The 132,397-nt window shown below is 38.4% G+C and overlaps 20 protein-coding genes across 25 annotated transcripts in view; 12 read left to right on the top strand and 8 right to left on the bottom strand.

The window, feature by feature from the left end:
• The first annotated feature begins 11,581 nt into the window (after window positions 1-11,581).
• LOC148918468 (uncharacterized) lies at window positions 11,582-11,983 on the top strand. The gene has a single exon (XM_089048128.1). The coding sequence runs from the start codon at window positions 11,582-11,584 to the stop codon at window positions 11,981-11,983; it is 402 nt and encodes a 133-aa protein (XP_088904254.1).
• Window positions 11,984-21,282: 9,299 nt separating this feature from the next.
• On the top strand, window positions 21,283-24,210 carry LOC103324913 (uncharacterized). Its single transcript, XM_008227026.3, has 2 exons — window positions 21,283-22,421; window positions 23,060-24,210. The coding sequence occupies exon 2, from the start codon at window positions 23,063-23,065 to the stop codon at window positions 23,978-23,980; it is 918 nt and encodes a 305-aa protein (XP_008225248.2). The 5' UTR covers window positions 21,283-22,421; window positions 23,060-23,062; the 3' UTR covers window positions 23,981-24,210.
• Window positions 24,211-24,583: 373 nt separating this feature from the next.
• On the bottom strand, window positions 24,584-33,380 carry LOC103324912 (putative LRR receptor-like serine/threonine-protein kinase RFK1). Of its 4 annotated transcripts, XM_089047999.1 has the most exons (25): window positions 33,006-33,099; window positions 32,197-32,362; window positions 31,806-31,946; window positions 31,311-31,382; window positions 31,138-31,206; window positions 30,988-31,059; window positions 30,659-30,730; window positions 30,466-30,537; window positions 30,295-30,366; window positions 30,088-30,159; window positions 29,910-29,981; window positions 29,738-29,809; window positions 29,574-29,642; window positions 29,076-29,141; window positions 28,775-28,837; window positions 28,634-28,681; window positions 28,473-28,516; window positions 27,686-28,074; window positions 27,416-27,611; window positions 26,636-26,782; window positions 26,353-26,471; window positions 26,041-26,251; window positions 25,535-25,769; window positions 25,256-25,406; window positions 24,584-25,144 (listed from the first exon to the last, which is right to left on the bottom strand). In XM_089047999.1, the coding sequence occupies exons 3-25, from the start codon at window positions 31,877-31,879 to the stop codon at window positions 24,764-24,766; spliced, it is 2,838 nt and encodes a 945-aa protein (XP_088904125.1). In that variant the 5' UTR covers window positions 31,880-31,946; window positions 32,197-32,362; window positions 33,006-33,099; the 3' UTR covers window positions 24,584-24,763. The 4 variants fall into 4 exon arrangements, with proteins under 4 accessions (XP_088904125.1, XP_008225246.2, XP_088904124.1 ...); XM_008227024.3 differs by lacking the exon at window positions 31,806-31,946 and having other exon boundaries at window positions 33,006-33,380; XM_089047998.1 differs by lacking the exons at window positions 30,295-30,366; window positions 31,806-31,946 and having other exon boundaries at window positions 33,006-33,380.
• Window positions 33,381-34,972: 1,592 nt separating this feature from the next.
• Window positions 34,973-42,523, bottom strand: LOC103324910 (putative LRR receptor-like serine/threonine-protein kinase RFK1). Of its 2 annotated transcripts, XM_008227022.3 has the most exons (24): window positions 42,044-42,523; window positions 41,458-41,632; window positions 41,235-41,306; window positions 41,073-41,141; window positions 40,928-40,999; window positions 40,631-40,702; window positions 40,483-40,554; window positions 40,326-40,397; window positions 40,143-40,214; window positions 39,971-40,042; window positions 39,550-39,621; window positions 39,342-39,410; window positions 39,082-39,147; window positions 38,826-38,882; window positions 38,687-38,734; window positions 38,520-38,563; window positions 37,698-38,089; window positions 37,420-37,618; window positions 36,982-37,128; window positions 36,735-36,844; window positions 36,417-36,627; window positions 35,860-36,097; window positions 35,612-35,759; window positions 34,973-35,471 (listed from the first exon to the last, which is right to left on the bottom strand). In XM_008227022.3, exons 1-24 carry the CDS (start codon window positions 42,138-42,140, stop codon window positions 35,115-35,117), a joined length of 3,003 nt encoding a protein of 1,000 aa, XP_008225244.2. In that variant the 5' UTR covers window positions 42,141-42,523; the 3' UTR covers window positions 34,973-35,114. The 2 variants fall into 2 exon arrangements, with proteins under 2 accessions (XP_008225244.2, XP_088904126.1); XM_089048000.1 differs by lacking the exon at window positions 39,971-40,042 and having other exon boundaries at window positions 42,044-42,522.
• Window positions 42,524-43,136: 613 nt separating this feature from the next.
• LOC103324909 (Putative adipose-regulatory protein (Seipin)) lies at window positions 43,137-45,808 on the top strand. The gene is made up of 2 exons (XM_008227021.2): window positions 43,137-44,260; window positions 45,133-45,808. The coding sequence occupies exons 1-2, from the start codon at window positions 43,202-43,204 to the stop codon at window positions 45,616-45,618; spliced, it is 1,545 nt and encodes a 514-aa protein (XP_008225243.2). The 5' UTR covers window positions 43,137-43,201; the 3' UTR covers window positions 45,619-45,808.
• Window positions 45,809-47,027: 1,219 nt separating this feature from the next.
• NIP1;2 (NOD26-like intrinsic protein 1;2) lies at window positions 47,028-49,260 on the bottom strand. Its single transcript, XM_008227020.3, has 5 exons — window positions 48,984-49,260; window positions 48,504-48,728; window positions 48,036-48,233; window positions 47,681-47,742; window positions 47,028-47,476 (listed from the first exon to the last, which is right to left on the bottom strand). The coding sequence occupies exons 1-5, from the start codon at window positions 49,131-49,133 to the stop codon at window positions 47,266-47,268; spliced, it is 846 nt and encodes a 281-aa protein (XP_008225242.2). The 5' UTR covers window positions 49,134-49,260; the 3' UTR covers window positions 47,028-47,265.
• A 7,733-nt stretch (window positions 49,261-56,993) lies between these two features.
• LOC103324922 (uncharacterized) lies at window positions 56,994-58,001 on the top strand. Its single transcript, XM_008227034.2, has one exon. It carries the CDS (start codon window positions 56,994-56,996, stop codon window positions 57,999-58,001), a length of 1,008 nt encoding a protein of 335 aa, XP_008225256.2.
• Window positions 58,002-59,018: 1,017 nt separating this feature from the next.
• On the top strand, window positions 59,019-60,192 carry LOC103324906 (uncharacterized). The gene has a single exon (XM_008227019.2). The coding sequence runs from the start codon at window positions 59,109-59,111 to the stop codon at window positions 59,961-59,963; it is 855 nt and encodes a 284-aa protein (XP_008225241.2). The 5' UTR covers window positions 59,019-59,108; the 3' UTR covers window positions 59,964-60,192.
• A 2,824-nt stretch (window positions 60,193-63,016) lies between these two features.
• Window positions 63,017-66,378, top strand: LOC103324905 (RING/FYVE/PHD-type zinc finger family protein). Its single transcript, XM_008227018.3, has 5 exons — window positions 63,017-63,374; window positions 63,792-64,649; window positions 65,017-65,217; window positions 65,570-65,765; window positions 65,892-66,378. The coding sequence occupies exons 1-5, from the start codon at window positions 63,261-63,263 to the stop codon at window positions 66,074-66,076; spliced, it is 1,554 nt and encodes a 517-aa protein (XP_008225240.2). The 5' UTR covers window positions 63,017-63,260; the 3' UTR covers window positions 66,077-66,378.
• Window positions 66,379-67,591: 1,213 nt separating this feature from the next.
• On the bottom strand, window positions 67,592-71,029 carry LOC103324904 (BES1/BZR1 homolog protein 4). 2 transcript variants are annotated; one of them, XM_008227017.3, is made up of 3 exons: window positions 70,471-71,029; window positions 67,930-68,678; window positions 67,592-67,828 (listed from the first exon to the last, which is right to left on the bottom strand). In XM_008227017.3, exons 1-3 carry the CDS (start codon window positions 70,687-70,689, stop codon window positions 67,825-67,827), a joined length of 972 nt encoding a protein of 323 aa, XP_008225239.1. In that variant the 5' UTR covers window positions 70,690-71,029; the 3' UTR covers window positions 67,592-67,824. The 2 variants fall into 2 exon arrangements, with proteins under 2 accessions (XP_008225239.1, XP_008225238.1); XM_008227016.3 differs by having other exon boundaries at window positions 67,792-68,678; window positions 70,471-70,854.
• Window positions 71,030-75,630: 4,601 nt separating this feature from the next.
• LOC103324903 (heat shock transcription factor A4A) lies at window positions 75,631-78,235 on the top strand. Its single transcript, XM_008227015.3, has 2 exons — window positions 75,631-76,993; window positions 77,104-78,235. Exons 1-2 carry the CDS (start codon window positions 76,778-76,780, stop codon window positions 78,124-78,126), a joined length of 1,239 nt encoding a protein of 412 aa, XP_008225237.2. The 5' UTR covers window positions 75,631-76,777; the 3' UTR covers window positions 78,127-78,235.
• A 624-nt stretch (window positions 78,236-78,859) lies between these two features.
• On the bottom strand, window positions 78,860-80,322 carry OFP5 (ovate family protein 5). Its single transcript, XM_008227033.2, has one exon. The coding sequence runs from the start codon at window positions 80,179-80,181 to the stop codon at window positions 78,934-78,936; it is 1,248 nt and encodes a 415-aa protein (XP_008225255.2). The 5' UTR covers window positions 80,182-80,322; the 3' UTR covers window positions 78,860-78,933.
• Window positions 80,323-83,468: 3,146 nt separating this feature from the next.
• On the top strand, window positions 83,469-86,202 carry LOC103324902 (uncharacterized). The gene is made up of 4 exons (XM_008227014.3): window positions 83,469-83,980; window positions 84,261-84,880; window positions 85,047-85,562; window positions 85,659-86,202. Exons 1-4 carry the CDS (start codon window positions 83,719-83,721, stop codon window positions 85,785-85,787), a joined length of 1,527 nt encoding a protein of 508 aa, XP_008225236.3. The 5' UTR covers window positions 83,469-83,718; the 3' UTR covers window positions 85,788-86,202.
• Window positions 86,203-89,632: 3,430 nt separating this feature from the next.
• PUB17 (plant U-box 17) lies at window positions 89,633-92,621 on the bottom strand. Its single transcript, XM_008227013.3, has one exon. It carries the CDS (start codon window positions 92,167-92,169, stop codon window positions 90,019-90,021), a length of 2,151 nt encoding a protein of 716 aa, XP_008225235.1. The 5' UTR covers window positions 92,170-92,621; the 3' UTR covers window positions 89,633-90,018.
• A 4,371-nt stretch (window positions 92,622-96,992) lies between these two features.
• LOC103324900 (AAA-type ATPase family protein) lies at window positions 96,993-104,619 on the bottom strand. Its single transcript, XM_089048950.1, has 6 exons — window positions 101,409-104,619; window positions 100,981-101,200; window positions 100,095-100,643; window positions 98,085-98,658; window positions 97,780-97,843; window positions 96,993-97,291 (listed from the first exon to the last, which is right to left on the bottom strand). The coding sequence occupies exons 1-6, from the start codon at window positions 103,473-103,475 to the stop codon at window positions 97,199-97,201; spliced, it is 3,567 nt and encodes a 1,188-aa protein (XP_088905076.1). The 5' UTR covers window positions 103,476-104,619; the 3' UTR covers window positions 96,993-97,198.
• Window positions 104,620-109,653: 5,034 nt separating this feature from the next.
• On the top strand, window positions 109,654-112,170 carry LOC103324899 (ER lumen protein-retaining receptor A). Its single transcript, XM_008227010.3, has 6 exons — window positions 109,654-109,855; window positions 110,256-110,521; window positions 110,876-110,991; window positions 111,536-111,609; window positions 111,703-111,766; window positions 111,850-112,170. The coding sequence occupies exons 1-6, from the start codon at window positions 109,765-109,767 to the stop codon at window positions 111,884-111,886; spliced, it is 648 nt and encodes a 215-aa protein (XP_008225232.1). The 5' UTR covers window positions 109,654-109,764; the 3' UTR covers window positions 111,887-112,170.
• Window positions 112,171-112,626: 456 nt separating this feature from the next.
• LOC103324898 (uncharacterized) lies at window positions 112,627-116,022 on the top strand. Its single transcript, XM_089049244.1, has 7 exons — window positions 112,627-112,764; window positions 113,375-113,758; window positions 114,055-114,282; window positions 114,369-114,723; window positions 114,806-114,933; window positions 115,059-115,194; window positions 115,488-116,022. The coding sequence occupies exons 2-7, from the start codon at window positions 113,415-113,417 to the stop codon at window positions 115,725-115,727; spliced, it is 1,431 nt and encodes a 476-aa protein (XP_088905370.1). The 5' UTR covers window positions 112,627-112,764; window positions 113,375-113,414; the 3' UTR covers window positions 115,728-116,022.
• Window positions 116,023-120,270: 4,248 nt separating this feature from the next.
• On the top strand, window positions 120,271-122,216 carry UNE1 (intracellular protein transporter, putative (DUF641)). Its single transcript, XM_008227008.2, has one exon. The coding sequence runs from the start codon at window positions 120,575-120,577 to the stop codon at window positions 121,955-121,957; it is 1,383 nt and encodes a 460-aa protein (XP_008225230.2). The 5' UTR covers window positions 120,271-120,574; the 3' UTR covers window positions 121,958-122,216.
• A 1,489-nt stretch (window positions 122,217-123,705) lies between these two features.
• Window positions 123,706-128,413, bottom strand: LOC103324895 (putative alpha,alpha-trehalose-phosphate synthase [UDP-forming] 7). Its single transcript, XM_008227007.2, has 4 exons — window positions 128,181-128,413; window positions 125,791-127,889; window positions 125,386-125,659; window positions 123,706-124,609 (listed from the first exon to the last, which is right to left on the bottom strand). Exons 2-4 carry the CDS (start codon window positions 127,770-127,772, stop codon window positions 124,301-124,303), a joined length of 2,565 nt encoding a protein of 854 aa, XP_008225229.2. The 5' UTR covers window positions 127,773-127,889; window positions 128,181-128,413; the 3' UTR covers window positions 123,706-124,300.
• Window positions 128,414-131,100: 2,687 nt separating this feature from the next.
• Window positions 131,101-132,397, top strand: part of LOC103324894 (phosphate-repressible phosphate permease pho-4-like) — a 3,972-nt gene continuing 2,675 nt past the window's right edge. Inside the window, exons 1-3 of the mRNA XM_008227006.2 lie at window positions 131,101-131,764; window positions 131,952-132,077; window positions 132,182-132,251. Of these exons, the coding sequence (XP_008225228.2) occupies window positions 131,615-131,764; window positions 131,952-132,077; window positions 132,182-132,251 (346 nt within the window). The 5' untranslated portion in view covers window positions 131,101-131,614. The remainder of the gene's footprint in view (window positions 131,765-131,951; window positions 132,078-132,181; window positions 132,252-132,397) is intronic.

The raw sequence follows: 132,397 nt of genomic DNA, 5'->3' as shown, positions 1-132,397 counted from the left end.
GCACACATATTAACCTTGAGAACCACGAATAACACACACACACACACACACACACACACACAAAAAAACGAGGATATAATCTGATAGTTTCGTGAACCTCAAAGACGTTTTGTGATAAATAAATAAAAAAACCTATTCTAAAATCTGACTTTCCTAGTGATTACTATTAACATATGAGTATTTGAATTATTCCCTAATTCTGTTGCATTTACTAACATACAAGAATAAAACTTGAAGGAATTTCACATTAAAAGAAACAATCCAATACCTAAAAAGAAACTAGATTGATTGAATGGTAGTAGTTGATTTCATGCATATTCATTCTTTTACTTATTCCTTAGTTCCTTTATTCGAAATAATTGAACACGTTATAAAGAGAGTTTCATGTTGTAAATTGAACAATAGTTGAGAAAACAACCTTTGAATATGAAAAAATTCTTAGTTTTGAGAGAGATAGAGAGAGAGAGAGATATATATATATATATATCATCAAACTCAAATGGGTTATGTATTTTAATTTTTGTACTGGTTGATATCAATGGATGAGATGAAACGTGTTAGTAAAGGATGATAAGGAACAATACTTAGTGTAAATAATAATAATAATAATAATAATAAAATTAAAATTTGAAAAAAAAAATGAGGTTGGTTTGATTTAGTTTAGAGGGTTTCAAAAAGGTCAAAACAAACCACACGAAACCAATTGCGGTTTGGTTTGATTCCTTCAGTCCAAAATTACAATTTTTTAGTGAAAAAATAAAAACAGTGGCATACTGCCGCTAAAACTTGATTGAAGTGAGGCTTGAGTGAAGGCATGGATATTAGTATTACCAATATATACAAACTTAAACGAGGATTAAGTTACCTTCTGCAGCAGTGCGAAGCTTTTGCTTCAACTTCGACTGATTTGGTGCATAAGCAGAGAACCGAAATGAGCATAATAAGATTCATGATGGCTTTTGGAGCAGTACAATTAACTCCTCTTGCCATTTATCCTTGATGCACTACAATGGTAAGAAAACTCTCTTGGAATTTCTCTCTCTCTTTATCTCATCATCACTCTTCTTTCTTGCTCACGCTTGTACAATGCACACAAACCTATACCTATTTATAGCCAGGTAGAGAAATGTTAGACCTTCTCTCTAACTTTCTTCTTTGGATCTTCTCCATTTTTTGCTTGATATATGTCATTCTCCTTACACTTAAAACAATGTCATTAATATATTGTACAAGCTAATTTTTGTTTTCCAACTTTACCCTTATTAAATGTATTCAATTTATCCAAAAATATTTGACAACTTTCTTACCATCTTATTAAAAAAATTTTAACGTCAATTACTTTTTTTGAAGAAAATATTTGTTTTTTAAAAAGAGTAAATGTCGTTTTTTTTTTAATTTTAAAAAAAAGTCTAAGTTAAAAAAAAGGGACATTTCCTTTTTTTTAAAAGTCGATATTGGCATTAATGCTTGATGTAAAAGTCTTCAACCTCCGCTTGCTGCATCCACATCACCCTTGAATATTCAATGTCTCAACCTCAGGTTAGTTCGTATTAATGAATAGACTTATTAATCAAGAAGACTTGTGATGGCACGAGGCAACTAGCAACTATAATTGCATTATTGATTAGAGATACTGGCACCTTCTACAGTGCACCAAGTGCACCCATGCACCATTTTTCCTTTATGATGCTCCCAGATTTTTTTAAAAATTGGTTACCGGTTATACAAGTTATCAACTTTCCACTTTTTGAAAATGCAATTGCATAAGGGTTATGCAATTATGCTCTTCCTATTCGGCAATTGGCATATGATTGGATAGTGATTTACAGTAGTTTGGATATGAGAGTACCATAACATTGTAAGAGGATTCTAAAACTTATAAGTTACAAGATTTGGGTTGCGATTTACAAGTTTTTGAACCAGGATTACAATATTAGGGTTCACCTAATCCATACTGTTGTAAATACCCATTTACAAGGATATGGATCCACATTACAAGGAATTGGTAACTCCGGACCATGATGATGTAAATTGGGTCCTTATTCTAGTAAAATGAGGGTTTACAAGACTAAGGGCCGATTTTACAATTTTGGGATACGAGGGTACAATAACCTTGTAAGGAAGATCCAAAAACATGTAAGTTACACGATTTGGGTAGTGATTTACAAGTTTTTGTACCACGATTACAACGTTAGGGTTCTCATAATCCTTAATGTTGTAAATCCTTATTTTACAAGGATATGGATCTACATTATAAGGAATTGGTAAGTGCAGACCATGAGGATGTAAATTAGGTCCTTATTCTAGTAAAATGAGGGTTTACAAGATTAAGAACCGATTTTACAATTTTGGGATACAAAGGTACCATAACGTTGTAAAGAGGATCCATAAACATGTAGGTTACACAATTTAGGTAGTGATTTACAAGTTTTTGCACCATGATTATAACATTAGGGTTCTCATAATCCTTAACATTGTAAATCCTTATTTTACAAGGATATGGATCCAAATTATAAAGAACAGGTAAGTTCGGACCATGAGGATGTAAATTTGGTCCTTATTCTAGTAAAATAAAAGTTTACAAGATTAAGAGCCGATCTTACAATTTTGGGATACGAGGGTACCAAAACATTGTAAAATGGATCCATAAACATGTAAGTTACATGATTTAGGTGGTGATTTACAGGTTTTTGTACCACGATTACAACATTAGGGTTCTCATAATCCTTAACGTAGTAAATCCTTATTTTACAAGAATATGAATCCAAATTACAAAGAATAGATAAGTCTGGACCATGAGGATGTAAATTGGGGTCTTTATTCTAGTAAAATGGGGGTTTACAAGATTAAGGGCCGATTTTACGATTTTGGGATACAAGGGTACCTTAACGTCGTAAAGAGAATCCCTAAACTCGTAATTTACAAGTTTTTTGTAACAATTTACAAGGTTTTGCTCCTGGATTACAACGTTAGGGTTCACCGAATCCATAATGTTGTAAATCAGCCTTTTACAAGGATATGGATCCATATTACAAGGAATTAGTAATGGTGGACCTTAGGGATGTAAAATGGGTCCTTATTCTAATAAACAATAGTTTACAAGATTAAGTTACTAGAATAAGGACCGATGGTACCTTAACGTCGTAAAGAGAATCGCTAAGCTCGTAACTTACAAGTTTTTGGTAACAATTTACAAGGTGATGCTCCTGGATTACAACGTTAGGGTTCACCAAATCCATAATGTTGTAAATCACCATTTTACAATGTTATGGATCCATATTACAAAGAATTGGTAATGGTGGACCTTATTGATGTAAAATGGGTCATTATTCTAGTAAAAAAATGCTTACAAGATTAAGGACTGAGGGCACCATAACGTCGTAAAAAGAATCCCTAAACTCGTAACTTACAAGTTTTGGTAACAATTTACAAGGTTTTGCTCCTGGATTACAACATTAGGGTTCACCAAATCCATAACGTTGTAAATCACCATATTACAATGTTATGGATCCACATTACAAGATTAGGGATTAGGAAGAACCTTAAAGTTGTAATCATGATGCAAAACCTCGTAAATCATACTTTTTTTTTTCTTTCCTTTTTTTATGGTATTAGAGGCAATTGTCAAAGAGGAGACAAATTATCCTTAATCAATTCAAATGTTCCTTTTCGGAAATAAACTTATCCAAATATATAGTTTAATTTTATTTTGTATTTTCAAGATAAACTTATAAAGCATGCATTTCTAGGTATAAAATGTATAACATGATTGCAACCACGTTTGCAATCATGTGCATAAAATTCAATTGCAAGGAAAGAAGTTAGGAATTGCAAAGAAAAATACAATTGCAATCTATTAAGCAATGTTTTTATGCATTCTACTAAGCACACATGATTACAATCTTTTGAACATACAATTAATTATGAAGGATTTATCATTAGTGAGAGATTCTACATTTCATAATTGTGCAAAAATGAGGAGAGAAAAAGAAATGAAAGCAAAGCAAAAAAAAAACGTGGAGATCTGGAAAAAAGAACATAAAAGGAAGGAGAGGAGGGGGGACGAAGGAGAGAGGGGGAGAGGGAACCAGAGAAGAAAGAAAGGGGGAGAAGAGGGAGAAAAAGCAAAAAAAACAGAAAAAAAGAACCAAAAAGAGGGAGGAGAAGGGGGGAAGGGAGTAAAGGAGGAAAAAGGAGGCAAGAAGGGGAGGGGAGAAGGGTCGGTAACCACTTCCCCCCCTGGTGGCGCTAGAAGAGAAGGGGGCTAGGGTTGGGAGCTTTTTTTGCTTTGTAAAATGTTTATTTTCGATGTCGTTGAGCGGTTAATATTGCCTCAAATGCAAATGGGACTACTTTAATTGTCAATTGCACTACTAGAATGCAAATTACCCTACATGTTTGTCAATTGCATTGACAAATCACATATTATATTTACAATTAATTGTGCACCGATAATGGCAATTGCTCGACTGGAATGCAAATAGTACTATTTTCTTTGTCAATTGCACAACTGGAATGCAAATGGCACTACATGTTTGTCAATTGCATTGACAAATCACATATTGTATTTACTTTCTTAAAATTGAAAAGACTGCCAATAACATGACAATATGCAAACACTAATCTCAAAATACAACTTTATGGTACAATGCCCATTCACAATGCTAATGGGATGATTGTTTCAATTGGCACATAAACTATGATATAACAGTCAAATTTACTTTAAAAACTTATTCTCAATGGTACTATATCCTCATCAAAGCCAACATAAACTTCATTCATGTAATTGAAAGTATTGTTCAATACATTTACTCTACAGAACCAATAATTATAAATCTAAAATCTTAAGTCATTATGTATATTTAAAAATAAAAAAATTCAATCTCCAAATACAATGAAAATATTACAAATTCAAGTAGCCAAATAAATAGACTCCAAAATAATATATTAGTCTTGTACTTGGCCTAATTCTTTACCCACCTGAAAAACAATCACGAAACTATCAATAAAATGAATGGAAACATAAAGCAATATGCTAATATGAAAAAAATTACAAATTCATCATTGTAAACAAAAAAAGAACAAACCTACAACATAATTAACTTGAATAGAAAGCAATATGCCAGTTTGGGGTAGAGATTTGTTCTTTTCTTTTTCCTTTTTGGATTTTATAACGATCATCAATATTCTTATATAGGCTTTGAATATCAAACGAAAAAGTGCAACGAAAAAGTGCAACGAAAGCAGCCAAGAGCTGGGACCAGCTTCAACCATATCTCCAATGCCATACGATCTAAGAGAGGATGTTAGTGACAAACTAGAGGAGTAATGAAGAAGAGCTGAGAAGATTTTTTTATTATTATTATTTTTTTTAAATCAGAAGAGCTGAGAAGATAGTAAAGACATAAAATGAGTGTCTTGAAGTACTGCTCTATCAGACTTTTTTGAAGCAATGTTGCATCAGATTTTCAGGCACACAATTTACACAGAGTTTTCTTAAGCAAGTAGCCTAAAAGAAAAAAAATAAACAAAGGAAAAAGAAAAGAAAAGAAAAGAAAAGGCGAGTGTTATACTACTTCCAGATCTTATATTCTTTATTGAAGATCAGCATATGCAAAATTCTATGGTGAACATTGCATTGCCATCAAAAAAATTAATATAGCATAAGACTACATCTATCTAGAACAGGGCAAACTTTGTGGCAGGTAATTGCATATTTTTTATTTCATCCAATTGCCATACAGCAGCCAGGTAGTGCATATGTGAAATCCAATTGCGCAAACTTTAAATGCAATTGGATTAACGAAACATCCAATTGCCAGACAGTATACAGGTAATTGCATATGCGAAATACAATTGCGCAAAATTGAAATGCAATTGGATATATACCTTGTGAGATAAATGGTCAGTGACATTGACATGTAGCACGGGATCATATGAGTTGTGGTTCTTGTGTATATATCGCCTCACGCCAAACAAAGAGTGATCCACAGGGGTTTTGTGGTATGGTGTGGAACTTTCCTCTCGCTCAGTGGTTACAATAGAACAGTTGTTTTTTTCCCTTTGCCGCCTTGTTTGGCGTCACCTGAGTAGTTACAACTTGCCTTCCCAGCGTTTCTGGAAAGTTGACTTCTTGGTCAAGGGCTTCTTCCCCATACTTCACAAGTGAAAGGCCTGAGAAAAATACAAAACTAATAAAGAAAAAATAATAAGAATCATCCCAAAAACTATAGAAATAGAACTCAATATAAATCAAATTTGACATGACAGAGTATGCAAAATCTTATAGGTCATAGTTGCAAAATCCCTTTTTATATATAACATAAGACCTTTGACAAACGTGTGTGCTTTCAGTGAATGAGTTTCAGCATTAAAGTGCAGCCAAATTTCTGCAATATGCACTAAGAGGAGAGGGCCAAGATCCATGCCCCTTGTAAAATAACACAACTTCACAAGGAAAAACTAAATTCACAAGGAACAGTTTACTTGCATCAACACAGTCAGATCCTATTTTGCTTCCAAGTTAAATGAAATATGACAGTTTACTTGTATCAACACAAGATCAGATGGTTTGCTTGCTCGAATTGAATATTTGAACCAATGAAATATCCGGCCTGCATTGGTTCGCTTTAGGAATCGAATCATTAGCCTAACCAAACAAAACCAATGCAACCAATGACTGAGACTGAAAGAAATCTGTAATTTTTTCACCAATACATGAATGAATATTATTTATCCATAATTGTTTCTCTCTTGAATCCTATATTGGCAAATATATGGTGCTTTCATGTTCAACTATAACAATAAAAGCTTTAGCCAAGTTGACTCTGTTGCATTCTATGCTTAAGATTTTGCACAAAGAAGGTAACAGAGTCCTAATATTTTCACAGATGACCAAGCTACTAGATATCCTTGAGGATTATTTGGCCATAGAATTAGAACTAGGGCCACAAGGCCATATATATTCTTGGGGGAAAAAAAAGATAACTTGGTCTTGTCTGGTGCATAAGACTTTATATTTCAACTTCATTTATGAATAAATATGATCTTTCATCAACTGTAAGAGGCTTAACTGCCACTATGCATAGCCATTAGAAACCAAAAGAGGCAGCTCTTTCATCAAAAGAAAATCCGTATTGAACATCACAATGCTATTTCTAGAAATAACAGGACTATAATCGATAAGAATACAACTTGTTTATACCAAAATGAACAGCCAATGAACATCGGACACGTGGACCAAACTAGAGCTATGGGAGCCTTCGGCACCTAGCTTCGGTATCATAGCTACCGATCGCTCCATTAGGGCAACCTCACCCCCTGGGACACGTGGCAGTCCCATAATTGATGTCCACAGTCCCACATCGAAACTCTAAACAAATTGCACACCTCTCGAGGCTTATAAAAGAGGACAACTATCCCAGCTTGGAGGTAATCAATCAGAACTTACGGCATACTGCCTAGTGATCTGTAGTTCAAACTTATTAACTCCGTACTTACTTAAGCATCGAAGAGCCTTCAGCCGGTACCACACCGGTGCCCTAGGTCTTATCGAGCGTTTGTTATCTTGCAGATCGAACGCCCTACCGAGGCCCAGAGCATACCGAAGGCCCAACATCTCTAAGTTGCGCGGGAAAGCGCCGAACCATTTTTCTGCGTCAATAGTTTGACGCCGTCTGTGGGAATTCCGATAATAATTAACCTACAATTCCTAAATAACATATGGGAACCACTTCGGGACCATCGTTCTTACCCGAGGACGGACTACCGTACGGAATGCCAAGCGGGCAAGCCCGCTGCACCTAGCACTCCTTCGGTAACCCTCCGTAATTCGGACTACAAGCGGAGCTCTTGGCTCAAATGATTTCCCTTCGGAAGGAAATGGCCAAGCTCCAAAAACATAACAACCTCTTCACATCCAAAGTAGACGAAACTCAGCAGCTGCTTAATCAGCAGGAAACGCAGAATATTCAATCTACATAACCTTCCCAAAGTCTGCAGAGTACCGGTCGGAAGAAGAGAGGGAAGAAGGGGCAAAGGCAACGCTGCGCCTTCCAAACAGGTAGTCCCACCTCTCGACCAGCCCCATATACCAAAGAAAGTCTATGCCGATCGCCGCCGGCTCAACGACATGGATGCCGAACGGCGAGGTCCCCGGCCAGATCAACGACGCTACGGACTCACGAATGAGGGTCATTGGAGACAAATCGCCCCTCCGAAAAGTCCGGGTTTGGGTTCGAGGCAGAATCGACGACGAGTATGCCCCCTCCAAGGGTACCGAGTCACACTACGTTTGAAAACTCCCACGGAGTTTTCAAAGGCAAGAGAACCGAGTCCGAGGAGAACCTCCAAGACTATATTTCGAGGAGATCCTGCCGAGACCCCGCAATCCATCTGCTCTTCCAGAGAATCCAAGATGAAGGATGACCGGACAGGAAACTCGGCCAGTCCCTTTACCGAGCGCATCAAGAATTCCAGGACGGGAAGTACATTGCGAATACTATTTTACACCGGCGTGGAAGACCCTTAACACACCTTCACTCCTTTCAATCGGCAGTAGGATGCAAAGGCCTCGGCGATGAGGACAATGCCTGCTATTCTCATCCTCCCTCACGGAGCTGCTCAATCGGTTCTACCGTCTTGAACCAGAACGGTAGACTCGTTCGACGAGCTAAAGCAGATTTTTCTAAATCATTTCATGATCCAGACGGATCGTCAGACTCTGCCGACAACCCGCATACGGTTTGGCGAGAGAAAGACGAACCCCTACGGAATATGCCGCACGCTTCAATCATGAGTACTCTAGGTGCCTGGAGACGGACGATAGGGCAGCCTACGGCGCCTTCAAGAGTGGCCTTCGGACCTCTCACTTTCGGTACCTAGTACACGCAAAGAATCGGCGCGACTTATGATGAGTGATGAAGCAAGCGGCGGTCCACGCTAAGGTGAATACTTCAACCCAAGCCCGGACCTACGGCTCGGCAGGAGGAATCGGTAACGAAAAGCTATCCCAGCGGATCGACGATTCATCGGCCGGCCACAAGCGGAAGGCTGATCATGATCATCGCGGGTAACTCCAAGAAGGGGCGTGGGAAGTACGGTCGCAACGACCACCGAGTGCCGCGAATCACGACCGCGCTTAGGAAGTCTTCACCCGCTAAACACGACATATGAGGCCGTCTTGATGAACGAGCATGACCAAATCCCGAAACCAAACCACCGAAAGTCCAATCGGCAGGGATAATCGGGATACCGCAAGTTCTCGGTACCACCAAAAAACAGCCACAACACCGGCTGCATTAGTCCGAGAAAGATCGTTGAACGGCTAATTCGGGAGGGAAAGCCGGACCAATACATCGCCAAAGTCAGCAGCGCCGCCCAAACGCCAACCGGCAGATCAACATGATCAAGACGATCAACGGAGGCCCCACTCTGGCGGGACCTCTAACCGGTCAATAAAATAATATGTGCGTGCCGCTCACTACCCCCAAGTCTTCGGCATAGAAGACGATCGATGCCACAAGGTCCCGAAGGTAGGGTGGGAACCCATCACATTCTGTGAAGAAGAAGAAGAAGGAGAAGGGATCATTTACCCCCACGATGACCCAATGATCATTCGGGCCGAGATCGCCGACTACGATGTAGGTCGGTCGATTGACACCGGAGCTCTGTGAACGTGATTTTTGCCGATGCATTCAAAGGACGGGAATTGCCGACAGATGGTCAATCGGCAAATAACGCCTCTCTCGCTTTTCGGGGATCCGGTCCACCACGGCAATATCGCTTGTCCATCGCCTTGGCGTCGCCCAGAAAACAATGACCTACGACCAATTCCTCATCGTCATTGACCCGACGGCATACAACGTCCATCATAGGACGAACGACACTCACAAGAGTCAAAGCCTACTTATCCCCACATGTTATCGATGAAGCTTCCTACCCGCAACGGTACAGCGCCATCCAGGGTGACCACGAACGTGCTATGCCACCGCTCTTAAATCAGGTAGCTTGCAAGCCGCCAATAGAAGCCATGTCCGTGTAGGGACTACCCAACGGTAGCGGGCCTATCGACGACCCAAGAGAGGAAATGCCTATACCAGAGCTCACCTGCCGAAGAGCTCGAAATGGTGATCCTGAACGAGGATTTTCCCGATCGGTGGTAAAAATCGGCACCAACCTCGATCCCGACCTACGGAGGCGGTTCATCGATTTCTTACGGCAACAGCGGAGGTCTTCGCCGGTCTTACGACGATATGCCCGGCATATCACCCGACGCGTCATCGACCACAAGCTCGATATCTCCTCGCCCATAAACCAATCGGACAAAGCGTCGTTCAGTACAATGCCGAACGGTACGAGGCTATGCGCATCGGTTGACAAGCTCAAAGCCATCGGCTTTATCAGAAAGCTACGTACTCGCCCGCTTGCCAACTCAATCATGGTTCGGAAGGCCAAGGGAGGATGGCAAATGTGTTAGGACTATACCGACCTGAATAAGGCATGTCCGGCGACAGCTTTCCCTGCGGAGAATCGACCAACTCGTAGACGCAATCGCCGGACACGAGCTTCACTTCATGGACGCCTACCGGTACAACCAGATCTTCATGGACCCCGCCGATAGCGAGCATACGTCATTCATCACCGACCGCGGGTTGTATCGTTATAATGTCATGCCTTTCGTCCCCAAGAACGCTGGGCAACGTATCAACGGCTCGTCAACAATTTTTGCTAAGCACATTTCCGGCATTATGGAAGTATATGTCGACGACATGTTGGTGAAAAGCCGAACGGCAGGGGGTCATCTGGAAAACTGGCCCTCATGTTCGGTATACTAAAGGACTACCAGATGAGGTTGAACCCAACAAAGTGCGCCTTCGGTGTATCTTCCGATAAATTTCTCGGATTCATGATCAGCCAAAGAGGAATCGAGGCCAATCCCGAGAAAATCAAAGCCATAATCGACATGAAAACGCCAAAGACACAGAAGGACATTCAAAGCCTTACGGACGTGTCGCTGCGACGCGCTTCATCTCCAAGGCTACCGATAAGTGCGTACCGTTCTTCAAAGCCTTGAAAGGGGGCAAACATCATATCGCATGGACTCCCAAATGCGACCAGGCATTTCAAGACTTGAAGGACTACATGAGCAGGGCATCGTTGGTGTCAAAACCGCTTCCCGGGAAGTTCTCCTCCTCTACCTTTCGGTATCAAGCATTGCCGTTAGCTCGGTTTTGGTACGGAGGCCGGAGAAGGTAGAACTACCAATTTTATGTCGCAAGGCTCTTCAAAGCGCGAGCTTACCGCCCTTGGAGCAGCTTGGCCCTTGCCGGTTGTCTCGGCGGAAGGCTCCGCCCATACTTCGAGCATACGAGATCACGGTTCTAACTAATCACCCCTCAGTACTTCAAAAGCTAGAAACTTCCGGCAGTTGGTCAAATGGGCGATCGAGCTCGGAGAGTTTGACATACAGTTCAAACTAAGGCTTGCAGAGAAAGGTCAAGCCGTCACCGACTTCATCTCCGAGCTCACACCCGCACCGTTGGAAGCACCCTCTCCGAACGCATTACTGTAACCAGGAAACATGGATGCCGATCGCTTTGACCCTTCGGTACCTCTATGGATCCTGCACGTTGACGGCTCGGCAAACCAACAAGGATGCGGAGCCGGTTTGGTGTTAACTACCCCAGACGGGTGCAAAGTCGAATATGCCCTCCGATTCAACTTCCGAACCTCTAACAACAAGGTGGAGTATAAGGCCCTCTTGGTCGGCCTACGGCTAGCCAAGAGCATGAGCGCCAAACAAATCAGCATTCATAGTGACTCCCAGCTCATAGTGAATCAAATAACGGTGGACTTCGCAGCAAAGGATGCCGCCATGTCCGCCTACTTATCGGCAGCCCACGAACTCCTACAAAAGTTCCAGGCTTACGAGATTTGGCGATGCCCAGGTCGAAAACAGCCACGCCGATGCACTCGCGTTTAGCTTCGCCAATCAACGATAAGATCGGAAGAAAGGTGCCGGTGGAAATATTATCCCACCCAAGCACGAAAACAGCAGTGGTGTGTACCGTCCGGTTCGAGGACACGTGGATGTCTCCAATTTACGCATTCTCTGACGATCGGAACCTTGCCCACCGGTAAGTCCTAAGCTCGAAGCTCCGTTATCGATCGGCAAGATATACAATCATCGACGATGTTGCACAAGCGAGGCTACACCACGCCATATCCGAAATACCTCACTAAGGAGCAGGGGACTACGTCATTCGGAAGTCCACGGGGGTCTGCGGTGACCATTCGTGGTCCCGATCACGCTGGCCGACCCTACACCAAGACACGAACGTCCTAGTCAAGAAGTGTGACAAATGCCAACAGTTCGGTAGTGTCCCCACATCCCTGCGGAGCCCTCTCACCGATCGTAAGCCCATGGCCCTTTGCCCAGTGGGGATGGACTTGATTGGCCCGATGCCTCAAGGAAAGGGCCAGGTCAAATATGTTATTGTTGCCGTAGATTACTTCACCAAGTGGGTAGAGGCCGAACCTTTGGCTACGATAACGGCAGCCAAAATGGAAGATTTCATCTGGACGAACATTTGCTGCCGATTCGGAATCTCCTACGTAATTATCACCGATAACGGCAGGCAATTTGATTCGGAAACCTTTAGGCAATTCTGCACTCGCCTTAAGATCAACTGTTCTTCGCTTTGCCAACTTACCCCCAATCGAACGGTCAGGTCGAAGCGATGAACAAAATTGTCAAGAAGCTATTGAAACGGCAGCTTGACAACGCCAAGGAGCTGGCCGGAGAAGATTCTAGAGGCGTTATGGGCCATCCGGACATCCTACCGAGCGGCAACCGGGAAACACTGTTCTCCATGAATTTTGGCTCGTGGCGAGTCCCAGTGGAAATCGGCGCCTCCTACCGAACGGAAGCTTTCGCACCAAAGGCGAATGAGAAGGCGCCGCCTTGAGCCTCAACCTAATCGAAGAACGCCGAGCACAAGCCAACCTTGAGCGTAACGGCTTACAAGCAGGCGTCTCTGGTACTATGACTCTAGGATCAGATCCCGCTCTTTCCGAGTCGGAGATTGGGTCATGCGAAAACTCTCTCGGCAACAAAGGACCCTGGGAAGAAACCCTCGGACCTTCCCGGGAAGGACCTTACGAGATCATCGACATCCAGCGATCGGGGACTTACCGACTCAGGGACTCCAACGGAAAGACCATCGGTTATCCTTAGAAAACATTGTTGAAGCCTTCGGCTTATTTCTTGCTCACAGCCTACGGTAGTGTAGTGTTCCTTAGCCTACGGCAGGTTTTCAATTGTAAAACGAACTCCAAATGTATCTTTGCCTTCGGCAACTATTAATGAAAAGGCTTTTGGCGCTTATACTCGCAACCTTCGGTGTGTTCATTTTTTCAAAAAAAAGATGAGGTAGAGACCATCGGTCGTAGCGTACTACATTCTAAAATCCTTTTATTGCCTTCAGCAATTGAGGTACCACGGTATCCTTTCCTACCGACAGATGTTTAACTTGTCTTTTATTGAACTTGTTAAAAGACTTTAAGATCACCTTATTTAGCCATTGGCACTTGAAAGGTTAATTTCAGAATCACTATTACTTACCCTCGGAAGTAAAGTGTTAAGCCCTAAGTTGCTTACCGACTCAGGGTTCACTTAAAATTTGAACTTATACTAGCCTATGGCAGTTAAGCCAATCATTCGCCTTCGGCGATTACGATGATTAGTTTTGAACCTCGGAAGTTAGCTTGCACTAGCCTACGGCAGTTAAGTCAATCATGCCGAAAGTAAAGCTACTTGATTAATCATGAAAATTAAAGTGCTTGAATTAAAGGATGCCCTTGGCATCAAAGTGTTCAGAACATATTGTCTCATGACAAATTACATTTAATAAAAACTTAAACAAAGCTCAAGCGGCAGTCTCCTTCTCGGCATCAGGGGCAATGGGCTCTTCCAGGACGTCCTCCGCTTCGTAATCTTCTATCATCTCCAAGAGCGCAACCAGCTTTAGTTGAAAATGAGAAGAAGCTTTTGGAGAAGATTATCATTGCAGAGCGTACGAAGCTTTCGTCAGCAGCGGCCTCCTCGGCCGGTAGCAACCTCATCGCCTCGACGCTCCCCCTCGGCATCGACAGGAGTCTCTTCTGTGGCATCCTCCTCCTCGTACTCTCGATCATTTCTTAAGTTATGCCTTCAGGAAGAGGGGGAGGATCGGCAATGAAGTTGAGGTTGAGCTTTTTCCCAAGGTTGTACCGCTTGAAACGGTAGAGCAGATCCGACATCTCCAAGCCCACTTCCTTATCAAGCAAGGTAGAAAACTCAGAGATCGACGGTACCCCAGACGCCTCCTAGATGGCAGCCTCGATCTCCGAAGCCCTGACTTGCTCAGACTCCTTAAAGGCCACATGGATCGCCTCCTTCGACTCCAGAGCCTCATTTGCCGCTAGCTGCACCGACTCCAGGGCTGCCGACATCTCACCGAGCTTGGCTTGATAAACTTTAATCTGCCGTTCAGCGGCCTGCATGTCCTTCGCCAAGTTCGCCTGAGCTTGGATGGCCTTGCCAGCCTCGGCAACCTTAGCCCTACCGTCTTCATAAGCCTTCTTCACCTTTTCAGCGGCATTAATGGCTCGCTTGACGCACAGCCACATGTCCATTGAAGCCTGAAGAGTAAAGGAAAATGTCAGACAAGGATGGAAACAGACAGTAGGAAAAGCTAAGAATGGTTAAGTACTTACCGAAGCTTGAAGACGGAAGGCGCGGCCAGCTCCTCCCGAAGGAGCTTCTTCGACAGTTCCTCGATCTCGGACAGCTCCATTTGTGAACCGAGGATCATATGGTTCACAAACTGGACCGTCTTTGAAGGACAGGCCAAAGCTAGCATTTTTCAGCTTGCTGTTTGCTTTGGTCTAGTAGCTTTCTTCCTTTGCTTTTGAATAAACCTTTCTCCTTCCGAATGCGGCGAAGCGAGCTAGGTTGCCGGGAGAAATCCTCTTCCCTTAGTTTATGCTAATCGATTGAGTAGTCATGGGAGTCGCATTAAAGCCCCTCAAGGCAGGCTAGCTCAGACACGATTCCCTTCCTTTAATGTCCTGCTCCAGTAGTTGCCTATTCATAAGCAGTGCTAAGATAATCCCCTCCATTTTGAGTGTTTTTTTAAGCATCTCTTTCTTTCTCATTGAGGTATAGTTTGTATAGTATTGTCTTCGGGAGGCGATCGTCGTCCCAACAAAAGATGGCCCAAGCGTGCTCGGCTGTCCGCCGCGCTGCAGAGGAGGTACCCTCGGCAGGCATACCTCGGCCGAGACTGACCAGCTACTTCGCATGCGCCGATTCAGCGTTCATCTACCGACGACGCTCGTTGAGGGTTAGGTCATCCGGTCAACCCTCCCAAGACGCTGGTGTCGTTCCGGGCTGCCACCCTTCTTTCTTCCCCTGCATGCCGAGCATGAGGCGCCGCTTGGAGGACTCGTTCATCCTCTTTGCCTCGGCAGTCCGTCTCTCTTCGGTCACTACAAAGTAAAGATCGGTCAGATTTCCCATTATGGCTTTAAATGTGTCGAAATGAGCAAGTACACTTACTCTCGGCATGGTGGACAAGATGAGCTTTGATGAGATTGGTGGTAAAGAGAAACTTCGAGTATATTCTCTCCTCGGCAGGGACCTTCACCTTACCCTCTCGATCTGCGGATCTCCGCTGTGTAGCGCTCGCTTCAATTTACTGCACAAGGGAAACGGAATTAACATTTCTGAAGGACGACACAATCTAGGAGGCCCACCGAACGGTACGATGGCCTACCGGCAATTTGTAGTGGGAATGCGGAAACGGACGGGATGTCCCGAGGGCGACTCCCAATCACCGGAGAGAAGTACCACTGCTTTCCTCCACATTTTTTGAGAGGTCGGCACGACGGCGACAAAATGGCCACGCCGATAGCCTTCCCGCACTGGCTCGAACCCAACCCCGTGGTCGGCAGACTTCGACTGTAACGCTGCATGATGGGAGAACTGCTCGACGAAGGCTTTCCCTTGCCGATCCATGTCGAAGGTCAGTAACCACGCTCATTAGCGCTACCCGAAGTTGGGGTTGAACTGGCTCGAGCATAGCCTATCTGCGCTAGGATTCTCGAACGGCGGGCTGCAGAGGAGCCTCACTCCTTGCGAAATACGTCCATGAAAAAGACGACCGCCGTTCTTGACTACTTAGAGATTCGGTAGGGTTTGGGATCCTCATCCCTACCGAATCTGGTATATATGAAATATTCGCACGGAACTTGCAATCTCCCTTTCGGTAATCCTTTGCCGAAGGGATGGTTCGACACTGACTCTCCACGGCCGGAAGTAGAGGCCTCGATTGGCGACTAGCGCTTGCCTCCCCGGGGCTTGACTAACGTGGCGACCGTCGCTGTAAACAATAGCCATACGAGCAGTCATCAACCCTTTCCGATGAGGTGTGTAGGAACGGAGCTGGGCTCTTCACCGAGTATCTCAACATCGGTATCACTTCTGTCCCCGGCATCGGGCCCTACCGCTTCACCATTAGAGTCAAAGAGACCGTCTGATGACTCATCATCGAACGCATTGGGCTCACGCTCGGAGAACGACTTGCTATCAAACATCTACAAAAATAGGGAAAAAGGAAACTAAGGCTCATGCCAGATGCTATCCTACCGTCCCTACATTCCTACCTATGGCGACTAGACTACCGAATGGAACCCTATGGCCAGTCTAGTTCAAACCAAGAAAGGACGTAACTCTTAAGATAAATAGGAGAGTAAGTTGAAGTTACCGAACGGCACCTTAAATCAAATTCTGGATAAGAAACACGAACTGCGGTCCAGATCGTCTTGACGGAAATCGCTTTTCTTGCCGCTCGCAACGCCGAAATTGCTCGTTACCGTTAGCCCTTGTCGAAAATCGCTTCAATGCCGGAAGCTCGTTAGAAATCGCCTCAACAGAGCTCTCGCTTCTCACGAAATGCGAAGTGATTTTGCCTCCGAGTCATCTATATTTATAGGAGAGGAGTGGCAACGGTATACCTCGAAAACCAAACGGCGCAATGCGCCGCGCACCATCATTACTCTCACCACGTGTCTCTCATCCTATGGGGTGACGGTACGCGAGGCACGTGGTCGGCGCTCGGATGTCCCTTCACTCGTCCACTCAACGCGACCTTCTGACTTTCCCGACGTCCAGCCTCTGAATGAATAAGAACGGAAGAGCCAAAGTTGAGCCCCTCCATCAGCTGGATTACCGAACGGTAGGGTAACATTTCCTTCTGAAGACAACTTCAAATCCCCTTCCGAGAACTCTCACAAGAGGACTTGGGGGACTCCTGTTTATACCAAAATGAACAGCCAATGAACATCGGACACGTGGACCAAACTAGAGGTATGGGAGCCTTCGGCACCTAGCTTCGGTATCATAGTTACCGATTACTCGATTAGGGCAACCTCACCCCCTGGGACACGTGGCAGTCCCACAATTGATGTCCACAGTCCCACATCGAAACTCTAAACAAATTGCACACCTCTCAAGGCCTATAAAAGAGGACAACTATCCCAGCTTGGAGGTAATCAATCAGAACTTACGGCATACTGCCTAGTGATCTGTAGTTCAAACTTATTAACTCCGTACTTACTTAAGCATCGGAGAGCCTTCGACCGGTACCACACCGGTGCCCTAGGTCTTACCGAGCGTTTGTTATCTTGCAGATCGAACGCCCTACCGAGGCCCAGAGCATACCGAAGGCCCAACATCTCTAAGTTGCGCGGGAAAGTGCCGAACCATTTTTCTGCGTCAACACAACTCAACAAAATATGCCAGTGCATTGCACACTAGTGAATATGAACTCAAGATGGAAAAGATAATTAGAAAAAGAATTCATTAAACAAGAACAAACTCCACTTTTAACAAAAAAATCCAGAAAACAATTTCAGAAAATATACCCTCATTTATATAGAAATTAAAAAAATACAAAAAGATAATAATTTGCCCAAATAATTTAACCCAAAATCAAAAATTGTATAACATAATACTAATAGAATGAGAATTGTTACCTATAGAATGGTGGAAGAAAAGAGGATGGAGAGAGAGCACCAGACAGAGCTAGCCAACGAAGAGATAGAGCCAGGTATTGAGAGAAAGAGCCAGCCACCAAGAGAGAAGAGGAAGAATAGGTGAACAATTTCGTACCCAGGTGGTGGCTGGAAACCACCATTCTGAGCTCTACAAAACTTGATGTCGGTTGTTCTCTCTCTCTTCCCTTCCTTTCTTCTATTCTTGAATAATCAAACCTTCATCTTAACAAACCCAACTGAAGAAAAGAGAGCAACCATGGAAAAAAGACTGATCCTGCCAAGAAGAAGAGAGACACGAGTCATGCCAAGAAGAAGAAGAAGAAATAGGAGTCGCAGAAGAGCCTTTTTTCTTTTCAGACTTCTCTTTTTCTTTTTTCTGTTTTTTTTTCACCTGGAGCAACCCATTTAACCGGTCACTCACTATCAATGGTGTAGATTACCCCACATCCCACAACAGTTCATCCAACGGCCCATATAATTGGCGCATCCATGCACCTGGCTCATGGTAGAATTTTCCGAGATAGTAATGCTATCCACATTACAAAAAAGTTAAATGCTCCGGTTCTGCACTGACAAACCTTATCTTCTGAAAAATTCCAATAGACTTCCAAATATTAGTCTGAAATCGAATTATGAAATAAGAAACTTCTGAAAAATTTCAATAGACTTCCAAATATTAGTCTGAAATCAAATTATGAAACAAGAAACTGCAATGTAGTTTTTGCGAAAACTACAACAAACAGACGCAGTTTATGACAGAAAATCAAAACAATTCGAATAGAAACCAAAAGGAAATCACGATAAAAGTACTAAAACTAAATTCCATAAACATACAAGTCGATATAAACGAAAACAGGTTCTAAAGTACTCATACCTCAAAACTTAGGACTGCCAAAAATCTCCACAACCAAACAGCAGCTTAAAATCAAATCTGATCACGAAACGAAGAATATAGGGTTTAGCATTGAACGCCACAAGATCGCACCGCAAAATCGAGCCACAAAATTGAGCTCGAAATACCCGAACTAAGGAGAACAGAAATCACCCAAAACGGCTATTCAGCATGCAAATCAAAAGAAAACATAGCAGAAAAAAGAAAACAGAAAAATGAAGAAAATTAAAGGAAAACATATCAGAAAATTGAGCTCCAACGGCAGATCCACAACCACAGCTCCAAAACGAAAAAGAAAGAGAAACTCGCTCGTAGATTAAACATTCAGAGGTAAAAGCGTCATTTAATTTGTAGGTTTACAGATGGGCCAAGCTTTTTAAGAATAAGGGTAGAATTGTCTTTTCATTTGTTATTTTTAAGCTACCTCAACGAATCTAGGTCAGTCTTTGGCCTAATCTAAAATATCAATTTTTTCTTAGGTATTAAAACACAAACCAAAATACCTAATATCTCACTTACTAATTAGTAAACTTAATTATGTCTAATACCTAATTTTTCTTATATCAATTCCCTGATATCTATATTATCCTTTTTCTTTCTTGGCTCAGTCTCAGTCTCGGTCTCTGTTGTTAATGAAGGGTCCCTCTGAGCCTTATGAGCCAATGACTTTTGATGGGTGTGTTTTTGTTGTTATTCCTTTTTTAGGATTTTTTTTTTTTTGGGGCCCATGAAAAGTTTCGAATCTTTTTTTGGTACGTGAAATTTGACAACGTGGACCCTTTGATTATTCTACAAGGTTTTTTTCGGGGCCCATGAAAAGTTTCGAATCTTTTTTGGTACGTGAAATTTGACAACGTGGACCTTTGATTATTGTACAAGGTTTTTCTCGGGGCCCATGAAAAGTTTCGAATCTTTTTTGGGTAAGTGAAATTTGACAACGTGGACCCTTTGATTATTCTAAAAGGTTTTATAACTCAAAATGTCTCGAGGTTCACAAAACTATCAAATTGAGTCTTTTTTTTTTTTTTTGTCATTCGTGGTCCTTAAGGTTAATATGTATGCCGTCAGGTTCCATCAAAATCTCTATTAATTTGCTGATGTGGCATATATGTGGAGTCCACGTATCTAATAATACAGTGCTACGCGTAATTAAAATACAATATATATGTATATTTAATAATTTAAAATTTAAAATTCATAAAAATAAAAAAATGAAAAGACCTGAAGAAAAGTTGTATTTTAAAATTTAAATTATTTTTAACAAATATATATTGTATTTTAAATCCATATGGCACTATATTATTGGAACATCAACAAACCAACAGAGTTTTTGACAGAATGACTATTTGTGAGCACACATATTAACTTTGAGAACCACGAATAACCAAACCAAAAAAAAAAAACAAAGACACAATCTGATAGTTTCATAAACCTCAAAGACGTTTTGTAGCCAGGTAGAGAAATGCTAGCAACCTTCTCTCTAACTTTCTCATTTGGATTTTCTCCATTTTTTGCTTAATATGTGTCATTCTCCTTACATTTAAAACAATATCATTAATATATTGTACAAGCTAATTTTTGTTTTCCAAGTTTACCTTTATTAAATATATTCAATGTATCCAAAAAAATTTGACAACTTTCTTACCATCTTATTAATTTTTTTTTTACCTCAATTACTTTTTTTGAAGAAAATATTTGTTTTTTTAAAAAAAGGAAATGTCCTTTTTTTTTAATTAAAAAAAAGTCTAAGTTAAAAAAAGGGGACATTTCCTCTTTTTTTTTAAGTCAATATTGGCAATAATGCTTGATGTAAAAGTCTTCAACCTTGCTTGCTGCATCCACATCACCCTTGAATATTCAATGTCTCATCCTCAGGTCAGTTCGTATTAATGAAGGGAACCCTTTATAGAATAGACTTACTAATCAAGAAGACTTGTGATGGCACGAGTCAACTAACAACTATAACTGCATTATTGATTAGAGATAGTAATGCTATTCACATTACAAAAAAGTTAAGTGCTCCAGTTCTGCATGACAAGCCTTATCTTCTTCTGAAAAATCGCCGACAATATTACGTATAATTAATTCACCGACAGTTAATGCAGTTAATGCACCGACAGGTCTACATTTCTGTCGACAAAAAAAGCTCTACATACAGATATATCCGTCAGCTTATAGTACTTTCACTCAAATATTGAACACATGGCAATAGAATTAGACAAATAAAAGACTTGATAATAAATTTATATATTCGACCCAAAAAATATTTATAATAAAATAAAGAGTGTTGCCCCAACAGCAGCACCACCCCAACCCAACGAACCTAATCCCTAGTACATGCCATGACCGCCGTCCCTCTCCCTTCCTCTTTCTCTTTATCCCTTATACTAATTTTACGCAGTGGAGTTGGGTTTAGAGGGAGGATGATTAAACTGGTGTTCATGATAATACTTGGGAAGTAGTCTTGATAATTAAAAGGGCTTCTTGGATACAAGTCTTTTTTTTTTTCTTTTTTTTTTTTTGGTCAAAAAGAAACTTTCATTAGCAGGAGAGCAAACCACACAAATTACAGCTCAAAGAACAAGGAAAAAACCAAACCATGCAACAGAATAGAAATGCATGTAAAGCCATAAACTCAAAGAAACTCATACAAGCTGCTACAAGAAAGAGCCCCACGAAATGGGAATGGTACGACAATCCAAAATCAGAGAGTCATGGCCATCTTAAAACAGCGCAAGCTATGTGGAGGCTCGAGGAGGGCAGGGAAGACCGTCACGATTTAAGATATGCACAAGAGAGGTGGGGGGCCTGGATACCCATACTTCCGGACTCAACCTCGATAGTGCCAGCGACGCAAGATGATCTGCCGCTTCATTGTTTTTCCTACCAGTCCATGCCCAGTTACAGTTTGAGAAGATGGAGTTGCATTCACGAATCCTTGATATAAGTGGGTATACATTCCATCTTCCACGTTTTATGTTTCCTTTCACGCTCTCAACCAGCTCTTTGAAGTCAGATTCAAAGCAAACCTCAGATAAGCCCAGCTCAGTCCTATTTTGTATGCATATAATGGATTGAGGACATCTCAATTCGACTCTTCAATAGAAGTCCTCCAGCCAGCGTGTATACATATACATTAAATATTTGTCCTTCTTTTTAAAATTATTTACCTCCAGTGCCATTAAATACAAAAGGTAAATAGATCGACACATCCAGCTTTCATGGTTATTTCCTGCAATCATGCTCATTCCATCCAAAGCACTCCAGATTTCTTCTCAATCGCTGCAGATCTGTTGCGGCAGTAATGGTGAGTTTTTTGGGTATGAAAATTTTAGGAACCTGATTGTCAAAAGCCAGAAATCAATTGTCGACCAAACAGGGATTGGGTCTTCTGACATTGGGTTGCTGGAGTGCAGTTCCTCACGTACAGGTATTTTTATTTTTTGTATTTCAATTTCAACAATCTGCTTTGTGTGTTGTTGTTTTTGCGTTTGGTTTGGTATGAAGTCGTCAGTTTACCTATTGTTGAAAAATAGGAATTGGTCTCTGACATTGGGTATCAGACGTGTTGAATTGAGAAATTGAGGAGACATATTTTCTGAGTTTCATACTTTCTGGGTTTCTGAGCAAGCCTGATGGCAAGTTGAGAAATTGAGGAGATATATTTCGTTCTGTTTTCTATGTAGGCATGACATTACCTATTGTACAGCTATATAGTAATTGTTCGATTTGGTACAATAGAGATATATAGATGTTGTCATGGTATATATAGGTTCTGTCAAGTTATTCTCATTGGTTGTGTCATACATATATTGCGATTTGTTTGTTTCTGAGAAAGCCTGATGGCAAGTTGAGAAATTGAGTAGATATATTTCGTTCTATTTTCTATGTAGGCATGACATTACCTACTGTACAGATATATAGTAATTGTTTGATTTGGTACAATAGAGATATATAGATGCTGTCATGGTATATATAGGTTCTGTCAAAATATTCTCATTGGTTGTGTCATACATATGTTGCGATTTGTTAGTTATGTTCTTACAATCATATTTTATAATTGCACAGCGGATGGACGGGTCAATCATAGGCAGATGTCGTTTTGGTTGTAAAACCTTGTCAATATTGATTTGTAAGGACACCAGGCATTCAGATATATGCAGTCAAATTTGTTCCAGGTTTAAAGAATTGCAGGTTGATGAAATCGAGTTGACATATGCAGTTAAAGAACACTCATCTTGTCTTCTGGAGACTGACATGGATGTTCGTGTGTTGCATCTTTCGTTATGTAACGAAAATATAAATGCGGTGGATATAAATGTCATACATAGGGGAAGTAAAGTATCTGGCAATGGTGAACAAGACAAGATGGATTCATCCGATAGTGAAGGTAATATGTCAATTGATGAAAATGAGTATTTGGGAAAGTATGCCGCAAAGGAAGGTAGACTTTATTTGTCCCATGAGTGGAAAACATATATTAGGGACGTAGGGCAGAAGTATGAAGGTGGGGTTACTGAGTTTAGGATCAAATTGTGCAAATATGCTTTTGAGAAGGGGTTTAGGTTCATTTATGTTAAAAATGATTTGAAGCGTGTGACAGCGGAGTGTTTGAATAAGCAAAGTGAAAATTGTCCTTGGCGCGTTCATGCCACTGTAAATCCGATGAATGGCTTCTTCTACATTAAATATTTGATGAATGAGCATACTTGCAAGGGCAGGATTCGCACTCGTCAAAGACGTTTTATGGGCTCGAAAATTGTTTCCTCAGTTGTAGCTGAACAAATTCGAACAAAACCTTCACTTAAACCAGTGGACATCGTCACAGATTTCAAGCAAAATTATGGCTTGAACATCTCATATTATAATGCCTGGTATGGTAAAGAATTGGCCAAAAAACAAGTCCACGGTGATGAAGCTTTCTCCTACAGACTTTGTCACAATCTGCGTGTAAAAAATCTGTCTATTCAATTTCTCAACTTGCCATGAAAGCTGGGATGTCTCAGACGTGCTAAATTGTGACCATCGAACCTTCTGAGTATCTGTAATATTCAAACCTAATCTGAAACCCCAACAATTCTGCATTGAAGAAGCAAAGGAATCAATAGAGATTGGGTTCAAAGGAGAATAACTGTTTGTAGCAACGTGAAATCTGGGATATGTTTAAGATAATTTCCTTTTCTATATCAATGACAACTGTGGTAAATGGATTCAGATTATGACGTGAATTATTATTTCCAATTCAGGGGATAAGGGGCAATATTGGAACAAAATATGAGGGTGAAAAAATTTAAAAAAAAATTATATCAGAAAATATTAAAAAATGAATGTAATCCTAAGTGGCATAACAGTCAAAGGACTTGTATCAAAGTCACCAAATCCGAGGATTAAAACCAACTTCTCAATGGGAAATTGGATCTATATCAATTTTTCTAAAAAAAGAAAGAAGCTTGGTCTATTACTTTATGTAATATATTGTCGGCCGCTGAAATAAAATTTCAAAATATTGCAGTTACAGTTTCAACGTTTCTATTCTATTAATTTGTAGAAATTTACAGCAGAAATTATTCAGTCTTTGGCGGGGAAAACGAGTGAACGAATTAAATTGAGTCTTCAATTGAATAATATTGATATGTTTGAATAAAGCTAATAGAAAATTGAACAAAATATGTACAGAAAAGAAAATATGGACACAGCTAATCTGCATATGCGTTTCCGAAGACTACAAACTACAACATACTTGCTACTATAGAACCAGAATGTCCACAACTGTCAATAGGGTGTTGAGTCTGGATTGATTTCAGAGAATTCAAGGCCGGACGTAGAGGTAGACTCGAATGTGTTGACCGTAGTTGAATGCTGTGTTCGACTGATACTTAAACTATGATCTTGCCTCTGCCGGTGGAGGTCTCTCATGGCCTTAAACCTCAAATCTTCTCTATAGGTACTTGGTTCTGGGATCACGTCAGGAACAAGGGTTTGTCCTTCAAGCATGCTCACCACCTCGGACATACTAGGCCTAAGTGATGCAGAGGCATTTGTACAAATCAGAGCCACTTTAACCATGATCTCTGCTTCTTTTTGGTCAAACTCGGACCCTAACTTCTCATCAACTAGCTCCAACAAGTTTCCAGTTTGTTGCAAATGACAAGCCTGCAAATGTTTATTGTAGTTTCTCACTGAATTAGTAACAATGAGAACAACCAGATGTGACAAGATGGATGTAAAAATGGATCAAAGAGCTAGAGGGAATGGTAAGAGTACCCAATCTAAAAGGCAAACCCAGTCATCACTTGGGATATAATTATTGTTGTTCTTCCCACTAATAATTTCCAAGGCCACTACTCCAAAACTGTAAACATCTGCTTTGTACGTCAGGTGACCCCATAATGCATATTCTGGTGCCATGTATCCTCTGCAAATCAAGATCCCAAAATCTTGTTATTCAAACCAAAAAAAAAAAAGATCACCAATTTAGCTAGACTTTGTTGCAAGTATATCAACAAGTCAGTGTAAACAAGGACATGGAAAGTGGAAACTGACATGGTCCCAGCAACTCGGGTGCTCATGTGCGTCTTCTCCTCTTCATCAAGCTTTGCTAATCCAAAGTCGGATATTTTGGGGTTCAAGTCCCGATCAAGCAGCACATTAGTAGCTTTGACATCTCGGTGAACAATTTTAAGTACAGATTCTTCATGGAGAAAAGCTAGTCCTCTTGCTATCCCAATACAAATATTACGCCTTGTTGGCCAGTCCAGTTTAAGATGATTTTCTCGACCTACAAAAGTTAGTCAAAGAAAATACTGCTCGCTCAAACTTTCTTTTCAAGTATAAATAAATTGTGTGAAAGAAATTCCAAAACAAAATGGAAAGCAAGTAGTACTCAGGGAGTATGCAAAAAGAAACCTAGAAATCAGTATAACCCATCCAAGGATATAAATAAAGAAAAGGATAAAAACCAACTCAAAATTATACACTTTAGATCATGATCAGTTACATACTAATTGGTTTCCGCACTTATACAGTTGAGTAATTGACATCATACTCACCAAGCAATGCTCGTGCAAGGTTATTGTTTTCCATGTACTCATAGACCAGCAATAGCTGACCTCCATCAATACAACATCCATGAAGCTTCACAAGATTTGGGTGCTGTAAACAAGAAATCATGCCCATCTCATTTAAGAATTCACGATTTCCCTGCCTTGACTTAGATGAAAGCTGCTTAACGGCTATCACTGTACCATCAGGCAATTGACCCTGCATCCCAACCCATGTTCAGAACTACGTACGTAAACGTAAAACAGGGAAATCTTAAAAAAATACATGGAAAAGATTCAACATACAGATAGCTAAAGTACCTTGTACACAGGACCAAAACCACCTTCTCCGATTTTGTTAGCAGAATCGAAGTCGTTTGTGGCAGCTTTTAATTGTTTTAAGGTAAAAGTCCCTGTCTGCCCATCAAGTCCTTCTCTATCTGTCCAAGGAGGCATCAGAAGAGTATGGGTGTTATTCATCATTGCTTAAGCAATCAAAGAGTGCAATTGTTAATTTTTTTTTTCCTTCATTTTATATACTTGTGAAAACTATCAGTAGGAACCAATGAATCTGAGAATGACACATTTCAATATGATGAAGCACCTTTCTTTCTCCCCCTTTTGCCTGGCATGTATCCTTTCCACCAAAGGATTCCTAATATAACAAACACTAGGCCAAATGCTCCCACTACAGCTCCAGCAACAATGTGAGCAGTTCCCTTGCTTTCACCATTTGAGCAATCTTTGGAATCTGCTCAAAAGAACAAATCAATTAACTAACTGGAATAATATAAAACGAAAAAAGGACAAGAAACTCTTGTACAGGAACACGTTGTTTTCAAAGGCTGAAGTGAACATAAATTTTCCAAATTGGATAAACAAAATTGTAAAAGAGGTTGGGAAGTGTGCATATGAGTCTTTATTAGAAACCCTTCATATCAGGATTAAAAAGCAAAGTCAATTTTTACATACATTAAATCCATTCCATTCATAGGAACGCACTTAAAATAGCATTGCTCTTGCCGCAGATAAGTTACAGAATTAAAACTCTAGCACAAACTAACACTAAAATCGGACTCTATGTCGGTAGAAAAAAAAAAATCCTAATTAGCATTAAGGGAAAAGAAAAAGCAGCAGATGCATAATACATAGGTACCATCATCATTCCACCAGTTCCTAAACTAGCCTGCTTCCTGAACTAGGTTCCCATGTTGTGTCTAATGTTAGGCCTCAAAACTCTGTCTGAGCCAAACCAAGAATGGCCCGGGCTGAGAAACAGATGTTGAAAACAGAAAAAATTGTGATCCAAGCTTTATCCCAAGCATACCTTATCATGAGTGCTTTACAATAAGGTAAAGAAGAAGATCGCATCCAAATAACTCACCAGATTTCACAGAAATAGCAGAGATAAGGGGACCATAGACTCCTCTCTCAGGGATTCTTGTTGTCCCTTTACCAGCAAAATAGAATCGGATCTCTAAGATATTATTTGTTACACTGACATTATGTTCTAGTATTACAGGCTTTTGAGCCATCTTTGCCTCATCTTCAATATTGAAATCCTTTCGCAATACTTCTTCCTGAGACAAAAACGCTTCACATTACACCTATTTGCAACTTCATAATATACATTTTTAACAAAGTGACTAATTACCTGAACATAGATATCAAATATGCGTCTGCCAAGACTCGTATATGTTTGGTCATTTGTAAACTGTATCTCCGCAAAGTGGAGACTTACAGTATAGTCACCATTTTCTAAGCAGTAATGGAAATATGTGATTGAAATTGGGGATATACGTGCTGTCGTGTATAAATCAGAGAGATTTGAAGATGCCAGATATACAGAGTAACGTGTATTTTGGAAATCATTGTCATCCATGAAGTCTCCAGTGCTACTAAATCCCCAAAAATAATCACCATTAAAGGAATACTCTGCAGCGCCACCTTCAACTCCTCCGTCTCCTTCATACACAATGTTTCCTTTATTTTCTTTGATGGTGACATCATTTCCACCACAATTAACATGTAAACAAGTTGAATCTGGAATAATGGATGAAAATAAAAATATAAGTGAGAGAATATGAAACCAACAATTACTTTTGAATATCATGGTATTCTCTCTGAACATTTTCAGGCAGAGCGAGTTTCAAACTTCACTCAAATTCTTTTTCATTTTATTTTTTCTCTGAAACAAAGACTTTAAAAACAGAAGAATTTACTTTTTTGGGTGTAGCAATCTTTATCATTTACAATTTTCTTCTGCAACAAGCTGATATTGCTTCATGGTCAAACTAACTGAAACATGCATCTTCTATAAAACAAAAATAAAGGAGATTACACCATTTCAAGTAGAAGTAGAAATTCCAATACACGTACTGAAACTTAAATAAACTGTATAGCATTGCATATTATTTAAGCCAATTAGAATATATCCTTACAGCGTGGGCAGTTGAGATCCTTCAAGCATGGAAGACCTCTCCTTCTGTCATAATTGAGTGACAAACATATATTAACATGGAATGTACGCCATGTGTATATATGAACATCTTTTCTCACTGTAATGCAACAAAAAGAAAGCAAGACAGAGAGAAAATCTTACAAGTTGTTCTCCATTGAAGAGCTTCGAAACAAGTTCAGGTTTAGATTGCTATTTAAAAAGGAAAAAGGTGAAACAACCATTAGTTTGTATCCATATAAAACCGGCATAATACATGAATAACTACTAGAACAGTATTCTCACATGTTGTCCTGACAAGTACGTTGCTCAGGGCCTTGCCACGTAAAGTTATTGTATGAAAGATCACTGCATGCAGGAAAGGTCAATCTCTTTAGAGAGAAACAAACATAAGCCAGAAATGATGCGTGTCCATTGCATGGATCCTCAAATTGTTAGCTTCCAGAATTCCATTTTTAGTAATAATATATACATGAGACAGATCTTGGATACGCATGAGAAGCATACAAGGAAAAGGTAAATTGCAATTATATCAAAAGAAAAAAAATAAATAATATGAAGCATTGAAGATAAGAATTACACATACACATTACTTCCATCCTTGAAGATTGAGCCAGGTACACTTCCACTCAGAGAGTTTCCAGTTAAAATCCTATAGAAAGAAATATAAGATTTTTCAGAATGCTACATCAATATTCAATACTAGATTATTATTATAAATAAAATATAAAAATGTAAAAATATAAAAAAGAGAGAGAGAGAGAGAGAGAGAGAGAGAAAAGGGGGGGGGGGGGTGTTGTGGGTGTTGAATTAAGCACACACCAACCTAAAGATATAAGCTTGCATTTCTATCCCAATATAATTAAAAAATCTTAAATTATGTAGGCATTTGCGTGCCCATGTTTGTGTCACAGAATTTAGTCCCTTCTTTATCCAGTAATATGTCCAGCATTTCCCAGAAACTTTTAGGGAAGAAGAATCACAAGCAATGAACCTTTGTAGTTTATAACTAAAGGCATAAGTAAATTACCATACTTCAAATCTGAATGCGCCATAATTAAATGAATCACAAGGTTATACTTACAGGAATCTCAAACGCTCTAAGCTTATAGTGTCTGGAACTTCCCCTACTAACTTGTTAAAACTGACATCCCTATCACAATCACAATACAAAAGATATAATCAACCTGCATTCACAGTCATAATACAACAATACAATCAGTATCCTACTTCACAAGGTTTACTTACAACATTTCCAGGTTTTGTATTGTCCAGATGTATGGAGGAATCTCTCCAGAAATGTTGCAGTTTCTGAGAACCCTAAAATACACAACTGAATAGCATTAGACAAACCACCATCAAAAGTAAAATATAAATAATAATGCCTTAAGAATATTTGATGATCAAATACTCGACGTACAATCTCACTAGGCCTGTCATGTTTGTCAACGTAGGAAAACCCTGCTGTGGCCCCTTTATATCGCTAATCCTCCTATATATAGATATGGAACCACAAAATGAAAAGCGAAAAAAAAGGGACAAGTAATCTGATAAATACATACAGCTACAAAGAAAACTTGAAAAGGCCTTTTACTCACAACTCTTGTAAATTACTCAAAAGAGATATGTTGGAGGGGATGGGTCCCTGAAGCCCACTTGCATGCATTTCTCTTCAATCATCCAAATATACATATATAAGAAAAAACAATAAAAATTAGTAATAAATAAGAATGAAATAATTTGGGTCATCTATAATAACTAGAAATGTAGGTCAAAATTTAATCAAAAGAAAAAAAATATCTTACAATCTCTCAAGTTTTTCCCAATTCTGTATGAAATCAGGTATCGTTCCATTGAAGTTATTATCGTTTATTCTACTGCATTAGACAAGAGTATGGAATCAATTTGACATGTAAACTTGTTTTATGCATTACAATAAAAAAATAAAAAATAAAACAAGTACAGTAAAAACTTACAAGTCTGTTAAATTTCTTAGCCTAGCCAATGCCACTGGTAACTTTCCGGTCAAACGGTTGGAGGACAACATCCTGCGATTCCAAAACAAAAGCAATGAGCCATCAATTTTTACCTATCATTCATCATTCCCAAATGTGTTCGCAGTGTAGAAAAAAATCAAGAATCAAAATTTCCGAAAGAAAATTGTATTACAGAGTTCCCAAGTTGATTAAATTCCCAAGCTCAGGAGGAACAACTCCAGAGAACTGATTTGCTTCAAGAGTCCTGATTGTTTGAAAAAGAAAAAGGAAATTATATTGAGATTAGAAAAAGAGAATGACAGAATCACAGTGGAGGAGTGAAAAAACTGATCGCCCCCAATGGACGCGAATATAAAAAAGCTTGTTAAGCAGTAGCAGAATGCGATCCAAGGAGAAGGGAAAAGACCCTGCCAATCTTGTTTCACATATTTCCTCAATCATACCATAATTCAATGACCCAACTGATAAATTGCCAAGACAAACCATAATTTTAACACTTACAGGTATGTGAGAGTAGTAATATTTCCCAACTCCTTTGGAATCTCCCCTGATAAGCGATTTACAAGAAGAGAGCTGCATAGATTTTCTAATTAATTTACAACATGAACTACGAAATGAACAATATAATCACAAAAGCTGAGAAGAACTCACATTTTTGTTAATTGCATTGCACCCCATTCTCCTGGTATTGTACCATTAAGATAATTGAGAGCCAAATCACTACACAAAGAGGAAGGATAAAAAATGTAAAGTGCATTTCAGTATAAATAAATTTTATAGAACAAAATCATCAGTCATTATTCTTGAATACAAAATGATCTTACATTTCTTTAAGGTAAGGAAGTTTGACCAGTTGAGGTGGAAGCATGCCAGGTAGACTATAACCCTTGAGAACTCTGTCAGATCGAAAATTATAAATTCGAGTGCTAAGCAGAGAGTAATGTTGTAAGGAAACACAATAATCATAACAGAGGTTGCTTGGAAATTAATGATTAGTGGATCTTCAATTAGAACTATTGGGTTAAGAATTAGAGTTATGCTCTGTCTGTGAAAAACCTGTAGAAACTGATTTTCCATTATATTATTCATATGATCATTATACAATATATATATATATATATATATATATATAAAGTCTGTAGAGAATAATCTACAGTTACAACAAGTCATTATCACAAACATAAATATGGAGTTATGGCCTAATAACAACTGACAATTTCCTATTATTAGTAGGATTAACTATTGTAACTGAAATACTATTGTAACTCCATAACAAAACCTTCCTACAGCAATAATAATCTGGGGCAAACTACACTAACCTCCTGGAGATTAAGGTGAAGAACATCAAGATAACCGTCCGCAATTTTAACATTAGGTGCAAAACTGAGAACATCTACCTCCAAAGCCCAACCATCTTTGGCACCTACCCCATCCTCTGATATCAAAACTTCTTCTAGCACCTATTAGACAAGGACGGTCGAAGTAAGTTCTAGCAATGCAAGGAGGATTCTTGTACTTCACCTAACCCCAGGTGAGGTTAGTATAGTTTATCCTAAATATATAGATATCAGACATAAAACCCTCTCTTCTTTTATTTTATTTTATTTTTTCCTGCTAAATAAATATAAAAACAAATGACAACCCTTGTCATTCAAAAAATGTACATAATCATGTACAAAATTATTTAGAAAAAAGATGAGGGAACCGTACAATGTTACGACGTGACAGACAGTGCTGTTGCAGTCACAACTAATGCTAGTCTCAGATCCTTTCGGCGGATCTGCTGTTACCCCAACCATTTCAATTTTGCAAGAATCACCATTAAACTTCCAAAACTTTGCACCCATCGTACTAGTTATTTCTTGGAGAGCATCAACTATCCATCATGAAAAAACCGTCACATAATCAGCATATGGATTCAAGGAAATAATCAACTTGTTATATACAGAGAATGGCAAATAATTTAATTATCAAGTGGCTCCTCTTTCAAAAAGTAACGTTTGGTTGTATTTGGAAACCAGAAGAGGGAAATTAAACCGACCATCACATAAAAGGAAATTAAACTGGTTCTAATTGACATTTGAACATCACATAAAAGGAAATTAAACTAACCATGCAAAAAACTGAACAACTGAATGCTCAAGGTAAGAGAAATCCCTTGAAAAACCAACGACCTTGTCAAAATTCGGTGGCTACACTCCAATTAACATTCAGATACCTCTAAAGGAGACTTATTGGAACCAGTCGCAAAATACCAGAACTTAATGCGTAAGTCAAGAACTCAAAAGCAGTTAGTTAAGAGAAGAGAGGGCCAATTACCCATTTGTTCACTGAGAAAATCTAAGAAGAAAATAAACAAAAATGGCTGATTCTGATTACAAAAGAACAAAAATTAAGTGTGTTCCTGTGCGTAGTATGCAAACATTTGTGCTGATACAGAGTGCAACAACATCTCAAGATTCAAACTTTCAGCAACCCAATTGAAGTTCTAAGCAATAGAGTAAGGTATTAGCTCTTACTTTCATCTTGGGGCACCTTGGACTCTACAAACCTCACCAAGCTGAAGCTGCAGCTTAGCACAGTGACCAATAAAACAAGCAGGCTATTGCTCTTGGCTACCATGGTGATAAAGATTCAAGATTTGGGACAAAAATCTTGGCTTGTGAAGGAACAGTGGTGTGCAGCCGCTGATATGATATGATATTCTAGCTGGCAGCTTCTCAATTTGAGCTTTGAAGAAGCCGGGCTAGTCAGCAATGCATGTAGTTGACATTTGACAGAATGCAATGCTTTAAAATTTCGACAAGTGACTGCAAGTAAAAGCAATGTTTGAACTGCTTTGGAAACCACTGGGCTGAGGCTGAGGCTGTTGCTGCGTGCGTGGACAACCCAGGTTGGACTTTCTTTTGTTTATCCCCCAATAATTCAATTTTGATTGCTCTTCTTTAATTTTCTAGTCTCTTCTCTTCTTTAATTTTCTAGTAAAATATTTATTGACCATCATCATGCCATGCAAATCCAAATTTAAATCTTATCATCATGATTCTATGATCTGTTATTTTCAGGGAATTTTTTTCTATTTCCTTTATTTTTATTTACTAGAAGAAAAAAAATTACACGATTACTATTTTAAAATGTCAATAACAACTTCATCTTATTTTCCAAACATGTATTTCGCTTTGACACACAATTAATTAAAAATAAAGGTGTCCTGCTAAAAGTAGTGAGAAAATAAGATAAATAAATAAGCAAGTTGTTTGGATTAATATTTATATTCGGGCCGAAAGGAAAGGCTCCTGGTTTCAGAACAAGACAGATTTATTAAGACTCTGTTCGAGACAGTAGGGCCCCATTGTAAGGCACCGTACTAATTCCACGCGCGTCAAGCCACGTAATGTCACTGTTTGACTAGCCCCGAAATATTCCAGAAATTATCTAAATGTCGGCAGTACATTTATCCTAATATTTTGAACCCAAAAAAAAAAAAAACATTTATCCTGATATTCTCAAACATAATTTAATGTTAAGCACTAGCAATTACTGATTAGCAAAGGGTTTTCTTGAATTCTAGATTAAACGAGGACAAAATTAAGAGGTTTTTATTTGCTACTTAAGATCGTTGTTGAGAAAATTATAATTATAATAATAATATGATTCCATGCAATGAAAGATATATATTGCAAGCAACTTGGTGTTATAAGTACATATCCTTATAGTATCATGTGCATGCCAAAAGCGACTATTCGTCATTCAAACAACGTTGTTAATTAGATTACTTGCTTATTAATATAGGTAAAAGCTTATAACCCAAATTCAATGGATGGCGGCTCACAGCTTGAGATTATTAAACCAAAGTCGCGTGGAATCAATCTCGACCTAACAAATAATATAGATGTTAATGGATCCGTAGCTTAATAATAAGAGTATTTGTATGCATATAATTGGTCTCATGTGTAAATCTTCGTTACACCTCTCCCTTTCCCGTTCCAAACTTTGACAATAAAAATGTCAAATATTCATTTGCCTTATGAGTATAGAGAGACAGAGAGTGATTTATGATTAATGAAGTATATTTTGGGCACATGTGGAGATCTATGCTCTCATTGTAAACAAGCTACTAGCTGGTCCAATAAGCTCTTGTTCCTGCAAAACCACAATTATATTTTGCTGATGAAATATTCTCAAGCATTCTAACATTAGTTGTATTCTTATATTTATATTTCTTTTAATAATACATGTAATTTTTTTTTTTTCCTCTTTCCTTGCTTTCGTTTCGTACATATTTTGACTTTCAATTCAATTGGTACTGTCACACACACCAAAGTTCGTTGAAACTTGAAAGGATGATGACCTAGTTTTTCCAGGCTTTAGGCTAAAGCCCACAACGTTCTTCTGATAGGCCTCTCTCTCTCTCTCTCTCTCTCTCTCTCTCTCTCACACACTCTTTTGGGTACAAATAGGAGCCCGAGGACCAACCAAGATGCAATTTTCTGGCAGCAAAAGCTGGGCATGCATTTTTTTAAAGAACTTTTCAACAATTTATATGATAAAATATAGCCAAATAAACTCATGATCAAGCTATTTTATACACAAAAACTACAACTTACACGTATCAAGCTAAAGTTGATTTAATTCAAATTGTGGCCAGAGGTAGAGGAAGAGCAAAATGTAATATTAGTTGTCACATTCTGGGATTGGCTTCCGCCTAAACTCTGTTTTTGACTTTGGTCATGGACATCTCTCATGGCCTTGAACATCAAATCTTGGGTATACGTACTTGCCTCTGGGACCACGACGTCTGGGACTGGTGTTCGTCCTTCAAGCATGCTCACCACCTCGGACATTGTAGGCCTAAGTGATGGAGACGCATTTGTGCACAACAGACCAACTTTAACCATTACTTCTGCTTCTTGACCATTCACTTCATACCCTAACTTTTCATCAACCAGCTCCTTCAAGTTTCCAGTTTGTTGCAAATGACAGGCCTGCAACAGAAGTTTCACTTTATAAACAAGTTTTAATATATAACCAACACAAACTACTTGTCAGAAAAAAAACAAAAACAAGAACAAAAACAGCAATGTTTATCCAATGGCTTGAGTGATGATTGGAAGCTATATATTACCCAGTCTAGGAGACAGACACAACTGTCACTTGGGGCATAACTGTTCTTCTTCCCGCTAACGATTTCCAAGACAACAACTCCGAAGCTGTAAACATCTGCCTTATAGGTCAAGCGACCCCATAGTGCATATTCTGGCGCCATATATCCTCTGCAAATTAAGATCCCGGAATTTTGTTATTCCAATTAAAAAGACCCAAATTTACCCAAAGATATGCAAACGTGTAGAACTAAATGTAATGGCAACTGACATGGTTCCAGCAACCCTGGTGCTAATGTGTGTTTTCTCCTCTTCATCAAGCTTAGCCAATCCAAAGTCAGATATTTTAGGGTTCAAATCCCCATCCAGGAGCACGTTGGTAGCTTTTATGTCTCTGTGAACAATCTTGAGTCTTGATTCTTCATGTAGAAAAGCTAGACCTCTTGCTATCCCAGTACAGATGTTAAGCCTCGTAGGCCAGTCCAGTTTAATCCGATGGTTTTCCCGGCCTATATGTCATCAGCCAAAAATGCTTATTACTCTTCTCAAATCAATTTTAATTCTCTTTTGAATAGTCATAGAAAGCATAAGCATGAAAAATAGTAATAATAATGACGTAACTCAAGTACTCAAGAGTATACGGAGAATGTACAAGGAAAAAACTGAAAATCAGATCTAAGAACTTCCCTAACAGAAATGTTAGAATTCATATGGCCAGTAAGCTCTGTCAAATCAAACTTTATATGTCTTGTATATTCAGATCTGCACTTGATCAAATTCTATTGAAGTCATAAAAGTTCAGGTTTGAGCAAATGACAGTAATCGCACCAAATAAGGCGCCTGCAAGACTATTGTTTTCCATGTACTCGTACACCAGCAATAGTTGGTCCCCTTCAATACAGCATCCATGCAGTTTCACTAGATTTGGGTGTTGCACACAAGATATCATGCCCATCTCATTTAAAAATTCACGGTTTCCTTGCCTTGAGTTGGATGAAAGCTGCTTAACTGCTATCAAAGAACCATCAGGTAAGTGACCCTGCATCCCAACCTTAGAATTCAGAATTTAATTTTTCTATGTAGACTTGTCTTGTGAGAAAAGGACTTCCTTTCAGAGTTCTATATGCCAAAGAAAAACAGGCTTACCTTGTAGACAGGACCAAAACCACCTTCTCCAATCTTGTTTGAAGGGTCAAAGTCATCAGTGGCCACTTTTATTTGTTTCAATGTAAACGTCCCTGTCTGCATATCTCGTCCTACAATATCCAAGAAGGATATAAAGTATACCAAATAATTTTTAATTTTAGTTTTCTTGGCAAATAACTTATATACAAATTAATAGATAATCTGCAAATGATCAATTTTAGAATAGGATGTTCAATGTAACATGCACCTTTTTGTCTCCCCCTTTTCCCTCGCAATAATCCTTTCCACCAAAGGATTGCCAGTATGAAGAGTGTTAGGCATGGTGCCCCAACGGCAACACCAGCAACAATATAAATAGTTCGTGCATTTCCACCATTTGTACACGGTTTAAGATCTGGCCAAAAGAATAAACTAAACAAGTTACATTCACTAGAAAAAAGTTTTGAGCAAACAAGAAGATAATGCTTGACTATATAGACATTTGTTTTGCTCAGATAGGAATAATCATGAAATGTGAAGAATTAACATATTCAGGACTCGCTAATAAGGGGCGGCGAGCCCGATATGTTTCTAGATGTTTGAATTACACGAACTTCACATAATCTTTAGACCAAAAAAATCTCAACTCAATCTAAGATAATAGTACTAAAGTGAAAATGTAGGAACGTTGACAAGACTGACTCACCAGAAACCACAGAAATAGCTGATATAAGGGGACCATAATCTCCTCTCTCAGGAGTCCTCGTTGTCCCTTTTCCGGCCCAATAGAATCGGATCTCTAAGACATTACTTGTCACATTGACATTAGGAACTTGTTTAACCAACTTCTTTTGAGCCATACCTGCCTCATCTTCAATATTGAAATCCTTCCACACCAATATTTCCTGTGAAAAAGTTGTCTTATCAAATCTTCGAGTTGCAATTACATAAAAGATGGCATTTTGATTAGTGCTAGCTAAGTACCTGAACATAGATATCAAAAATACGCCTCCCCAGACTACTATATCTTTTGTCATTTGTGAACTTGATCTCCGCAAAATGGAGAGTTATAGTGTAACTCCCATTTTCTAAACAATAGAAGAAATATGTAAGTGAAATTGGAGATATGCGTGCTGTCGTATATAATTCAGAGAGATTCGAAGATGCCAGAGATATAGAGTAACGTGTATTCTGTAAATCGTAGTCATCCATGAAGTCACCAGTGCTGCTAAATCCCCACATACTTCTGTCATTTCTATAATATTTTGCAGTACCACCTTCAACTGCTCCATCTCCTTCATACAAAACCTTTGTGTTATTCTCGTCCTTGAACGTTATGTCACCTCCACCACAATTAACATGCATACATTTTGAATCTATCCAAAATAAAACAAAAACAAAAATTTAATGAGGACAAATATGAGGTAGGCAGTACAACATTAAGCATGATGTAAAAGTCATCTTGTACAATTTTGCTTAGGGTCTTTGGAATTCCACAACAATCCAAAGATGGTGAAAGGAGTGAACGAAATACCTATGCAATGCCCTATCCATTTGCTATACTTCTAGATCGTCACAGTCATTCAATACACCATTTTACGGACATTCATTAAACCTTTTTGTTATTTATTTCAGCTCGCATTCTTCTGTTTGTAATTTACATCTTCACTGCTGTAATCAGTTTTTGATTTAATTGCTGAAGTTATGTGTGCACTTCAATTTTTTAATTGTAAAATAATTCAAATGAAACTCAAATTAGTCAGATAGCACTCCATAATATTCAAACTCTAGAAGATGTATACTTACATTGTGAGCACTTAAAATTCTTCAAGCATGGAAGAATTCCCATTCTGTCACAGAATGAACCAAAGATAAATAAGAAAATTTGGAGCATTGTCCATATATAATTATAAATTTAAAATTAAAAAAAAAATGGAAGAGAGCGAAGAGTAAATCTTAAAGAAGGATCTTACGAGTTGTTCTCCTTCAAAGAGCTCCGGTACAAGTTCAGATTTAGATTCCTGAAAAACAGATGCCGTGAAACAACTATCAGTTTCTTCAAACCACATAATCTGAAAAATAATCTAAAGAGATATTAGATTCTATTCTGACAAGTTTTCTTGACATTCCAGTGGGCCTTTCAACGTGAAGTTATTGTATGACAAATCACTGCAGAAAGCAAAGAAAAAACAACTGTCAGTTTTGAAACATAACAGGAACCTGTCATTTGATAATAAGAAGGGGAAATGTTTAGAAATTAGAATATACAATGGTAGACACACATGACACCGCAGTTAGAATTTAGTAAAGTATAATATATAAAAAGGAATCCAAAGTTAATAGAAAGCATTGCAGATAGGAAACGTACACACTATTTCCATCTCGCAAGATTGACTGTGGCACATTCCCACTTAGCAGGTTGCCAGTCAAAAAGCTGATCAAAGCAATACCAAGTATTAGTATTGTACATCAATTCTATCAAGAAAGATACTGGCTTCATCAGTTTGGTTGCATTTCTATGACATGGTTCTTGGACAACAAGCAAGATTTTAAGATGTAAAAAAAGCTGTTATAGATGAAATTTCACCGAACTGATAGTATAAATTTTTTAAAGAATTTCACACTTACACAAATTTCAGACGCTCAGCTCCTATTGTGGATGAAAGTTCACCCACTAACTTGTTAAAACTGACATCCCTATCACAATTGCACAATAACAATCAATTAATCTCCATCCCAACAGTAGAGTGGGAGACTGCTGCGCATATACATGTCCGTGTGTGTTTGGGGTGATTCAAGCATCCAAAATAAAGTTGATACAACTTTTATTACTTACAACATCGTCAGATTCTTCATGGACCAGATATATGAAGGGATCTCCCCAAAAATGTTGCAGTTCCTCAAAACCCTTGAATTAGTTAAACAAATTAGCATGAAACAGCTCATAGTTACTGCTATTGGAAAGAAAAATAACAGTACATATAAGTTGTAGAGAAAAAGAAATATGCATACATACAATTATGACCTCCTACTCAGTGATGAGCACGCAATTAATGCTCACTAACTGTTGGATCAAAAGCCATCGGCTAATAATCAAATCCCAATAATATGCTTTTGTCAACAATTGGATTTTGTTCTAACAATAGGTAGGAAAACATGATTGTGTGTATGGGTGTGGGATGTTAGTGCGCCCTATGTTCTGTTTATAGATGTACATGAAACACTCAAAGTATTTAATGATGAAGCTCTCAACATACAATCTTACTATGCCTGTCATATTTCTCAGCAAAGGAAATTCCTGAATTGGCCCATTTAAATCACTAATCCTCCTGCACAAATATATACCATGATGTATAAAACTATTAATCAAATACACAGGAAAGATCATTCAAAAGATTACTGAGCAGAATGAGGGTCCAAATTACTCACAACTCATTTAAATTGTACAATTGAGAAATATTTGATGGAATGGGTCCCTCCAGTCCACTTGAATGCATTTCCCTTCAACAAGACAAGTTTTTAGAAGGATTAGTGGAAATAACCCTTTAAAAAGTCTTCAAAAGTCGAAAAGCAATGGAAATAATTTTTTTTACATAAATATAAAGATCTTACAATCTTCTGAGTTGTTTCCAGTTCTGCACCCAATCAGGGAGTGTTCCATTGAAGTTGTTATCATTTATTCGGCTACATTGCATTAGAATTTTGCCAATTAGACACAAAAAACAGTATAAATGTTATAAAAGAGAAACAATATATGAGTAAACCTTACAAATCTGTCAAAGTTCTGATCCCAGAAAACGTCTCTGGTAAGTTTCCAGACAGCTGATTGGAGGAAAGCATCCTACATTTGCAACATGCAGCAAGTAAATATGAACACACGAGGCCAGACATCTGAAAGTGAGGATTTGATGACTTACAAGGTCTGCAAATTGATCAAGTTCCCAAGCTCAATAGGAACAATACCAGAAAATTGGTTTGATTCAAGGCTCCTGATTTATGAAAGAAAAAAGAAAATAAAGTTGATGTATCATCACTAGGATATCAAGGCTCCTGACAGAGTTCTGTTTCCAGCTGAGGTCAGATAGCAGTTAGCAAGGCATGTAACGAGGAAATTAGAGACCCTACTAGTATAGTTTCACAAAGATCACAAGAACTTTAATCGCAATCAGTGTCCAAGTCCTAAAAATTGAGATAAACCAAATCGCAATACGTACAGGTATGTCAGAGTGGTAATGTTTCCTAGCTCCTTTGGAATTTGTCCTGATAAGCGATTGACCAGAACAGAACTGCAGAGAAGTCACTAATGAATATACATAGCTACTAAATTAAAACTTCATTACATAAATTCAAAAGGCTCACATATAAGTTAGTTTCGTTGAAGCCCATTCCGGTGGTATTGTACCACTGAGATAGTTGTAAGCAAAATCACTACAAGGAAAGAAAGGCTACTTTAATTAATAAATAAAGATATGTACCATCCAAATCTTGAGCATAATGTAAATCAAATATGATAGTTCTTACATTTCTCTGAGGTAAGGAAGCTTGACCAGTTGAAGTGGAAGCAAACCAGGTAAACTATAACCCTTGAGCACTCTGTAAAACGTTAAACAAATAATCAAAGATTAAGCAGAGAGAAACTAATAGCAAATAGCCAAATCATAAACAAACAGAGCTTTGTGACATGGAAGGCATTTTCATAAGCCAAAACGGAACAATTGATATAAAACTGAGTTAAGACTCGTACAGTTTCACGACATGACAAACAGTGTTGTTCTCAAAGTAGCATTCACAATCAGTGTTGCTCTGGGCTCCCCTTGGTGGCTTCTCCGTTAGACCCACCATTTCAATTCGGCAAGCATCATTGTTAAACCTCCAATATTTTGCGCCCATTGTGGTAGTAATTTGTTGGAGGGCATCAACTAAAAGGCATCCATTTTCAAACCATATAAGCATCATATAGAAAATCAAAGTAAAATGAGATGAGCGTATAAAACACAAATGGCAAGGCCGCGAGAATACCAAATGATCTAGAGCAGATAAGTCAGTGAGTTGTGTTATGAGTGGTTTTCAGGGCAAAAGTTGAACTAAACTTAGCTCATTGAATGACTCTAAAATGCAAAAGACCACACTTTTCAGTTTGGTTGCCAAGAAATATAGAAAATTGATAAAAGAAAACTACCCATTCTTATTATGAAATGAAAAGATCAGGCCAACTAATCCAATCAACTTTTATGAGTCCTTGTATGTACCAAGATAAAATACTTTCTTTCTTTTTAACATTTTCTCATAAACAACCAGGGATTGCCAACAGTAGAAAGATAAGCACTCACCTTCCTCTTGGGGCAACTTAGATTCAGCAAGTTCCAGCAGTGTGACGCAACTAAATGCAGTAATGAAGCAAACAAAGACATTACCAACCAGCATCATCAACAATTAGGAAATGGTAGTAATTGGGTTTCTGCAATAGCAACTAATGCATGCAATCGGCCCAACCAGATGTGAAAAAAGGAAGCTCGTGCAATGATGCAAGTTGGGTAAGAAACACAATTTGATGCAAGGAGTAAAAGCAATCTTTGAAAGTTATGAGGATCCGAGGAGGGATGTGGGTTTTGTGAGACAAGTAGAACTATCTGATGCTGCTCTTGAAACTTTGCACTGATTGATTGTTGTCATCTTAGGAGAGGACTAACTAGAGTTCAATGTTGTAATTGGACATGTGTTAGACTCGATAATATTCATAACAATCAAGATATAAACGAATGAATATATGAAAAGAGAAGAAAAAAGAAAGATGAACTTGTATTGAGCCACACATTTGTCAACAATATCAGAATATTCCGAATAAAAATATCTGTTTTAAAGTTGCTTTTTTGCTTTTTTTATTTACGCATGCTTTTAGCCTAATAATCTTCACCTTTTCCTTTTTAAAGGGGCTACTACTGTAGTTTTGCCCAGGCAGATGAAGATTAAGCAGTTTTAGGATTCTTCTGAAACTCTTGCAGTAGTCTACAATTAATATCATTTGATTTCCCATTCCGAATCCGAATTTTTATAAACTAAGCAGATCCTTAAAGAGTAAAACGTAAATGAGCAAAGATACGGTCTTTCCAATTGTCCATTAAAATTAAATTGTTGCGATGAATTTAATCACATGTCAAATTAGCATTTCGTTGATCTTTTTGTGGACTTTATATCGGATTTTAGTAATTTCATCAAGCAGACATGCATGAACCAGAGGACTTGACCCATTGAGCATCGAGCTTAGGGTTCTTCAATTAGCCTACTTTAATATGACATGTGGGCTGTGCCCATTACAGACAAGTAGATAAACCAAAAAAAAGGTCAGAACTTGACGAAATTAAAAATAAATAAAAAAATCTGTACCTCAAAAAATAAATTTAAAGGATCAACACGCACCGTTTTATTCGTATGTGTAAATGATTAGCTGAAACCGATAGCCGCAACTCCAGCCCCACGCAACATCGCCAATGGAAGTTACAGAACCTCCCACCTCAAACAATGAAGAAGACGACGACATTTTCTACGACGCCCTCGACGACTTCCCCTCCACCACCGATCAATCAGATCAGTTCACGTCACCCTCCACACTATCTTTCCCAGACTCCACACCTTCTCAGGCCACCAGCCTCCGCCGCCGATCATCTCGCCGAGCAATCTCCGGCGACGAGTCGAAGACTTCCACTTTAGAATCCACTCTCAGCTCCGAAATTGACTCGATCAACGACACGAGGCTGAGTATCAGAGCCAGAAAATTTAAGCTTCGCCGGGATTTGAAGGAGCCCGAGTCGACTCGGGACGGAGTCAGCTCAGTGCAAGTTCCGAGTGACCAGAACAACGAGGGTTCGACTGTAACTACTGCCGGGAATGACGACCCAGTTGGTGAATCGGCCGACTCGGCCGCACAACTCGGTGACTCTTCGTTTAACCTTCTTGTGTTTTTGGCCGGGATGATAATCAAGGCAATTGGGCTCCAAATTAACTTATTCATTAGCATCTTTACATTTCCCATATGGATTTTGCACCATTCTTACATGCTTGTCATCGACCCCTTCCAAATTGTGCGTCGAGGCCGAGTGTATTTGACCACAGAGGTGTTAAATTTATGGAAATTGGCTGGTGGGTATGTGAGTCCTCAGGTTTTCCAGTGGTTGAAGGACAACAACTCGGTCTGGAAGGTGGCATTGCGATGTGGGTGGGGTTTGTTTTGGTCTTGCTATGTTTGTTTCGTTTTGTGTGGTCTTTTGGTCACGTCGCTTGTGTTTAGTGGAGTTTTGATGAGGAGCATCGTGGCCGAGCCAATGCATATGAAGGATATGTTGAACTTTGATTACACTAAGCACAGTCCGGTGGCCTATGTACCGGTAATGTCGTGTGCCGGTGCCAGTTGTGGTGCGGATTGTAAAGAAAAGGTTCAAGCTGGGGAGAGTTTCGGGTTTCGAGCTATACCTCGTGGTCACAAAGTGGCGGTCACTGTTTCATTCGTATTGCCTGAATCAGAGTACAACAGGAATCTTGGGGTCTTTCAGGTACTTGATTTACTAAATGTGAATTTCTATTTCTTGTTTCAGACTAATATCACGAGTCTTGTCGTTTGGTTAATACATAATAAATTTGGTTTTTTCAAGTTTGCTGTTTTATGATAGACTTTAGTTTGTCCTACAATTATTGCATAAACAATAATCGGACCGATTGCTATTGTAAAAGGATGAACATAATACTGGTATATGGATCTTAGGTTCGGGATGGACCTAATTTGTATGTGATAGTTGTCACTTAATTTTAGAAGGCATAGGCACCTCAGAAAACTGTGTGATATGAACAGTAATTAGTAAATCTTTCAGTTGGATCTAAAGCATGGATTTTTCTAAAGAAATCTGGTGATGCTGCCCTCATGTTTGGAGATCTAGTTCTCAGTTAAATGTTTCCTGGTATCAGGGGAAGTAAGGAAGTTGAGTTGTTGACACAATGGGAAAGAAAAGAGCTAGTGTATTTATTTCCAAGTTCAGTGAACCTTGTTTACATCCAATTTTCAATTCATCAAGAAGAGCGTCCAAATTAAATATCTTTTTTACGCTGAATTTAGTAGGACTATGATGAAGTTGCAATACAAGTACATGATAAAATACTGCAGATAACTTCATATTGTGATATTTGCAACTGGATGGTGTGATCTCAAGCCACTTTTCACATTGTGCAATGTAATTGAAACCCGAAAGAGGGGAAATGCTATTTCCTTCAAGCTTATCCTTCTTTTTCCTTCTCATTTTTGTTGTCTATTTCTTTGTGTACTTATTGCAATGGATTCTAAAGTAGTTACTAGGTTTTGCTATCATGATTCTTTGTTTCCATTTTCATATTGATGAGTGTTTATTTGACCAAGTTCATTTTGTTTATGCAGGTCAGGGTACAGTTCCTGTCTGTCGATGGTAAAACCCTTGCCAGTTCAAGCCATCCATGCATGTTACAATTCAAAAGCGAGCCTATCCGCCTTCTATTGACTTTCCTTAAGGTTGTTCCTCTTGTTGCCGGCTATGTTTCGGAATCCCAAACTCTGAATCTGAAGTTCAGAGGGTTTATCCAAGGTGAAGTTCCTACTGCCTGCTTAAAGCTGACAATTGAACAACGTGCTGAATATCAGCCTGGTGCCGGTATTCCCCAAATATATGATGCATCGGTGACCCTTGAGTCAGAACTTCCGCTATTTAAAAGGTTTATATGGAATTGGAAGAAATCTATATTTGTATGGATGAGCATGATGTTGTTTATGATGGAGATGCTCGTTACTCTAATCTGCTGCAGACCATTAATTATTCCAAGAGCAAGACCAAGGGTTGGTTCTGTTAGCAGCAGTGCCACTCAAAGCAGCCTCCCAGTACGAAATTAGTAGGGAAAATGCCGGTAACTATGGAAGTAAGGAAACCTTTTATATATTTTGTCACTATTTAACCTATTCAATTCTATAGTCTCTAACTTAAATTTTTCCACCCATTTTTTTATAACCACGTTGTAAATAATGTTTTTCGCATGTTGGAACGCTTCTTTCCTTATAAATGTTGGAGGAGCAGTGTTTTTTTAACACTTGTATACTATATTTACTAATTTAGCCATTGGCGTTTTAGCTGTTGTACAAGTGAATTATGTTGCCCTTCAGTTCACTCATTTAGCAAGCTTATGAAATGGTTTTAAATTGGTTGGGAATTTAGGAAATTTTCTGTAGGACACTAGACATAACCAGTGGAAACCGATAGATTGATAGCTCTGTTCTTGGAAACTCTTCAGATTATGACAGTAAAGGTGATAACAATCAAACACTGCATCAGAACATGCTTTCATTTTGCTGCTTCAGGTCACTCTACTGTTGTCTCGCCAAACAATGGAAAGTGAGAGGCGTTCTATGTACTGGGCAAATGTCTTAACCACTTGAGCAATGCGCTTCTTGCGCCAAAAACAACCGTTTGGTCTTTCATTATTCAGATTTCAATCAACAAAAACCATGGTATGGTTGCAAGGGTGCTTTACATGGACTTGGTTCTCTCTCTCTCTCTCTCTCTCTCTCTCTCTCTCTCTCTCATGTGCTGGGGCTATTTCTGACTGGTAATTCCCCAACGGCATTCACAGAATGCAGTCGAAGGCTTTAAATGATCCTCTTAAAAGTTAGAGGGAAGTAGATAAAACATTGGATAAGATGTTGAAAATCATGAAATGAATGAATGAAATAAAATAACATAGAGCATAAGAAACATGAATTGTTCCAACTACGTCGGGACAAGCATTATACAAATCCAAATCACACAGCTCATGCTGGTCAGCGATGAGGCACATGAGTGCTGACTGTTCTAGCTTTTCTGCTTTGATTTTGATTTTTATTTGCTTTCATGTTTATTTATTTATTGACTTCTAATAAAGATTTTGACTCATTTCTAATAAAAATGTTTCTAAAATAGACTTATGATGAGAATATCTGTTTCCTACCAAAAACAGTCGAAACGTTCATGCCATTTGAACAGGATTCATGTGATTCCGTACCCACAAAACTTTTACAAATCTTGACCAAAAAAGAAAGAAAATACTTTAATCTTGTCCTTATCGACTAAAAACGCATTCCTTGAATCTCTTGTCTTCCTCTTCCTTGCTCCACGTGTTTCCAGTGACTTACTTTATTTAGAAGAATTCAATTCTTGCATGTTGTAAAAAAATTGTATTTGCTTTCGGAGGAGAAATTATAAAATACTACGATAATAAGAACATGTGTTTCGAAGACATAAAACATACTTTGATTTCTTAACCCGTGTGTCGGACAATGGATATTTGATATATAAGAAGATAGCACATTTATACGGTAACATACAAACATGGGAATTCAAATTTCCATTCTTTTCTATAAAAAAACAAAATACAAAAGAGCAATTTAAAGGTGCTTAAACCATAAAAATGATCTTGATTTGTTTCTCTTTTCTTTTTTGTGCATAATTAACTAGTTAATATAACCCTTTTTTTGCCTCTCTAATTTCTTCATCAACAATTAGAGCCGTTACTTGCTTCCCACGGCTTTTAAGAAAGAGCTACTCTTGGTGATCTCGCGCAGAGGCTTGTCTGTGAACCTGATAACATTATAGACCAAAGCACCACACACAGCCCCAAGAGTTGGTGCAAAAATGTAAACCCACAGGTGCGTATATTGGGTTGAAACAATTGCAGGTCCTATGCTTCTTGCTGGGTTCATTGATGCTCCTGAGATTGGCCTGCAGAATTATATATCACCGCAAATCATTAAGACACAGATCTTAATTTTTAATTGACACACAAAGATTAATGCAAAGTGCTTAATTTGACTTTGTTGATAACTTCCAAATGGGAAACCATATGTCACGCTGCTTAATAGGCAAAGAATATACTTAATCAAAGAGTATATGTGTGTTTAGAGGATATTATTAATAAGTTATTACCCTGCAAACATCACGTTAAGAAGAACCGTAGCGCCAACCGCAAGCCCGGCAAGCTCTCCAATCTGCAACAAACAAAAGAAGAAAGATAAGATCGCCATCAGATCCTCATGTCACAGTCTCTGTAATAGTTTAACATGAATAATATTATATGATGCAGACTTTTTGGAATATACTAAGGGTAATTAAATGATATAATTATATTCCCAAATCCAATTATATTAGTCTAACAAGTTAAGCAAGTTATTAGACACCAACCCTTGTTGGTAATCAACCATATTGGTTAAGTATTTTAATTGGGAAATTTGGACCAATGTTGTCAAATGCTGAGGTACAAAGAGGGAGAAGAAGTAATCACCGCTCTGTTATCTGTGGCAACACCAGAAATAACAAACATGAGGTAAAATGTGATAACGAACTCAATCGCAAATGACTGCCAGGGATTTCCAGTAGGAAGTGTTCCAGCAAAATGGTTCTGGTGCCCCTGGAATATTAGTCTAAGGGTACCACTTGCAAGTGTTGATCCAAGGACTTGAGCTGCTATGTAAGCCGGTACCTATAAAATCGAAACAGAATAGATTGAATTGGGAAGAGAAATGTGATGATATAGCATCCATCTATGAGTTTAATTTGACAATAAATTGATTGAAACAAATCTGATTGGTGTTTTGAGTTGAAGACATGATGTCTTTGCTTAGAAATAACCTTGTTCAGGAAGAAACACAATTTTTTATATGGAGAACAACCAAACATCGGGAAAAAGATTTGTTTAGTTTACCAATTTCAAAAGAAAAGAAAAAATCATGGGTTGGTTTGGTTAGCTCACCTGTTTCCATGGAAACCTCTTGGTAATGGCAAAAGCAATGGTGACAGCAGGATTAAAATGGGCACCGGAGATGTGACCAACGGAGTAAACCATGACCATCACAACCAGTCCCCATACAATTGAAATTCCTGGAGCCGACACCGTCTTATCTGTGCTCAAATTCACCACCACAGCCCCACAGCCTGCAAATACCACGAAGTATGTACCCAACACCTCAGCAATCACCTGTCCCACAAAAGATTTCCACTTTATTATTCAACATTTCCTTTGAGTTTAATTTGTTGCCTCAACAATTTCTAAGCTTTTTTTTTGTGTTTTTTTTTTTTTTGCATTTGAGTTTAATATGACACAGAACTTGGAAAGATTAATTGGTGGTGAGGATAAGCATCAAAGCATTCAAATGGTTTTGAAACTGAAACACAACATTTGCAATTGAGTTTGAGCCAAAAAGTAACTGAAACAAAAATAATTTAAAGTCACCTTCTGCATGAAAGGCACAGAGAGACCAAAACGGCTTGATTCTTGGTTGGTTTTGGTGGAAGATTGGGAAAGTCCGTGACTGTTGCCATCACCATCTTCAACATTAAAAACATGGGTTCCATTACCATTAGCTCCTGAAGTCTCAGCCATGGATTAAACTTAAAGCACAAAGACTAGCTGAGAGAGAAGAAGGAGATAGAAGAAGGAGAGAGCAAAGGTGACCCGAAAAGGAGAGATTGTTTCTGCTTTCTCTTCCAACCTTGGAGTGAGGAAAAAACCCTGCCAGGACAACTCAATTTATGGTATCCACAAAAGTCCAGGAAGAGAGAGAGAGAGAGAGAGAGAGAGAGAGAGAGAGAGATGTTGACTAAGATGAAAAGGATAGGGCTTTATGCTCTTGTTGGTTTCTTGTTTTCTTTTCTTTTTTCTTTCTTTGCTTTAGATGACAATTTTCATAGTAGATATCGTTGAAAATGTCGCATGTATAGCTTGTGAAATGGCAAAAGGGCATTGAAAGCTGCCTCATCTACCCACCGGAAATACAGAGTGGACATGAATGGCTTTTCATAACTTCCCTAAAGCGCTTTTAATTCGCTACCTTATAGAGCTCCCACATTATTTGCCAAGTCTTTGAAACATGGAGTTGGTTTTGCAAGACTTTAGCAACCAAAGGCCATGTAGGGACTTCATCTAGAAATAAATCATGTCAGGGAGGATTTTTGCTCACCATTTTAACTCAATGTACATATATTCACCATTCGTCTCAACACTTAACAAGTGTCTATATTACATAAATCAAAGTAAAAAGTTAACTATAGTTATGTCTATAGACTATAGATATGTGTCAAGTATTAAGAATAGCGGTGAGCATGACCTTGAGTTAGAGTAGGAGCAAAAATATTTCCAATCATGCCGGTCTCAGTTGGCAACCATTCAAAAATAGAAAATGTCCATGTCAATTTGGTTGTTCAGAATATTTTCCCACTTATGGTTAATAGGTTGGATAAGATTCAACAAAATTTATTTTCCCTTTTTAACATGATCATGCATCCGCTTTAGGAATTAATCCAAGAATAATCACCTGAGGATAAGGATTCATTTCTCGAAGTAAACAAATTCATATGAACAGCTTACAACGGGAAATAGCTTCTTAAAATACGTGTGAAGTTATGATTTGACCGTTTTTTCGTTTGGTATTCATCAATTATTTTACATAAGAATTTTGAACTTAAATTACTTCAACAAAATTCTCAAAAAGATTAATGAAAATACCTTAATTAATAACTAAATTAAATCACGAGGACTATGCTTCCTTTTATTCCTAAGCAGTGCAACTAAACCTTAAAATATGTTAAACAACAAAAAGACAAATGCAAACCATAATTCATTCGGCTTGGAACAGAGCAAGACAGAAGTATATTTTCCAAATTAACAAGAAATACTTCTTGTTTTTTTCCAAATAAAAAACATAAATATTGATTTGTATATATCAAAGTAATGTGATGTAAACTTTTTCCTAAAGGACTATTCGAAACCGCGACAGATATGCAATAAAAAAATTCATGAGACGGTAAAAGATTCTGATTTGTGATTCCCTCAATTCAATTTTACTTACTAATTTGTCTTCAATTGGTTTTAACACTTTGAACCAGACAAAGGGTCACTTTAAGATGAAAAAGGCCAAAGAGCCATCACATTTCCGGGGTTGTATTCAATTGAGATTTTAATATATTATAATTATATGATTTTAATGTAATAGATTTTAGCATGATTTGTAATTACATGATTTTTCTTATGATTTTAATATATTGTAATTATAAGATTTTACTTATGATTTTAATTCATGTAGGACTTTCTTGTATTCTCCAAAGTAGATTTCACCAAAGTGTGGATTGGATTCGGGTTAGCCATCTTTCATCCATTATTTAAAGGATGCCGAGCCTTTAAAGAAGCAGAAAGTTGAAGTTACACCAATCTTAGCTCAAGTTATCATTACTATTTGTCATGTATGGCTTTCTTCAAATCATCCTGTTTTAGAGCTAAATCCATAAACCATACCGCTATTGATAAGCCTATATTTTATATATATTTTATGTCTCCTTTACTTATTTATTTGTTAATTTCCTTTGATTAAATTGGTTGTTTTAATTGGTTTTGTGAGATTTGTGAAGGAATTGTGGAAATAGGAGAAAGTGTGCTAAAAAGGGCAAGAAGATGAAGATTGGAGATTAATCAAGTCAAATAAGGAGAAATAAAGAAGATCCTATTTAAGAAGGAATCCTACTTTTATAACAATTGTAATTATACCTTAGATAGGATTTCTAGGAGTCTTATAAATAGGAAGTTTAGGTCATTGTTCATAGGACCCATCATCCTCCATCCTCCATCCTCCATCCTCCATCATCCATCATCCATCATCCTACATATTCATATTTATAGCTGAAATATCCAAAGGAGAATACGAAGAAAACTTGCGCAACCTTGGCATTCTACTTGGAGAATTCAATGTCTTCCATGTTTTCATCAACTATCATGATTCTCAATAAGTCCTTCATGAACTAATTTCTTTTACTAGGGCTACGACGTAGCCTAGCAATGAATACTCAAATTCTTTGATATTGTTAATTTTATTTATCTATACATGGTGAGTGCTTGTTACCGTTTTTAATGCTTTCAATTATTTGGTCACTAATTGCATGATTGGAAGAATTAGGTTGAGACCGGAAGGAGATTCCTAATAAAAAGCTTCTTGTAACAAGTACCATAAATTACATAGCCGACTCAGAAGATTAGGTTATGGTTTGTGTAATCTTCATTGTTTTCCACAAATCTTAATGGGTTCTTAGCTATCTAAATCCATAACTATGAATAGAGTGGGTTGATGGTAAGGAATACAACTAATATAACTCGGAAGAGAGTATTGGTGAGGTAAGGGAAAACGATTATCAACATGTTAGGTAACTAGAATTAACAAGCTAGAAGGATTTGGGTGGGATTTTCTAGGTGAAATCGGTGCCCAAGTGTTTTATCATCTTTTACATTATTTCCTTAATCTCAATTTATTTTGCTTGCTTAATTAGATTTTAATCATTATAATTCTCTTTTCGTTTAATTCAAATATAATTAGAAATAAATCACTCTAGTATTTAATAGATTACTTGATCCCTATTGGAACGATACTCTACTTACTACTATATTAATTTGAGTGATATTGTCCACTTGCAATTAATCACATCAGCTATTAAGTTTTGAATAGAGAACTTGGTATGGAACTAAGAATTGACATGGGAAACAAGCTACAAGAAGGAAAAATCTTGAATTAATTGAATTTATAAATATTACAACAGACAAGTTAATTGAATCAATTCAAATAAGAAACTGGACAACTGAAAACAAGTTAAAATGGTCCATCTATGACATGATACTAGTATAGAACACTTGTCACTCAAATTAATTCCACAAATTGACTAAAGAAAGACAAATAAATCAAAGGAAATAAATGAGCTGAAAATCTATTGAGAAAAATGCAGCATATTGCATAATATGAACAACTATTGAAAGCAATGTATATGAAATTGTTGTTTAGATATCTGAAGGCAAGCCATCTGAGTGTCCTTTTTTATCGGGCAAAGAGATTATCCATAAGATGAAAGCGAACAAATAGTATAGACATCAAGCCAAAAGAAAGGCGGGAAACACCTCCTGCAACCAAACAGCCAGGAGAAAAAGAAAACAAGATAGACTAGAGAAAGCAAAGAAAACAAAGACAGCTATCTGAGTCTATCCACTAAATACAGAAGGATCGAATCTAGTTAAACCAAGCTCTTGTAAAGACATGAGTACCTTATTTATCTTCATTTGTTCATCTTCCCCAAAAATAAAAAACGTGAGAATCAGGCATAGGAGGGTGGGATTTTTTTATGGGGTTTGGTATTTATATCACGCACTCAAAAGTCTCACACAATACACAATTTAACGAAATATCTCAAAATCGGTAAGTTTTTTAATACCACCGTACTTTTTCTTATCTTTTAAAAGTCCTAATTGAATACCACAAGACTTGGATTGATTATTTAAAAATCTTAATTGAATACCAATATATTTTTATTGATTACTTAAAAATCTTACTTGGATACCACTGGACTTTTAAGCTTCAAAACAATCTATTAAAATCTCAATTGAATACACATCTTCTTTATAATAGATGTATAAAAATAAGTAAATGACTCACTAGTGTAGTGGTTTGGAGTAATTACTCTCTCAGGCAAGGTTCTAGGGATCGAGTCCTAGCATCCGTGTAGTGTGTGTGAGTTTAATATATTATTACCTCATTCAATAGGAAAAGTCCTATAAAAACAAAAACAAAAAACAAAACAATTATGATCGCAGAACTAGTCAAAACACAACCTTGCTAGAAGTACCTTTTAATTATCCAATTATGATGATGAAGTAATTAATTAGGAAGTTGATTATTTTTGCATTGACCCCATTAGTGACCTGAATCTGATCATGCTGGAGTTTAAGTATCAATAAACTATTCATTAGTGCAGGCTAACATCAACTTCTCTTCAATCTTCCACTAAATTCAAAAGAAGAACCATGAATGATGAAGCAGAGAGAAGTCTGATACCAACCAATAAATTGATCAATGCGCATGCAAGATCTAACCTCCCACTATTCACTATTTCAACACCATTCTTCATCAGTCTCCCTCCATTTAGCCATCTTTTTGTGATAGTTGTTGTTCTGGTATTGTTCATGTAATCTTATTCTGTTCACACAGGATTTCACACTTTACTTTAAGATATGGAAATTAAATTCTTTTGACCAATTCATGGAAAGTGGAAGGTGATAACAGAGTATAATAACAATTCATGGAGACATGCTCTGTTATCTTACTAGAAAGCTTTTCATTGTTTTCAGTGGCAGGCAAAGACCTGACCTGATGAGTAACACTTACTGCATTACTTTATGAAGAAATTTGCTCTTTTCAACTACCAAGATACTATACTCACTGTTTTCAGTGTAGCGTGGTCAAGTCATTGCTTACTTATTGGCGTATCATTTTCAGCCTCATTTTCAGGGTAAGCAAATGTACTTCCAGAAAAGTTTGGCCAATATACAAACGTCTGATCAACTCATTTTTCTGCGTACTTTTTAGTGATGTCATTCTAATGCTTTGCTTTCCTCATATATATATATATATTTTAAATCTTGTGTTTTGGTAATGAGGGGATGCTCACTGATCAACTCTCATTCTAGGAAGAGCCAGCCATCTCCGTTTGGAAGATAGAATGGTTCATCCCGATTTTATTTTATTCCGATCGGACTTATTATGGCTAGGTATCAATAAGCATGCCATAAGTTTTGAGAAATTTTAAGTGTCATCGATTGTATAAAATTACATATATATATATACAGAGAGCTTCCATTGAGGGATCCCTCAAATAAGCTTATTTGAGGGACACCCCTTGTAGGGCCACTATGGATTGTATTTTACTAATCTAAACCATCTATTTTGTAGATACTCATTCAAAGATCATCTCTACAAAAAATCACTTGAATCCGATATCATTTGACCACTCAATTGAGTTATTGAAATTTTAGTACTTTCTTGAAGCACCGTGTTCATTGATTTTGTAAGACACAATTGGATGTCGAAACAATGTCCGATTTGTCTAATTTTTTGTAAGGATGATCTATGAATGAAGACCTAAAAAATAGATGGTTTGGATCACTAGAAAAGAAATTGTAGGGTACCCTAAAGGGCGTCCCTCAAATAAAATTATTTGAGGATCCTCAATAGAAAGGGACTGTATATATATATATCTCTCATCGCGTGACAAAATAAGACATGTGTTTTCTATACAAGCTTTATTTAGTACCAATTGGTATGAAAATGTTTACAAGAGTCCACATGATGCTGCTGGAGGCCTTCTTTATTTCGTATGGGCTAACATTCAGAGGCCATAACATTTGCATTGTGGTGTCGTGTTGTGGCCCAGGCGCAATTATTCTTTTAGACGAGCTGTCCATAGTTGAGAGGTTTTATTTGAGAATTTCTAAATGCACCCAAATACTTGAGCAGTGCATCTAATCACTCACTACACCCAAATTTCATTTTTGAAAAACCGCATTTTTTGGCCTTCCAAATCCTGATTTATTCTCTATATCCAACCAAATTTTAGAATACTAAACTAAACCTTACATTGTTATTTTATTTACGCTCACTAAACCATGGCTGGCCCAAAACCTTCGTCCGAACCTCTTATTCCCTCTTTGTTTAAGTCACTTGAAAAGCTTTACTTATGTCTCCTTTATACTATCATTCCTTTTTATCTAATAAAATTCTATCCTTTTTTTAATCAACAAGAAAAACCAAAAATATGGTAGAAGAATTCGTTATTACTAAAAGTGGCATAGAATAGAATGTATTCAATTTAGATTTTAAAAGATTTTAAAGAAGTTTACAAGTTTAGGTGTATTCAATCACGATATTATAAAAGTCTATTCAATTCTGAGTGTATTCAAGTCAAACTTTTTAAACCCCATTCATATTTGGATGTATTCAATCACGACTTTAAAAGATTTCATAAAAGTTGGGGTATATTCAAAAACTCGTTGATTTTAAAGGAAATACAAAAAGTGGTGGATTTCGTTTGATAATAAACTAATTTTAGGCTATGACAAATCTTTGCTTCCTTCCAGAGATTTTGATAAATATATTATTTTTATTCTCAATATATGATTTCACCACTTCTATATCACCATCTTATCATGACTATAACCATAGCCGCCTCCGCCGCCACCACCACAATCATCATCATGGCCGCCACTCTTAGCACCACCACCACCCACAGCCACCCCCACTATCCCCATCGTCACCACCATTACCACCAACACCATCACCATCATTGCCATCGCCACCACCTCCACCACTACCCTTACCCTTACCTCCACCACCACTACCACCCCCACTATCACCCCACCGTCACTACCCCACAACCACCGCCAACATCATCACCGCCATTGCCACTACCACCTCCACCACCACCACCACCAACACCAACACCTCCACCATCTCACTCCCACCACCACCATCACTATCACCCCCACCTCCTCACACCTCACTCCCACCACCACCACCACTACCACCCCTACCTCCTCCACCACTACCTCCCCCACAAACCACCATCGCCACCGCCATTGCCATCACCACCATCGCCATTGCTATAAACTCCATTAAAATCAATAATAAAATTCTAACAAACTCAATTAAAATCTATACACGAATTTAGTCAAAATCTATGTGGAGTTTGTAGAATTCAATCAAACACAATCAAATTCAATTAAACTCCATCAACTTTATAACTCTTTTAAAATCATTTAAAATCTAAATTGAATACACCCTCCTAAATAAGGTAACATAAAAAAGTCAAAACATAGCATCAATAGAAAAAAGATAATAAATAAAAAAATAAAAAAGAAGAAGAAGAAAGGAATTCAGCAATCAACGGAATTAGCCAAATAAGGGAATGAAAGTCAAAATTCAGATATTGAAATAGGTTCCAGGTCCAAATTAGTTTTTCATACAGTGATACCTCATTTATCACTATTGAAAGAGCTTCTAATTCAAATTCTCGTTCTGCATTAGAATAAAGAAATGTGATAGACTGTTGACTCATTGACTGTGATAACCATTTTACCGGTAGACTGGTGCCTTCACTTGAAACTAAACCAGCTGGTTAACTAAAACTAAAATAACCATCCAACTCCAACAATGCCTTCAATTCTAACAGTAAAAACCAATATCTAAACAAAATTAACCGCAGCTCCAACAAACTTACCCTCGCTCACCCTTAAATCATCCCAACCATCTCTCCTTTTGTTCCAACCTTCCGTTGCACCCACCAGAAATTTAAAACTCCCCCCCAACAATTCTCAACAATTCAATTCAACTTCTCCACCATTTTCAATTTCGACATTGAAGCAACAACCAACCAAAGAAATATGGTGTCCAGGATTCTCAAGAAAACCCCCAGCACCAACAAGCACATGCCCATCAAGCGCTGCCGCGGCATACGGAGGCGCCACCGCCGCAACTGCTCCTTGAAAAAGTCGGCGATTGCTCCATCCACCGTCTTGCTGACCCGCGTCGGCACCAACAAAGCATTCAAGGTCCTCCACAAACCCCAGTCCCCGGAGACCCGGACCGAACCCCAGGCCCGCCTCCCACTCCCGCCTCTAGCCTCGCCGGAGAAACGGACAGTGTGTCTGGACCTCGACGAGACCTTGGTCCACTCCGTGACTGGTCCGCCGCCCAAGAACTTCGACTTCCTTGTCCGGCCGAAGATCCGCGGCAAGGTGATGACTTTCTACGTGGTGAAACGACCCGGCGTGGACGCTTTTTTGGAGAGGCTGGCGGCACAGTACGAGGTGGTGGTGTTCACGGCGGGGCTGAGAGACTACGCGACGCTGATACTGGACCGGCTGGACCGGAAGCGCCTGGTGTCGCACCGGCTCTACAGGGACTCGTGTAAGGAGATGAGTGGGAAGTTCGTGAAGGACTTGTCCGGGTTGGGGCGGGACTTGAGGCGGGTGGTGATTGTGGACGACAATCCCAATGCTTATTTCCTCCAGCCAGAGAATGCGATCCCCGTCGTCCGGTTTTATGACGACCCAGCGGACCGGGAGCTCAAGAGGTTGCTGGAGTTCTTTGAGGACGAAGAGTTACGTTGTTGTGAGGACATTAGGGTTGCCGTGAAGAAGTTTGTTGGTGACGATGGATTGATGTCGTCTGATGACGACGACGACGACGATGAGTTGCAGGAGATGAGTGATGCTAAGTCTAAACCTACCGTTTCGACGCCGTTCTCTATCATCAGTGTCCATAGAGTTCGCCCATTTGGGCCGCCAGTTTTGGAGTGGGGGACAAAGGTGGTGATCGTGTGCAGTTTCTTTCTGCTAATTATTAATGTAATCGTGTGCTTTCGCACAGGATTTCATCCTTTTTTTTAACATTGAGAAATTAAAGAAGATATATAAATATTTTTTTTGTTATGAAATGAAACAGTTTTTGTAAGCCTTGATGATGATCAACCTTTTTTTTTTGTTTCTTTATAACATGTTGCATGAAAACGGCAAGTCTTACGTAAAAGGTGTCATCGGTCGGTCTCTTGGACAATTGATACTTGTAAACTGATAGAACATCAAGAACCTGGACAATCTAAGAAGCCTTAGAATGAAACCCAAGTAAAATGTCTAAACTTGTGTTGGAGTTGGAAGATTATCATCCTGTCGATCTTCTATGATCCAACATGATGATAATCTTCTATTGCATTCAGGTAATTAACAACGACAATCAACTTTCACTCAGTGCAACTTTTCAAAACTGTTGAGTTTGGTCTTGCCATTAGATCGGCCATTCTTAAAATTCGTTAAATGATAAGATGTCGAAATGAAGGTACGGTACTCAAGAGTTTTTGAAAAGCATGCATGTCTATAGCCTTGAATTTGACTTTCAAACAAGAAATAAATAAAAATCCCAAATTTGCAGTTAAGATCTTAAAAATATTTCGAAACTCATTCTCTCTGTCAAATAAACACGAAAGAAATGATATTCGTTTCCAATTGGAAATTATTTTACATTTCTTGTTCTCGTTTATTTGAATGAAAAATAATAAAGGCAGTCAAAATATAAAGCATTGAAACATAACAAAACTATAGAACCTTCTTTTAGAGAAGAAAAACAAATGTGGAAGGTTCTCAGAAATAACAAATAGGAATGCGAATTTAGGGGAGTTGGCAAAAGCTGTAATTTTGTACTGACAGTGACGCGTTCACTTCAATCTAAAACCTGCCATCCAGCCAAGCCCCAATCCTAATCATCCTTCGATTTTCACACATGTTCGAACCTAAACCAATAACCACTTCCCCTCAGCTTCGGTTCCAAACCTACACTGACGACCGTTACACCGAACCTAAGGTTTAAAAACTCCCCCTTTCCTCAAATTCCACCATTTCAAACTCCACACCTCTCTCTCTCTCTCTCTCTCTCTCTCTCTCTCTCTTGATTTCTGATCAAGATTTTGAAGAAGACAAATTGGCAAGCGAGAATTTGAAGAAATGGTGTCCAAGATTGTGAAGAAGAGCGCCAACAGGAGGCGCACCCGCGGCAAGTCCTCGGCGAAAAAGGCTGCAGCCGCGGCCTCCTCCGCTGTGCTCTCCTCGATCTTCACTTGCCAGCGCCGCCTCATCAAGCTCTTCACCAAGCTAGCGCGAATAGGGACCCCCAACCGCCACAAAGGATTCAAGATCCTCAAGAAATCCCAAATCCACGAGCCCGAACCCGGATCAGAAGACCCGATCGGACGCAATCTTTTCTTCGACACCCCGCTCCCACCGCTGGTCTCTGAGGAGAAGCCGACCGTGTTTCTTGATCTCGACGAGACGCTGGTTCACTCTCAGGCCGAGCCGCCGCCGGAGAAGTACGATTTCGTCATACGGCCGAATATCGACGGCGTAGCCATGAATTTCTACGTGCTGAAGCGGCCTGGTGTGGACGAGTTGTTGGAGAATCTTGCAGAGAAGTACGAGTTGGTAGTGTTCACGGCCGGGTTGAGAGAGTACGCGTCGTTGGTGCTGGACCGGTTGGACCGGAACCGGGTCATTTCGCACCGGCTCTACAGGGACGCGTGTAAAGAAGTGGATGGGAAGTTGGTGAAGGACTTGTCCGGGTTAGGGAGGGACTTGAGCCGGGCGGTAATTGTGGATGATAATCCAAATTCATATTCTTTACAACCGGAGAACGCCGTTCCAGTCCGACCGTTTGTGGATGACATGGCAGACCAGGAGCTGGGGAAGTTGATGGAGTTCTTTGATGGGCTGAATTGTGATGATATGAGGGATGCTGTGAAGCAGTTTGTTGCGGCTGCTAGTGGCGTCGGCGCTGGCGGAGCCAAAGATGATGAAGCAGTGTGAATTGATTTGGTGTCTGTCTCTGTTTTGTTGTAAAGTTGAACAAATATGTTCAATTTGTTTGTTAATTTTAAAGGTGGAAAAAGAGGCTCTCCTTGTTCACCACGATTTGATTTGATTTCTAAACTCAGTTCAGTTGCTCAAATAATATGTTCGTAGTTGAAATTGTTTGACGATTGTGCGTTCATTTGTTTCTTTTCATTAACTTATCAGAACAATCTTAAAGAGGAAATCTTGATGCGCAGTTTATTGCTGCAGTGTTTTGGTTTAAAACACCGTTTATTGCTTGTTTTTTCTCTTCCATGCTTGAAACAATTCTTGATACTAAGTACTATGTGGGACTGCATTGGTTTCTTCTATCTATATTCTAAATGTAGGAAGAGATTACTTTGTTGAAAACCCCCACGTTCTTCTCCAGCAATTTAGCTCTTAGATCCCGGGTTTTATTGCTAACCCCACATTTTTGTGCTGTTATTTAGCTCTATCACTAATGCCACTAGCTGAAATCCCAGACATAATATATTTCTAGAAGGTCCTGACTCCTGAGAGCAAGGGCAAAAGAACAGGATCACTACTCCATTCGAGCAACCGGATCTGTACTCATCATTTTGGTTTCCCCTTCTTCCCTAACATCCAGCTATACAAACTAAACTAAAGCCATAACATTGATGGCACACCCCATATCTGAGTTGCATCTGAGAGCAGCAACCTTTTTCTCCATACTTGACTGTTCTCAAGTGGAAAGTTCCTAGACATGGTATAAAAAACCAATAACAAGATATAGATCCAGTAAATACAACGGTGCTGTCCGCTACTGTTCATATACTTACACCCTAAAATACAAATACACAACTCCCAGCTCTATCCGCACTGTGTAGGGTTTAGGAACTGTAATACATTTATTTTTGGAGTGCAAGAGATTACATGAGGAGTTGTATAGCATCACCCACACCACGTGACTTATAGGATATAACCAGCGGTGCTATATGCTGGGAGGCTGTGGTTGCAGTTCCAATCTAGTTGGTTGCAAGTTGCATACAAATTTTATCAATGAAAAGAACAATAAAAGACCCCCCATCATCTTCTTCAGGCGGAGCTGCGAAACCCAAAGAAACGATTCAAAAACCTAATTGCTCTACACCTGAACCTGAGGGTTTTTTGCACAACAAAGTGACCCTTACATATTATCTTGTTGCTAACCCTTGTCCAGTTGTCCCATTACCTTGCATGCCAGGCTTCATACTTTCTTCTAGGTTTCCATGGATCACTCACAAAACTTACAAGCAAAATGTACAAAGTTGATTTATTTTCACATTGTACAAGCACAACTTACAAGCAGGCAGCTATATTTCTTCCTCTAATTTATAAATGTACAAATCCTCTACATGAAAATGAAACATACACAATTTTGCAAAATGTGCCTCAATTCCTAAGGCATGGATATGATGATCTTAAGCCACTTAAACTACTTTTGAGGCACATGTATTAAGCTTAATCTTAAGCTGCTCAAGCTTAATCCACTTCCTCTGATACTTCAACTTCCCATTCTATTAAATCCTAATCCTTAGCTGGGAAAAACAGAATCTAACCTTCAACAATCACAACTTCAACTACAGTCTATCAAAAGATTCAGATCTTCAATTGAAGAACAGATCAATTTCAATTCACAACACATCATTTACAGATCACAAGATGCACAATTCCCTACTCAACAAACAACAACAACACACAAGAATTGATTTGTGATTATAAGTGGAAAATTATTTAAAAGCAGCTGACTTTAAATTAAAATCTACTCAAGCTAAGCTTTCTCATGATTTCTGTTGAGACGACTGTAGTCAATTTTGCAAGAGAAGACCTGTGGGGGTAAGCGCAAAGCCTCGAGCTTTGGGAAGCACATGTCGTTGAGGGCGTCGCTGCGGCACCACCGGCACTTTGGATTCCGGGAGCACTGTGACTCCGACGACATGTCGTTGCAGCTCGGGATCTGGTTCTGACTGCCGTTGTTCCTCCTTTGAGTGGCCAACAGGTCGCGACCCGGATGGATCCGAGACTCAGATCCACGGCAGGAGCCGTATAGGCTAGCTAAGAGGACCAGGACCAGGACCAAGCTCGCCACTTTATGACTTGGAGTCGGACTCTGGAACCGGGTTGCCATTGGTGACCCGCTCAGACTCTGCTAGTGGCTTCTAAGACAACACCGTTCGTCTCTGCCGGTTCGCTCGCTGCGATGTTAGAATAATGAGGTAAATTTCACATATATCATTATTATTTTTTCAATTTCAAAGTCATAATTTCTTGTTAATTTCATGCTCAAATATATTTTAAAATTTATGTTGAAAAACGTATTTGTTAATTATTAAGAATTGGTAGGTAAGATAATACTTAAAATAATAATTAAAGAAGATGCCAACGGGACTAGTCCAGTAAAAAATAGCATTGACTTGCAAAGTTTCAAGTTTTAATATCTATGACATCTTGATTGTGTGATAAATCTCATTCCTTACCATGTGCTTATAGTAGTTTGGAGCAAGATATAAGTAGTCCATTATCTTGCAAATCACTAATGTTGTAAACAATTCTTGGTGATGAAAGAAATTGTTTTTGCTTGTTTAGATTATGTTCATAAATATAATAGGAAAATTTTCCATTTCCTTTGTTTTATGTTGCTTTTTGACAAATTTTTAGGATCGTAAAATATCATATTGTTTCACCGGATTAGACCTCGTTGACAACTAGATATAACTTAACTTTCAAAGAATAATAGTTTCTACTAGACCTCGTTGGCAACTAGATATAACTTAACTTTCAAAGAATAATAGTTTAGCAACTATGTTACCAACATATTTTCTAAAATTAAGCTTTGCTTTCAACAATTTTTTATTTATTAACTTAGCTAAAATTGTAAGATGACACCGAAACACATGCTTATTGAGTTTTCTTTTGGAAAAAGAAAGACAAAACTTATTTGATGAAAAATGAATAATGATTAACTGAATAAAACTTTAGCAAATGAAGTAATTAGAAATAAAACTGGGCTCCAACAATAAATAGACGAAGGAAACGTTTTAGAGACGAAGACTGGCCGACACGACATTACAGCTTCATCCTCTACTATAAGCAATTCATGTTTTTTCGCCAATCCTGTTTTCTGTTCTATGCAAAATAATAATTGTGTTTTGCAATTTGTTTTCGTCACAATCCCTCTTCGTCCTCACGGAATTAGTTGCGATTGTTCCTGAATGATTAGTATACGCCGAAGAAGAACATAAAGATCGAAGCTTTGATTTGGTTAAACTAATGGAGGGGCCCCATAAACTCGATTCTGAGGTTGAGGCCGAGGCTTTGGCTTCTAGGGTTTCGGATTTCTCGCTTCAGGGAGACACCCTCCACCCCAATTTCCAATCTCCGCCGGTAATATTCATCCTCTCTCTGCTTCTCTTGATTTCATTTATGTGAGTGTTTAAGTTTTGAATTCTTTTGTGGGCGAAGAATAAGTTTTGGGATTTGATCATACTCTATATGTGCATATCTTGACGTATTCGATTATCATTTTGTTAAAGTCCCAAAATTGAGCTGGTGTTGCCTCACCTATGAGAACAATTAGGGTTTTTTTGCGATTCAGAAGTAAAATTCAATCCGGGGAAATGGGAAAGTACAGTCTTTCGGTGGCTTGGTTTCAATTTTTGGGCTTTCTCCAAAAATTAAAAAGAAAAAAAAATAGGCCTTTCTGTTTTAGTTTAGTTCTTGTGTCTGCGGCCTGTAAGTATTGCTTTGTGCTTGCGGCTTGGCAAAATTTTAATTGCTACCTACCGTTTTTTTGATGGACAGAATGATGGAGGAGTTGAAAATCATAGAGAGCAGAAGCATAATGATGACCAAATAATGACAGAATCTAGAGAATGTGAGTCTGAGTTACATGAGAAGGAAAATGGGGGCCAAAGAAAATACTTTTATTATGATGCTCCACTTTCTGAAGAAACTGGGGTTTGGATACCTGTTTCCGTTCCGCCTATGTGGGAAACTGAGCATGAAGAGTGGGCCAAAGGTTTCTACTCAAATGGGGGATACTTTCCTGACGGTGACATGGGTTGGGGCCAGTATATTGGGGAAGAGAAGGAGCTGACTATGTGGGATGTGATGGTAGAAATGCTGCTTGCAGCCCGTGGGAAAGTAAGTTCAATTGCTTCAGCTGATATGTATGGATGCAAACTTTCATGGATATCGGATAATCTCCTTGACCAGGCTTGGAAAGAAATGGCCCAAACACTCACAGATGCAAACTTTGCTAATGTAAGAGAACTTATCGAAGCAGAGCCACCAAAATGGTTGGCTGACAGTTCTGCATCTGCTTGTATGCTCTGTGGTGTGCATTTTCATCCCATCATGTGTTCTAGGCATCATTGTCGGTTTTGTGGAGGAATATTTTGTGGTGACTGCTCTAAGGGAAGGAGTTTGATGCCGGCAAAGTTCCGTGTTGCAGATCCCCAACGAGTCTGTGATGTATGCTGTGTACGACTTGACTCGGTCCAGCCGTACTTAATGGACCAAGTAAGCCATGCAGCCCAGATGCCAACCCAGGATCTGACAGACCTTAGTACTTTGCGGTCGTGGGTTAATATTCCTTGGGGACAATCCATGGAGTATGAGATATATAAGGCAGCAAATGCAATTCGTGTTTATAAGAAGGTAAGACTCTGAAGTGTCAAAACTGTTGAACATGTATTGTTGATGCCTCTACTGCTTTGATAGCCAGTGAGCTACAGTTTTACCTTAAGAACGTATTTGCCTTAAGTTTGAATTACATTGAGAAGGCCCAATATCTTAGTGACTGTGTTGCTTTGGCTTGAGAACTTATGACTTAAATAAATGTGCACAAAAATTAGCCGCTGTATGGATCATAAATTATAGTGGGAGAAGAATTCATGAATTTGGTTATTTAAAGAATAAAATCGGTCTCTATGATATTAACATGTACTCTTAATTTCTTAATGAAAATGTTTTTCTAACTGGCATGAATATTCTATAAACGCTACTCATGGAATTAATTGTTCAGGTATGCTCCCTAAAACCTGAGAAGTCAATTCCGGATGCCATTCTAAGACAAGCAAAAGGCCTTGCAATAATCACTGCTGTGAAAGTTGGAGTTATGGTTACCTACAATATAGGTACTGGAGTCGTGATTGCTCGTAGAGAAGATGGCTCTTGGTCTCCACCATCTGCTGTTTCTACATTTGGTATAGGTTGGGGAGCACAGGTGCAATATTTTATTTATAACAACTTTGACATTTATTCTCCAGTTTGACAATTTGCAACTACTCTGACAGAAATAACCATTGCATATGTTTATTCATGTGTAGTCAAATGGAGGAACAACAATAAGATTTAAATAGTTTTTAGAAAAATATTGATTGTACCAAATCTATAAAGTTTTTGCTGTCTATGTCAATTTTAATTTGGATCCTTGTTCAAAGTTTCCTATTTGATGCTAGTTTAAGAAGTTTGAAATGGGATATTATTAAGTCAGCATAGCAAAACCTTCCCAGTCTCAGTATGTATTTTGTATATAACTGAAGATTTAAATTCCCATACCCTCTTTTTTGTTGCAGGCTGGAGGGGAGTTGACGGACTTTATCATTATTTTGAGAACAACTGAGGCTGTAAAAACATTCAGTGGTAATGTGCATCTATCTGTAGGAGCTGGCTTGAGTGCTGCAGTTGGCGTTGTTGGAAGGGCAGTTGAAGCTGATGTTCGAGCCGGTGATGGTGGTTACGCTGCTTGTTATACATACAGCTGTAGTAAAGGTGTCCTATTTTTTCCGACTTAATATGCATTTCTGATGTTATACTTTAATTTTTCTTTATATTTTCATTTTGAGTAGTTTCCTTATAAATAATACCACATTACATCATCAATTATTGCAATTGCAGGTGCATTTGTTGGATGTTCACTTGAAGGTAGTATTGTAACCACCCGCACAAAGGTGAATTCTCGATTTTATGGCAGCCAGTCAATAACTGCATCAGATGTACTTCTTGGCTCGTTGCCCAGACCACCTGCCGCTGCTACCCTCTATCGTGCCCTCGCAGATCTATATCAGAAGATTGAGGGGTGACAAAGTTGAGCACATCCCTGGATTACTTGGTAGAAGTTACCTATGATCAGGGGGAAATGAATCTTTGAAGATTGTATGTTCTGTGCATATGCTTTGAAGCTTTCAGTTGCTGCCATTCTTTTCCCATGAAACACTTCCTGGGACATAGCATGTACATGGAGACCACCGCAGTGTATATATACTCATGGCGTCTCGATTTCTATTTGTAAATGACACATTTGTTCTGGACAAAAGCCAAAACTCATTGAAAAGTATTTATTAACAAAGGAAATCAGAAAAGTAAATACAGTACTTTGTTAGAAGACTTGTTTTGTGAGTGGAACTTCTGGTTTTGTTCCGGACCATAATACGATCATGGCAGTGGGCTTTTGTTCCCCTCCCAAAGACGAATAACGCATAGAACAGGTGGAAATTAATTACCTAATATTATGAGCACATCTCAATCTAATGAAAAACTTGTCAGATTTTAAAGGTTGAAATTTGTAATTTGCATGTCTCCATTTTTCTAGCCAAAAGAGTGGACTCCTCACTCTTCTATCTTTTGAAACTAGGCGTAATAAGAGAAGAAGACAGAAGTGCGTGTGTGGGTGAAATCTAGATGATGGCCTTGGCGAGCGACGAAGAAGACAGGACTTTATTTGACCTGATGCTAAAATGGAGCAGAATTCAAAGGAAAGAGAGAGAAATGTAATTATGGAAACTCAAAACGCTTCTGCATTTCCAATGTTTATTAGTTCTCTTATAAAAACGTTGCAGATAAATTGGTTTCTGTTGGCCTCCCTCAGTCCCTTGGAAAAATCCCCCCTAATATTGTTCATGAAGCCACCGCCTTCATGGATAGCACATGCAGAACAAGAACATAAGCTAATGGAGGGTCCCCAAAAGCTCAATTCTAAGGTTGAGGCCGAGGCTTTGGCTTCTGGAGTTCCGGATTTCTCGTCCCTCCACTCGAACTTCCATTCTCCGCCGGTATATATTCTCCCTCGGTTTTTCTTTTCTTTTCTGAATTGGGTTTTCTTGATGTTATGTGTTTGTGTGCATGTTTAACTGGATGTGATCATGCGAGTATTGCTTTGCGCTTGTTTGTGGCTTGCAACTTACAAAATTGAGCGTTTGAATCTTTTCAAAATTGGATAGCACACTGTTTTGTTTTGTGGATGACAGAATGATGGGGGAGTTGAAGCTTATAGAGAGCAGAAACAGGATGATAATGACAGATAATGCATATTGCGTTATATATTAGGAGTACATCTCAATCTAATAAAAGGCTCGTCTTCTTACAATTCATACTTATATAAAATGCAAATTTTAGTAATAAAATGGCAGGCATGTTAACCAAACATGCTATTGAGCTGAAGAGGTCAGAACTTGTAGGCAATGAGTTAGTCTACACATCCAAAATCCGACTCAATCACAAATCCCAAACAAACAAACAAACCAAGATCATATATGAATCCTTCCAATGTTATGTGGAGAAAAAAAAAATGACAAAGAAGAATAAAATGGAAGAATGAATTTAACAGAAGGGGCAAAACACCACCATGAACTATTTATAATTTAATTTTTAGTGCTCTTTTGTTAAGGAAAAAATAAAAGGAGAAAAAAGAAAAAGAAAACAGCTGCTCCTACTCACTGTACTTCTAACTGACCCACTAAAACACCCTGGGACATGAAGTGGAGCTTGGCATGAAGAGAAGGAAGAACCTGCATCAAGAGACCCATAAACAGTTCTCTCCCAATTCATTCTCTCATCTGCAGCACCAACACAAAGTCCTTAACAAACAAAACCAGTAAAGTTGAGGAACTCTCGAAACAGTTGGATCCATTCGCCCACAAATTCGATTCCAACTTACCTGGTTCTAGCACTTCCAAGAGTTAGTTCGAGATCATCTGATACACATTCCTCAATCCTTTCACCTTCCCATGGTTTCACTAATCCTGATGTGTTACTGCCAAATGCAAACTCAGCTGCCATTCCATCTGACATTGGAACATCTCCACTGTGATCAACACTTGCAGCAACTACTGGCGAACATGTTCCACTTTGCCCCGGAGTCCACATCCGAGACCCTCCACCCGACAAAGCCTCCTTCAAGTTGAAAGGGTTTCTCGAGACAAGGCTGAATGTGGGGGATGATGGGCCACTCTGGGGAATTTGCAGTCCAGCAAGCCATCCTGAATCAGGCAGAACCTGGCGACCGGGGCTTGGTGGGGTGGATGAAGGCAGGAAAGGATAATTCTGCCCTGCCCAGTTTGACCCAGCCACTGCTTCATCCCAGTCACTTTTGGTTCGAGGAGTTCGGGAAGTTGGGGAGCTCAGTGGTGGAGTGACTGGAGCACTTATGGAACCCCCTTGAATGAATAGTTGGGGAAGCTTGGATGTAGCAGATGATGAACCTGATGAGAGGGTTTTAAGCCATGGGATGAGAGAATTGGCATCAGCATTGCCGTTTGCATTTGCAGGGTAGCGAGCTGGACTTGGAAATGAAGAAGAGGCGGGACTTGGATTGTAGGATTGACATGGACTTGGCTGGTAAGAAGAACATGGACTTGCTGATGTAGATCCTCCCATTATGTCCATGCGATCCACAGGTTTGCATCCCTGCAACAATGAACATATAACCTATTGTGAGACAAAATTATACAAATATCATCAAAAGTCTGAGATTCTGAATTTGTTTTCACTTCACTGGAGGAAAATCTTAAAGCCTAACCACATGAAAAATAGTGTTGCAAAGATCCTAAGTACTTCAAAGTGTAACAAATGCCTAAACACGCAATTTCCTAGTAGACTGAGAATTGTTACTCTATTTCATCGCTAATAGAAGGAAGCAAGCCAGAGTAAGTTCATTGTTTTCCTAAGACCTTAGTTGATTAAAGCTGAAAATTTGTCCTTGATTGATTATGCTTTACTGCTATGTTTTCTTTTCTCTACCAAAAGAAGAAAACACAGGCTTCTATTTTTTATATAAAAAAGGAGCCTCATTAACTAAAAGAATTATTTCTCCCAAAACTCAACCTGCCTACATAAAATTAGGCCACCCTTAATAGGGGAATGGTGGCAAAAATGTAATTGACTAATTGCACTCAGATTCGGATGAAGACTGAATTAAGAGAGACAATAATGTCAAACAGCGGCTGCATATTAGTTGTTACGCGGCCCCTCCACGACACGCCATCGCCCAACATGTTCCCTCCATCACAATCTAAAGCCACACACGCTTTACCGCCTTAAAGATTGCAATTACAATTTTAACCAAAAAAAGGAATCCAAGGATTTCCAACAAGAAATCATCCTTTCCTCTCATAAACCTCTTTTGCTTGGGTTGCCCCCTATTTGAATCACCAAGCAAAATTTTCACTTTTCAAATAAATATTAATTATAAATTAGAAAGCCTAATTATTATTAATTATAATAAAACCCAAAATTAAAAAAAAAAAAAGTAAAACACCGGCCCACAAACCATCATATGCCATGTTCTCAATCTAACGGGAAAGTACTGCGATTGCCCCGCAAATCTCGGAAACAGGCCATAGAATTCCAGAAAAGAAAAAAACAAATAAATAAATAAATAAAAGTCCTTGGTCGTTGTACCCATTGAGTGTCGAAAGACCAAATTGCCCTCGTTGTCTCCCAACGGGTTAAGGCGGGTGAAGTGGCAGTTTTGGGAATGATGAAACACAGACACAGTAAGTCTTTGAGCAGTAAAAAGAAAAAAAAGAAAGCAGAGAGATAAAGAAAAGGTTTTCACTTTCACGCAAATTTAGCCACGAGCTCAGAAATCGGAAGCAGAGAGCAAAAACAGTCAACAGACTGATAAAAGAGAGAGAGAACATTCGGTCGTATTAAAGCCAAGTGAAAGTTGGAGGTGGGAAGAATCCCAAATGACGAAAATACCCTCAACAAAGACCCGAATGCCCGCTATTGAGAGCCTCATTTCGCCAATCTAGCGGGGGTATTTTGGTCACACGAGAAAGGCTTGCAGGTCTCTGAGTATTGCGTTCATCGTTTTCATACAAAAGAATCGAACGAATCTCTAAGAGCCTCGTGCTTCGTGCGACCCGCTCGACATTAACGATCTAACGAACGCCGTTAGCTGAGATAATTAAACTCAGAAATTAAGCAAGTAAAACAATCACCAGATTCAATCTGAAGCATCGATCACACCGATCGGCGCCAGACTGATTACAAAATCCGCTGCTTAATTAAGCTACCTTAAGCAAGAGTTTTCAAAAGCATAAAAGAAAAATCGGATCGGAAGCGGTGTTTTCAAACGCCACGGCGCATTTTAACATTACCGCAAGCGAATTGAGCAAAAATGGCTTTGAGAATTTGAGAGAGAGAGAGAGAGAGAGAGAGAGAGAGAGAGCAAGGATGAAGGAACTATATATACCTTTCGGTAAGTGGTGCCGTCTTCTTCGACGGTCCAACCAGCTTCGTTGCAGAGAGCTTTGAGGACTTCGTTGTTGTCGCAGTGCTTCGGTAGCTTGTAGTTTCCGTACATCCTCAGGCCCGAGTAGATCTTCGCGGCGATGGCTCTGCGCCTCCTCTCTCTCTTCTTGTTGTTCTCTCTCTCCTTCCACGTCGGCATTCTCGTTCCCGACGTCATCATTCGGTGGCGATTCTAGTTTTCTCGGGAGCCAAACGGACTAACCCGAACGGAGTGTGACGACCGGTGGCGCGAACCGGCCGGCAAACCGGGAATTGGCGGTTTCTGTTTGGAGAATGGTTTTTAATAATAAAGAGCGAGAGAGGGAGAGAGAGGAGAGAGAGACTTGGGGGGGGTGGGGGAGGGTGAGAGCTAAATACAAGGGGAGAATGTAATTGCCATTGTTGATTTGGTAAATTACGAGAGTGGCAGTCTCTTCTTTTTATTTGTTTTTGTTGGCTCTGACTCCGGAATCACGGGCCTTAACACGTGTTTAGGCTTTTTAAAAAGGGCGGGGTGGTCCTTCGAGGCCGCTACTTGCGACCAGGTAATCTACAGCGCTACGATAAAACGGTGTCGTTTTGAATATTTTTTTTCATAGGACTTGATAATAATTGCTTCTAGATCCATGTATTTTCCTTCTGCCAGCCAACCAGCACAAGTGATTATGGGTTAAGGAGAATGGTGGGTAAAATGGGAAATTGGGTATGTAAAGGGAAGGGGGATAAGGTTATGATTAGGGTTGTCATGATAATGGTATCTGTGGACCATCATATTTTTTTTTCAAACGGTCGCATTCACTTGACCAGGTTGCCTAATTTTGACAAATCCACCTTGACCTTAATCTTTTTTGGGTCACGCTAATTGGAGTGTTGGACTAGGTTTCTAATTCAACTAATACCAAAACATTGGAGATTAAACTACGAGTGGTGCAAGGGTTTAAGCATAGTTTAGTTGTCTAATGTTTGAAAATATCCAAATTTAACTTCTCCTTTTCTCATTAATTTTAATGAATAAAATATTTGTATGCACGCACCGACTAAAGCTATTAATTTAACGGTATTTTTCTTTTTCTTATTAATCTTATTAATGAAATTTGTCTAGTTGCTCGTTAACTATATCTAACTATTGATTCACTCATGATTGCCTACTACGTATTTACACAACAATACACCAAATTAATGAAATTGGTTATATGCTTGAATTAGGCTCGGACTAAGTGGAGTAGCGTGGCTAATGAGGTATAGGTCTAATGAAAAAGTCAAACATGAGAAGGATTGGATTGGAGTGGACTATGGGACCCAGAGTTGTGATTGCTGGTTTGGGGGTAAGGGGGGAGGTGGGGGCCAGGTAAAGGAGCGGCGGGGCCTGCTTGCATGCCGGCGTGCGGTTGCGGTGGCCACAACACAGCGTGGGGATGTCTCAGGTAGCTGTTGCTACTGCTGTCACTTTTGTCTTTTGTCAGTGTGTGTGAATCTGATGCGTGAGTGTGAGTTTGTTTCTGTGTGTTGGTTGGTACTTGGCCTTTGCCGCGCTCTCTCTCTCTCTTCTTCTTCTCATTTTGTTGTGTGAAACGGAATATTACTATTTTGTTATCTTTAATTAATTATAATATGTTAAGTAGTGAAATTATCACTGACATATTATAACTGACCGTAAATAATAAAACAGTGTTATTTCTGTTTCCCAGAAGTGGGTTGTTCTAATGTACTGTAGACTGACTGAGTATTTTCTTGTTGGTTTGAGATCACGTGACTAATGCTGGCGCTGGTTATCTATTTTTTGCGTGAGTGGAGTGATGGATCCGATATAACTACTGATAATAAGAGACTGACATCATTGCCATCCATCCAGATGGTGAAGGCTTTTTGCTCGCAGAGAAGGGTGGGCTTTTGAGGTGGGGCCTATATGTATCTCCTGCTATGCGCCACCTTCCAAATTAGCTTCTCATTGATGGAATTGGCAGTACCCTCCTCCTGCTCACCATCTCTGTCTTTTTGCCCTGTGCTCCCTTTTTTATACAATGGTTCATTTCCTGCTTCTTCGGTGTGGACCCCAGGTGGTTTCTGCCCACTTTGTAACTCAGGCGCGCTTCATAAACTCATAGATATTCAATACTTTATTGATACATAAATGCTTGCATTCACAATCTTACAAGTCTTGTCACACATTCCTCATATTGAGAGTCATAATGGTTTGATTGCTAATATTATATGCAATTTAACATTATAACATATCAACGCATTCCTCGCTTCATAACAAAACTTACAAAAGATGAGTTTAGTCTCAATTAATCAGTAGCATTCGTAGAGCTTTCATGCTCGATCATTAGCATTTGGCTTGTTGTGTGCTACTTATAGATGATATATTGTTAACGAGAAAAATAATGTATTGGGTTCGTAACTTCATAATATGTAGACTCTATATTTATTATTATATAGTGAGTTCTTAATTATTAAGCTTGAACCCCGTCGTAGTTGTGCATATTAAATAGTGAGGAAGACTTTGCAGGACTTCACAATTTAGTGTCTTATGTTGTTTATAGATTTGTGTATTATTGGAACTTATAGCATTACTCTTTATTTTATTGAACTTGAAGTAGGGATGACAATGAATCGAGTTGGAGGTGGGTATGCCATTCTCATTCCCATCATCGTTAAGCTTTTTTCCCTTATCTCCGCCTTCATACCTGCAATATTCATATCGAGGATTCTCCATCCCCACCTTTGTTGGGAAATGGGTTCCCCAACAAGCCCCATTACGGAAGAAAAATTCAATATAAAACTATTTTGTTGAAAGAAATAAAAATTTGAACCAAGCCAAGATAATGAGTATGTATAATATATACATACAAGACAATATAAGCATGTTTACATAGTAACTGGACGTTAACTAAATATATAAGTAGTGTGGCTTAAGATTCGTATAAATTATATATACTACAATATATATATTCTAAACGGGGAGGGTTCAAGTTGGAGATTAAAATACCATCCCTTTCCCTCCCCGAACATCATACTCAAAAAATTCTCCATACCCGTTCCCATATCCATTTTTTAATCTTTCATACTCAACCCGTTAGGGTCGAAATTTTACTAAGAGTCTTATCCACGGAAAAAATTATCATCCCTTGCTTGAAGGGCACCATGTTTCAATGAAATAACCAAATTTAGGATATTAGGATTTGATGTGATTTGTATGATGCAATTTTAATAAATTGTAAGATGAGACAAGCAAGCTTCAATGTTTTGGTAGCTTGCTCTTGGTTACAAATTACAACATCGCATAAGATAAGATATTATTAATGAAAGATTGTGAGCAGTGAGCCCCCCATATATTTAATAACACGACGGGTCGTCCATCGCCCCAAAATTCAACCAACTACACGTGCGCCGCGGACTCAACCAGCGTATCAAACCCGATTGGAGGGCGTGGCATTGGGTCCGCCACTGATTTGAATTTGATTATTTGGATTTTTTTTTTTTCGTTTCTGTTTTTTTTAATTGACAAGTGTACAAGAGGAGGAGAGAGTTGCTTTTGTGTAATGCTGCTGCTGCCCCATGGTGCGTGGCACCGATTGTGGATTTGTGGGATATGATATGGTATGGTATAGTGGTGGTGGTGGTGGTGGGGACCACCGTCCTATATATAACGTTAATCATGTCCGTCCCATCGGTGGGCCCACGTGATGCCCGATATGCTCGCCACCCACGAGGCACCGGAGACACTGTTTCATTTCTTTAATTTCAGCTCTCCATAATCCTCTTTATTATTACTCACTCTTTTGCTTTATGCTATGTATTCTATCTTGGATTTTACTAAGTTGAAAATTACAAAATTGTGAGTGATTTCTGATCGTTAATGAGATACAAGTTTTAAGTACATTAAAAAAAAATTATATAAATTGATTTTTTTCGATTGTTATTTTATTATCTTATTAATATGACTATCAAATCTAGAATTAAACACGTGCAAATTATGAAACATAAATTGTTCAAACATCCGAAATAACTTGGATATTGAGTGAAGAACATAAGAAGAAAACTAGGTGAAATGTTATATCTTCTGACGTACTCTATAGACCTAAATTTCTTTTTGATGTATTGAGAAAAGACGAGTTTTGCATTTGCATATTCCATATTTACTTTACATGGTCTTACATTTTAATATGTGCTCTGAATAACTAGCGAAAAAAGAAACAAGTATCAAAATTTTGTAATTAAGAACAAATTGTAAGAAATATGTAGCTCCGTTGATTAAGAACATTTAACTTTACGAGGTTCTTTCCTTGCATCATTCCCTTCGCTTGTATATTGCCTTCTCAAAATGAGTGTAAGATATTATTCTGCCCGGGAAACTGGTGGTTACTTACTGTTCCATTGGCTCCTGCCTAATTTTCTTGGACGTTCTTAAGCCCAAGTCCTAACCATTAAGCTATAGGTGGGCTGGAATTTTGTCCAAGTCAAAACCCATTGCTGGGCCATATTTGATCCCTGGAGTGAAAGTAAAATGTAAAACATCATATAATCTTGAGAAATTTGTGTAAAGTAGTTAGATTTTATAGACATTATTTTATTTTTAGAATTTTAACCACTCTCCATAGGGGTTCCAAATCAATGAAGTTGAGCCTGCAGAACAAAAGAGAACTCTCAGAGGTGTCAAATCTGTATCCAACTAGGGTCACTCTTAGCTTTAAATTATAATTGCTTCTAAATTAGGTATAATTAGGTGAATCGAGTAGTTCGATTATGCAAATCTTTGGATTAGCCATCGTCAATTTTGTATGCTTAAACTCCTGAAAGTCAAAGTGACCACTAATCCCCGTGCGATTAGAGAGGGACAAACTATACTTTAAAATGAAATCACAAAATTCTCTATGTTTTATAGGACACATCGTCAATTTTTCCCCATAAATACAAAAATATCACCTACCCTAAAGTCGCATTTAAATAAAAGTACACACATGTTCATACTTATCCAACAAAACGTGTTGTGGCGTAACGCGATATCGTCAAACCACGTGTACGGTAGACGTTACAAGATGCTTACCTTTCCTTTAAAAATCCGCCTCCCTTGGTGCTTTTGATTAAACAAACACGGCCTTACGCATCTCCAATTGGTTGCAGATCCCTTGAATATAGCACCACCAAAGCATACACGTCACCGCACCTTACCCAGACATAAACGACAACAGAAACAATGTCGTCTCCAAGTCCAGTAGTCCATTTCAGCTCGAAGGCTAAAGCTAACCTAATCCGAATATTAGAAATAATTAAAAAGGGAAATAAAAAAAAGAGCTAATGCCTTAGTTATTTATATTTTATTGTATTTTTTCTTTATGGAATAATATAAAATTCCGTGGGAAATAAAATTCTTTACGCGTTTCGAGAACCAGGATCCCAAAATATTCGAAAATTCAGAAGCGAAAACGAATCGTTTTGGGGTTTCGGGGTCGTCGACTCGTGACCTTTGCTTGCGAAGCCAATCAGCCGTCTCTTCTCTGCAACTTCTCTAGTTCCTGTCCCTTTCTATTCTTATCAATTCTTGTTGCTTTTGCTCCAAGCTTTCTGTTTCTCTCTCTCTTTTTTTCTTCTTTGGTTTTCAAAATTTCTGACTTTGAAATGGGAACTGAATTGTAGTCTCTGCAACTGTTGCAACGAGCAAACAACTCGTCAAAAATACGACTTTGTTTTCTTGAACTTCTCCAACTAAAAACAAATATGTAATTTTTTGGGGGTTTAATATTTGCGGTAACCGCCAATTGTTGTGTGTCTACGACTTCGATTATTACGGTAGGTTTGGGGCACACGCTTAGTTGAAATTATGACGGGATTTATGGTCAATTGCTTTCCATTTCCTTTGGGTTTTGACTGAACCCAGACTTCTGGCCATCAGCTAATTAATTACAGTTTTCCAGTCTTCCATTGGTTTATTTTTATTTTATTAATTTGGTTCAATTTCAAAACCCAAGGTGGAAAATCAATGGGTTTTCAATTGGGTTCCCCTAATTCCTTGGAAAGGTAAGGCCTTCACAGGTGGGAATTCAAAGGGTTTTCAAGCGGGATCTTGGGTTCCCTTAATTCCTTGCAAAGTTTCGGTTTTTGGGTTGAAAGACTGGAAATTTGAGGTTTCTGGATTGAATTCTTGGTCCTGCATATACAGGAGAGCTTGAAGGAGTTAATTTGCCTGTGATTTTGGAGTTTTGAGAAGTGGTTGATGATTTAAGACTGGGTTTCAGATTTGGGTTGGTGATTTTGGGGGATTGATTAGGATGGATGAAGTTCAAGGTGGCGCCAGCTCGTTGCCGCCTTTCCTTTCCAAGACCTATGATATGGTGGATGATGCTTCAACCGATTCAATTGTGTCTTGGAGTGCCAGTAATAAGAGCTTTATTGTTTGGAACCCGCCGGAGTTTGCCAGAGATTTGCTGCCAAAGTTCTTCAAGCACAACAACTTCTCTAGCTTCATCAGGCAGCTCAATACATACGTAAGTCAATCAAGTTTCTACTTTCATTCAGCTTCAGTTGTTTTTACATTGGTATGTATCAATCTTTATAATTTTTTAGTTCCTGAATTTGATTTAAATGCTTACAATAGGGTTTTAGAAAAATTGATCCGGAACAATGGGAATTTGCCAATGACGATTTTATCAGAGGTCAGCCACACCTTATGAAGAATATCCATAGACGAAAGCCGGTTCATAGTCACTCTTTGCAGAATCTCCAAGTCCAAGGGAATGGGACTTCCTTATCCGAATCTGAAAGGCAGAGTATGAAGGATGAAATCGAGAGGCTTAAACATGAGAAAGAACGCCTTGGTGTAGAGTTACAGCGGCTTGAGCAGGAGCGGCAGGGATTGGAGTTGCAAATGCAGTTCTTGAAGGAACGTTTGCAACACATGGAAAGGCAGCAGCAAACCATGACCAGTTTCGTGGCCCGGGTTTTGCAGAAACCAGGGATTGCCTCCAATCCTGTTCCGCAATTGGAAATACATGGGCGAAAGAGAAGGTTGCCAAGAATCGGTTGGTCTTATGATGAAGCGAGCAATGGAAATAATCAGGTGGCAAGTTCACAAGCTGGTATTAGAGAAAATGCGGACATGGAAAAGTTGGAGCAGTTGGAGTCATTCCTAACATTTTGGGAAGATGCCATTTTTGATGTTGGAGAGGCTCATATTCAGGTTGTTTCAAACGTGGAGTTGGATGAGTCTACAAGTTGTGTCGAAAGCGCAGCTATATCTTCAATACAACTTAATGTTGACGCTCAGCCTAAATCCCCGGGAATTGACATGAATTCTGAACCTGCTGTAGTCGTTGCTCCTGAGCCTGCTGCAGCTGTACCTCCTGAGCCTGCTTCCTCAAAACAACAATCCTCAAAAGAACAAACATCTGGAATCACTGCTTCCACGCCAACTGGCGTGAATGACGTATTCTGGGAACACTTCTTGACAGAGAATCCTGGTTCAGTGGAAGCTCAGGAAGTTCAGTTGGAAAAAAGGGATTCTGATGGTAGAAAGAACGAAAGCAAACCTGGTGATCATGGCAAGTTGTGGTGGAATATGAGGAATGTAAATAACCTTACAGAACAAATGGGGCATCTTACTCCAGTAGAGAAAACGTGATACTAGTTATTTTATTTGGGATTTTGATGCCCAGTGGCTCACATGTTTTATGCTCATAGGCATAAATGTTTTGTTCTGGTTATAAATAGATCTTCTATGTTTGTTTTCATCTTTCCCTTGATTCCATCTTATCTTCAATCTTGTTTCTTAGTATATGCTGATTACTATTCTTATATCGTGAAAATCAAATAATAACATTTCATTGCTTTTTTTGTTTTGGTCCAAAACCCATATGCTTTTACTTTTAATCTCATCCTCCTTTACTACAATAGGGCTTTGTTTACTGGGGCAACGAGTTAATGCAAGGTCTAGCAGCTTGCACAATTTGCTTGAATTTGGAATGTTACAGAACTTGCATACTGTTAACCGGTTGCCCCAGGTCCTCTATTCGGCAAAGGCTCCATGGTCCACCCGACTATTTGTGGAAAATTATTTAATTCCGAACTCATATATTTCATGGTTTTTTTTTTTTTGCACCCTTTTGCGTTCCTTATATTCATAAAGTCTTGACTCTTGTGGTTATAGGTTGCTCTCAATCAAGTGACATTTTACTGTTGATTTGATCGTCTGTATGGATTTTTGTGGGTTCAAATATTGAAACTGGGTTTGCCACCTTAACTATTTCCTCACATTTGTGCATCTTGTACACATTGTAATCCTGCATTGTCATCGGTTGCTAAACTTCACAAATTTGAAGCGATAAGATTAAAGCTAGAAGTGCAGAGTTCATGCATTTAGAAACATAACAGTTATATCTACCACATTAAAATTTGATTACAATTTTGGCTATAATTAGCTAAAGAGAAATCAGTCACTGCTACATTGTTCGTTCTGTGATTCAGTACTGAAACTGGCCTGATTCAAGTCGAACCATACCTGCCGGAATACCTTGACAATGAGATCATGGTATTCATCAGAATTCAGGGTCAGATAACAAGCTAAGAGCTCTTCCAGATCCTCTGGCTGGGTTATCTTTTTCTCCACAATCATCTCAACCATGGAATCTCTGAAGTCCTGTGGTGGATCAAATGAGCACTTTACCACTGCAAAGCTATTCAAGCCTGTTCTTACCTGCTGCACTGCTCCCTCCTTAGCCACCCTTTTCATCTTCATTTTTGCTTTCGTCATGTTTTCAAGAGCTTTAATTTTACAGATTTCAACCCTTGAAGCTGTTCTTGGAGAACAAACTCTGACTTTGCTACTCCGTTTTGTTCTTCTCCTCTGTAATTCCCTGCTTATGTAGAGAGATTTCCTATGTTTCTCACTCTTTGACTTCACCTCTTGTATTTTCCTTTCTTTCAATTTTTGCCAATCTGAAGTCTGTTTTTCTTCAGAAGGCTCTTCAGTCTCCAAGTTCAAAGCTTCTTCTTGAATTGTTTTTAGACTTGAATTTCTTGAATTCAGTGAAGATACATAGTGATGTTTTCTTGCATCAGTCTCGGTTGCCCAAAATTTTCTTCCCGCTAACATTTCCACCTCATCACTTTCTACTGTTTCTGTTGATGTCTCTTCTGCTTTATCTGCGTCTCTTTCTAATTTCAACAACTTCTTCTTTCCCTCAAGTTCTCTGTTTTCCTTCCTCAATTTCCACTCTTTAGCATTCCCACTTTTCTGCATGCCCTTCAACTTCTGAGACAAATCTCTTCCCTTCACTATTCTATCACTTGTTTGACAGCTTCCACAACTGGAGGGCTGAACTTCAAACTCATCATCTGAATCAAACCAAACCGATCTCAAAACCCCTCTGTTTTTCTTCCCTTCAGCACTATCTTCACCAAAAGATAGTCTCCAAAATGCATCATCATCATCATCAACTACACCATAGAATCTTCCACCGCCCTTAGCAGCAGCATACCTTGGTGAACCCAAAGATGGAGAATTCGGCTTCCCTTTTCTATTTACTTTACTGGGTTTCGGTTCTGAATTGCCCCTCTTCTGCTTGAACTTTGAAAGCCATGAAATGGGAAAGACATGAGAGATCAAGAAAGGTTGAGAAGAAGAAGAAGATGAAGAGGAAATAGGTGGAGGCCTTTTCTTTTTGCTACCCCACTTCATAATATGACACTGACTATCTGAAATTCCCTTGTGTTGGGATGAGGAGAATTGTTCAAGAATTTTGGACTGCTTTCAATTGCAGAGAAGGAAATGGCTTGGAACTGAAAGGAAGATGGATAATGAATGGTGAAGTGAGATTCTAGCAGCAGCAACAGCAGAAGCTAGAGGGGCAGTTAGGCTGTTAATAGGAACGTGGGTCGTCTTACTGGTTTTGTGTTGTGTTTTTCAAAAGAAAGGCCCGCCCTAAATCTTGTGACCACTCACGCACTTTTTCCTACTTTTTTGCCTTCTAATTGGAAAAGCTATGTGCCCCATCATTATAGGACCTCTATTACATAGTAGCCCCACAAATTCGAGCAGCTTCGCATTAATAAAAACTGCACCCTCTTCAATCTTCTGTTCTTTTGTACAGAACAACCCAATTCATTAATTGAGACTATGTAGAATGTGTGTACAAGGATAGGATGTCTAGAAGTAGCTCACTTTCGTGTCATTGTCTGAGTTTTGAAACACCTACTAGGCTTGAAGATGGAGGCAAGCTGCAAATAACCGATTAGTGTAGTGATTTGGAACAAATGTTATTCTTGGGAGATTCTGAGTTCGAGTCCTAAAATTCGTGTAGTGTATAAATTTAATATGTTATCGTCCCTCTCAATAAAAAAGTACCCCAAAATAAAAAGATGGGATGCAAGCTTCTTCAATTACATAATGGAATGGTCCTTACGATTATATTTTCAAGTTTTTATGTGTTTTGCTTTGTTTGGAGCACGGATAACAAAGACGTCTCGGGTATATGGTCATATTCACTGTTTAGATATAAAATCTGTGTGAGCCCTTTTGCCTTTTCTGCTTTGTCTTTGGTCCTGAATTTTGTGTCTTTCTACTTTGGTCAAAAAGACTAGGATAGTGGGGCAGGGTAGTTGAATGTAAAAGAGCTGTGAATTAATTGGGTTGGGCTGATCAGAAAGTTGGGGCTTTAGAAATTTTCTGCAGAGGCCCAATTTAGAATGCAAATGAATTAATTAAGCTAATACAACAAGGATAAAGACAGCTTAATTGTAAATTTAGGGGTTTGAAGAAGAATAATTGTTGTATAAGATTAAGGCAGAAAATTAAGTTGCAGAGGAGGTGAGATTAAGGCACGACCGGAGGTTGATGGAAGTAATCAAGGGTTGATAGAGAGTTGATGAAAATATTTAAAGGAAATTAACATCAATTACCAGATAATTTTTTAGAGCACATAGTTATATCATAATTAGCATGAATTTGGTTCCTTTTATTTTTATTTTAGAAATTATGGGATTGCATTCATAATTCAGCCAAAAAAGTCATTAGTCACAAATGACCATACAAGCTATTCACAAAACGCCATTACAATGACGGAATGATCTAACATCAAAATTAGGACAATCTGGGGCATCTCCGCTAACGATCACGCATGATCGAAGCAACTCTAACATAGACATACCAACTAAGATTGCAAACTCATAACAACCAAAAAGAGATAAAGCTTGAAAAAACCAAGCCATCAAAATACAAATAAAACTCTCACAAAAGCATGAATGGTTCCTTTTAAATGTCTGTCTCATGAAAAATGGATTTTTGACAGAAGGGTTCTACAGGTTTTTTAGAAACTTAAACGTTGCCATTATTAGTCGTTTTGAATTTAGATTAATGATTAAGTCATATCCAAAGGCTTGCGTGTGAATAAAGGCATCAGAGGAGAAAGGGTCAAAGTCATCCAAATCAAAGGTATGGGTGTAAAGGGGACATAGCCTCCTAACTGGATGGTGCTCTTCCTTCAGCTCCTGTAAATCTTGCTCACGAAGGAACTAGTTTTGGTCATATGTGCACCAACCTTGATAGGTCATTACAACTTGGTCCAATGCAATCCAGGTTTGAGGTTGTCCTGTCCTGTCTGTTGCTGGACTGGACCCAGACAGACTCAACTCAAGAATTGCCTGTCATTGCAAAACAAACATTACACACACAGTTTATGAAGTTGGTTTCTTTCCCTTGACCAATTTTCAACCAAAAACCAACCTTTAGTTTGTTTTGTTACTTCTTCAAATGATAATTTCTGCGTCTGCATTCTTTGGAAGACGGTTGTTTTCTTTTCCTTCTCAAAAATTATACGATAGTACAGATATACCACGTCAGCTTATAGTACTCCCACTTAAATATTGCCATGTATTCATTTTTAAAATTAAATAATTTACTTTTTTACAGCTGGGCTTCTCAGTTTTTATATTTTGAAATAGAATTATAAAAATAAAAGATTTGATTGAAAAAAAAAAAAAGGGTATTGCCCCAACAGCAGCACCACCCCAACCCGATGAACCTAATCTCTAGTACCTGCCATGACCGCCGTCCCTCTCCCTTCCTCTTTCTCTTTATCCCTTATACTAATTTCACGCAGTGGGGTTGGGTTTAGAGGGAGGATGATTAAACTGGTTTTGATGATAATAGTTGGGAAGTAGTCTTGATAATTAAAAATAGTTCATGCTTGGGTAATCAGGATCGGCCAGTGGCAATCTAAGAAAGGTCTAGGTCTGAGAGAAATAAGAGAAAGGTGTAGGGGCACTATGGAAGATAACGATATTGTTTGAAAGAGGAAGAGAGAAGGGGAAGAAGAGAGAGAGGAGTGGCGGCTATGGTACTTTTTAATTTATTTTTATTTTTCTAATTCTATATAAAATATGAAAATTAAGTAAAAGTCCAGCTGTGAAAAAGCAAATCATTTTTTTTTCAAATTGGACAAGTGACAATATTTGAGTGGAAGTATCACAAGATGACGTGGTATAACCGTACTATTGTATAATTTCTCCTGTTTCTGGTGTCGTGGGAAAAGGAAATTAGGAGAGTGGTTTTGTTTGCGAGGAAAAAATCGGTTTGTCCGTTTCTTTTTTCTGGTGGGAAAGTCAGTTCAAGGAATTAATTGCCAATTTGACCCAATATGAAAGGGAATGTGCACCAAACTCACTAATAATAATCCATGAGGGATGCTGTGGTCTGTTTGTAATTTAACAGATAAAAATAAAAATTGATGATATGATAGATGACATCTCATTAGGGACTCAAATTTAGTGTATAAATTTGGTTTCCGTAGCATTATCCATATTTTACTCCCGTAATCTCTGCATGATGATTTTTGAAGATTTTCTTATCACCGTATAATATCCTATTAAATCTCAATCTCCTAACGATTGATGCAACATAGATGATATAATTATCACATTGGTTACAACATGATAATATATATACAACTGTCACAAAGGATACCTTCCATGAGAATGAGAGCCGCACATTATTAAACCTCCTTAAACAAAGCATAAGTATTTAATAAGAATGAGTATGCGCCATGCAAACTGGAAATCTAAAATCTTGTTCACCAAGTAATTCTTATAAAACACAAAAATCTTCAAATCAAAAGTTTTGATTGCCCATTTTTCCATTTTAAACACTTAATCAAACTTTAGCAGTCTTTGGTATATAAATGTACATTACATCAATATACATATCTTAACTTGTCACCAAATGGCTAAACAGAGCAAAATCTCATGTTGTTTTCTTGTTTTTGTTCTGGTGAATCTCATTTTCTGCAATGGGGTTTTGTCTCTGAGGGCTGAGAATGAATTTATATCAGCCGTCGGCGATTCAGGGATGAGAAGGGACAATCTACGGGTGGCGATAGAGTCATGGAATCAGTGCAACGAGGTTGGAGAAGAAGCTCTTCAGACTGGCAGCCCAAGGGCTGCTGATTGCTTTGACATATACAAAGCTACTCCGCGGCCACCAGGTATGTATAGCTTCTCCTTTTCCTTATGATCCCTAATTTTTTCTCTTCTAGTTTCTGTGAACTTTTTTCTTTCTTTACTTGAACTATGTTATGTAAATTAGAAGATAGAAGAAGCACATGGAAATTCTGATTGCTTTTTGTTATAAAACCTATGTGATCAATGAAATTTTTATTCCCTCAGCAATCTTAGCGCTAATGTGCTTGAATTTGAGCAAGCAAAAGAAGTGGTTTATGAATCTTATGTATTTTTTTTTTTTGTTGTATAATTGTTATATAACAGGAGAAGTTTGCTTCTGCAATCAGCAGCTGCCCTATGTATTAGTCCACAGAGTCACAGAGCAAGACAACAAGTTAAGGATGGGAGAACCTTTCTTTGGCCTGCAGGCAGAGTCTCAGTTTAACGTAGACCTTTATGCGGCAGAGAAGGAACTGTACCTGGGATTTAAATGCCAAGTTGAAGACACCCCAAATCCGTGGCAATTCTGGATGATTATGCTCAAGAGTGGCAACATGGACACTTATGCTGCCAAATGCCCCAAAAATGGTCACCGAGTCGGACCCTTTCCTGATCAAAATTCCTTTCCTTGTTTTGGAAAAGGGTGCATGAACCAGCCATCTATTTACCATGACTATACCAAGTTGCAATTGCCTGATATGACTCTAAAGGGACGGTTTTTCGGGTCATGGGATTTGGAAGCAGATTTGAGCAGAGGAATGGTTGGGAATATTTCTTACCATTCTGTTACTTGGGAAAAGAAACTTGGAGAGGGAAGCTGGGTTTTCCACCATGTCTTGAGGACTTCAGCAAAGTATCCTTGGCTGATGCTTTACTTGAGATCAGACGCCACCCATGGGTTTTCTGGTGGCTACCATTACCCTACAAGAGGGATGTCCAAAATTGTGAGTAACCTTTTTATATAGTTATACAAGTTTTATCTGAGAAAACTTTTGTACTAATCTTTGTTAGGAAAGCGTTCTTTTCATAAGTTTTGCTTTTGCTTGGAAGCAAAACTTTCTTGAGGATGAAGATACTTGGTTTACTCAAATATTGCCAATTGCAATGCAGATTCCAGAATCACCCAATTTTAAAGTGAGGTTCACCTTGAATGTGATCAAAGGTGGGGGTCCTGGCAGCCAGTTCTACCTCATGGACATGGGGAGCTGTTGGAAGAACAATGGGAAGCCTTGTGATGGCAATGTGACTTCAGATGTTACCAGATACAGTGAAATGATCATAAATCCAAACACAACCTCATGGTGCCATGCAAACAACCTCAATGTGTGCCCACCTTACCACCCATTCGGAAACGGCACACGGGTTCATCGAAATGACACTGCCCGCTTCCCTTACGCCGCCTATCACTTGTACTGCTCGCCGGGGAACGGGGAGCATCTAGAGGCTCCTTTTAACTTGTGTGATCCATATAGCAACCCTCAGCCCCAGGAGATTTTGCAAATCTTGCCACACCCGGTTTGGGGTGAGTACGGATACCCTACAAAGCAAGGGGAGGGTTGGATTGGGGATCCAAGAACATGGGAGCTGGATGTTGGGAGGTTGTCACAATCACTTTATTTTTACCAGGTTTGATATTGTTTGCCCTGTGACAGATTAAATTTTGCTATAATATTGCTTGTGACATATACTAAGTTGAGCTATGGTTTGATGTCTTATTTGCAGGATCCAGGAACCCCACCAGCTAGAAGGCAATGGATGTCTATAGATTTAGGGACTGAAATTTTCAAAGACCCTGATCAAGTTGCTGAATGGACTGTTAGTGATTTTGACATCATTGTGCCTAAGCAATGAACTCATTTACTGCGGACAAAGACACACCAGCTAGCTTCAGCTTGAAATACAATTAAACTTTTGAGTCACCTAAAATGGTAAAGTAAGTTATAAGGGACCAACCTTTTCAGCTTTTCTTTTTTATTCATTTTCCAATCAATTTTTGGAAATTTCAGAAATGAAAAACTTCGATTTTTTTCATTTATTTATTTGAGAAACCCTGAAGGCTGAAGTATAATATCTTCATTGTTATAAATTTATGGAACGTAGATGACCATCATAACATCAATTACCTCCACCCCTTATTGCTTTGTAACCTATGCCCTTATTATTGTAATTAGTAGCTATAAATTGTGGGTTAAATACCTCTATTGTAAGCCTATAAATAGGCTCTTATCAAAGATGAATAAGATAAGTTGATACAAGTTCATAGAACAAATTCTCTGTATTTCTCTTCCTCTTATTGTTGTCTACAATTCCTCTTAATTTTATAACATTCATTTTTATTTTCCAGTGTGTAGTAAAGAAAAATGTGAAATGAAACAACGTACTTTTGCTTGAAAATTAATGAGCTTCAAGAGACTTGCTTGGATTGAATTTCCGATCTCTCTCACTTTATGTCTTTGGATCTTTCCCCCAAGTTATTCTATAGTGAGGGCCTTATCTAAAACCATTAGATGAGGTCCTATCTCTTAACCGTTGGATCAAACTAACCAATTTAATCCAATAGCTAACTAATTTGATTTAACGATTAAGAGATAGAGTCTTATCTAAGGTCTTTAACCCCTCTCGTGAGCAACTTCTAACATCAAGTCCTTGCATAATACCCATCTAGAACAAACATTTCAGCCCATAACACAATATGGGCTTTCAATAACAGTTCTTTTGGTTCAATTCCCATCCACTCTGTTTCATGCATATTTTCCTATCCAGTGCTGTGTTTTTTTTACTGTTGCTTGTGTTATTTATTTATTTAAAATCTGTGAATCAAGGAATCCTCTGTAATTTAATATAAAATAAATATAAAAAAACCAATGTGCGAAATTCAACAAGCATAACAGCTTTAGATTTCTAATGTTCAACATGTATATCATGAAGCAAATATGGTCGTTACACTCTCATTAATTTGCGTCATTATAAACATCATATTTGGTTTACTAGTTTTCCAAATGCATTGACTATGAGATTGATGTTTGATCTAAAGACTCTTGGAATATCTCGGGAGTTCTCCTTGTAATTTTTATTTTTTTTTGGTACTTCCCCCAAAAAAAAAAAAAAAAAATCAACAAGCATGCCTCCTTGATAGCTAGCTAGGGCAAGACTACTACAATTCTAAACGTCTGATTTGGTTTTGGACTAAACCCTCATGAGCCGAAGAGAAATCAACCACCCTCTTTTATTATTCTTTCTTGTCTAGAATGTCTTGGATAAAGACCTCCCCCCACCCCATGGTTGCAGTAAAATATACTCTGCGTTTCAGCATCAAATTTCCAGCGCATTCTCAAAGTCCCCTGTTGCACTTCTTTGTTTCTTGTTTGCTGTTTTATTGCCAAGACCAAGACTTTAAATTCTGAGATGGTTCAAAGTCTTCTCTGTTTTCAGCAGGCCTCAGGGACCAACAGCAAGGAAAATTCAGTTGTTTACACTTGGATTAAATGCCACTTCAGTGCATGTTGCAGTTTTATTTATTTAAATATTACTCAATAACAGAAGGAAACAAAAACCCTACCTTGTTTCTGTGAGGAATTCTCATTCAACCATCTTATTATCTTTTATTGTGAGGGCACATCCCATGCGTTGGGTGCGTTCGATTGGACAAAAACTTCAACATACATAGATCAAACATTCAACTCGTTTCATATTATAATAATAATGCCTCATTTTAACATCCAACCATCTTCTGCTATGTTCTAGCTGCCTTGTTTTTATTGTGAACAGCTTAGGCCGGCAAAATAGACTTTCTATGAAGAAATAACATTCAACATCTTATAAAAACTTCATTAATTTTAAGTCCATTGATCCAAATACAACGTTTAAAACGTTTTGTGTTTGAAATCCAACCAAGACTACCTGCCTTGGAGGCAACGTATTGAATTGTAGTTACTATAAACTGAGAGAGTCTAAAAACAATGGCAACAATAGAAATCATGACTTTTCTTGCCGGCCAGGTAATAATAGTCCAATGTGTCCAAATGAACAAACCCATAGAACAGGGCCCCCTGCACATTGTCCTCCCTCCACACAGGCTTTGCCAAATGGATGGAGAAGAAGCACTCAAAGTGGTGTCATTATAAGAAAAAGAAAAAAAAAAGGACAGAAATCACTATGATATCAGTAATATTATTGCCACCCAATACTTTCTCACATTACCGGCCAAGGAGATGGGGCTTGTAATCTTTTCCTTGGAGGGACCCAAGAAAGTTCAAGTTGAGCAACTCTTTAACATCTATACATTTATTTATTTTTTTGTCTGGTGGTCCATTTTGGATTGAATTAAAGTTGAGTATAAGTCGGTGTTTATGAGTTTCATCTCTCTAGATGAAATTTATATGACAAAATATGTTGAAATGTTGTCCAATTTAATAATTTCAGTCTAATATACTAAACAACGGTCAGGACTCTTGTTCAGTTTAATTGAAATAATTCAATCAAGTACTCCCCACCAAACGTTACGGTGATTTTCTTTAATATATAAAGTCAAGAATATTGGGGTATAAGCTGTAAGCATTATGGATGTTGTGGTATTATCATTAGCAACCATCATTGCTGCAACTGGTTGAGGATTTGGCCTCTAGATATATAAGCTTCAGCTACCACACAATATCTCTCATCAGTCTCCAATTATTACTCAAGTAAATGGGATCTTTTGGTGCATCAACTTTGAGTACGTTCCCTTCAACGCCATTACAAAAGCTCTCGATTGCAACAAGATTCTGCTTCAAGTGGAATTTTCCAACAGACATTAGTGGTTGCCTAACGCCAGCCAAAAATATTCTTAAAAAGAAAGGTTAAAAGAGGCCAACGAAATGAAATCTTCCAAGATTTATCTCTCTCAAGGTGCTCCAATCAATTCAATGAAAACGATCATAGCATTTTGCCACTGTTATCCCACTTTCTACCTTAAGGAAAAAAGAAAAAATACAGAGAGAATAGCAGCATTGTGATGTGACTCTGTTGTCTGACCTGATTGGCCGATAAGAATCTAGCGGATGAAACTAGTTGGGTCATCACCTTACCAAACTTAGCATTTGGTCAATCAAACAATTGAATGAAAGAAGAAAATTGTGTCCCGTCTTGCATCATTCACAAATAAACCACTAGTTTTAGTCTCCAGAAAGAAAGTTCCCGATGTGGAAATGCCTCGTACCTTTGCTCAGTCTTTCGCTAACTAAATTCTTGAGACTTTTAAGAACTACGTTGCCTAGGTGTTGCAAATATAAATCGAAAGTTAACACTTTTGAATATTCAAACGCATAAGACTTGTTAAAAGATCGAATTTTTGTTTTCTGATTCAATATCATAATGTGAAGATGAACACAGTTTGACAGTTACTAGTGCCAATAACAGTCTGAGATCCACTCTTACCAAAGTGAAGCTAAAAATGGAAAGCCTAACTGTTCAGCCAATTATTGCAACTAGTTCATATAACATTATTTTTTCTCTCAATAGGTGTTTATTAAACATTCACTTATAGATCAGGCAAAAGCACTGTTGAGCAGCACAAATATAAGTAGTCACTTTATAGCATCAAATTCAGAAGCATTAACACGATTTCAAGAGATTCAAGGTCTGAGACCTTATATGATTATGCTAGGTTACAAGGATCTCCAAGAATTCACTTAAACGACTTTAGGAGGATTCTTCGATAAGGATTTCAGCAGCCAGTCATTATATCAGTTAACAAAATGTCACAGCAATACAAATTTCTGCATTTGAATCATATTTTTATGAAACCAATAAGCCAATTGAGAAACATCACCTGAAACTGCAGTTTCTCAATGCATCTGTAATGGTCTTGACATTGTTGTGAACACTTTCTGTCGTGGTTTTTCAAACCATTGGACATTACATGTATGCTAAACTTACACTAGAAGCTTGACAACACAAAATATTCTCTTAAAGCACATTTAGATAAGATATTCCTGTAACTTCTTTATGACCTCCAATTTCAATGAAAGAATGTGTAAATATTTCCAACAAAAATGGGAACATATAAGCAAGGAAGACTATAAATCTAGGGTGGACGTTACCACTATAAAACAGGCACTGAAATGGACATTGGCACTGCGACATCACTGGCGAAACTCGAATCCCTATTTGCAGCTGAGTTACCTGCAAATGCATATCCTACACCAAGACCACCAAAATGCATTGCTGCAGCATTCTCACACCTTTGGAACACTCTAGCAAGTGATGCTGCCTTTCTTCTTGCCCGCTTTGTACCAGTAAAAAGCAATGTCTGCAGCAACCCAGCCAAAGCTGGTGCCTTAACTACCCTTTCAGTGGCAGCAGCTCCACCACTCCGGCACAACTCAAGCAAAGCTGCAACTGCATTTTCTTTACCCCTTGGAGTCCCACAACGCATCATCCCTACCAAACCTGCCACTGCCATGTCCTCTTTCCCCACTGCTTTAGCCCCAATCGGCTGCCTAACAACCAAGGCCAATGCACCTGCTGCTTCCTCAGCAACTCCTTCATTTCCCAATGCGCTTACAAGTGCTGTCACAGCCCCTGCCTCAACCATTCTCGCACAATTTTCTGTGTGAGTTGACAGGTTAAACAAAGCTGTCACAGCATCCTTCTTTCCTCTTGGGGTACCCTCTCTCAACAGCCCTGCCAAGGCTTCAATTGCTCCTTCCTCATCTGCTATTCTCTTCTTATAGTCATGAACTGCAGATAGACTAAACAAAGTTGCTGCAGCATTCTCCCTTGCCTCAGTTGTGTGCCCAAACCTCAGAACATCAACAATGGATCCCAAACACCCTTCATCCATAATCCGGCTTTTGTTCTTATCATATATCGATAAGTTGAGCATTGCAGTTACAGAATTCTCTTGGGCAACAGAGTTTGGAGATGATAGTAACTTACATAGATGGGGAATCGCCCCAGCTTCCGCAATGAAAGCACGATTTTCTCTTCCTGTTTTGGCCAACAAACGAATCTCACGAGCAGCTATAGTTTGTGCACATGGTGATCCATCTTCCAGCCGTTGGATTAGAAGCCCTGCGGTTGCTTTGTTGGCAGCAAGTGCGGCCTTAGAGGGAGAAGCAGCTGCAAAGCTTTCTGCAGAAGCTTCTGTGCACTCTGGAGGGTCATAAGGAATTCCGTAAGCAGTGCACCATTGCATTATCAAATTCCTCAATGCCCGATTAGGAACAAGGCGTGTGTTGGGCATCATTTGTCCTGTCTTTGGACAAGTACAATGCCCTTCTTCCAACCACCTCGAAATAGAACTTCGATCATATGTCTGTCCTGTTGAGACAATCACCGGCTCTCTCATCAAATCCAATGATATGGGGCAGCAAAAGTCCTTTGGAATCGTTATAAAAGTCTCAGCAATTTCTTGAGTGATCAAACCTTTTCTAGGCTTCCTCTGATTGTTCCCAATCCCCAATTCCACTTCATCTTCTTCAAACCCGAAAAGCAAAAACCTGCAATATCGAGTGAATGCCACAAACCCATTAAGCACCGAAACGGTGGGTTCAACATCCCCTTCGTGATTTATAATCTGCTCCTCCAAGAACTCAATTTCATTTCGACAACTCTTGGCATCTCGAATCCCCAATCGCTCTGCAAAAAACAACCACAAATCGGCCGAGTCGGGAACCCGACCCTTCTCAAACTCGTCAAGGAACGAAAAGAACTTAACCCTCAACTCCTCATCTCCTTCATCGATGAACAGTTTCGCCCTCCTGGCCTGTCTCTGCAACAGCTCAATCTGCTCCCTCACATCCTCACCTAATTCAACGTCCTCCATGGGAAAAACGTCCAAAAGGGTCGAAATTTCTTTATTCAAATCATGAAAATGACCTGAAATTGGTTGATTCTGAAGCAAAAGCCATAACTTACTGGACTGGGCGCAGTAATCGAGAAGAATTTTGGATCTATACAAGAGCAGGTAGAGCTCTTTCAAGCAGATGACGGCCGTCCATGGCAGAGCCGACCCGGAGTCCCTCAAATACTCCAAAAGCACGAGAAATATCTCGACTTTTCGCACCAGGGACCTCGAATTCCTCTTCTGGAATGAGAAGAACTTGTCAGAGAAGGACGAAGCTATCTCGGCGGTGACTGAGACTAGGATTTGTACAAGCGCCACGTCGGAGAGGTCTACCGGAGCTAAAAACGCCTCCAAAGAAGGCGACCTTCGCCGCCGCAGCGATGAGAATATCGCCGCCGAAGCCATGAAATTCGAAGAAACAAAACAACTGGGCACAACCAATTTGGGTCAATGAAACGAAGGCTTCTGGCTTTTGTGGTTGTGGTTGCTCAATGTAAAGGTGTTGTCGATGACGTTGGTCTTGGTTTGCAGCTTTGAATCTTCAAAGGAAATGGAAATTGAATCAACCCGTGATTTCTTTAATGGTGGGAGCGATTCCGCGTTTTGAAAGGGGAGACTCGGAGACTCACTGAATTTCCGAGGACGACTTTGTTGTTTTTGTTTTCTCTTTCTTCTCCACCAATTTCATGAAAATGACTCGATGCTTCTCTTTGGCTTTGAGACTGCAACGGCTTTGACTCATAAGAAGCAATGTTGATATATTTTGATTTTATATCCACACACATTTTCTGATTCTTGTGCCCAATGTCCTCATCTCCTCTCTTCTCCTTCTTCTCTCTCTCTCTCTCTCTCTCTCTCTCTCTCTCTGTTGTTATTATACTCTGCTGCTTTTCGTGACCAAAAAGGACACGCCTTTTCATTCAATTTACTCACTGCCTTTGGACTTTGGATTCTGATGAGGTCACCAATGTCCCTCCTGCTCTTTTACTGTGATGACTTCATTAAGCCTTCAATCTCTCTCATTTTGGATGCCATTTTTGGCTTTCCTTCAAACTGCCTTAAGTTAAGGCCACAATATATTGTCATCACGATCTAAAATATCGGTGATATAAAAAATATCGGTAGTCTAAAAATATGGAAATTTCGATGGAAATATCGGGATATTATCGATATTGATAAAAATTAAATAAAAACCACGAAAATTGTAAGAAAAACTTGAAATTTTTTAATGAAACTTTGGAAAATGTTTATTTAGTCAATTATCTATTAGTTTATAAAAAAAAATTAGAAAGAAATGCATTACATGATGAATTTAACTTATTTAAGTTGATTATACAGCGAGCTAGCAAACACTGTGAGTGTAGAAAATATGTAGTAATTAATGAAAAAAAGATTAAACACACCATAATCATTTATATATAATGATTTACTACAATATTTTACACTTTATACATTGCATGGTAATATACATGAGTGACTTAGTACCACATAGAGTTCCTATAAGGTTCAAATTTTTCACTATCTTCATCATCTCTATGTGTAGAGTAAGTGTATTGTGAAGAGTATTCATCAAATGATAAATCCCCAAAATAGTTTTGCATGTAATTGTTAACATGTCACCCATATAAATATAAATATTTTAGCATATTATCACTAAAACATAAGTAATATATGGTGGTTAAGGTATTGGAGGAGTAAAATGGGAGGGGATCAAATCCCCTTTGTGTTTTTCTTCCTCCCTTTTTTCCCTTTTTTTTTTCCTTTTTTTTCCCTTTACATTGATATTTTCCAATATTATCATCAATATTGTTGATATTTATACGATATGTACATGGATATGTTCTGAAATATCCGTGATTCGGAAAAATCTACTATCGATATTTCAAACATCACCCTAAATTCCCCATCACATAACACCGTTTATGATTTTTATGCGCATGTTATAATTGTTTATCTACTTACTAGATTTGCATAAATACAAGGGTTTAAGCATGTTTATTTATCAGAAATGGTGGAAGTTATGAATCGGAGAACTCATATAGGATAATTAAGGAATTGGAATTGGATCAACTACTCCCCTAATTGATCCCATTCACGAGTTTAAGGATATTTGATTACGGATTTCAATACTCATTCTTGATAAGTAAACATGCCATAAAATAATAAATAAATAAAGTAAGTGTTAAAATGCAGTATACGAATCTTTCGTCATTCAAGTTGTACTTTAACTTTACGTGTTTTGTTGAAACAAATTTCATGATTACAACAAACTCCAAGTCGTGAGTTCTAAATGAGTTTATTTTGATGAAATTTCATGTCATGTTCAAATAGTTGGAGTCGTTGAATTTCACATTTGAAATATTCTTTTGTGTATATTCTAACTTTTATATTTTGTCCTAAGATGAATGGTCTACACTGTACAAGTCTAGGTACATGTAAGTTGATTCTTTGGTGGCCAAAAAAGCACTTACTTTGGAGGAGCAAAGAGAGAGAGAGAGAATAGAATCTAACGTTATGGTAGTTCCTTTCGTGGGTTGGAGAGTAAATTTTGGGTTTTGAGGGAGCAAATAGTAATGCAACATGATTGCTTTGCCCTCCTGCCTCTCAAATAAAGTAAGGTGTGCAAGGGTTGACTACATAAAGGTCTGGGGGCCACGCAGCTTTTAGGCGCGTTGAAATTTTGAGGTTATTATTGGCTACTTAGCGATATACCTATTATTTAATCGACTCTCATTAGCTGGTGTTAGGACGAAAGTGCCCTTATTATGTGGCGTTCATGTCCACGCTGGCAACACTTTGACTAAAACGTCCGAAAAACAAGTTGACCAAAAAGAGAGAGAAACATCATTCACACACAGCCTACAAAAACTAAAGTACAAGTTCATACTGTTTCTAAACTCAACCTCCTCAGAAATCCAGAATCTAAAAAGAAGGAAAAATCCCCTCAAAAAGAAAAAAAAAAAAAGTTAAACAATAAAAATGAGATAGAAGAATACGTTGGTTTTCTGGTATTACCATTCATATTTATTTGCAATATATATATATATATCAAAGTCTTTTGGGAATTTTTTTAATATTAATAAAATTGATCACATATGTTTCCTGCTTTTCGTTTTATTTTTTGGTCAAAAGGTTGGGGCTTGGATTAGGATTTTCCTAATTAAGTTATAATCTTGTGAAACATTAATAATTTTGACCATTCTATTTCCGACTATGAGCCAAAATGAGGAGCCAAGGAGTACTTTGAGTCAATTTGTAAGTTTTTAAGTTTTTCCTTTATCCAAGTGAAAATTATATTCATAATCCTGCTAAATACAAATGCATCTACGAAGCTTAATAGGTGTAAGGTTTTATCACAAAAGGCCTCGGTGATATTAGTAGTGGAACCATTCATTAGATATTTTATTTTATTTAGCAAAGTTTTCGATGTGAGATTTATAATTTTCAACATAATCACCCCATTATTTTAGTTGAATTTTAATCCTAGCCATATAGTTGAAATCATGGTCTAAAATATCGATGATATCGGAAATATTTGTAGTCCAAAACATGAAAATTTCGATGGAAATATCGGGATATTATCGATATCGATAAAAATTGAATAAAAACAACAAAAATTGTAAGAAAAACTTGGAAATTTTTATTGAAACTTTGGAGAATGTTTATTTAGTCAATTATCTATTAGTTTATCAAAAAAAATTAGAAGGAAATGCATTACATGATGGATTTAATTGATTTAAGTTGATTATACAGCGAGTTGGCAAACACTGTGAGTGTAGAAAATATGTAATAATTAATAATAATAAAAATATTAAACACACCATAGTCATTTATATATAATGATTTACTACAATATTTTACACTTTATACATTGCATGGTAAGATACATGAGTGATTTAGTACCACATAGAGTTCCTATGAGGTTCAAATTTTTCACTATTTTCATCATCTCTATGTGTATAGTAAGTGGATTGTGAAGAGTATTTATCAAATGATAAATCCCCAAAATAGTTTTGCATATAATTGTTAACATGCCGCACATATAAATATAAATATTTTAGCATATTATTATTAAAACATAAGTTATATATGGTGGTTAAGGTGTTGGAGGAGTAAAATGGGAGGGTTTCAATCCCCTTTGTGTTTTTTCCCCTCCATTTTTCCCTTTTTTTTTTTTTCTTATTTTAGCGATATTACACCGATATTTTGACAAAATATTGCTGAATCTGTGAGCGAAATTATCGGCATCGATATTTTCCGATATTATTGTCGATATTTTACGATATGTACATGGATATGTTCCAAAATATCTCTGATTCGAAAAAACCGAAATATCCTCTATATTTTGTCAATATTATAGATATTTCTGGTTGAAATATAAAACCCTATAGCCTAACACCTATATATAATGGCAAGCTTCGGCTGCCACATTCTAACACGGGAAGCTTCAATGGCTGATTTGAAAATTTCATCAAATAAAGCAGACGAGGTATAGTTCACCTAATTTCCTGCCTTCAAATTCAATGCGATAATAAATCAAATCACATGCTTTGCATAATCCACCCACCTATTGTCGTTTTGTGGGAAGAAGATACATAACAATAATTTTTTTCCAAATAAAATTGAATCATTCGACTGTGTTATTATGTCTTAATAGACTTCAACATTTATCCGTGAAAAAAATAGGTGTACGAAGTGGAGTGTCTGTAAGTGGTTACGTGTATTTGAACACAACTATAATGTTATAGGAATTTGAACCTGAAACTTATAGTTTAAACGTTAAGGCCCTTTTACATTGGGTTACACCCGTTAGCATCTCTTTTCCAATTTCAAATTGACCAACCGACGGAGTTTGAAGTTGCGACGAAAGACAATAATGGGCCTAATTTGAGGAATGACAATTAAGCTGACAATGAAGTCAAAAATTAAGTATTAATTAATGAAAGTGACGCCAAACAAAACGACTAAGACTTGAGATTTCTATGGGTTCATACCAGAACCGTTGACAAATTACAACAGCTTTTCATAAGCTTTGGGAGTAAAGCAGGTTGGGTTCAATGAAAAACAAGTATTTTCAGGACCCTCAATTTCTTGTCATTTTCGAAATCGTGTTTAATTATAAATATAAAAAATTAATTTTTTGTTGATGTGTCTATTTTGTGGATATGTTCGACTTTCTAATCAATTTCATCATTAACCCATCAAGCCCTCAATTTTGTTAAACCACATTTCAAGAACTGTAAAGGGGTAAAATTGATTTAAATGATGTTTGCCCTACATCTTCTCATCAAATATAACTCTTTTATTCAATGTAAAAGGATTTGACTGATAAATTGACCTAGTAAATTTAAACTTAAGGAAATTGGCTAAATACAAGAATTACAGATGAGGTTGTACAAAACCTTCAAAGCTAGCCAAAACTATCTTTATCAAATTATCTTGGAGATTTTGCAGAGAGACACTTTCCACAGGACACAAGCTTCAGCAATGCATGTGGTTTCCTTGTCCTTATTTTCAACCTTGAAAGCTGCATGTGAAATACATTCATAAGTTCCATCTTCAAATGGATCATCTTGACAAGCAACAATTATGCAACGACGACAGAGACGAGCAATATATAAGTAGTCTCAATCAAAATCTTGCATTTTCCTAACAAATGTTATCTTAGTACTATGATAAACAGACTGACACTTATTGCAAGAAAACCTGACATAACTAGATGGCCCCAGACGACGAACCAATAAGTCTTAAATTACTTCATAACTGAGTTGGACGTAGGACCTAAAAATGAGCTTGGTGCCCTGCCTGACCTGGAAGGCCTAGCCCTTAATTGGGCACGCTTGAACAAATATTTCATGCCTGCTGCCAAGTTTGATGGCCCCAGGAGTCTAGGACCCAACTTAGGCTTAAAAATGAGACCCATTTTCTGCCGGGCCTTACATATTATGTCACAAGGCATGTCAGCCTGCTCAGAAATTTCATTGCAAGAATATTGTGAGATCCATAACAAATTACCTTTCGACGAGTTACTCTAGATGCTTTCCAGCAAATCAAGCTTCTTGATCGAGATTCCAGTCTCCTGTGGTTTAGAAAGAATCAGTGCCATTTCAAATAAAAAGAACAAATCAAGAGCATAATATATTGAAGGCGTATGAAACCCTCATCTACGATAGAATGACACTTCTATGATAGAATCTTCTAAATTAAGTGAAGCTCAAGCAAAACAAGAAAAAAGGCCTTACTTATCTCCTCCTTCAGGAAACCAGTGCCTCTAATAATCTTGTTCAAACTTGGAAAGAAAAAAGAACTGCATTACTTACAAATTATCTTGTTCGAGCTTTTCAGCAATAGAAACTGCTTTCCGTTGTGACCATCCACTACGTTGCGACTCTGAATGCTGAATCACATGTGCAAGGGACACCTTGCTCCTAACAAGGCTTTGACTCTGACTTTGTTCCCCAAATTTCTGTTTTTCTGGAATTGAAGCTATGGGTGATTTCTTATGTGAAAGTGATACTTCTCCCATCTGGGTACCATCCAAACCTCTTTTACCAGATTCTTTGTGGTTATGTATGTGACCACTACCCTTGCTTTCCCTAGGAGAAGCAGCAACTTCAACAATTTCACTCTTCCCCATTTCATGGGTATCGCGCTGGAGCTGCGCATCCATGCTGGCCCCATTTTCATCTCTAATCTGGGATGAACCATCCTTTGAAACTGGTATGAGAAGAGGCATCTGGGCACCTTCTTTAGTATCTTTTTTTGATTCACATCTAATTTCAATGGTCAAGGGAGACCCTAGAACAATCTCAAATGCCTGTAAAATCTGTGATCTAAACTTCTCTGCTGTAGATTTAGTCATATGAGAAGAGAACATCAACTGCACAGTGGGCGCTGCAAAAGAGAGCAATTAAAATTACATAAAGAATCAGACTTTTACACAAATCAGCTTGTTCAATAGACACTCACAAAACAAACTTTTGCGGTCCCAATTTTGGTAAGTACAATGCCAAAAAGAAAAATCAAGTATTTTTGAGCCAGAAATGAGGCCATTTAGAGCAACTCCACCCATGGCAAGGGGAGGACTAGGGCAGCTACTATTCACGTGAATAATGGCTGCCCTTGCAAAAAGCAATGTGTGTTTCCACCCGTTGCCATGGCAAAGGGCAAATACTATTCATTTTTTTGTTTTTTTCACAAATTTGTTTACCTAAACAATTAATTTGGATAATATTTTCGGATAAGATTTTTGGGTTCGTACTTGTCAATATTTATTATAAAATTCATATCTTAATCGGATAAGATGATAAAAAAAAATACAATTTAAAAGTGAATAAAATGTTGAATAAAAAGTGAATAATAGTAGAAGTAGAAGAACATGCATGAGGATTTAGTGTTGAGAGTGAAGAGTATTGGTATGTATTTATAGAAAAAAATCGAATTTTTAAAATAATTTTATAGCAAAAAAAAGCCCAGCCGTTGGATTGGGGGAGAGCAGGCGATCGGAGCGCCCAGACAACGACACATGTCTTCTAGCTGTTGGTGGAGCGCAGGGCTGACGTCAGAGCACGCTGACATCATCCCCCCCTCGGGCTCGAACTCGGGCAAGAGCTGCCTTCGGGCCAGCCCGTATTCGTGGGTCCCAACTCCAGCCCGGGCAAAAGTGGCCCGCTGGAACTGGCTTTTTGGCTTGGACTCCCCCCAACCCCGGGCTTGGGCTTCTCGGTGGAGTTGCTCTTAAAGGAAAGGGGAGGGATGGGAGTGGGAGGAAGAGAGATTTTGATAAGTCATGGATAAAGGATGTAAAAGGAAACATGCTAAAGGAAAATTAATGAATTGATATTTTATTCAAATAGTTATGATCAAATTTGGCAAGTTACAGCATAATGGCATAAAAATGTGCATATGTTAGACATTAACTACTTCAAAGCAGTTTCATTCTTCAGATTTCTTAAAACATTAATGGAAAATTAAAGGTAATAAAATATGGATGAGGAATTTCAGCAATAGAGAGAGGTATAGGATTGTCTCATTATAAAAAGTCATGGCATAGGAGCAACTTGAGAATTCTAAAAACATGTGTCTGACATACAAAATGTTATGTATTTAAGTCACTTTTTGTCCAAATCTCAAGATCCTTAATCCAAAAAACTCTACAAGCTACTCTTGCCCCAAAAGATACTTCCAAGCCCACAAGACTACCAGTCATTGCACAGAAAATTGACATAAATCATGACAAGGAGAAATGATGTGTGTATGCGCATGCTTTGAAGTATCGATTGCACCATAAAGGGCATTCACAAAAGAGCATTATGCAAGTTATGGCATACCTGCACCAAAACTGACTGAGGTCATCTTCCCTTCTTGGTATAAAAATTCTTTTATGCGATTATATGGTATTTTCTCAAGCACCTCCAACCAAATTTCTTCAATTCCTTTATGGCTTTTGCCAAGCATTTGCCTCCCATTTGCCCTAATTATGTCAGCAGAGCATGAAGCCCCTTGTTGAGGAGCCATACCAGCACCAGCATGACGTTTTCTATCTGAATTTATGCCTTTCCCAGAACCGTTCCCATGGAAACCAGAACTTACATCATTTCTAACATTGGTTGACAAGCCTTTTTCATAATTAGGCATCTCATCTTGTTCACTCTCTTTCCTGCCCACAACCCTTCCACCCACATTATTTAAGGCCGAGGGACTGTGATTAAAGCTTGTGCCAGCCGACGAACTAGGCAACATATACTGTTGATCGGGAGCAAGCTGGAGAAGTGCAGCTGTTAGCCATGTTAACTTGTCATTTGACATCCTCAATTGTTTTTCAGCCTCAGATAAAGTTTTCAAAGCTTGACGCAATTTCTCCATGTCTTCTTTGGATACTGCAACCAGTTAATTTGTTAATCAGTTGACTGAAAAATGGCAACACAGAAAAGGCAAGAATTTTACAGGTTAATATAAGCCAAATAATTTCAAAAGTCAAGGATTTTCCATGTCTAGTTAAGGAGGTTGCCATAAGGGCATTGCACATTAAGTACAAGCAGTTCAAGCATGTTAAATATACCATGGGGAAGACTGAAGAGAAAACAATTGATTTATATGAAATGCACAGCTAAAGATGCAAGATAAGAAGATATTTGGAAGCTAAATATGAACATCCACGACCTAACTTATCATTAAAAAATGGATTACTCAATTAATAGTAAATTTTGTACTCACATGGTTGGTTCCGAAAGAACTTCCTTCTACGCCTTACTTTTTTATAATCATAGCTGCCAGCAAGTATGTCTGTAATCACTGTTGCAAGTTGTGACATCAAGGCTAGTGGCTCAACACCAGTTTCCATTATCATTCTCAAATTCTTGACAGTATTAACTGTGTCTGCCGATAATGCTAAATCAAGAAGATCTACCAATTTCTCATCAGAGATAAGCCCAACCTGGAAACAAAGTCAAAATCTTTAGGCAGTTCATCTGAAGTAACAGGAGTAAACATAATTGCCTTAAGAGACCATGCTAGTTTGACAAGCATTCCTCTATCTTTATATGGCAATTGTATTATAATCAGCGTCATTTTTCAAGGCAATATATATTAAAGGCAAGAAAACCATGGAAATTCTAATTCTGGGGGAACAGAAAAGAGCTTACCAGTTCCTGAACAAGAGCAACGGAGATTCTCTGGCCAAGCAAACTTAATTGTTCTAGAGTCATCTCAGCATCCCGCAATGAGCCATCCGATCTTGATGAAATAAGTTTCAGTGCATCCTTGTCAATTTCTAGATCTTCTTTGGTTGCAATCCATTGCAAACTGTAGATAATATCTGCATCCTTTAGCTTAGGGAAAAAGAACTTTTGACACCTGGATATGATTATGTGAGGCAAAACATCAAGACTTGAACAGACAAGGACAAAAACCACATGTCTCGGTGCTCGATCAATGACCTTCGATATGGCACTCCAGCACTCATGGGACAATGTATCACAGTCATCAAAGATGAACACTCTGTACTGTGATGGCAGCTGGGAGATAATCATATTGTCAAGTAGGTCCATAATGCTCTCAAAGTCAAAGTTACTAACAGGCCCAACTTCCTTTATATTTCTACTCTTCCCCACATCGTGTGCAATGCAAGAATTGCAAAAGCCACAAGGCTTGAGGTGATCCAAAGACTGGCAATTTAGAGCTCTAGCAAATATTCGAGCACAGGAGGTTTTCCCTGTACCATGAGGACCATAAAATACATATAGCAACCCAACTTTCTTTTTCATGACAGCATTTGAAAGAGCTTGCGCCACTAAATTCTGTCCCACGAGATCTCTAAAGGTTCTCGGCATGTATTTTTGCGTCAGGTTTTGGTGCCTACGACGGTGGTGGCCCCTCAATTTGTGTTGACCACCAGATCTAGCTTCAGAAGCAAAGTCAGAACCAATATCATGCTTGAATAAATTATCAGCATAAATACCAAGTTCACCAGAATAGTCATGTATCCAACCAGCGTTTTCGGAGCTTTCCTGTGACCCAGATGCTTCAACTAGTAAAGGCAGTGCCTCAGATTTAGTAGAAGTGCTTGAGTTATCAGATGCCACGGGCATGTCAGAAATATTTCTGGCATGGGCAGCCATACCATCCTTCTTAAACCTTGAATCAGATAAACCACAAGAAAAGCTCCTTCCAGCAATGTCAAGGAATGTTTTACCTCTATGATGGATTCTTGACCAATTCCATGGAATCCCACACCCATTTCTGGGAGCCCTTGTGACATTTTGCTCACCGTACTCATCCTCTCCCCGTTCCATGTGATACTTTGGGTGAGCTGACCCTTGAGCTAAAGTATTAGAAGCCACAGATAAATCATTCTGACCTCCAAAGTCTCTAGAAGCTACAGAAGCACGGCTTCTTCTTGCACCTCGAAATTTGCGCCTTTTTACTCTACTTAGTCCACTGCAATATCCCCGAATGCTGACCTCTGGTTCCTCAACAGTTCTTTCCTGTCGGGACCGTCTTGCAGGCTGATGGATATTAGAGGACGTTATGTCATCACCATCCATCCTAACATCATTCAATTGCTCTGAGAGAGTCTTCATCCGAGCACCTTGAATGTACTTTCCCTTTTTTTTACTTTTTCTACTTTTGGATTCTGAATTCCCAGAAAGAACATCATGAGTCATATCATTACCATTCAGGTCGAGTGGAAGCTCCTCATTGCCACCCAAATTATCACTCCTGTTACTCTTCTGACTAGATTCTTCTCTCCTAATTTTCCTACCATCCCTAACTCCACTCTTGCTTCCATGTTCAGTGATTCCGGCTACCCCATCATCCCCATTAGCCTCACGTGGAGCAACTTTTGATGTTGCTAATCTTGCCAAAGGTGGAGAACTTGCCAACAACCTCCTGCCTTCCCTTCGATACTCACTTCCTACCGACCTTCTCCCCTCACGTACCAATGCATCATTTTCACCTTTTTTGGAAAGCATATCAACAATGGAAGGTGAATGCCATGAGGGAGGACTGGCAGAAGGGTCCCTGAGAGATCGAGACCTCTGAAGGACAACAAGGTCCCTCATAAGTGACCTGTCAGCTAATATGGGGCTTTGCTTGTGCATATGGTTCTTCAAGTGAATGCAATTTGTCAAATGAATGTGGTTGCGCAGATGATCACTAATATCACCATTTGCGTCCTTGAGGATCCTATCGCGAACAGCCCTGGTCATGATCAAACCGTCAATGTGTCCGACAGCAGAATCTCTTTTAAATTATGGAAACAAATAAATATGTTTCGCATGGTTGCTTAATGACACCCGAATCTTCAGAATGATGGGAGCATCAAAGCAATAAAATTCCTCAATATCCAGCACTGGTATTCCCACCAATTGTTGGGCAAAGCTTGAGACAATGCCAAAATTCAAGCAATCAAAGATTCTCCAACAAGAACATACTCGATTTCAAATTAAATGACAATATTTCCAATGATTAAGCCACGAACTAGCAAAATCACCTCCACGCACAACAAACCCTTCAGAGTACATAGTTTCTCACTCAAAGACAAAAAAGAACCCAACAGTAACTCCACCCCAGCATCAAATAACAAGCTTGAAAGCAATAAACCCAAATAGAACCCTTAATAAGAAGCAACAGCCACTGCAAAAACAGAGCTGAGGTTCAATGCATGAAACTATAAGCAAAAACCCGACTTCCCACTGAGGTCCAGCGGGTAACGCACAGTACTGATGAAACTAAAAAGAACCCATCTTCACAAACCTCAGAAACAATCGAAACACCATGCCGCTTGCTCTAAAACCCTAGAGAGACTCGCTTTTGACAAAAATGGGAGACAATTAACATAAGGCTGGGATAGAAGGAACATGAAGTAACATCCAAAAAGAGAAGGGGAAAGAGAAAAAGCAAGTAAAGCTGAAGGGGAACACTCCAATCACCTGAAATCAGAAAAGCCAATGAACCGTTTCCATCATTAAGTCCCCCAGATCTCTCACCGAGCTTCACATGCACTTCACGAGGCCTTTTCCCTTTCAAAGCAAACACCTTTCTCTGAGAGCGAGAGTTCAGAAGCAAGAGGGTGGTGAGAAAAAAAAATAGAGACTCAGAGAGAGTGTGAGGAAAGGGAGAATATGAGACTCGGAGAGAGAGAGAGAGAGAGAGGTGTGAGTGAGTGATGGGTTGAGATCTGTTACAGACAGACACAGAGAGGCACCTCTGCAAACAGAGAACACGTTGCAAATAAAGCGCTGTGTCCGTTTTGTTTGAGCATGCAAAGCAAACTGTCTTTTACATTTTATTCTTAAATTTCAATTTTTTCTCTTTTTCATTATTTCAAAAGAAATTCAAAGTTTTCGAATTGGGAGCCAACAGATCCGTTCCGTTGAAAAATATAGCGGTGAGACTGTTTTAGAAGATTGTGCGATCTTCGTGCTATTAACCAAGTTTTGGTATTTTCTGCAAAACTTGAATGATTTAGTTGACATCGTGCATTTTGAGTTTGACTGCGGAAACTTCATTTTTACCTTTTTTATCTTCCAATCAATCAATTATTGTATGCGTGCGTCGATGTTCTTGCCTTCAAATTAAAGACTGGATTTAATTGCCACCCTATTCAACCTAACTTAAAGGGATTTTAAGTAGCATTTCTTATTTCATAAATTAGACTATTTATGGAATAAGTTGCTTTAGTGATTTTCATGCCAAATTTTGGTATAACAAACGTTGAGGAAGTATATAGACTTACCGAGAAATCATGTCAAATAAATAAGATTATGAGAATGACAAGCATGTAGTGCCGGTCAACAGATTTCTAATACTCAAGTCAGCCAAAGAACTATTTTAACTACTTTCTTTTAGAATTACTTGGCGACTTGGCATTTACTAACTGCTGAGCTATAGCAATCATAAGGGTAATTGAGCTCAGCATTTGTCTGTATTATCTTGGGTAAGTGTCAGCATTATCGTTTAACTTATCATTTGTCGCTTGTCTGGTTTAACCTAGCTACAACTGCATTACCATGTAATTTCATCTTAAATGAAGATTTGACTTTTTCAAAGAAATAAAATTATTACATTGACAAGTGTGTAGTGCCAGTTAACGGATTTCTAATCCTCAAGTCACCCAATGAACTACTTTCATTACTTTCTTTTAGAATTTCTTAACGACTTGGCGTTGACTAACTGTCTAGCAGGATCGTTGAACTCACCATGTGTCGATATTAGCGTTGGATGATTGTCGTCATTATCGTTTAAATTACCATTTGTCATTTATCTAGTACAACTTAGCTACGAATGCATTGATTGACATGTAATTTCATCTTAAATGAACATTTAACTTTCTTGGTTTGCCTCTTCCAACCCCTTTGATCAATCATGAATGTACTACTAAGCATATTACTTCCTCCCTTACCAAAAGATCTCATAAATTTATGAGGATTATATTCATATTTGCTCATTAAATAAAGTTGTATATATGGCTACTAATTAAATTGGTTTCCAAGCATTTAGATGTAGGAGGATTCTTGATTTCATTACCTTAATGCAGTCTTTCAATGGTTTAAGTTTAAATTAAGATACGACAAATTTTATTTTATTTTTCCAAATGATAAGAGAGATTTTATTGATAACAAAGAATAAGGTTTACATCTTTAGCAAAGATTCGACATTGAATTGGCAAAGATATTATGACCCCATATAGGGTATGAAAATGAAACTTAAAAAAAAATGGCCCAAGCCAAAAAGGAAAGAAAAGGACAACCAAAGCTAACCTTTTTTTTATAGTGATTTTGCTAAATTAATGACTGATTTTCAAATGCTTAATAAGCACCACTCTTTCTTCTTGTGCCATTTATTAGGTGACATGTTTTCCTTTTTTTATTACTGCGGATGAAATTTTCCCAATGGAAGGTAGAAAGAAACTCAGAGAGTGACTGATTGACTACGAATTTACAAAATTAATTATGTCCATTGTCCAATTAAATCCTCTTACCTGCGAGACTCTGACACATATCCATAATCCCCATATTAAAATGAAAGTTAATTATAAAAAAAATAGAAAATAACAAGGTATCTCAGGGCTCAAGTGACCAACCAACCATCACTGTCAAAGTCACGTGCAGCGTTCAACTCATGAATGATGATGATGATGATGATGATGACTGATGTTTTAAACCTGGATGTTTCTGATTCTTAACAAGCAGAATGATATGCTTCTGTTGAAGGAAAACGGTGATAATCTGCCATATCCGAATGTACAGAAACTGTTGGATAAAAAGTGAAAAAGATAACTCTGCTTTTGAAAATCTTTTTTTTTTTTCCTTATTTTTTTACCGACGACATAGGAACGGAAACTTCAAGTGCAGAGATAATTGTTTTGCAAAAATCAAGGTTTTAGAGGCTTAAGATTAAGCATAATGACATGATAACTTTTGTTACATACTGTAATCATGGGTCCCCTGCATTATGATTTCATCAATTCTTAACAACAACAAGATGAGGACCCTTTTGTTTACAAGTCAATTATAGCTGATAAGGAATAAGGTTGATTCAGATTGATGAAGAAAGATAAAAACAAAGACAGGAAAAGAAAAAAAAAAAAGAAGAAGAAGAAGAAAATGGATAGGATGCTCTGTTTCTTTTTTGTTTTTTGCAGAAAGTCTTTAATGTAAGACAAACTATAATATCCTCCATTGGACAGACTGTAAGTAATACTATATGTGGTCCTGGTTGACCATTATAAAATATTGCAAGGTATCCAGTTGTTTTATGAGTACATAAATTCTTATAATTTGTTAAGTTTCAAATTTGACAGAAACTTACAATTGACTAGAGGTTAAAACTAAGGAAAAAGAGATTGAGAATTATATAAATTATATGATGCAGTGGATGATTGCCACAGATTATGTATGCATAATAATACATGAATAATACATGGAGGAACCAGATCTCAATATGTTACAGACAGATTTTCCTTTTGGTGCATAATACTGGACATTGCCATCCACAATGCCTTGTCTCAACTTGTTTGTACATTACTGGAGAGAGAGAGAGAGAGAGAGAGAGAGAGAATAGTTGATAAGAAGTTTATTGTTTGATTTGATGGGGATGGGATTATTGTACTAAACCCTAGGGAGAGAAACTAATTTTGTGCTTGGCACTTAGGCTCAGAAACTCCTCCATGTAGAGGAGGAGGGGCAGAAGAATTAATGCACAGAAGGACATAGGAAGCCACATGTTGGTTTGCAGCAAACAAAACCCATAGACCCATACCCAATCAGCCTACAGGAAGTGGGCCCAGGGCTGCAGAAGTTCTTATGAATCCAAATCTCCATTCTGGGCACTGAGATTATGTATGGTTGGGGACCAATGTACTTGTTTCAATGGTGTTAATGCTAAAACTTTCTGTACTTGATTGACCAAAAAACAAACTTTCTGTACATTTCAAATCCAATTCTCAAGCTTCATGACCTGAAACTAGTTTGCAGTAAAAAAAGATATCTTTATCCCAGATGGGTATTGTTATGTGATTGTAAATTGGTAAAATTCTGAGTCTTGAAGATACATTTTTGTTTTTGTGCTAAAGAGAAGATAAATTCATACCAAGAAAGGGGCTCTGTCCAGATGTTGGTGGAGTTGTTATGAGGCTATGAGACATGAGGCCCCATTGGTCAGTGAGATAGTGGAGGGGACCAAAGCATGTTTACCAAGGGGTGGTGGAAATAAAACTTGTTTTACTTGGTGAGTCTCATACCAAAGACTTGGGATTCTTAATAAATCTTTGATTAATAGGTTGCAAAAGTCAGTCCATGTGAAATTTCTAGGATTCTCATTAGTGAAAATAAAATATTTAGAGGTTCTATGGGACCACATAATGTGGTGCCTGCAGTCAGAGCCTGGGCTGGGGCACTAATGCAAGAATATATTTTCTGTATATATTATGACACAAATTTCAACCCAGATTTGCATACATATGAGGAAGAGGTGGGTTTGAGTCTCTATCTGTTGTTTTCTTGACAAGAAATAAACTATTTTTTTCTACAAACGATATTGGGGAAGGAGAATTGAATCTAGAATCTCAAGTGCGTAAGTAAATGCTTTTAGCCACTTGAACTGCAAGCCCCTTTACGTACAGAAAGGAACTATTATTGTAGAAGAAAAAAATAGTTAGCAGAGTAATTGTATAAATCTAAGCAGTTGAAGCCAACATGAAGTCCATGTGCATATGCCCTTTTTGTTTGGTGACCTAACTCAAGACCATTTGTACGGAAGGTTGAGATGACTCCGGTTCTTGCTTGCTCCAACTACCACCACCTTGAAGATATTTATGGAAAAAAACAAAGGAAAGAAAAAGGAAGAAGAGTCTTTTGCACCTTCCTTCCACCTGCAATGGACAAGAAGAAGATGATGATGATGATGAGACGGGCTGCCCTTTATTTCTCAACAAATCTTTGACTGCTGCTTTAAGGACTCAAAGTGCTTGAAATTTGAAATCATTAAATAAATATACTTTGTGATCTTCCAACGCAAATGATTAGGGGGCACATAATTGTTATAGGGCCCAAATTTTAACGGGTTGTTCATGCAATCTGTATCCAATGCAGCTGACTTTGGGGAGGGGGCGCTCTGTATTTGTATGGAGGGTGGAGAGCATCATTTTTAGTCATTGGAAAGCTCCTTTAGTGTCTAGTTCCGGAGGGACAACAATATGGTCATGTGTTCCAAGCCTCATTTGTTTTTTGGTTTAGGGAGTGATGCAATCTGTAAACTATATAAAAGCACTTCCTCAAAATTTGCTTTCTAGGAATTAGCTAATGGCATGCCAATGTGAATCTTTGTGGCGGCTTCGCACTCCTTCGCTATGCTACTCCTATTTTCATAGGGTTACTAGGGGCGGCCACGGTGCGATTGCCGAATTTAATACAAAAACCCTCCACCATTGAACTGATTAAACTTATTTCTTTTATGTGATGGCAACTGCCCAAGCACAATGACTTGTTCTTCTAGGTAAAGGATGAGAAATTATTTTTCACCCCCATCAGGCAGGGCCGCAAGTTTAAATGACTACATGAGCCTAATCCAAATAATTCGATCAGCCTGGCCCAATGCTTAAGCTTTCTCTGTGGGTTATTTTTACCAAGGGCTTGGCCCAAAAACAAGTCAACGACATCAAACCAAGAGAAAACGACATCGCCAGAGACTGTTGATTTCAGCTCTAATAGATAGCCCTTCAATATATCTAACGGACGAGATTGCGATATGGATGGAGGAACACCAAAGCTGAGCCGCACGTCACACAAACTCTTGCTCATTCGTATCTGGGAATATCGTGGAGGTCGGTAGAAACACTTTCCGACTGCCACGTCAACTCTCCTTCTCTTTTGTTATTTTTGGCAAGTAAAGTCTCCCTTCTCTTACACGCCGTATTCAACCCCACTTTCCTCTCTCTCTCTCTCTCTCTCTCTCTCTCTCTACTGAAATCTAGGGCAAGAGTTCCTGCTTTAAACCATGAATGCGTTCAGGTTGGCTGGGGATATGACCCACCTGGCCAGTATTTTGGTCCTCCTTCTCAAAATCTACGCCACCAAATCATGCTCAGGTATGCATATTTCTTCCCTTTCCATTCTCAGTTCTGTTTGTTTCCTGGGAAAACGAAGGAAAATTCTAAGGAAAAATGAATATCATTGTTTTCCCCACTAAAGATTGCTCAAAGTGGAAAATTTTACTCAGTAATGCGAACCACATTTTATCTGAATCTGTTTCGTGTTTTCTTCTTTCGGCAACCAATCGGTGCATTAGTGCTTAGTGTTTGGTTGCTCAGAAACGGAAGAGAAAAGGATAAAGGAATAAACTTTGTGAAGATTTTTAGTTTCTTCAGCTTCCCAATTTAGGAAGACTATTAAGTTAATTTGGAACTAGAACAATTTTAAGTTAATTCTCCTTGAATTGGAAGTGGTGATCTGAAGTTTTGAGAAACTGATATTTGCTTATTATTATAGGGGTTTCGCTTAAGACTCAGGAGCTCTATGTGCTAGTGTTTCTGAGTCGGTACTTGGACCTGTTCACGAACTTCGTCTCAGTATACAACACTGTGATGAAGCTGGTGTTCATTGGAAGCTCGCTGGCCATTGTTTGGTGTATGCGGATGCACAAAGTGGTGAAGCGATCTTACAATAAAGAGCTTGACACTTTCCGCCATGATTTTCTTCTTGGGGGATGCTTTGTGTTGGCCCTCCTTATCCACGAGGAATTCACATTTCAAGAGGTGACATTATTGATGTATTCATTATTGTGTTGTCATGTTGTGCTTGTGTAGCTGTGATGGCTTAAACTTATTGTACACCTTAGTTGCTACTCATGGATCTAGTGTTCACTTTAAAACAAACCAGCCAAGGTGTTCACTTTACATCGGTCCGAAACTAAATCACAAGCTGGAAAACCCCAACTTGACTTATCCAATGTTGCCTCTAGTGTTAGTTTTAATTCTTAACAATTGAAGTTCCATAATGATAATTATCTAATTTCGTGTACTGATGTAAGTTTTGGATGGAACTCATATACTTGAATGTAAAACCTACTTGTCCGTCTTGTTCTTATGTACTTGTAAAACTATTTTCAGGTTTTGTGGGCATTTTCCATATACTTGGAGGCAGTTTCAATTCTTCCGCAGTTAGTTTTGTTACAGCGAAGTGGAAATGTAGACAATTTGACAGGACAATATGTTTTCTTACTTGGGTAAATATATCTATTTCTATTATAAGGTCTGTGATCTGCTTGACAGGACAATATGTTTTCTTACTTGTCCTGTCAGATAGATTTACTTTCCTCAATGCTGGGTGTACTCATTAAGTACTTGTCGCATGTAATGGATTATAAGTGTCTAAATTTTTTTAAATCTCAATTTGTATCAAGAATATAATTGAGTAGTCCTAATTTGAAAATTTCAACTTGTACCAGTCAACTTTAGTTTATAGCAATATTTGGATAATGCTTGGAATTTGTGGAAATTTGTTGTGTTTCAGACCATAAAATTTCCTTTCCACATACCAGGGGTTAAGATTCATCTCCAAGTTAGTGTATTGTCAGTGTCACTTTAGAGGTGTGAATAAATTATGGAGAGTTTTGGTTCCTGCTTCCTTGAATGATGCTGATTTTAATGAAATCAAGAAAACCAAACAGATTCAGCAGTTTGGACCAGATAAAATATCGGCAGATGGTAGATATATTCGTATTTGTGTGCAAGTATAATTCATCTTGGGATATATGTTTCAAATTGCAGGGCCTATCGTGCATTGTACATACTCAACTGGATCTACCGCTACTTCACAGAACCTAAATTTGGTAGATGGATAGGTAAGTTATGCGAGAACCTTTGAGGACATTTTCACGGGGCGTTATTGCTGTTTGTAGTGTTTGGCCAACTTCTTTCCTTTTACAATTTTGCAGCTTGCATTGCTGGTCTGGTCCAGACAGCTTTATATGGAGATTTTTTCTACTACTACTTTCGCAGGTAGCAAATCGTGACACCTTCGTCCCAATGATCGTTGTACATGTTTGTAGATTGTTAACACTAAAAACGTGTTTGTTTTGCAGCTGGAAGAACAATGCAAAGCTTCAGCTGCCAGCTTAAGCCAAGGAAGTGTTCTTTATTTTTGCATCTGAATTTTGTACACCATACGATAAATCTAGTGCAGGATAACTCTGCTGGAAGAAGCGCGTACGGATCATGTAGTTTCAGATTAGGATGGCAACCCTGTCCGTAAAAGAGGGAATAGTTAGTGGATTTTGGGTGCCCTAAACGTAGGTAAGATTAATACCCATGTCCATTGTGAGTTCATCTCGAAGTGTCAGTTTTATCACCTTGTAAAGATGTTGGAAGCATTAAAAAAATTGCAGACATGATGTTTATTACAAGTCTTTACTCGCAACATTTGTAATATTGTGCACTGTGCCCCTTCTATAATAAGGGGGCTATATATTGAGGGTTACAATCAGGCCGTCTAATAATAACTTAGCAATTGATCCTTAAAAAAAAAAATACTTTTCTTATTGAGAGGTGATAATATGCTGAACGCACAAACACTACATGGATATCAGACAAGGCCCATAACGTCACAACTCTCAATCGCAATCCTAAGATTAGCCATGCCAACTGCCCATCATAGTGATTGGACATGTAGGAAAACAGACAAGGCCCAATTAGAAAATAAAATCAGACAAAAATAAAATATCAAATGTCAGAAAGATAAAAAGTCGAGAGAAAGTTCAACAAACCCCCACGACACGTCACGCTGCTCAAATGAGCGTCACACACGCGGCTGTAGAGGATTGACTAGTCGTCGTGGCGTACGCTGACTGTGCATGCGCCACGCCAAATTTGAAAATGCGGACGAGTGGGTGAGATTTTTCTGAGCCCGGCTTCTTCCCCTTCCCTCTTCTACTTGTTTCTTTGCCTCAGACTCAGAGCCTGAGTTTTCATCTCTCTCTCTCTCTCTCTCTCTCTCTGAGGTAAAACTCAGTTTTCCTGTTTTACATGAATCGTTATATAATTATTTCGGATAGTTCTGGAATTTCGATGGTCTCTGAGCCATTTTAAAGGGTTTTTGTTCAGATTTGCTAAAGTTGATTAAATTTGATCCTAGATTATATGATTTGTATGGCAAGCAACAAGAAGTGAATGCATGAAGAACATGAAATCTGAAGCTAAACATTATTCTACCAACTATTTATTGGCTTAAGCATGACTTTACTCTGTTTTAGTGCACCAAAGCCTTGTATTTCATGCTGTATAAGTTTATTTCTTCCTGCTTAGGTTGAGCGAAGCGAGTTGCAGACCATGTAAATAATTTAATTTTTTTAACTCTCATGTTACTGACTTGTACGTTGTGCCCGCTGCATTTGGTTTTATTCTTATTTTATGCCCTCATGTGCCTGTATTTTGCTATAGCTTATGGAATTGGTCACTGAAATAGGTGCTAGCAGTCAATTTGTGTAAATGGTTGAGACCCCCTTAATGGAACTGCTAATTTATCCTTGATTTTTATCATACCAGTGTTTTATTTATCAACTCTATGGCTTTGAACATTTTCGGTATCTGAATAAATAGATGTGCTAATAGGTTGGCACAGGTTGGGCTGGTTTAGCTTCTAGTACTTAAAATGGGAGGAGGTTTTCGAGTGCTGCATTTGGTCAGGCCATTTCTTGCATTTCTACCGGAAGTTCAAAGTGCTGACAGAAAGATCCCATTCAGAGAGAAGTTCATATATACCGTGATTTCCTTGTTCATCTTTCTGGTGTGCAGTCAGCTTCCTCTTTATGGCATACACTCTACGACTGGTGCCGATCCATTTTACTGGATGCGTGTTATTCTTGCATCAAGCCGTGGAACTGTAATGGAGCTTGGGATTACCCCGATTGTGACATCTGGGCTGGTCATGCAACTCTTGGCTGGCTCAAAGATCATTGAAGTAGACAACAATGTCCGTGAGGACCGTGCACTATTGTGAGTGTTCTTTTACTCTGATTGTTTACTTTAAATAGTTTTCTCTGCTTTAATTATTCCATGTTATGAAGAATTTGCTTTAGGTGTTCCGTATTTTGTTATTTTTCAATCTCTGCTTAGTATGCTCACTTAGGACCCTGGTTTGTTTGTTTCAATGGTGAATTGCTGGTAGTTTTTATTTGTTGAGCTTGTTTTCTACTTCTGTGCTATTATGTGTTCTCAATATAGCTTGTTTGCTACTCTGGCCTGGCTAGTATTCTAATGTCTCCTGCTTTTGATTGACTTCTAATTTTCAGAAATGGGGCACAAAAGTTGTTGGGCATCCTCATTGCGGTTGGTCAAGCTGTTGCCTATGTCCTTTCGGGGATGTATGGCAGTGTCGGTCAACTTGGTGTTGGGAATGCCATTCTTATCATAGTTCAACTTTGCTTTGCTGGAATTATTGTGATTTGCTTAGATGAACTTCTTCAGAAGGGATATGGTCTGGGATCTGGGATCTCCCTTTTTATAGCTACCAACATCTGGTAGGCTTGAAATCCATATTTCATTTACCTTTTAGCATATTGTGATCCATGGTCTTTCCGTACTTAATTTATGGTTGATTATGCAGTGAAGGCATCATTTGGAAGGCTTTCAGCCCCACAACTGTCAATAGTGGCCGGGGAGCTGAATTTGAAGGTGCCATAATTGCATTGTTCCATCTACTGATAACCAGGACAGACAAAGTTCGCGCTCTTCGAGAAGCTTTCTATAGGCAGAACCTACCAAATGTTACTAATTTGCTTGCTACAGTCTTGATCTTTCTCATTGTCATCTACTTCCAAGGTTTCCGTGTGGTTTTGCCGGTGAGATCAAAGAATGCCCGTGGACAGCAGGGATCATATCCTATTAAGCTCTTCTACACCTCTAACATGCCCATTATTCTCCAATCCGCTCTTGTCTCCAATCTTTATTTTATCTCCCAGGTAAGCTACTAGGCAATAAAAATTAAAGGCTCATAAATTCATTTCTTTTTCAATTGACATGGCACTTGTTTTCTCTGTATAGTTGCTTTACAGGAGGTATGGTGGGAATTTCTTCGTGAATTTGTTGGGGAAGTGGCAGGAGTCTGAATATTCTGGTGGCCAGTTTATACCAGTTGGTGGTCTTGCCTACTATGTCACTGCTCCATCAAGGTGATCCAGCACATTGATTACTTTACCTTTTAAATCTCCTTTGCCTTTTCTTATTTCATTTAGTTTGCAAAAGAATTTACATGAATCACTGATTCATTTTTCTGTCAATGTGGTTTTGATTGCAGCTTGGCAGATATGGCAGCCAATCCCTTCCATGCTTTGTTTTATCTAGTGTTTATGCTTTCAGCCTGTGCACTCTTCTCAAAAACCTGGATTGAAGTTTCTGGTTCTTCTGCCCGAGATGTAGCTAAGCAGCTCAAGGTATTTTTAGTCATCCTCATCATAGTTCTTTGATTTTTCTTTTTGATCAATACCATTGGATGTCCCCAATTTGGTGTCTACAGACTCTGAATTCTACTAGAGCAAGGGTGTGATTGGTAGCAACTTTTTCCATTGTGTTGATAGTTGCGTTTTGTGCCTCATTCTATAGCATTGAGTAAGAATGTGAAGACATGAGATTTCTAGGATCAAGTTTTGCAGCTCAAACAACTTCACAGTCGTGAACTAATATGTTTAGTTAATGATCAGCATTTATATTTTGCTTAATTTTGTAGGAACAACAAATGGTGATGCCTGGACATAGAGAGTCAAACTTACAGAAGGAACTTAATCGGTACATTCCTACTGCGGCTGCTTTCGGAGGCTTGTGCATTGGTGCCTTAACTGTTGTGGCAGATTTAATGGGAGCAATTGGCTCAGGAACTGGGATTTTGCTTGCTGTTACAATCATATATCAGTACTTCGAGACATATGAGAAAGAGAAGGTCAGTGAACTTGGCCTTTTCGGCTTTTAAGCCCTACAAGGCCCCTAGCCATCTGTTCCTGGGAAGGATAGTTTTAGTGACTGAGAGATGTAACCTTGATAACTTTTAACTTTGGTTATGCTTCCACTGTAACTTTTAGTGACTCAGAGATGTGAGGGTAGAATTGAGGTCAAATTTTTAGTTTGGTTATGGTTGTCGACTTGTTATCTCTTCTTTTATGGAATAGCCTAACCTTACAAATGTTAGAAACTCAGAATGCACTCTGAAACAGTTTTAGTTGCCTGTGAAGAAAATCTAAAAATCCAAAAATATGCCCATTGTTCAAGTTGCCTGTTTCTTTTCCAATTTTCTAGAATCTCTTATAAACAAACAAATGCCATTGGGTCAGTTGGACTGAAATATCTTGGTTCGGGCCCAACCCAGTCTCTATTGTATTGGGCTAAAAGAAACCAGATCAGGTTGGATTTCTAAGTTTTCAGAGACCTTTAAGCTAATTAAGAGTATTCGTATGATCTACTTTATGATTATTTAGTGATTAGTGATGCTGTCTCTTGTCTGGTTTGTTTTATGTACTAGCAATCATGGTGCTTCGGGTTAATCGACAACTTCAAACTTTGGATGGATTCCATTATTTGCAACTTTAGCAACTTTTGGCCTTAATTTTTGTACATAGTATTAGATTATCCTGAAAAATTGACCCCTATTTTGCACTAGATTAGGTATGTGTCTTCCGGGTGGATTCTTCATGCTATAATTTTTCCTGGCAAAGACGCTTGCTGGACACTCAGCTAAAGATATTTGATTAGAGGCATACAACTTTTACAATAGTTGATTATCTGATTAGCCTGCAACAAGGGAAAACTTGGTTTATCACGGACTATTTTGTTATTCCTAACCAATTACATAAAAGATATGTTCGAAAGCCACACATAATCTGTGGCTGAGGCTTTGTATTTATATTGAATCAAGAGTATATCATATAATAAGGACAAGGGTCCAGATAAGAGCACAACATTATGAAGGTAATTACACTGAGTTTACACGTGAGATAACTACGAAACAAAATAATTTCTAGGGAGGCTTAAGCAGCTATCAGTTGTCTAGCATTACGGTACACCACGCAACCATGATATACAGTTCTTCTCAAACCACCTACCTTTCCACTTCGTTATAAGCGTTGGATTCCAAATCCTCACATATTCAGAACAAGAAAAGACTATCGTCACATTGATTAGACATTTCTGCTTTACTTAGAAATATTCATACATAGCCTGGAAAGCTGATCCTGCACTGAGTTACTGAAGCACTGCAAGAAGGACAAAGGACCAAAATGAACTAGTCCCCTCCAATCTCAATTACAAGTATGAAGTTAATTCTGAACCCCTTCTTCAACTGGGAATTGAAAGTTGAAAACTGAAGGCAATGTGAATGTGGAATGTCCTACAGTAACTCCCACTTGGGTTTTTGCATGAAAATATCTGACAGAATTACATTATTGTTGTTGGGTTGTTGCACAATAATTTATGTACAAACGATACACAATATTAATCAGGTTTTGTGCTAACAATTTAGTGTATGGTTTTCTTCTCCTCTTCTTTGAAAATTGATAATAATATAAGCAATGCAAGCAAGCCTTAATGGTAAAATACATATTACCAAACTGAATAATTTCTGTGTACCTAATTAATTATATGTAATTCTGTATTATACCAACGTAATCATGGCGTGCCACTTAATACGATCGCGTGCGTCGCTTTCGTAGTTTACACTACTCTAATCAAACTGTTTTCTTTCTCTTCACCAAGAAGCTAATCGCATGCAAATAATTCAGTACAATTAAATGATTACCAGAGAAAGGATCTGCTCATGATGATTTGTTTCATTTTCAAAATGGCCATGCCCATGCCCAAAAAGAGGAATTAGAAGATCAGTTTACACAAAATATTATTGTGTCCTAAACAGATAGAAGAGAAGGGAAGCTAAAGATATAATGCCGTTGAGTCCGCGTAATGATACACTAAATTCCCATGCCAAAAAAGAAAGAGATAAAAAAAGAAGGAATTATATGTCACATAGGCTTATAGATTTGTGGCTACCTACTAGATTAGATAGATATAGTAGATAAAATATATGACAAAATAATGTTGTATTTCAAGAAACAAGCAATTTTGTCTGCCATGCAAAGATTAAGAAACAATAATAATAATGCATGGAATTAATTTTGTTGCCACTTTGGTGTGTTGGAATTACTTGGAGGAGGGGTTCTTCTGGCTTTTAGTCCCATAATTAATTATAACGTTAACTTTAGTGTATTACAAGGTTTATCTTTTAATGAAGACTCATTATATATCTCAATTAAATACACATTGCCATGATCATGGACGTGCACAATCTAATACATAAACCATGATTTTGTTAGTCAGACATAACACAAGAAAAGAAAGAAGACGTAGGCTTAACGTCTATATCATTAAAAGTTCATATTTCATATCTTGAGCTGGGACCGTTCATAACGTATCATCTTCGAATTTGTAAATGAATACAATGCATCTGGATCAATTGAATCCTTTCAATGATGGTTTGTTTAATTTTCTACCCTTTTTTTTTATGGTGTTTTTTTCCTTCTTCTTCTTATCATAAAACATGGAAATCCAACACACCATTGTCCCTAAGTCAAGTGGATGTGTTGGGTTATGGGTCAAATTTTCGTAGTTTTCTATGCCTACGCTGCCTTTTTTTCTTGTGTAGGGATGGGTCTCAATTTTATATAATCAAACCTTAAGCTTTTTGTTTGTGGAGAATATTTTTGTCTACAAACCAAATAAACCAAATAATGTCGAAGGCCACTAATTTGAATTTTGAAACATATCCATTGTCTTGTCCACTATCTTATCTACATCGTCTCTTGAATATATATATGTATATTATAGTTTGGATATGGTCCACTGAACATGTAGGCCTTGTGGGACATGATCACGCCTCCAGCTATTAAAGCAAGATTGAAACCCTTAACTAAAATGGAGTTGAATTAAATCCATGTTGGTCCATTAAATTGACATGCAAAATTTGCAAATGCAATGTGTCCTACCTACCTTATGAATTTTTATCTCAAATGATCTTAGATTAATGTGAAAAAGAGGTCAAATTCAGATTTTAAACTTTCTTTTTAGCGGAGTAATATTCTAAACTACTCTAATATACAAAAAAAGAAATTGAACTCGAATACGAAAAAAAACGGACGCACTAGATTAACTAACCGGCGTAACATAACCCACACCACATCTGTGTTAGATTCTAAACTTATTTATGACAAGAAATCAATTATTAAAAATTTTAAGCAAGGGTGTACCGAATGAAGTGTGGTGCCCACAATCTCGGGAGTCAGCCAGTCAGGACTGATATGTCATCACAATCTTCTTTCGGCTCTGTCTCTTTTGGAAATGGAGAAATTATCTCTCTGGTCCCACACTACAAATACGTAGATTAATTAATTAATATTCGGAACCATGCCTGTCCAAAAGCGGAAAAATTAGAGTAAATTTCAAAACAATTTCAATGTTTTTTCAACAAATATCCAACAAATAACAAAATCACAAAACGACGCAATTTGCATAATTGATTTGCCGTTTCGAAGAAACAGTGAGACGAGTGCAACTCACCGTTTTGCTGTGATATGGCCATTTTTAGCTTAATTCTATCTGCTTTCACTTTTCAACATTTAAAGTTTCAGAATATTTTGGGAAAGTTTTGTTATTTTAGTTTTTGCTTCGATTAGGTTTTCTAGTGTGTTTAGGATTTCATATGTATAAAAGAGATGCATTAGTGTGTCTATAAACTATCTTTCTTATTATCAATCAATACAATTTGAGGTTTTACTCATTTTCCTTGTGTATTCCGACGTATTACTTTAGGGTTATCGTTTGATCTCCCTACTTCTTTATCATCTTGCTGCGTCAAAAACAGTAGCCATAATTAACAAGTTGCAAACTACGTAAAAGCCCAGAGGCTAAAGGCAGAGTAAAAACTGTGATTAGCTCCAGCTGATTACAAGACAATCCCCAACTGTGGAGTGTACGTTGACCAACCAACAGTGAAGTTCACTGCCCTAAATTTCATATTATTTTTAACAACTGTATGTTTATACAAGAACATGCGTATGCTGAGGTTTGTCGCATGCATTATAATTGGTCTGACAGTTGGCTAAACGTTGTTTCTCACCAAAATTAGTAAACAACATTTTGAATTTTGAATTCATGATAATAATAAGAGAGCTATCATTTTCAGCTTACGTACATGTCACATTTTGGCATCTACATACATTCCTGGTTCATCATCATCATCATGATTCATTCAGCATCTATGTGTAATGTTAAGGTCGTTAATCATGTTGACCAATAGTGAAACACTACAAGTTCTGGGTCTTCTGGTGCTCCAATGGATGTTGCTTGCATGCAACAAGGTAGGGTCCATGAGTAGATGGTAGCCATCAATCACTCCCATCATCATCCCTCTGTATACCACCACCATTGTAAATCCCCACCAAAACCAAAAAAATAAAAGGTTTTATATACATGAGTTTTCTATTTTCTGATCTGATTGATAGTACTTGTTCTGTTTTCTCAGTAACTGCACTCTTTTTCCCGCGCTTTAAAAATCCCAACTTTTTCTCACCCCTCTCTATCTGCAGCCTCCTTCCTAATCTTATAGTCAAAGTTTGCGCTTTGCTTTCCCATTAAATTCACTCTCTTTCGAACACTTTTTATTTCCTTTATCCCCACAAACCCACAAACCCCCAAACCCCCTCAAGTTAAGTTTATGCCTCCAACAAGTTTCACTCTTTTCATCATATTGATCATCTGAGTTTTCACTGTTTTCAGATGGATACCATGAGACCCAAATCAGCCTTCAACAGCAACAACAACAAGCAGAGCAAATTGGCTAGGACTTTCCACAAGGTCATCAACCTCAGAAGCGCAACCAGCAAAATTGCATCCAACAATGGCATTTGCCTTCTCACATCTCAGGCCAAAGTCAAGGAGGACCGTGAACATTTCGAAAAGCATAGGCATTTGGACAAGAAGGAAGAAGAATTCAAAGCCAGAAACAGAGCTGTCATGGAAGCTCTGCTGGCCAAGCTCTTTGCTGGCATCACTTCCATCAAAGCTGCCTATGCAGAGCTCCAAATGGCCCAAAATCCATACAACAACGAAGCTATTCAGATGGCTGATCAGTCCGTCGTCGACGAGCTCAAAGCCATATCAGAATTGAAACGCAGCTTTTTGAAGAAAGAGCTCGATCTCTCACCCCAGGTCACTCTAATGCTTGCAGAGATTCAAGAGCAGCAGGGGCTAATGAAGACCTATGAGATCACCATCAAGAAATTGGAGTCTGAAGCTGAACACAAGGGCACAGACATTTATTCTCTCCAAAAAAAGCTTGAAGATTGTGTCTCATTCAACAAGTCCTTGGAAAACAAGCTAAACGCAAGTGGCTCTCTGTCTCTGTCCATGTTCGAAAATCTTCGGCTTTCGGTGCTCAACCCAACACATTTTGTTCAGTTTCAGCAACACACTTTAAGATCCATAAGGAGCTTCGTGAGGCTGATGATCCGTGAAATGGAATCTGCAAACTGGGATCTCGACACAGCCATCAAATTCATCGAGCCAGACTCTATTTTCGCGAAACAGAGCCATAGTTGCTTTGCGTTCGAATCATTTGTGAGCAAAACCATGCTTGAAGGCTTCAACAACCCAAACTTTGGGCTACCCAGTGAGTCTTTGCCCCTTAACAACAAAACCCAGCTTCTCTTTTTTGAGAAATTCAAGAAACTCATATCAGTAAATTCAAAAAACTTTCTTGCCCAGAACCCAAGTTCATCGTTTTGTAAGTTTACCCGGGCCAAGTACCTTCAACTCGTTCACGCAAAGATGGAGTGTTCTCTTTTTGGGAATTTAAACCAGAGAAAGCTCCTAAGCACCGGTGGGGTTCCAGACTCTGCATTTTTTGCGGCGTTTGCAGAAATGTCGATGCGGGTTTGGCTTTTGCATTGCTTGGCATTCTCCTTTGGTCAACAAGTTTCCATCTTTCAGGTCAAGAAAGGCTCCAGATTTTCAGAGGTGTACATGGAGTCTGTGACTCCGAACGATGTCGATACAGAGCCTTCAGTGAGTTTCACAGTTGTGCCAGGGTTCAAGATTGGGAAGACGGTGATACAGAGCCAGGTTTACTTGTCTCCAGTGACTGCTCCGGCGAGCCGATGATTAATTTGCACTCTCCGGTGTGAATGGTACTTTGTTTTGGAACTTAGACAGTTTGGATTCAAGTATTTACAATCGGATGGTGATGGCTGGTTTTGGGTCTTGGATTGAAGAATTTAAGATCGGATGGTGATAGGAAATGTAAATAATGCAGAGCCATTGGATGTAATGTGGGTCCAAAGTGGTAGGTTTAGGTTGTAGCAGAAATGTATACAAAATTAAATGTCTTCCTTGCTATATATAATATAATAATATTTGCTCAGTTTTCACTTGAAGAACTAAAGCATATTTTATGTGGTTACTGGATTGTGGTGTTGTGTTTCTCTTGGGGCATGGTAGATGTTAAAAGTGAGACTGTGGTAATAGGAGCAATGTCAGCAATGGCATCCTGAACTACATGTGAAAGTGGCGCAGAGAAAATATGATCTGGATTTGGATCATGGTAATGGAGGAGAGAGGCCAGTTGGGTTGTGTGGACCAGAGGGGTTTTCTGTCTTAATCTTGAAATCAAGTAAATGGGTTTGGGGGCAAAACCTTCAATTCATATTTTTCTGCAACTGTTTTCGATTGATAAATGCTTAATGTAATTATTACATCCTATAGAATGAGAAAAACCTTTATATCACAGGATAACATTGTTTTACTATTCTCAATCAATTATGTTCCGTCACGTGTGATGACTTTTTCACGTGACGGAATGTAATTGATTGAGATAGAAAAACATAGTTATACCCGTGATGTTCTTCTCCAACAGAATAGGTTATTCAACTTCCATGAAATTCCGTGATTTAGATGAAATAATTGTATGCAACATCATTGCCTTGCCTGTAGGGCTTTGAACAACCTTTTTGTACACATTTGTATGTATCTGCTTAAGGTAGTGTTGGCAGGACGAGGATCTTCGGTTGTTTGGTGCGTTTCTGATTTATAGCACCAATGTAGGCCTCTATAATTGGCGATCATCCTTTTGTTTTACTGTCCCATTGTGCCAATATTATCAGGCTTCATAGGGTCTGAGTCTGAGCATGGTTCACGGGCCTTTGCCTTGCAAGACAGCATAGCTGACTCAGTTCAGCATTTGTGTGCGTCTAGATCTAGAGGTCGCAATTGCCAGCAATCAATTCCTTTGCCACATACTCAAACTTTTGGCAACTAAGAAACACTGTTTCTGTTTCCCATGGTGGAATTTATTCACTTGTGTGTTAGAAGGCAAATAAGATATGGGGTCATACTTGGAGAGATAATGTTGGGGTGGTACTTGGGCTATGAAGTTGTAAAACCGTGAAGCGGCTCTGGAAACTAGCGATGTGATTCTCAATGCAAACTGCAAGGCAGTCCTGTTGGTTGTTTGTTTGTAATTGTCCGGGTCAAGAAATACTTTCCTACCCGGGTTGTATTGTCCCCTTCTACTTATCTTTCTCCTACTTTCTATAAGCGACATGATGAGAGAAACATAAAGAAAGCGTCAATAAAACGGACCTAGGAAAGTTTTTCTGGTCCAGTCCCAAGTCCCTTCTCCAACCTATTAAATATTGTTTTTCTCCTTGTTAGAACTCTCTACCTTGCATTTTAATTTTGAACCTCAAAATATACTTGACTGTATATCTTTGTTTAACCCATGCATGTTAAAACTCTCTCCAAGAGCAACAAACGCATAACTTTTTTCATGTAAACATTTGCTTCTTCATTGGTTAGACTTGAAGAATGCTCCTTTCAATTACCAGTGATCTGAAAGGTGCACTACTTGGCTCTTCTTTGAAAACGTGATCATTTCTTGCAAATATTGCTATATAATTTACAGATTCAATAAGCAAAGGATTTGATCCAAGAAACAAATGGCAAAGAAAATTCACTCCAGAAAAAGAAAAACCAGTATACTGTTTCAATGGAGATTTGATTGACCAGCAGACGCCTCCTGTTGCTACCAGAATGCCATCTCCCCACCAGTAACAAAATCTAATGTTTCTAGAATACACGTAGCCTGCACCTTCGTCAGACTTGTCAACCTGCGCGTATATGTGATGTAACAATTGAATTTGTTCATGTCACATTGTTGGTTCCATCAAATCCTCAGTATGAGCTGATTTAAGTTCTGTTTTTTACCAAGCCCCCACTATAATCCACATTCTGCATTGATGGTTTATATCACAGAAGATCAGAGCTCCCGATGTTTTTGAACTGGCCGCAAATCATCAGTCAAAAAGGTCATGAAGTCGTCCTCCAACAATTCACATCCAAATAGCTGAAAATGATTTGTTTCTTTCAATCAACGTCCAGCATGTGATTCATCATCATCGGCTTAAAGAAGAAGACACTGGAGTCTTAACAAAGTCATGGAGGAAGATTTCACGGGGAAGCTGGTTCGCCATCTGAGGAGGGCGGAGAGTCTGAAGCTTCTGCAAGAGCGTCAAGCATTGTTATGACATCACTGGGGTCATCCAAGTAGTACTTTGCTTTACTGGGTTTCTGTCCAACAGTGCATGCAAAAACACTGGTATTAGAGGAGAGGACACCATTTGTCATTGCATTGCCAATAATCTCAAACATATCCTCATCAGATCTATCGTCACCAACGCACAGTACAAAATCAGCCTGCTTTCCAGTCTCGTGCATTGACGTGAAGATCTTTTCAGCGACCACGCCTTTACTGACTCCCTAAAAGTCACAAGTAAAAGTAGGATTCAATCATCATATGCACTTTACAAAATCTATTTGTTTGCAAGAATTCCATAGTCTTTTATCATCAGCAAGCAAACTATTTGTCTGCAAAATTGTCAGTCAAGCTTACTACCATGGCTTCTCCATGAGATTTCTCTCATGAGCTAATGTCAAGCATTGCCATACCCTTACAACTTAACCTTTTAAAATCTTTCTCATGAGGCTATTTGTAGTCAAAACCCACATTACCAAAGCCAAAAGAAAAAGAAAAAAAAAAAACAGGCATGCTATTGTCTTGAAATTCCTCAAAGTTACTTGATTATGATTGAAAAAGGCGTGGCCAAGAATTCCCATCTCATTGACGGCCGACCTTCATACCATCATTGGCAAGTGATTACATACAAATTCTCAGAGTTTTTGAACTGAGTATGTTTGTACCGTAGACTTGCCAAATGCCAAGGTAGCTTAATCGCACAAAGCTATGAGTCCTAAGAATAATTTTATGATTTGGTAAAGTACCCTTCCACCCCTCACCCCTCACCCCAAAAAAGAAAGAAAGAATGGAAATTGGAGCTTTTTCTGCGATGAATTAGGAATAGGTAGTGCTAATGGTGAACATCCTAGTATATCAAGAATTGGAGTTTTTACTGAGACGATATACAAATAGGTAATGCTAATGATGAAGATCCTAGTATATAATAGTATCCACCAAGTGGACAAAAATTTGCATTCACCTGGAGAGTTAAAAATGGGAAGTGAGTTAAGATATTCACCTGTGGCTTTACTTCTACAATATACTGACCACTCTTGGCAGCAACTGGTTCATTTGCTAGCACACTTTCTAGATGGTCCAACAACTCTTTAGCCTGGCTGGATCCAAAACCAGGATCTGCATCTCGATGGTGCCAAACCAAGGCACTCTCCTTGGTTTCAATGGAAGAACCATCAGTGGCTTCGGTGTAGAGTTTCATAACTGGTTCTGCTATCTGTATCCATCCAAAATCATTGCTCTGCCCACAAATTTCCCAATCCTTGTCCGCAGACCACCTGAAAAACAAACTTCATATTTAAGCAAACAAAAGAAAGGAGTGTCTGCATACCACATAATAAAACACAATTCATACTTGAGCAAACAAAAGCAAGGATAATCGTAAAGGACAAATAGATAATGGATATACCTCACAAAATAACCATGTTCAGCAGCAATTCCAAGTTTCTTGCAAGGAGAAAACCACTTGCTTAAACTATCCCTCCCTCTTCCGCTGACCACAAAAACAGTGTTTTTAACATCACCACAAAGTGTATTTATGAGAGAGATGACCTCTTGGCTTGGGCTCTTATTTATAGATGTTTGAGGCATCACAGTACCATCATAATCTAACAGTATAGCCCTACGTTTGGATCTCAAATAAGCAGACTGAATGGCATCAATAGACAGCTTTCTGAAGTTAGGATCAAGTGCTATAACCCTGAAACCAAAGCCCAAACCAATACCCCAGCAACGTCTTCTGAAATGGTCTTTGCATGTTCTCTCCATATCTTGGAAAACGCTTCGTGACCAGTATGCCACATCATGTGTACTAACATACCTATAATGCTTTTCATGGCGCAACTGCTTTTCAGGTTCAACCATTGAAATTGCCTCGTTCATAGCCTCAGCCGTTGATTCAATATTCCATGGGTTAACCCGAATTGCACCACTCAGTGAAGGGGAACATCCAATAAACTCGGATACTATGAGCATGCTCTTCTTGGGTCCACTGAATTCTGAATTAGATTCTGATACAGAATTTCCTTGCCTGCACACAATGTACTCATATGGAATAAGATTCATCCCATCTCTCACAGCCGTGACCACTACACACTCAGCAATGGTGTAATATGCAACTCGTTCACTAAGAGAGACTGGTCTATCGATGAATACAATAGGTTCATAACCAGGCTGACCAAATTTTTCATTAATTCTTTTGATGCTTGCCTGTATTTCAGCCTGTGTTTCCTCAAGATCTTTCCCTCTTCCCCTAGCAGGATTTGCTATCTGTATCAGAACTGCTCTTCCCTGCCACTTTGGGTGCTGCTTCAGCATCTGTTCCATTGCCAAGAGCTTCAAGTTGACACCTTTAAAGATATCCATATCATCAACACCAAGCAGCACAGTCTTTCCTTCAAACTGTTGTTTAAGCTCTTCTACCCTCCACTCCTTATCTGCAAGTCTCAACACTGACTCAATCTGCCCCATGTGAATCCCAACAGGCATGATCTTTATCCCAACTGTCCTTCCAAAATAATCCAACCCAATATAACCCCTTTTTGACTGATACTCCAAACCCAACATCCGACTACAACAAGACAAGAAATGTCGAGCATAATCAAAAGTGTGGAAACCAATAAGGTCCGAATTTAGAAGTGCTTTTAGAATCTCTTCCCTGACTGGTAAAGTTCTATATATTTCTGAAGAAGGAAATGGGCTGTGAAGAAAAAAACCCATTCTTAATCTATTGAACCTCCTCCTCAAGAAGGTAGGCAGCACCATTAAATGGTAATCATGAATCCAGACATAGTCATCCTCTGGATTTATTACCTCGATCACCCTTTGCGAGAAAATTTTATTTGCAGCCACATATGCCTCCCACAAAGACCGATCAAACCGCCCACCATGATTTGCTGAGAACGGAAGCATGTAATGAAACAAAGGCCACAAATGCTGCTTGCAAAACCCATGATAGAACTTGGACAAAATGTCATGAGGCAAAAAGGCTGGAACACACTTGAACCTATCCAACAGGAGCTGTGATACATCATCTTGCTCATTTGAATCCACTTCAACATTCAAAGAACCTACATATAAAACCTCCATCTCTTCGGGTAGACCATCCTTTAACTGCAATAGCAATGAGTCCTCGTCCCAACTAAAACTCCATCCTTTATTGTCAGGTCTACGCTTAGCTTTTACAGGGAGCTGATTGGCAACTATAATTATACGGTCCTGCATAACCGAGGATGGAACATCCGAAGACACGCTATTGGCCTGATCATCATCAAGCTCCGATATAACTCCGGCAACTGTCATTACACGAGGAAGTCGCCTTCTTTCCCGACCCATTATTGGAAAGTTTCCAGAAGCTAGATCTAAAAGATTGGTATACGATTTGGACATCATCTTGAATAACTTCTATTTGGGTTTCCCCAATCCACTCAAAATTCTTAGACAAGATCTCAGAATATAAACCAGACCCAAGATTCCTTGCCTCTTGGAATGACTATAATTGAGCAGGATCTGTAATAACATGAAATAAACAGGCATCGTTACAGAGACCAAGAACCAATTTATAGCAAAATAAGCAGGTCCGTATCATCAAAGCATTCATTCCAATACCTAAACTAGATTCAAACATTGCAAATGACCAATACTTAATACCATTCCCATATACCAAAAACTGCAATACAGCATAAAATCGCATGTCCAATTTATAACCTAAAAAAGATATAGACTTGAGCCTGAATTGAACGCAATGATCATCATATTTTCATAAGATAAAAACAACAAAAAAGAACGAAAAAATGATACCTTTCAGAGCTTTCAAAGAACAAATTTTGAATCTTTCCCAGGTACAGATTGGATCTGAAAATCGAAATAAAAAAATGAATTATTGCTGAAATCAGCAGAAAAGAAATCTAGGGTTTGGTTTGGTCTTCTCTGAATGCCCAAGAGTCACTTGCAATCTCTCTCTCTCTCTCTCCGCCCATACAATATAACAATGCTTTGCTTCCCTCTTTTCGGAGGAGCAAAATGAATAAAAATATTGTTTTTATATATTTTAGGAAATAAAAAACTCAAAAATTAAAGAAGAAGATAAGGTTGGCCAGTAGACTACCCAGTAATGCCAACTGGCTCATTGTTCAAACTTCGCCTCACGCGCCTCTTACTCCCGCGTGCGAAGGCATTTGATGACGTGTCAAAATCCATCATTGCGTTGGCATCCCATACACCGTGTGGAAAATTTGTGGGGCCACGTCGACCTATGTACGTTCGAAGCCCACCCCTGGGCCCTACACGTCGTCGGATATATACCCACTCGATGACTCATGAAAATTATCTGGTGTTTTCACGGCCCGCTTAAATATCTACAACTTCCTCATAGCTTTGATGACACGTACCGACAAGGAATTTTTCGGCACGTTTTTTGCCACTCACTTAAATTTTCTGTGTTATTAGTCTGCTTTCTACGATCACAAGTATTTCTAACTTCTCCTTACTTTTGCATTTTTTTTTTTTTTGTTTTTTCTCAAAATATGCTGGATAATGGATTGGAACTTTGGATTTATCACAAGAGACTAGCAATTAGTTGGTCGATTGTTCATGTGCATTTTCTCCATATCCTATGAAAATAAAAATGAGATACACAAAATTTTGGTCACGTTATTTACTTATCACGTTATTTGATTCTCGTATCGTAAAACCGACTTATTTAAATGAATACTTCGGTTTAAGAGATGAATTTGTTGCTACCCCTTAAACCTAGGGTGCAGGCATGGAAGAAAATGTGGTTCTTGTAGAATCTATGTATTTTGAAACAAGTAGTTGGTGGCTTGTTGCATGATCATCAAAATGGTAGATAGATAGAATGAAGAGCGAAGTCCCTCACCCTCTAGCCTTTGGATTAACATGGGTGAACGGTGTGGGGCGGCAAAGTGCAAGCTTTGCCTTTAACACAATTTGCCACATGGGCGCCATATAAATACGAGAAAAAAAATACGGATAAGGCAACAAAGAAAGAAAGGTGATGATGTCAGCAATGACGTCACCGAAAACAGTGGGGCCGGCACGTGGGTTTTGGCTTTGGACGTTGTGGGCAAAATTGCAATTTAAATACAATTCGTTGTTGTCGGGTTGGTGGTCTCTGGTGGGGGGTTATTTAAGTCCACGTATACTTTCCATGGTTGGGGCTAAAAGGATGCAATGTCGCTTTCGTCCCTGCTGGATTTGGTTTATGCGACCGAATTATACTTGGCTTGCTGGTTCAATAAACCAAGGAATGAGGGGCATTTTATTTAGGGTTGCGTTACCGGCTTATAAAAAATGTGTATGTGGGAAGACTAAGACCATACATTTGACTAGCTTCCTTTTCTTTTACCTAATTTTTAAGTTCTGCATGGAAGGTGAGGGTGAGGGCAGGCTTTGAGAACAATTTCATGTACATTATTATTTTTTGGCTTCGATACCATTTTGTCACGCTATGATTCGGGAAAATTTCATATTTTACGAGACGTGACGTGAGTTATAGCACAACTCGAGAAATTATATATTTTTCAAGATTGAGACGTGACATTGACAAAATAGTGTGTAACATTATGATGTGTATTGCACTCAGAAATTCATGTTGCGAGTGAGACTTATTCCACCGAATATTCTTTTGGTAAAGTGCACCTCATCTGATCTACTCTTTATTAATAGTTCTTTGTTGTGATATTTTCAAAGGCTTTGGTCTCCCCAATGGAATCGAAGAGTCCTATTCTAATATAGATTGACTTGAGAAGTTAATTGCGTCAAGAAATATTATGAAAAAACCAAATGACCAAACGCATCTCCTAAAAGTAATAAGCCCGTTTGGTTCATGGGAAATAAGACTTGGGAATAGGAAATTAATTGTTTACAAATTTATAAATAAACCCAATCCTAGACATGTATTTATAAAAAAAAACCCAAGTACTACTTAAACATAGAAACACACCCAAAATCAACCCCAAAGTCAACTTTTTGGGTGTGTTTATAAATGAGTTTTGAGTGTGTGTAATGATGGGTTGGGTTTTGGGTGTGTTTATATGTTTAAATAGTGCTTGAGTTTTTTTATAATTTCAACCCCCATTTTGGGTGTTTTAGTGAAGCTCCCTTAATTGTTTTCCTATGTTTGATAAATCCAGGCATGAGAAATCGTTGTCAGGCCCATGAAAAAGTAGAGGAGAAAATAAAATAATCCTCCTAACTTGGATTTTGTTTTCCCTTCTCATGGAAAAGTTTGGGAAAATAAGCCAATATTAAATAAACATTTTTCATGATTATTTTGTCCTCATTAAGAATTTAAAATTACAATATATCATTAAATGCATTTTTTTAAATTTGATTTATTATGGGTATAATTGAAAATTTATACAAACTTTGTTTTTCATTCCTACTCAAAACAAACATGAGAAATGAAATAAAGTGATATCTCTCGATTATTTTCCCACCATTACCAAGCGTGGGAAATGAATTTTCCATTTCCCATTCCTTGGAAAATAACATGAGAAATAATTTCCCCTCAAATTCGTTCCGTGAACCAAACGGAGCCTAAGACATATATATGCCTTTTATTCAAAGTTCAGCCCACTTGACAGAATAAAGTCCTGCAGATAGCCAAAATGAAAGTGTCAAAGATGCTGCTGGCCTAAAACTATGAATCTTATCATTTATCAACAGTGGATGCTCATAATTGTTCATAGGAGATATTCTTGGGTGTTGCAGGTGGACGGTGTCACCAGTCCGACACCCATCATATATACCGAGTCTCCTTGTATTTGGGTCAGAATCAACGTGGGGTTGTGTGTGACCCAAATGCAAGGGTCATAGTGAGTGCTTGTGAGGGGTGCCGAAGGTGATGTGGTTCACCCAGCAGACATAAGAATTTCTCCTCTTATTGGCCGTCCTCAAGTTGGACATGTTGCAAATATGTTGCATCACATCCATACTCGAGCAAAAAATAAAGAAAGAAAGCAGTGCCTGAGCCCTCTCCCAATGAATGACAAGTAAAACAACACACAAGTCAATGTCAAAGAACCACTAAAACAAGAAGATACTACAGACTACAGAGTACGAACACAAGAAAAAACAGCACAACCTATGCAGTTGGGAGATAAAACCAATGCCAATAACGATAATCATTAATCTATATGGTATCAGGTATCACCCTCCTCCTTGGCATACATCCTAAGAATCGATCGAAACTGGGATAAACAAAAACAGAAATGTCATCAAAGAATGACCAAGTTCCGATTGATTTAGCCATCAAAGTTCTGGGGAATTGGAAGGAGACCTATAGATGGATACCAATATTTGGAGCTGTTGCTGCAATTGCAATGGCTTTTGTAACTGGTGCCAACAATCTTCCAGCTCCGGTTAGTGGCTTTGTAAACAAAACTTAGATGATGGGAAGAGAAGGAGTTTCATTTCAATAGTCACATTTTTATGCACACAACTTGAACAAATCGATCACAAGCAAATACATTGTGAATATGAAATAAGAAATTTGATATTTCCCAATTTATGGCATCTGGAAAATGTTGTTTGTTTGATATTTGTCAGTTCTCAACACCTGTTGGATCAAGGGCTTTGACACTTTTAAAGGCATTTGCATTGGCTTGTGCAATCTATGTTCCTGGGGCAGCCTTTGCGAATTCCGGCAACACTGTCAATGATTTGTTTTCTGATGTATGTATAAAACACTTGTGGTGCCTAAATTCAATTCCTTTACCTCCAAAAGCACCATAAAACAGTTAGTTATAATTAGCTGATAGAGTTATCTATTTTCCCAGTTTCTCAAGGAAAATCAGCCAAGTGAAAGTTTCTTGATGTGGAGCATGGTAGTTGTTCTCGTCACGGCAGGTACTACAAGACTTGGTTAATTGTCAGACCAAAAGAGAATGTTGTTAATTAGCTTCATATTGAATTTTCTAGTGGCTGCGAAGATTGAACTGATCTTTCTTCTCATGCTTAGATATGATTTCTTGTTTTTACTTATAAAAGACAAA

Source organism: Prunus mume, linkage group LG3 (genome assembly GCF_029339155.1).
Source record: "Prunus mume cultivar Tortuosa linkage group LG3, ASM2933915v1, whole genome shotgun sequence".
Classification (NCBI taxonomy): Eukaryota; Viridiplantae; Streptophyta; class Magnoliopsida; order Rosales; family Rosaceae; genus Prunus; species Prunus mume.
This window is presented reverse-complemented; position numbering and strand designations above follow the sequence as displayed.

Bases quoted from the DNA above. Each gene is read 5' to 3' on its own strand.
- LOC103324906 (XM_008227019.2), top strand. From the start codon at position 59,109: ATGGTGTCCAAGATTGTGAAGAAGAGCGCCAACAGGAGGCGCACCCGC.
- LOC103324900 (XM_089048950.1), bottom strand. From the start codon at position 103,475: ATGACCAGGGCTGTTCGCGATAGGATCCTCAAGGACGCAAATGGTGAT. The intron at 101,201-101,408 runs GTAAGCTCTTTT...CTTTGTTTCCAG, and splicing joins TTGCTCTTGTTCAGGAACTG to GTTGGGCTTATCTCTGATGA. The intron at 97,844-98,084 runs GTAAGTAATGCA...TCTAAACCACAG, and splicing joins AAGCTCGAACAAGATAATTT to GAGACTGGAATCTCGATCAA.
- LOC103324905 (XM_008227018.3), top strand. From the start codon at position 63,261: ATGGAGGGGCCCCATAAACTCGATTCTGAGGTTGAGGCCGAGGCTTTG. The intron at 65,218-65,569 runs GTGCAATATTTT...TTTTTGTTGCAG, and splicing joins GTATAGGTTGGGGAGCACAG to GCTGGAGGGGAGTTGACGGA. The intron at 65,766-65,891 runs GTGTCCTATTTT...TTGCAATTGCAG, and splicing joins TACATACAGCTGTAGTAAAG to GTGCATTTGTTGGATGTTCA.
- LOC103324904 (XM_008227017.3), bottom strand. From the start codon at position 70,689: ATGATGACGTCGGGAACGAGAATGCCGACGTGGAAGGAGAGAGAGAAC. The intron at 68,679-70,470 runs GTATATATAGTT...TCATTGTTGCAG, and splicing joins ACGGCACCACTTACCGAAAG to GGATGCAAACCTGTGGATCG.
- OFP5 (XM_008227033.2), bottom strand. From the start codon at position 80,181: ATGAAGTGGGGTAGCAAAAAGAAAAGGCCTCCACCTATTTCCTCTTCA.
- LOC103324910 (XM_008227022.3), bottom strand. From the start codon at position 42,140: ATGATGCTGGTTGGTAATGTCTTTGTTTGCTTCATTACTGCATTTAGT. The intron at 41,307-41,457 runs GTACGAGTCTTA...AACGTTTTACAG, and splicing joins GTTTGTCATGTCGTGAAACT to AGTGCTCAAGGGTTATAGTT. The intron at 40,555-40,630 runs GTAAGTCATCAA...TTGCAAATGTAG, and splicing joins TTGATCAATTTGCAGACCTT to GATGCTTTCCTCCAATCAGC.
- LOC103324895 (XM_008227007.2), bottom strand. From the start codon at position 127,772: ATGATGTCCAAATCGTATACCAATCTTTTAGATCTAGCTTCTGGAAAC. The intron at 125,660-125,790 runs GTATATCCATTA...TTTGTTTTTCAG, and splicing joins GAACATGGTTATTTTGTGAG to GTGGTCTGCGGACAAGGATT. The intron at 124,610-125,385 runs GTGAATATCTTA...TGTGACTTTTAG, and splicing joins TTGTAGAAGTAAAGCCACAG to GGAGTCAGTAAAGGCGTGGT.
- LOC103324909 (XM_008227021.2), top strand. From the start codon at position 43,202: ATGGAAGTTACAGAACCTCCCACCTCAAACAATGAAGAAGACGACGAC. The intron at 44,261-45,132 runs GTACTTGATTTA...TTGTTTATGCAG, and splicing joins GGAATCTTGGGGTCTTTCAG to GTCAGGGTACAGTTCCTGTC.
- LOC103324898 (XM_089049244.1), top strand. From the start codon at position 113,415: ATGGGAGGAGGTTTTCGAGTGCTGCATTTGGTCAGGCCATTTCTTGCA. The intron at 113,759-114,054 runs GTGAGTGTTCTT...TCTAATTTTCAG, and splicing joins CGTGAGGACCGTGCACTATT to AAATGGGGCACAAAAGTTGT. The intron at 114,934-115,058 runs GTGATCCAGCAC...TTTTGATTGCAG, and splicing joins TATGTCACTGCTCCATCAAG to CTTGGCAGATATGGCAGCCA.
- LOC148918468 (XM_089048128.1), top strand. From the start codon at position 11,582: ATGGATGCCGATCGCTTTGACCCTTCGGTACCTCTATGGATCCTGCAC.
- LOC103324922 (XM_008227034.2), top strand. From the start codon at position 56,994: ATGGTGTCCAGGATTCTCAAGAAAACCCCCAGCACCAACAAGCACATG.
- LOC103324903 (XM_008227015.3), top strand. From the start codon at position 76,778: ATGGATGAAGTTCAAGGTGGCGCCAGCTCGTTGCCGCCTTTCCTTTCC. The intron at 76,994-77,103 runs GTAAGTCAATCA...TGCTTACAATAG, and splicing joins TCAGGCAGCTCAATACATAC to GGTTTTAGAAAAATTGATCC.
- LOC103324913 (XM_008227026.3), top strand. From the start codon at position 23,063: ATGGACGGGTCAATCATAGGCAGATGTCGTTTTGGTTGTAAAACCTTG.
- LOC103324899 (XM_008227010.3), top strand. From the start codon at position 109,765: ATGAATGCGTTCAGGTTGGCTGGGGATATGACCCACCTGGCCAGTATT. The intron at 110,992-111,535 runs GTAAATATATCT...TTCAAATTGCAG, and splicing joins CAATATGTTTTCTTACTTGG to GGCCTATCGTGCATTGTACA. The intron at 111,767-111,849 runs GTAGCAAATCGT...TTTGTTTTGCAG, and splicing joins TTCTACTACTACTTTCGCAG to CTGGAAGAACAATGCAAAGC.
- LOC103324912 (XM_008227024.3), bottom strand. From the start codon at position 33,108: ATGGTAGCCAAGAGCAATAGCCTGCTTGTTTTATTGGTCACTGTGCTA. The intron at 31,060-31,137 runs GTGAGTTCTTCT...AAATCTATGCAG, and splicing joins GCAATGCAATTAACAAAAAT to CTCTCTTCTTGTAAATCGCT. The intron at 30,367-30,465 runs GTAAGTTTTTAC...TGTCTAATGCAG, and splicing joins CTAAGAAATTTAACAGACTT to TAGAATAAACGATAATAACT.
- LOC103324902 (XM_008227014.3), top strand. From the start codon at position 83,719: ATGGCTAAACAGAGCAAAATCTCATGTTGTTTTCTTGTTTTTGTTCTG. The intron at 84,881-85,046 runs GTGAGTAACCTT...ATTGCAATGCAG, and splicing joins CAAGAGGGATGTCCAAAATT to ATTCCAGAATCACCCAATTT. The intron at 85,563-85,658 runs GTTTGATATTGT...TCTTATTTGCAG, and splicing joins AATCACTTTATTTTTACCAG to GATCCAGGAACCCCACCAGC.
- UNE1 (XM_008227008.2), top strand. From the start codon at position 120,575: ATGGATACCATGAGACCCAAATCAGCCTTCAACAGCAACAACAACAAG.
- PUB17 (XM_008227013.3), bottom strand. From the start codon at position 92,169: ATGGCTTCGGCGGCGATATTCTCATCGCTGCGGCGGCGAAGGTCGCCT.